Source organism: Phaethon aethereus, assembly GCF_964289735.1.
Source record: "Phaethon aethereus genome assembly, chromosome: 12".
Taxonomy (NCBI): Eukaryota; Metazoa; Chordata; class Aves; order Phaethontiformes; family Phaethontidae; genus Phaethon; species Phaethon aethereus.
Window position 1 is genome coordinate 16,863,608 of NC_138588.1, and position 109,403 is coordinate 16,973,010.

Below are 109,403 nucleotides of genomic sequence, written 5' to 3' on the forward strand. Positions count from 1 at the left end.
TTTCCTTAAATAACAGAATACATTGAAGCTTGGAGACAAAGGGTGGGGAAACGGACAGTCTCCTAAGGGGAGTAGGGAAGGAGAAATATAGAAGGATTTGGCTTCCCACAACAGTTCTCACACCTCTAAACATAGGCAAGGCTACCTCACTCTGTAGCTGCCCAACACTTAACATACACTACAGATGAGATATACACCACCTGGCTACCTTAACACCTTTGTCAGCTCATTACCAGATATCTAATGCAACCAAATGTTTTTATTTCACCTTTGCTGCTGTTAAAAATGTAGGCCATCAGGGGATGATCCTCTCCAAGGATTTTAACCTATGGACTCCTTTGAATACCATTTTGGATGCATTTGACAAATGTATTTCATAAGAAGGCGTCTCTGGAATAAAAAATGAGAGCCAGGCAGCAGTGAGCCTCCACAGATGTCTTAAATGAAATATTCTTTAATAGGAGATCCTTAAAACTGACATTTATCTGTTATGCTGAAAGACCTCAAACACATTCACAGATCACATATTGAGATACACATTACTGAGATGCTAGTTTGTCCCTGCAATGTGACAAAGCGTGTTGAAATAAGGCATTAATGGAAGATATGAAAATAAATGACTACTCTTAGATGGGCAAAATATGTTCATCAAATCTGGAAACTGCCCTAAGCACAGCTAGATCTATAAAAATACTTTCCTGACACAACCTCTAGTTGATTCCCGAGAGTAAGCCTACAGCTAGCATCATCAAGCAAGAGCACAAGTTCAGTACCAACAAAGAGGAGCAAATGATCAATACAGCTTTCTCAGACCACCTGTAGCTCCTTTTTTAGATTCTTCTCCAACCAGCAATGACATCAAGATTTATACAATTTAAAAAAATCTAACAACCAAGCTAGAGGGTCCTTAGCATCTCTGAAGTAATTTTTAACCAATGTAACTCACTCTTTATTTAAAGATGCAGACCACTTATTTTTACTTCCAAATAAAGCCGAAAATACTATGAATGGTGCTCTGCAGAATATATTAAGAATCTGTTCAACAACTTGAATACTCATACTATCTGCAAATGACCTATTTTCTTTGTAGTTGCCCAGCACATAATAATCACTGTATATGAGACAGCAGCTGCCTTGCAACCAGTCAGCTTACCACCAGAAAAATGGCTGTGTCTAACTGAACTGAGATAAACTTCTCAGTTATAAAAATAACAAATATAACGTATGTATTTCTACCTTGTCACCAAGCACGTTGAGCTTATTTTGCAACACTTTACTACTCACGTGCATATACTATTGTAATGATCTGAGTGAAGAAGCAGTTATCTACTCTCTATGTGTACCCAAATTCAGCTTCCCACTCTATCCATGTGACCACGTCCTTCTCTTCCTTCGGCAATAAATGTATTCAAAATAACAAAGGAGAGAACCTGTGTGCCAGTTCTTGAGGTCTTTTCAAATGAGATAAAAGCACCTACTGATCTAGATTTCACTGAAGTCTAGCATGACTCGAAGTATGTTTCATTTTGTAAATCTAGGAGACTCAAATTTTACCCCAAATCCACAATAGAGCGCATGCTTATTCATCGTAAGGTGGGCTACTTCCATGGGTTCTGACTGGTATGGAAGAAAACATTTGTTTGATTTGCATGAGAGGGAAGCAGACAACGGGTGAGAAGGACAGAACTTGTCCATAGAAATTCAAACTTTTGCATACATCAACATCTGGATGAATGCCTAGACTACCCTAACAGGCTAGGGAAAAAAAAAAATCCACTGCAATGAAAAGATGGACATCTAAAAGAAATCAGATGTTTCACACTATAAAAGTGTGTTTTCCTCTAGCCAGCATAGAATCTATATGACTAGCTAACTGAGGCACAGATGTCATCACCATAGATACAAAAAAAAAATTGGTTAGGGTAATTCACACCTTGCAATATAAGACATGTGTGAAATCCCAGTCACTCAAATCCCTGAGAATCTTGCAACAAATTCAACAGCATCATGATTTTATCTCACATAGGTTACCTTGTTTAGATTTTGCTTTTTTGATTATGCATCCTAATAAAAAGCATAAATTAATGCCAATACCTTTTAGAATCTTCAGCAGCATGTTGACTTGCATTTAAATCTTGCATTATTACATCTGCAGAGGAGATGTATGATAACACTGAAACAGTGCAACATAAACAAAACTTCATAAACAATCATGTGGATCATGAGAATTGTTAATCATCTAGAAATTCAACCTACAAACAAAATGAATAGAGTTTAGACTTGGTTCTACAGCATCTTTATACAAATTGTAGTCTGCAGTAAGTTACACTGGGGGTATGGGGGAGTGGAGACCTTACTCACTCACTTTTTAATTAGGAAAAAAACCCCCAAACCAAACCCCAAGCATCTAGTTTCATGAAACAAGGTCTCCATTTCCATTTTTAGTTACATCTTTGTTTCCCATACTTTACAAATGGCTAGAAATATTCTTATAAAGCAGTCTACTTTGCATTCCAAAGACTGAACAGTATGTTGGGGAGACATTCATTATGATAGTAAATGAAATTCTTCACTTTAAGAAAACAGTTCATTGTTTACATTAACAAATTAAAATAACTGATCAATGTCTTTAAACATAACTGTGATTATATCAAGATTTGTCTTGGATAAAGTATTAATTCCAATTAAACCTACAATAACAGGCTTTAAAACAAAAAAAGACCCGATCCAAAGAATTAAAGTAATAAATGTACTTAATTAATATGCGGCCTTTAACCTTACATCTCTTGTTTCAGGCCAAAAATCAAAGATGTTTTTGGCTATGATGAGTCCTAGCCTTGGAAAATCTAAAAAATAATGGAAATATTCAAGTGTATGATTAGAAGTAAGCATGTGTTTAAGCATTTTGCTGAATAAAGGTAATATGTGATAGATGAAGCTCAATGTCTACAGTCACATCTAGAAGCATTGGCAATTCACACAGAAAATTGTCATTGGCTATAGACTCCCTCATTTATTCACAATAGGAAAGAATGAGTATCTTGCCTCAAAAAGCAAAAGAGAAAAAAAATTTTTGAGTTGCTAATTACTTCTTAATATAGACATAGATCCTCAGGACAATGAAGGTCTCAACTGTAATAATGCAATTAGCATTGTTTAGTTCAACATACCTGTTGAATGTACAGTGTAATGTTTCTGCTTATGCAGCTGTCAATTCAATAAATACTTAAGACAGAAGAAATAAAACCTCTAAATATTTGTTGAAAATTCAGATATAGCCTCTTGGTTGTTCACTGCATTGTCAGAAAAGCATTACACTTTGTTGGTGGTTTAGAAACCACCAACAACAAAACAACACAACAAGTAACTGCCACAATGTCAGAAGAAGGTTTTTACGCTCATGTCCTTTTAGGATTGATTATGTCTTTTGCCATGGGTTTACCTATTCCCATTTCCATGCATTCACATGTAGTCTTCAGAAGGATGCAAAGTCACTGTAATAAACCTTCTCTTCACTATTCACTCTGCATTCCAATTGCACTTGTCACACCTGGGAATTCTGCCCTCTAATATTTACCTAGTTCTTCTCTTCTCTAAACTGACAAGCCAGTTCATATTTTCTGGATGACAAAAACCTGAATGTTTACATTTTATTACAGTTATTAACATCTCTTTGGAATCTAAGTAACATTTCCCTAGTGGATCTTGTTTGTAAACTTACACAAAAGCTTTGTAGTAAAATGACTCCAAGAGCTTTAGCATGCGTACTTTACCCAGGATATGACAGTTGTATGAAACTTAATATATTCTATCATCAGTGCCGAGGTCCAAACCAAAAGAAAGCAGTACTCTGTGCTCATAGTTTCTTTTGTCACACTTTAGAATTATTTCTTTACTTCATTAGATGCATAGATCATTGAAGTCTAACGCAAAAAGGCAGCAAATGTGCTACATATCCATATAGAACACAAAGCACAGCAAACATTGTCTCACAATATAATTTCTAAGTGTAATATAATAACTAATCAATGAACTCAGCATTTTTTATTACTGTAAAGTCATGGCTTCTTTACCAATCGCTACAATTTCTGTCATTGACTGTGAATTACATTAATACCACCATTACTTGCAAAACCAAGATGTCTGGACTATGTGAGCATTTAATACAAACATCACATTCATGGGCACAATTTCTTCACCACGGTAGTTTGAATTAAGTTTACAATGTCTTGTCTAATGATATATTATAAATAGCTGGAAACCATATGTCATTCCAAGCTATCTTCTTCTGTGCTTAGTTAGTTAAGTGCTCAGTACTACATGCAGAAAGGCTTTTCAGTACCTTGATTCTTGAAAGGCATCATTCCCACTGCTTTGAGAAGGTTAGTGCTGTTTATGTTATCCATGTCTAGTATTCCAGAAAGAATGAACTTGTTTATCATCTGCTCAGTGTTCATGTAAAGTTCCAGATTTGTTAAGTGTAAAGTTAAGTACTGCTAATAGCAGCATTTAACCTTCGGGATACCCATATCAGTCAAACAAAAGTGAAAGGAAGTTTGTCTGAAACTAGAAAGCATCGCGGTTATGGATGTAGCAATATACTAGATGTCATGCACTAAATGAAGACTGTACACAGGATTTTCCTTAACATGGAAGCAGCTGCCTAAATAGGAAGGCTGGAACAAAAGATGGGATTAAACATTGTCATCCTGTTAACCAACAGGTTACAGCACCAAGAAATTGCATCCTGTTGTCTTGATTTCATTATTTTATATTGTACCAATCAACCAAAGTCCAGAGCAATCATGAAGCCATCAGTTTGTATTTTCCAAGAAGCTGGATAAAACAGTTACATATAAGGACCTTCTCAAGTCAATGTAGGAATGTAGGGTTGTCTTGCACAAACACAATTCTTGGGGATGCTGGATACTTCTAGTGCTGGATCTGGTACAAGTACTCTAACCTGCATTTCTGTAGGGTTTTTTTGTTTGTTTGAGGTTTTTTTTTTTGGTTGGTTGGTTGGTTTTGGGAGGTTTTTTTGTGGTGGTTTTTGTGGGGTGTTTTTTGTTGTTGTTGGGTTTTTTTTGTTTGGTTGGTTGGTTTTTTTACACACTCAGCGTACTTTCGTCAGTCAAGTATGTTTCTGCTTGCAATACATCTATCTCTAGCTGAAAGAAAAAAAAAACAAAACAAACACCAAACCCAAACAACTTGGAACTTGAGAAGAGTCAGTTTTTCCCCCATTAAGACTGCTCAATTCCTCACCAGGGCTTCCTGACAATTGATACAACAAGCAGAAGCATCTGTCCACCCCATCTGTACACAAATATGGCATATAAGCTCCAATACACAGCTTGTAAAGAAATGCTGTTTTCACCACAGTAAACAGGGACAAGAGTTCCTCCAAATGAGCTTATCTTTCTTCCCCTGAGAACAGAAGCCTAGCAAAGCTAGCCAACAAAACTAGACTGTAAAAACAGTCCCTTAAATTCAATTTCTCCTAGCTCATGCTCAAAAAAATCCAGCTCTGAGGTGATGTGTGTAAGCAGATACCAATTAGCCTTTTGTAAAATTGTTTAAAGTCTGTGTAGCTTACACTCTGCTTTTTAGTAGAAAAAAATACAAATTAAATAGTTTATATTCACTTTTGAGTAAAAGCAACTTTATCACACCATAGAGCAAAGTGATATAGCTAGTCTCCTCTTTCCCCTCCCCTTGTTCTACACGTGTGTCACAAAACACCAAGTTTTACAAACCCCCAAAAGACACCTCCAACTTAAACTAAAGAGAAACATAATTTTACTGAAACTGAACTGCAAGATGTAACAGTGTGATGTGGGAACAGAAACATATTCAAGTAGACTGTTTTCCCAATCAAAACAAATAGATGTTATTGTGATTTTGAACATGCACATTGACCTCCCAATCTAAATCACACCTTTGTGAATGTTGCTTAATATTATGAAACTCCAAGTATTTGCTGCCAGCTTCTTTAAATAAACTAGCTAACAAAAAGCAGTTCATCCTGATGCGTCACTATGATAAAAAGTAGCAACTGAAAGCAGAGTTTGTCGTTTTTACAGCTTACAGTTGTAATTAAAAAAAAGTCACTTGTCCTGAATTTACAGAATGTGGATTCACTACTGTTTGCACAAGAGCTTAACTTAATCTGCACATGTCCAGTGTTTTAACTGGTTAACTTCTTAAAGTTATAATTATTTTAAATGGTTTACATGATAAAAGTATGACCACTTGTAGCAGTGGAGCAAGATATTTCACGTCTGTATCACTGATCTGAACAGACCAGAAAACAAAGTTTTCAGCTATTTCTGGGTTCAGATCTAATGCTTGGTCCCAGAGCAGTAGAGCAGTTTTACTTTACAATGCTCAGTTAAAACCTCTTCCCAGACAGGATCAGCTTTGGCTTGCCTCAAGTGAATCACTTCTCCCTTTGTTCCACTGTGCTGGCATATCTGCAGCACTATTACTTTTTCAGATCCTGTATCAAAAGGAGTGTGTGAAATACAGCTCTTCAGTCTCCTTACTGAAGATCAGATTTCAGTTGCATAATAAACAGTGACTCTGCATAACATAATGGGGCCTTCATGCATGATACGGCTAAACTGAAACAAGAATAAGATGCATCATTATCTGCCCTCGTCCAGACATAGAGGAAATTTGTCTCAGAAAATAAGGAAACTGTATAAATAATCCAAAAATCAAAGGAAAAAAGTTTTCAAAAGACTTAAGTCCAAACAATATCTTTTGAACCCTTAAGATGATTTCTACTTAACATAGACAATTTTTACAATAATAGCTCCTGTCCTGAAAAAGTCAGGCTACATGAAGGGATCACAACAGTCCATTTTAGATGTGATATTAATGAAACATTAACAGTATCAAAATTCAGTTTTATGCAGTGTTTAAAGACTTTTTAAGGAGAAAAAAAAACCCCTGCTTTCAGCCTGAGAGGTTTTATTAAAAAGGTCCCCAACTTCAAAATCAATGGCTATTTTAATTCCTCAATTCATATCTCCAACTGTAGGAAGTTTATATATGTAGTACTTAAGTTTCAGAACATCTAAGAATTCGCTGCTTATATCACCTTCAAATTTTTAGATATTCAGAAACTCCTTAATAACCAGCTACCGTAATGTATCCCAGAAGTCTGTATGAATTGACAAATAATTTTAATAAAGACATAAACCACGTATAGCATGTGAACAATTTTAACATCACCTGGGTGCTTAAAATTCTAGGTACTCTTACATCTCTCATCACTTTGGTCCATCATTCACTTGTTTCCTAAAAAAGAATTAATAAAAATGTAAGGTTTTTTATTCCTACTGGTTCTATGTGAAAAAAATGTATGCACCCCAACAATAATCTTTTCTTCATTTATAATAGCTGTTTAGCTACTCTTGATTCAGCCATTTAGCAATCCTGTTATGAAACAGCTGCTATTAGTGAAAAAAGTCCAAACTGGCAGTATTTACAGACGGAGCATTTTAAGGAGTTGTTTCTACAACTCACAGTCAATACCCTCCAATTCATTTCACTTAGATTTTTCGAGACTCTACCTTAAAGCCTCCAATCAGGATTATGCTTCTAAAGCCTCAGTATCAGAAAGTCTGGCTTTTCTCTGGATTTTCCCATGGAGAACTTCCTGTTCCTCTAGGCCAATCCACCCTTCTTAAAAAATTTTTTTTCCAGTCTTTTATTGCTGCTGAATCTGATTCAAAAGGGGCCCATCTGCTCCAGCTACAACATCAGGAGAGTTCTGCACTTTCACACAGCTGCCGAGGTTTCTGTCCCAGAAGCTGGAATTGCTCCACCCACCCCCTTTGCACAGAAATCATGTAAAGAAACCGATGGATCCAAAAATTTTTTCCATGATCATTTTGATACTGACTGCATTTCTATAATGTAAACTCTCCTCTTCTCACATTTTGTGGGACCTTAATTTGTTCCCTTAATAAAATGTACAATAAAACTTGACAGCACAATTTTCTAATGGAAAGAAAAAGAAAATCCTATCAAATACACCATTCTTACTATAAATTCCATGAAGCAGTTAAAGCTGTGAGGGATGATTGTTTCTATTAAATTCTATCAACTGCTTGGAGCAGTTTCTTCAGGACTTTTCACATTTCCTTGGAATTTAAGTGACTTAACCTCCATTAAATTCTGTAAAAACTGAAAAGCAACTATCTGCAAGTATACTTCAAGAGATCACATATAACAACCGAAGCTGAAAATTGCATTTAACAGTATGCATTGTTAAATTGTAACATGATCTGAAAATGGAGTCAACTCTGACAGCTTAGATGCACCAGCTGGACCTGAATGCAAATAGACTGTATATTATATATTTAGACTGCATATTATATTATATATATTATTATCCAAAATACCTATGACCACCTGACTCCTACTACTTATTCAAGGCTACTTTCAGGTCACAGAAACTTACAAAACTGTATTTGCATCTCTACTTTGTCAGAGACTCTTGTCTCTGTAAAAGTAAGTTTTAAAAAAAAAGTTTAAAAGTGTAAAGTTTAAAAATAAACTTAGTTTTGAGACATAGAAACCCTTGCAGGAAGTTTTGTTATGAACATTTTTTTCATAAATGAGCTTAGTAAAATAAGATCAATTTGAATAAAGTAAAACAATGCACAAAGATTCTGGATTGTTTTAATTTTATAGTTCCGTTGTATGTTAACTAAGTTTAAATGGCACAACTTTCCACCCACATATGAACACTATCCATGGGAATCAGCTGGACTTGCTAAGAGTTCCTAAATTCAATTTCTGGGCAGAAGCTGGAAAGGTGTTTACAGTGGAAGTCATTGTGCTACGGAATGTGTTTTTTCTACCCATTCACAGTTGATTTTGGGAGCAAGTTGTGTCTCATCTCTTTAAGCAGCATTAAGAAGAAGTGTTTTCTTTGCACACAGTACTTCTTTACAGTATCTGTGAAGGGCAAAAGTGAAGAATTTATTTTTATTGGTAACAAATATGAAATTCTCACACAGGTCACAGAAATGAATTACAAGTAAATAGTAGTCATCAGTTTCCTTACCGACTGCAATACATGCATTTTAGCTCATTTGACCTTAGCAAACATCAATAATTAATCATTTAGTAATCAAGAAACAAAAGAAATTATATTATTAACATATTTTAGCAGAACACAAATAAAGCCTAAGTGAGTATACCCTAAATTAATCTTTTACCTATATTAATTCACACAAACTAATAAAAAAAAATTAATGAAAAACACTAGAAAGAAAGTTTGGGAATTAGGCTCATTACATGTTGTTATACCAAGCACTGTGATGGCACTGATGTGAAAACGTGTACTGTAATCTCACGAACTAAACAACAATAAGTCTTCATCTATTTCAGGGTGTAAAAATAATTTATTAACTTTTGCTCATTAAAAAAAAAAATCAGATATTATTCCTTTTTTTTTCAACAGCAGTAAACAGTCAAAAAAGTGACAATTGAAAAGTGTTCAATTAAAAAAAAAAAGGCAAGCAGAGTGTAAACTTGTTCTTTAAAATCCAATGCTGTAGCATTGCAGAAGCAAGGGTAGCAGAAAAAAAACCAAAAAACAACTCAGTAAACCACGACAACCACCATGTTACCTCTACGCTGTCTCATCACTTTAGCCAAGGAAGCATTGTTAAAGCAGTACGCACGTAAACTTTTATTTCAAAACTATCAAGTGTTAAACAAGATGTAAAGGCATCCCTTTGGGTGGGGTGTGAAGTATGCCATAGTAATGGTAATTTTATATTCTGTTGTTTTAAGTTTGTAAACCGTCATAGAATACTGAAAAGTTGCAAGACAACAAGCCTTGACTCTACTGTTTTTGATCAGTGATCCGCTGCAAGCAGAGTTTCATGTAGGAATTTTTATTGCGTATTTCTATCACTGCATCTCTGACAAGCTCAATGAACATCTGAGGCCAGAGCTTCTGCAATGACTCATTTTTCATATTGATGTCAGCTGCTTCTTTCACTAAGTTCTCGACGTACGTCTGGCAAAATGTTTTTCTTTCCTTGATTTCCTGCATGGGAGAACCGTTACACATTGTATAAGACAAAGGAAGGAAAGGTTAACAAGAACAAACCCAAAAATCAACACAAAATTAATTATTAAAGAATATAGCAATTAGCAGGCAAAGAGGCCATTGCACACTTTTTCCTGTTGGTTTTAAGTTGCACAGCCCAGGGTCTAAGTCAAGCTTTTACAAGTGTGGCCAAAAAATCTTAATTGTATTCATAATGTTCATATTATACTCATTAATTTATCTGAAATCCACTTTTGTGGATTAATGTAAATATCTTTTAACAGCCTTACAATTTTTGTTGCATAGCAGTGAAAATTTGCTGCCTTCTGGTATAACAGTGAATATTTACAGAAATTAAGCACCAGACTACTTCCCTTCCTTCTCTCCCTTCCCTTCCTAGCTTGTCATGATTATAGCACAACAGTTGGAAAGTATATGTTTATCTATACCTGCCCTAAGAACAACTAAGCATATTGTCACAGAAAAATATGCCAGTATTGTGTCCTTTCCACAGGTTCCCTGATGGACTCTGACAAGGTTCCTAACATGTTCTACATTAGATACTGAAGTAACCTGAACCTTTAAAAAAAATAGTAATAAAATAAATATTGCACTTCATGCAACTACTAGCTCCCCATTTTAGTCACTCAAAATGTATTAATCCCTGTTTCTGCAGAGTTTCTATAAAATGGCATAATAAGCTTTGAACAATAAGTTATATTGGTGCTAAATATCTAACTAGTTTGACTTATGGCACTGTTAAAAATGTTAGGTCATGCTTCAGGCCATCAAAACATAAGCTTTCTTACATGAGTGATAAAGCAGAGAAAATACTTTCCAGCTGTTTAATCTAAAACCACAAATGATTAATCAATGAGTCAGACTGTCATCTTTAGCAATAAACTTATTCTATCACATTTATTACGTTAGTTTACTGCTGATGGGGAACTGGAATCAGCCTATCTTACTCTTGTCTTGTGACATCCTGTAATATCTGCTGCCACGTACATAACACTATAACAAAGGACAAGGTGTGAATTGCTGCACTGGGAAAAGAAAACAATGCATATATTTTATAGACTGCACAAATATCAAGCTTTTTTTTTTTTTTTTTTATAGTGCTTGTACCATGATAAAGGACAAGAGGAATGCCTCACTGTCTTACTATGCTAGTCAACCTTTTAAGAGCTACTATCACAGCTTAACTAAAACATTTTCTTAATTTAATCTCTCCACACATGCAATCACTGTCTCTCTTATTCTATGGAGCTGAAATAACAAAACCACAATGCAATAACTGAACTCAGTGTTTAGTGAACTTAATTTCTTGCACTAGAGGATTTGTATATTTCCACATAATCAAAAAGCAAGCAATAGGACAAATGTGGGAAGCAGGGTGCAAAGAGCTAAAATTCATGATGATTGCTCAGAAAGAAGATTGTGCCTCAAAGCAGCACGTTCTCCCTGGGAACAATTTCCCTCTGCCTGAGCAAAAGAGTTAGCAGATCAGAAACGCAAACTAAAACAAGCGTGACTGATGCACTTGTCTGAAACAAGCCAGCTAGCAATTTTATTAATGATTAAACCTAATACATTTTGTATAGATTTATTGTTCTGTAGCTCATTTAAAAGCTACGAAACAGCTCTTTATTACTACAGCCTGCACTATCTCAAATCTTGTCTGAATGTGTTCTTCAACAATTCATTTTGGGATATACTTTCTGACTTTGTAATTCCATTAGAAAATCCTAACATGTGGAATATACATCTTACTTTGTAAGAAAAGCTGTGCTCACTTCTATTTTACTAATGCAGGTACATTTTCTTAAAAACGTAAGGCTTGTAGGTCAGAATGTATTTCTGAGACCATGGCACTGCTGAGGAACCACTTCACTGATGACAGAAACTGACCATTATCCAGTATTCTGGCAAAGATCAGTTAGATGAAATGTTTGATCATACAGTGAATATGGTAAACAGTGATATTTCAAAATCACCATTCTCAATAGCACAACTGAAATGTGATACATAGACAAATTCCACAAGTATTAGTCAAAGGTTCTATAATAGAAGATGAACGTATTTTGTAGTGACACTTACCTCAAGCTTTTCCATATGAAAGTCCTTTGTCATGTAATTCAAGGTTGCTCGAGTTGTGCTTTCTCCTCCATTTCTTCTGTTATCACTACTTTCCTCACTTGCAATCCCAGATTTCTTTCCCTTTCCCTCTAGCAGATAATGGATTTGCTTCCTCCTGTGAAAAGATAATGAAGAGATTTACAGTTTTAATTATTAGAAAGTCTTCTTTTAAGTGCAGACATTTCTAGTGATTGTGAGGTTTTTTCTTTCCTCCCTTTGAACATGTGCTTTATGAGCCTCCAAGTTTGTGTCCTCAAGTTACTCAAAACACAGATGAGACTAGATATTCCTCCATTAATTTGCTTCTATACAGTTGACTTTTTGACATATATCACATAGCATCTCCTAAATAGGAAGTCTTGCAGCTTAAACTTTAATTAAGTATGTATCTATGGAAGACTTAAGAGTAGTTTTTTTAAGCACCTTTTTTTCTTACAGCACCAACTCTTAAATCTGTTAACTGTTATAGTCACCCACTATAACACACCCACTAAAAATAGTCAGTCTTCATTGTGAAAGTCCATAAATCTTCACCAATACCAGTACAATTGGAGAATTACACAAGCAGTGCATTTGGGTGCATGTGCCTTTTAATCTTACTCAGCAGACTTCATAGAACTTCTGTGAAAACGTCTGTCTACACAAATCAGGAGACACTAATATTTCTGCAATAAGCAGAGCACCTATCTTCTGTAATACGTTATTCGTGAAATATTTATTTTTTTACCTAGGAAGAATTTATCACAGTACGCAAAAGATTTAAACAATACGTTCTAGACAAATCTCAGTTCTGTTCATTGTATTTTACCTAGATTCTCCAAATAACGAAAGCATGCGATAATGTGGGAGCTCAGAAGATGCTACATATGCCAGAATGCCAAAGAGCCTTTCCGCCATTACAATATCATTTTCAGTAACCTGTGAGGGAAGGAGGAGAAGGGGAAGAAAAAAGTTAAGTTTCAAAATTGGCATGTTCATATTTCATTACATATGTACATTGAGAATTAACTGAAATTTGTTATACAGAACATTGCATATACATCTGTTCCAAGCATATCTTCAAAACATAGATTTGCTTTTACTGGTACTTGGACTGCCATCTAATCTTTAAAAGAAACCAAATGAGGTACTTGTGCTTGTTTTGGTTCCTGTAATTCTGGAAACTTTAATGTATAGACATGCTACCCTGTGCTTCATGATAGTCTTCAAGAAATTAGGAATTTTATAACAATTTCTTACATGGAATATCTGAAGGCCAGACATACTAATTCTGCTCCATACTGCATGCACTTACAGAAGGTCTACTGGAAAATTTCTAATCAAGTTATGCTGGAGAAATGAAAAGATTCTGGGCACTCACATGTGAAAAGGTAAGTTATGGTCTCCCTTATTTTGGCAGCATCATAGAAAAGACCTTCTATGAAGACAGGCTTTAAGGAAAAGAAGTGGAAAAAAAAAAAAGAGCATTTTCTCTGCATTTTTCAACCCTTGAAAATAGGTGTTCCTCCATTACACTTCTCTAAGTATCACTCATACTGTTGTGTCAACATTAAGTTATAGATGTCTCTTTAAACTGATTTTCAATGGTTGAAAGATTTTCAGGATTAATTTTACACATTTCAATTTTGCGTAAAGAAGGTGAAACAGGTTTATTTTTTGGTGGTTGTTGTTATTGTTTTTTGTTTGTTTTGGCTCATAACCTCTGGAGGCCATGGCCTGTTTCTCCTGCTCTGATGGCCAGACTATGAACAGACTTCAACTGCCAAAGGTTTGTTGGCACAGTTTCTAGACTCCTGGCTTTGCACTGAGTGCATAAAAAAAAAAAAATCTTTATGATCATCTAAATCTGACCTGGATAACACAGGACAATGAAACTCACTCAGTGACTTGTTAACTTCTAGATCAAATTGAATTTCCGTTCATCTTAAAACATATTTTTGGAAAGCAACCCATTATTAAAGGAACTTCAAAACTCACAATATTAAGTACCTCCAGACAATTTTTGTGTTCTGTATTACTCAAATGTGTGAGTAAAATGGGATTTTGATCCAAATTAACATCTTTTTATTATATTCTTGTTTAATGTTTATAAACTATACCTATATATACACACACACACACTATATACCTAAAGTATAATGCAACAGCATAATGCAGGGAGAAATTCATCAGAGAAAACATAGCTCAGGAGATTAGAAATGTAAAGTCAATTCCATTTTCACAGTGTTTAGATTTGCTCATTTTCACTTAAAATTAAGTAAGTCTTACTTAGTAGCCTAAGAGTAGATGATCTCGCTAAACAGTCTGTTAACAGAAGCAAGGTCTAAAACAAAGAGCGCAGGAGGCAGCTAGGGAAACAAAGACCATTGCAGGCAGAAATGTCTGTTGGAGAAATCAGTGATTTTAATTTATTTATTTATGTTAAGAGAAGCATAAGGACCAGGTCAACAGAGACAGCAATGCTGAATGCACTCTCTAGTTCACAGAAACTCATGTTCTCTATCTTACTCCAGTACATTGTTTGCTCCATTAATCACAAAAAAAGATTATAACAGTAGTAACACATAAATGTAAGTCTATTATGCCTGCTTCTTGCCAAGTACAGAAAACAGGCACCAATTCAGTCAACGTGATGCATCTGTTATATTGTACGCCATACCACTTGGTGTAAACCATTCTGTAAAGTTTAGTAACTTCAAACCTTGACAACTCTTAATTAATCTGAGAAAACTACCAGTGCAAAAAACTTCAAATAGTGTGTCTCAATGAAGAGCATTTGCACACTTAGTAAATGTAACAGTTCAACAAAGGATCAAAATAATTGTTACAGTCAGACTAAGACTCAGCTTCTAGCCTGGAACATCACTGGATTGGAAGGGGGAGGCTGGGGAGAAAGTAAAAGCTTCCAAGCTTCCTTATACTTTTCTTTTTTTAAGTTTAAAAGCACTAGAGTTACGCAATTTAGTTACTTCTGTTAGTATATATTGCTTTTACTCCCCAACTTTAAGTACATGAGAGCTGGCAACACAAGAGTCTTCAGAAACATTACACACAAATGATAATCAGAATAGCAGAACATGCACATTTCCCTTTCTGTCATCCAAAACTATCATTTAGGGCTGATCTAAAGTCTGAGAGCACACTTCAGGGGTTTGTATACTTCGTATTGAAACAGGATTTTCTATTAGTGATTTTAAAAGAAAAAGGTAATATATATCTGCAAAGCTAGATACCATGACTTCTGCTGTGGACTAATGAAAAACAGCGTTCAGAGTTCATCTTTCTTCCGCTTGGCTATGACACTTTCCAAATGATTAATGACACTAGGAAAAATCCTGTGTGCACATCTTCATATAGTGTGGTCTGGCTGAAAAAGTTTCTTGAGGACAAAAGTGTTCTTCAGTCATACATATTTAAGATTTGATATATGTCCTGCATAAAAAGCATGCCAAGCTACATGTAAATTCACTTACCAAATTCATTCTCAAGCACTATCAAATTCAAAGTTTTCCTTCAAAGACTGAATTTGTTGACCTTGAGATTGTAACAAAAAGTTTACTTAAATAACTGTTATCTTTTTTTTTCTCCTTTGTTTCTTGACACAGACCAAACAGGTAAGATATATCTATTTGCTTTTAATACAACACACTAGTGTTGATTTTGAAAATATGATGCAGGGGGAAAAAAAAAAAAAAAAAACAATTTTTTTTGCCTTTTTTAAAAAAAATCAACTTTGATGGGCATTTTTAGTAAGGTACTAAATTCAACATTATTTTAAAGCTCTCATGGGATTACTGACTTTTTCTTCTTTTCTAGATACTGTGCTGTTGGAGTGAGTCATATTTGCTTTCATCTTTTCCCTGATAGTTAATTCAGGTAAGCTCTTTAACCCATTCCTACTCTTCTGTGCAACTAATGCATGTTTTATAGAAGTAAAACCAAGTAAACCACAACATTCATGCTATGGCTGTATCAGATAACAGGTAAAATATCTAATCCAAAACAGATGATGATGATGATGATGATGACCAAACTAAAATACTAGATCTAACACTAAAGCTATGTATCATTTTTGCTCTAATTAACTTCCATAACACCACAAACTTATTTAGCATTTAAAATGGAATGCACATTCATTGTGTTTCATCCTAACTGTTCTCACTCCCTTTATGATCAAGCCCACGTATAAAATAACTATTTTATATGCTTAAATTAATTTACTTTCAATTGACGTAAAAGAGGAATATGAAGTACAAAGAATAGCAATATTAGTGTCCTAACTTTCTATTAAAACACACACCCAACAAAAATCCACACACTAACAATCTTGGGGGGGGGGGGAGAGAGAAAAAAAAAAATTCTATTTGACACACTTTTTTTCTTGTGACAGCCTTAAAGAAGAAACTATTTTAGCTATCATTTGTAGCACTGGAAAATATAAATAATCATATACTATAGACTATTAAGTAGTCTGTCAAACGCACATTTTTGCACAAGTATTCAGTGTCAGTACTGTGATCATTTCGAACATAAAGAAGTGCTTTCTAAAATAAAGCAAAATTGTGCAGTTCTTATTTTTAGAAACACACACTGAAATAATAATGAAAAGTCTTCCGTTCAGGTATATCACAACCACTCAGGTATAGATTTACAATCACAAACATCTGAGACAATACAACTTTTCTATGGCAACTAATAATCTTCACAACTTTGGTAATGGTAACACACTGCAGTTGGACTTAAATGCACAGCACAAGAAATTATACAGTGAAGTCTACTTAAAATTTTTCTCCCCCTAATACCGAAAGGGCATTGACAAGGTTCTGCTCATTTTATTAGCAATTCATCTGCTTGTTAAAAAAAAACAAAACAAACTAATTTATCTTGTAAGACCAATAGTAAGAAGGGAGCTATATTGTCCTACCTTTACTCCATTTATCTTCTGTAGATTAAAATGGTTCAGTCTAAACAGAACATAGTATTTCCACAAAGTAAAGTTGACAACGGGATTTCCCTGAGGATCAACTGTCAACTGTTCAATGCGATGCATCTGGGCTAATGCATTGAATTGCTGCAGCATCACAAGATTTGTCTCCTTAAACTTCAGGTGCTTAAAAAGTCAAACCACAATAAATTAAATAAGGAAACAATAAAGAGCGAACTCAGTAATTCCTATTCTGTGCCACTCAAACAATTTTCAAACTCAAACAGTCTTTAGGTCTGACAAATCAACTTGAGCTCACTTCAGTTGAGGTCTTTGTAGCAAAACACATCCATGTGTCAACCAACTGGTACACTACATATGTTTAGAAATGTCAACATTACAAGCCCCTAAACAATTTATAAACACTTTAGTAACAGCACTAATATTTTCCATGTTACAAAAAGCAGTGACACTACTTGAGCAATGTTTGTATTAATTCTGCAAGTAAAGCAACTGCAACATCCACATATAAAAATAAGTACAACGTATGTTTTTAACTATCCTGCTATTTTGGCCATAGCAGGCTGTCATACCCTGCTGTTTCTTTGAACCATGCTGTACGGTAGTGCTCCTATGAGCACGGTATATTTGGCTACACAGCAGCATTATTGAGGGAAGTGGAAAGAGGAAAAACTGATGGGGAAGATAAAGTTTAGTTGAGATTCTGCTATTCCCCCAAATTTTTCCCCCCTGCAATGAAACAATTGTTTTATTGTGATACATAAATTTGTGGGGAAACTTAAAACAAATTTATCCCTCTCAATGAAGCCATTAAGTTCTGTTATACTCAAAACCTTAAAAAAGAAGCAGGGAGTTCAAGAGGCGTATCATCTGAGTAACATGTTGCTTTATCTATGTTATCACTATTTTACTATTTGCTTCAAAAGGACTGATTTAAACGTCCAAGAAAGAAAAAGAAGTACTAAAGGGACATCTCATTTATGTTGTTTTGCTTCATCAAGAACTGGGGAATTCCAAGAGCTGTACTGATTTAGCTAGCTATTCCCTTTGAATTTTACCTCTCTCTCCCTTTATCCTTTCAGCTATTTGATCTTTGAAGTCACAACACAAATGAAGGTCTCCTGAGATCATGGATACATAACAATATTGTAGAATAGCAATACTGTATTTACACACCAGTTTTGCAACTTAAAAATAATCAGCTAGGTCAAAGGAATTAAGAGAAATAATAACCAGGCTGAACAGTAAACACTGTCCTGTGTGAGACTCTAAATTAAAGTCTTGATTTTTAAGAAATATCAAGTTGAAGTCAGCGTTACAGGATAACACCAAGCAAATATGTAATTCACAAAAGTATGTATTTATATGAAAGCACTCAAGGGTGACTATGCCACATTAAGGTTCCATTAGACTATACATATTCCATAGCTGTTCACATAGCTGAAATCTGAGGCATTCTTACCACAGAATTAGGAAATTTTATCTTCAGTTTTGTTAACACTTGAACAATTTCATCAAACTCTATGAACATAAAGGAGACTGTGACAATCATTCCAGCTGTTTGAACACTCCAGTTCCGATCCAGGCACTCCAGCGCTCCAGCACCATACAAGCAAAGAGTGTCTCCTTCCACTTCCACTAAATGAGACTCAAGAACAGACAAGCCTTGTACTGCACTGCTCAATATCGTGTCAAGAGACCTGTGGAAGAAATAAAACTGCAGTGATGTAAAAGAGATTATTTTGAGACAGTAACATCATTCTATTGAATGACAGTCCTTTCATTTAGCAAAGCCCAACTGTCAAATATGATTGCATTTCTCAGCATTCATTCATTCACAGTACCCAATCTGGTTCAAAAACATTAAGGGTTGGAAAACCCTCTTTCCATCAAGTAAGACTGCAAATGTTCTACTTGTTTGGCAGAAAGGCTCTTGGTCTATTTGAGTTGGATGGGGGGGGTATGGAATTAAGGAATCAGTCACATTTAAGAAGCTGCTTTAAAATTTTAACTCAGAATGCTAACTTAACATATTTTGTGTTGCTTTAGATATCTAAAACCAACTTCAAACAATGTATTCAAGCAAAGTCACCTTGACATTCTGTTTGCTCTATGAAATGTAAGTTATGACGTGAGTAGGCACTTAAAGAACAGTTAGTTTTTAAAAACAATCCAGGATAATGCTATTCACAGCACTGAACAGCTATTTTTATTCTTGACAGGAGTCAAGACTCCTTCGTCAAACCCATATGTCACATTATCTGATCAGGATATCAGGATCCATTGTTCTGCTTAGAGATGAGAATCATCTTACAGCTTATTAGCCTTGTTTAAGACTTAATTAACAGGGATGAATAAGCATTTCTTTAAAATAATGTAAGCTTTCCAATTCACAACAACAATTTTAAAATTAAGCAATAAGTCCAGATATTCTCAACTATCATCTCTTTGCATCTTATTTCCAACATGATACAATCAGCTGACTAGACCTGAAGTGCACAGACAATTCAAGATGAGCACAAAATCACAGGTTTAGAAATTTGCGTAATGATTGTTACTATTTTATTTTTTATTACCTTCCCAGTACATTTAATGTACTTTGCTTTTTTGACTACTAGTGATCACTCAACTGATGTTTTCTTGATAAAATCAACCAGAACTCTAAAATTTCACTCTCGACTGGAAATATTGAAGCTGTAATGAATACATGAAGCTATGATTACTTATCTAAGCTGATTTTCACCTGCCACTTTATTGCTGAGTCACTCATCTTGAAAATATCTTCTGAAATTCTTCACTATTATAAAACATAGTAGTAGATCAGTGTCAGTTTTAACTTAGAGGGTGTTAAACAGGAATAAGGCTTCAAGGCAAAAATTGGCAGTTATCTACAGCTTCTCAATTTTAACACACATTGCTGTATCTACACTAATCTGCTTAAACCAATATAAATCAGTGATAAAGATTGCTATCACACTTTCCTTTCTCTAACCAGCCATGAAAAAGACTGAAAAAAAATCCAAACCTGTCTCCAATTCAGAAAATTAAATGGACTTGTAATTTGCATAAGATAATTGTAATATATGCAAATAAAGCACATGGTTTATTTTGTTAACATCTATGGGGGGCTGGAAGTTGATATTTCATTAAAGTAACCACTTTGATTTCTACAATACATTCTACAAATCTTAAACTACAAAAACTTTCACAAGAACATGGAAACAGATTTTATGCATCATATTTTATTACTGTAGATTTGACAAAAGAATCCTAACATTCGTGGTCAGGACACTACAAGGAATAAACCACCTTTAGTCACTGTATCGACCATAAGCAGAGATAGCATTACACCGAGATCTTTCCTACAACTCCATGGAAAAAGTCTTAATATATTACATAAAAGCATGATTTTTCAAGCAATGAGAATCTGTTCATTAACAGGACAATGCTCAAGCTACCATGGCTACATTGACTTGGTCACGGGGGTGATTACTAACACCAAATTAAACTGTGAAGAAACCAAGAAGGCAAGAAAGCAGTGGCTAAACATATGTTTGGGGAAAAGCTTTGGAAGTGCAAGAACAGAAAGGATTGTAGCAATTTCAAAGTGGTAAGAAAAAGAAATGTTTCAAGACATGCAGCACTAGATAAAAACCAGTCTAGCTAATACTAGACTAACTCAGATGGGTTCTGTTTGTGAGAGGCAAAGGCTTCCTGCTCGTACCTGACATTTCCAGTGTTGATCGGGCACAGCAGGAAGCTGTACTTGCTGTTAAACTTGTGCAGGCTTTTTTTTTCAGGTTTTTGCCTGAGCTGGCCAGGTGGTTTTAGCCAATCCAAGGCACACGTTGTTTACCAAGTTCTGCTTTATGTTTTTAAATTATATAGAATGCCAGATGGCCACCTTTTAAATGCAAATAAGCAAGCCACAAAGTGTATCACAAAGAATATAACTATATGTTAAACCAACAATACCAAAGTTACCTTAGGAATAAAACTAAGTCAAAAAAGTGCTCTTTAAAATAACAAGGCTATGAAAACCGTCCAATAAGAGATGCTTCTGTTAAAACTAAGAACACAAATTCAACACTTGGTGTATAAAACCTCAACACACAAAGAGGTTACAAACGCCTGCAATGCCCATACATCCTTGTTTTGTTCATTGCAACTGAAGGCAACAGTCTAAGCTGTCAAGGAAATGAACAGCTTTAAGACGGCTCAAAAACCCATACTTAACATTTCTTGCAAACATGACGTCCTCCCTTATTTAGCAAAGTCACATAATAACTTAGCTTGCTCTTCTTTAGTCAATGAGTTGCTATTATATTACTTATTTAATATATATTACTTATTACTAGTGGCCAACAGGTTTAATCATGAAGTAAAACATCCCTTCAGGATTGATTTGGATGTATTATCTTTGATAATGAAATACAGCGAGATCTCAGAGGTGAGAAGGAGTAACCTAGAATAAGATATGAACAAGAAGAAATATTTCCCAATAAAATACCTGCTTTCTTCAGGAAATACATATGCAGCACTGCCATTGATCTGAAAGGGGTCATTATCTTTATCGTGGTTTAAAGAAGCCACAAGAGCTATTCGATTCTGCTGTATCTCCCACTGACGAGCAATATTACAAATCGTTAACCGTTTCTTTTCCTGAAACAAGATATAAAAGTCATAATAAGTTATGATGGTGCAGTATCAACACACTTGTTTGTTCTGAAAGAAACATGCTGTTTAATCAAAACATTGTAAACGCTTAACATTGAACAAACGATAGTACTGGTTGGTGGTTACGCATTAAAATCAATGCGTCATTCTAGTGCTATTTTGCATAACTGCCAGCCAACAACGATTTCACAAAATTTGCAACAACAAACAAGAAAAGTAACATAAAAAAACCCACAATTTGTGAAGGAATAAAATCAAACTATTTAGTTCGAATAATCACAGAAGTCTCATTTTGGCAGTCTGGAGCTGCTTGTAATACTCCTCCCACGAAACTGGGCAGATTGCTTATACTTTCCTCCATCCTGCCAGAGTGACCCTAGCACTTAAGCCAAGACAGTTATGCAGCTACTGTAAGTTTTAGCATTAATTGCAATGTACTCTGCACGGGGGGAAAAACGTTATCTTCTGAAAAATGGAAAAAGTCAATTTTATAAAAACAGAAAATGAAGTTACCATCATGATAGATCTACTGTAGTGCTTGTGTCTAAGTTCAAATATTTTGCAACAGTTTTCCTAAGTAATTTTTATGCTGTATACAGGTCTTGTCAATGAACCAGTATTTCAAAAGTCAATACATACTTGTTCTTGTACAGTCATGCAAATCCTGTCAATTACCTACAACTCTATAAATTATTATTCTATTGTATCATATAGATAGCTATGATTTAATATATCCCATTTAGCATAGTTTAAAAGGTTAAAGAACAAGGTGCTTTGTAAGAGCTCCTGGACTGGCAGCTGAACTCTCAAATGAAAATTGTACAACATAAATAATATCAAAGCATAAGTTCACTGTTAGCTTCACTTCATTTGTTTTTTCTGAACCAGATATAATTCTCTGGGAGTCAGCCATCTCACACTACTCTCAATAAAATTTGAACAGTGACTTAGAATTTCTGAGAGGAAAATACTGTAGCGGAGCTTAGAATAAAATAAATTTACAAAGACAAAACATGGAGGAAAACAGTATTGGTCAAAGCCAATGATTTCTTGGTTTATAGTATCTTACTCTAAATTGATGTTGCTATAGAAATACAGCTTTCAAGTCTATATACAAAGTAACAACCTTAATTTAAAGCTTCCCACTCTTAGGAAGTATTAAAAAAAAAATAAGTTCTAAGAATCCTTTAATTTCTCTCATATAATTCATCACATCACTACTGGAACTGGAGTACAAACAAATGTCCTGATATTTTGAAATGGGAGGTAGGAGAGGAAGGCAAACCTGAATTTGCCCTATGTAGTATACACAGCAGTTCATAGGCAACCTGTGTATTTGCCACTAACTTTATCCATAAACAGGGGAAGGATAAAAGGTGCATACTCTTTGGATGTACTAATAAAATTTTCTACTTCAATGTTATGAAATACTGGATTGAAACAGCAACTACTTGTTAGCTTCAAATTGCAATGATCTCAAATTGCATTTAAAAGGATCTCAGGCAAAGTAAATCCCTGTTAAAAATTACTTTCTTAGAGCTTAAGACAGCCACCTTTAACACTGGTAAGAAATTGATAAAAGCCTGTCTAATATAATAATTTTAAATATCATTACATTAGTTCCTGTCTCCTTTAGAATATTTTGTCATCCTGATTAAGATACAAGAAAACAACACAATACTGAATAGGATTTAGAAGGCTAGAAAGGCTTTATTTGTTTTAAAATTGAATATTTAACATTTCTGTTTTAAGACAGACTCTATGGCTGGAAAAACAATCAACACAAACCACAGGTTTTTTTATAGCCCCTTTTTTACAAACAGAGAAGAAAATTTATTTTATATGCCTATGGAGAAAGACAGGGGACCAGGGTAAGCCTAATTTTACAATTTAAAATTAAGACTTTTGATACATTAAGTTTGACCTGTACTCACCATGGTCCTAGGTTTAATCTATAAAAGTAACATGTGACAACTCTCATGTTTTTACATAATTCCTTTTCACAGTGGGCGAGTTGTGGACACCACTGCAATGTAGTTCACTAAGAATGCTCCTCACAGTGCTCAGTGTTGGAGATGTGAAGTGTAAAGCACTACAAATGAGTATTTCTTTGATAAACAGAAAACAGTAGATGAACAATAATTATCAGTGACTGCTAGTTTGTGGACCCTAGCTATTTCCTTAAGAATAAAGAACAACGGCATATAAACTTTTCACGGTAAAACATATAATAACTACATGCAAATCCCTCATGCTGCAGATACTATACTCAAACACCATGATCTGTTTCCATGACTGATAATGCAGAGACAGATCTAATATACTTTAAACATTGAAAAAATGTCCATAGTTGTCTGACACTGAAAGGACATGGAAACTACTTCAAAAGTTTTCTTCTTCTGAAAGTTTTTCCATTTGAAAGAGCTCAAAACTCTATTTCACATTCAATTTCTGCAAAGAGTTAGTGAACACTAAATGCCCAACATCCTGGTTAGAGAAGACTAAGTGCCCAGCATTTAGAGACTTCACTGATGACTGGGCTCCATGTCACAGAAAGCAGGGGAAGTTGAAATAGTTAGCATTTTCTTCCAGTCACATTTAGAAAATTCTGTTTGTTCTGTAGGGTCAGGGTCTCCTTATAATCTCAACTACTGTACAGCTCTACTACTTTGTTAGCTCTCAGTTTTGGGCTGCTGGATTCCTACAGAGCTTTGAAAACTTCCAAGAATCATTTTACAGAAAGCAAATTTTAGAAGTGTGAAGATTCTGTTAGCAGTAACGATGTCTTGTTCCAGTACGTATTAAGTTCAGCCTCTGTTGGAAAGGAATTACATTCTCTGTACAATTTGAAGTACATTTCGAGCTTTCCTGGAGGAATAGGTTTTAAGCAATAAAAAAAGTCTGGAAGAAGACTCTTGATGAAGACACTCTGCTGATAGGGTAGACAAGTATCAGCAAGAGAAAAAGAAGAGATGACATTGCTGAAATTAAGGTTTTGGATGCTGTGAATACAGGCAAATACAAAACATCACCAAATCATGCAAAAGATATTGGTATTTGGTGCTTATGTCACTTAAATATTTGAAGATAAGATAGATACCTATTAAATTACAAAATCTACAATTTAATGTGGAAATCTGAGTAACAATGGCATTATATATTTTTTTTTTTTTCTGAGACATTTCCACTAGCAAAATGCACTGAGAAATCTAGGCCATGAAGACAAACAATCCCTCTGCTACAACGAAACATCACATCAATGGGTAAGAACATGAACTACAGACACTTTCAAAAAACACCTACTTTTTTTCCAGTCCAGGGACATGGTTAGCTTCTCAATAGCATCAAATAACACTATGTGTGAGTGTTATTTACTAATTCCCTATTTCTTTGATACTTAGAATCGGCACCAAAACTTCAAACATGAAGAGACTTAAAATACATTAGTATCTTATGGGGGTGGTGGTGGGGAACCAAAACGCCAAACCCACAAAAACCAAACCACAACACTGCTTAAAAAAGACTGTATCTAGATCTTATTTTGTTATATTGTTGTTTTGTTTTTTTTTTAAAAAAAATTCACAATATACGTGGATACAAATATGCAGGAAATCAAAATAGATTCTTAGGCACTAGACATCTATTCTCCCCCCTCCCCACCCCAATATATTTAGGTTCTTATTGTTGGGGTTTTTTTAATATACTTAAAACATCTGATAATATTCTGTTAATATTCTGTTTGTGTCTTATTTTTCCAAGTTGTATACATTTGCTACACTTCTCACAGGCTCCTGCAACTACTTTCAGTCTAATCTCCTTCCAGAAATATGATTTTACCTAGGCAACTTAACAACATGGATACATGAAATTTGTTTGTTGTTCTGTCTGCAAAATTGAAAGAGCTTTATGTATAACCATTACCAGCTGACAAAAAGTTTTAGGCACTTTTTTTCTCCAAAGAAAGCTGATTTGGAGACAGATGGCAATATTCACACAACAAATGGAATGCATATACTCTTAGATCCTTGAACTTTGGTCTCCTATTAGCAACATAGATCATTTAGTCACCAGCCCCATGAGAGTATTCTGGAGTGCACCTCAGTCTCCCCTGTCAGAGCTATTCCTTCATATGTATATAAGCATTAACCAGACCAGGTGGTCTGCTAGATAAGTGTTCTTCTGAAGAAGACAACAGCTGAAGTCTAGCTGCTGCTCTGATGACTGCTTAACTCCTTCCACAAAAAGGAACAACTTCAACAGGAAAGAATGAAGGAAAAACTGCTTCAGAACACCCTGCATGGCAGCAGTTCGAGCACTCACCTGAAATGGGGGAGACCAAGTTCAAGGAATCTGAAATCACTGAAAAGTCCTTTACTTTAGTCTGGATTTGCTTTATCTCTGGATTTGTGAAAATCAAGTTTGCCATCCTTTTACATACATCACACTGAAGTATTCAACTGCTGTGGTTTTTTTGCTAAAGTATAACTTGCATAGTTGACTGAAGAGAGTTTGTGAGAGCTTTCAGTTGTGAAGTGCACTGTTTAAGCTGTAAAAAAAAAATTAAAGAGGCATATTGGGATATGTAAGAACTACAGCAAAAAGTATTAGGATATAAATCATTGCTGTAAACTGGTTTACAGTAGGCTTAGAAAAGCCATAGAAAATACCTTAAGCAAGGTCTGTTTATGGCTTTCACGCTTCCTTTCTTCCTCTTTCCTTGCTGCAACAGATGCCATACGTCTTTCTTCTTCCTGGGTGAAAAAAGAAAACCATCTCATAAAAAGAAGTATTAATCATGTTCTGACAAGTATTACTGATAAATTATTAATACATTTTTGTGTTGGTATTTGAAATGCAGATTTTAAACTAACTACAATTTTAGGATTTTTAACATTTTAGTGTTTCTAAATATGATTTAAAACAATAGAATTGGTAAACATAAATAAATCAGGAAATACAGAAGAAATAGATACCTACTCAGATGCAAATACTGCAGATAAAGCTATTTAAAACTAGTATTTGTAAAGGTCTTTGAAAAAGTATAAAGCATAAGTATGACAGTAAAAAAAGTACATTTTAAAAATATAACAGTGCATTGTATCTTTGTAGCAGTTTTTGCAGTTAGTAGGGGTTTTTTTTGTAAGAAAAGACACGGAGTGCATGAGCTGAATTCTACTTATGTGCGAATCATGATCCAAGATTAATTTTTATCATTATAAACTGTCTCCAGGGGCTTACTTCTCTCAATCAGCAACAGAACTTGCGAAGAAAGTAATTTTTTCAACATTAACTATAGTACATTAACAGCCGAAACCAGGACACTTATCAGTATTATTACCTACTCAAGAAGAAGCTTCAAGAAGAGAGCCATGACTCCTAAATAATGAAAGTCATGTAAGTGAAGATGCTTAATTTTCCTGGTACAGCAACTTAATACTGCAGTACATCCATATTAGGTTGAATGCTCCCTGTTTACAGAAGTCTGAACATTCTCACAGCACGGTATTTTTAGAACATATATTTTCCAAGTAACAAAAGAAATGTTCACTGTGAAGTAAAAAGTGTAGAGTTCTTCCAAGACAAATATTTGGGAAGCATACTTTAACTTATTTTGATTTACTTCACATGCCATTTGGGTGTTTCCATTAAAGATATAAAGTATCTTTCCAGAACATACAAAAAGGGTTTTGATTTCCCTCAAAATAGAAAGCTCCTGTCCTAACCTTTTCACTTTCCAGAAAGACATATTAAGAAAATTAATGAAGAAAAATTATCAGAAAACATCATCAACCATGAAGACAAATTGATATGTCAAAATTACTATGTAAATAAAGCATGCTATGTTTACAGCATTTTAAGAGCCCCTAAGCACATGGGTGAATGTTTACTGGAAGATAAAACAGGAACTTCACACTTAGCATCGCTATTACATTTTTAAGAAAAGGATTTCCAAGGCATAAGGAGTTAGGTTCACATGGCAAACTTATTCTTATCTGTGTACAGTCCCCCTGAAACCCACTGACATGCCAGGGATTTTGACATCTATCTGAAATGTCATTAAACAATAAACTTCGCAATTGTTCCTCCATGTCTTTGACCTAATATGCATATATTAAACAACAGGAATACCTTAATGCAGATTAAGAGGCAGGAGGCTTTGCATAGACCAAACTTCTCTAACCCAACTGTATGCCATAATTTCCCTGGAACAGTTATTGGAAAGCCTTTTTTGTCCTGAAAGCAACTTCTGGCCTTTTGAGGGTGAAGGTTTGTTGGTTACCTCCTCTGTTACTGGGCTTTTCAGTTTTTCCTAAACAGGGTATTACCAAGGGGCTGGAGTCATAGAATTACAGAACAATCCAAAGTTAGAAGGGACCTCCAGAGATCACTAGTTGATGTTAACAGAGGATCAACAATAAATAAATAATTGAGTAAAATAACACACAAATACAGGCAGCCTTGGAGATCCCAATGCAATGAAATACCACAAAATAAAACCCAATACCTGAATGGGAGGGTTCAGGGTGAGGCTATGAAAATCATGAAATAAACCCCATGCAGTTACATGCCACAAATATGAAGGTATAATTAATAACGCAAAATAAAAATGTACTGTTCCTCAAGATATGCATCAAAATGTTATGAGCTACAAACATGATTCTCATGACAGCCATTTATCCCCGTTATGTGTTAGAGTACACTAAGTTTGTGTTTTCTTAAAAAGTCTTAAAATAAAATATAAATACTAGCAAACTACGTTAGTGATATCTTTCTATAGGAAGTGTGTTAAGAGTCATTTTGGGATTTTATTAATTTCCTAATTAAATCTCTTAATTTGACCTTGCATTTATGCTTTATAACTTGGCTTCCTAAAGAAACAAGCTTTTTACAATTTCAGTGTCTTAGTCTTCACTAATGACTTTTCAACACATTGAACGCATTAAATAACATTACTTAAAGTAACTTTAAAAAACTTAAACAAAAACGTTTTTTTGTTCCCTGTAAGTTTGATTATATATAATTGTGATGTAGAAAGAGAAATGTAAACTAGTTTTCACACCAAGAAAGGAAGCAGAAATTATCCATTCTATTTGGATACAGTTAGCCAGTCATCACAGACTCAGCTCCAAACTAACCAAGTAATTGTATTTTGCACTGCGGAAGCAAGAATTAGAGAACATAATGACACTAATCTATAGGAAATTAGCCCTCATTAATTTTATTACTTTCAAAACAACTTCTGTTTTTTGAGTTTCTTTTCAAGCTTTAAGGCAAACATCCACAAAGTTCCTCAATTCAGCTTTCTCTCAGCTTCCACAAATATGTCTTCTTGCTCTATCTTCCATCTCAAAGCCTTCCCTTAATCCAGTCCAAATGCATGCTTTATGACAGTCTTCTACACATGAGCATCTACTGCCCTCACTCAAGACAGTCCAGTAAAATGGAGTGAAATGAACTAATGCAAGTTACATTCCAATAACAGTCTTTTATTTACGAAATAAGACTTTTTTCTTTGATTGAGTTTTATCCTAATTACAGACATTAAAAAAAAATACTATTTCTTTTACAAAAGCAATTAGCTCAGCCTAAAAAGAAAATATATCCTAGTTTTACTCAGTATTCATAAGGCAGAATGATAGATAAAACATCTGAATAAAGATCAATGGCCAAATCTACTTTTTATGGCAATCAAATCTGTATACATTTCTTGGTTAATCTTACACAACACATGCAATCAATCTTGAAAAACACATTCCCCCCAAAACCCCCTGAGGTACAACACAAAGCCCTCAACCTTGCCACAATTGATTTTTACTATTGCCCCTTCTTCTGTTTTAGCTCCAGCTCTTTTCAAATTCTTTCTATCTCCCTTTTTCTTTGTTCCCTCTCATTATGCTGCTGCTGTTGTCCATAACTTTGTTTCATCTGTAAACCAAACCTTGCTGGACAAGGGGGGATACTTTTCCAGGAGGTCGAAGTGCCAGATCATTACAAAAGGACTTGGATGTCCTCTTGTGTACTGATATCTCCTCTGTTTATTAGTTCTCCACTTCCTATCCAAAAACTTAAATGGCTAAGAAGCAATCTTCACCAAAAAAAAAAAAAAAAAGGAAAAGAAAGGAGAGAGAGAAGAGGGAGGAATATACTTCCTAAAGAAGCAGAAGTCTCACCTTCTGCAATAAGATTTTGAGGCTACAGGTTTACATGCTTAGTGTGAAGCAACAGTAGCAACAGAGCACAAGAAGAATAAGGCACATGAAAGCTATTCCCACCCTTACAAAAACTCCCCAGGGGAGCGGAACGCTAGCTGTAGCCTTGGCGTGCCGATAGCGCCCCCTGCTGCTACAGCAGCACTACCGTAAGCGTAGCACCACTGATTTTAGCTAAACCTGTCATTAGAGCATCAGTCGTTCCAGAGTTAACGACCAGCACGACCCGAGAAGGATCCTAAAGACACCACAGAGGAATCCACATATTCTTCCTCGCTACTGCTCTACTATTGTTCAAACAAGTTCTTTTTCAACAAATGATACCATTTAAGTCACAGGAGAAAGAGATGCCAAGTTAGCAGGCAAGGAATGGGGCACTTAATTTCCATAGTACATCTACCTTAAAATTATGCAAATATTTTTACTATAGATTAGAAACAGCTACAGTATACTTAATATAAAATACTGTAGGTAATGAGAGAGGAAAAAAAGACAATATGAAGAATGGCCTGGAATATATATTTAAGCTTTCAAGGCAGAGAGGCTCAAACACAGTACACTTAAAATACACAAAATTCATCTCACTTACACTTGCAGAAGGCAGACTACTTTTTATTATGTATACTACAGAGGCTGATTTTACAGAAGAAGGAAGTAAGAATGTAAGGATGGTTCTAGCAAAAATATAACCATGGAAAAAAACAAGTACAACATTTTTGACAAATCGTTCTTTAAGTGACATTTGACAATAATATATCCATTTTTCACTTTTAGTATTAATTTAGGATATTTTTGCAAAACTTGGTTTGAGAGAAATTATTACCATCCACAAGAATTACTCTAAAAGTTCCTGAAGTGTCTTATTTTCAAGCTGAAAGAAAAAAAAAATTAGGGATCCTTCCCTAATAAAACAGAACACTCCATGGTGCTGATGGAATCGATAACGAATTCTATTCTGGATAAGCCAATAGAACCTACTCCCTGATCAGCAGAGAAATGTCTAAGCAAATAATCAAAACCAAACACAGCTCTCACTTTAAGCATCCAAAACTTATAAAACCTCAACGAAAAGAAGCAAAGTTTAACTGTTAAAAAGATGCACCTTGTCTTTCAATTTGGGAGCCACAGCACATTTAAAAAAAAAAAATATACACACACACACTATAGATTACATATACACGCACATATATAAATACATACACTTCACGAATTCTGTTGGGAAAGTGTATTTAAAGTGATGGGTAGCAAGTGTTCCCAGTTAATTTCTCAGTAAGGAAAATGCACGTTTCATTCGTATTTTAATATTTTCTTACATGTCTTGCATAACAGTAAGCAGATACTGTCTGCAGACTGAAGGAAAAAAGATAGGTCACAGCTAAACTGTAAGCGCCACTGGACAGGTCCACTTTTTCAAAAGTTCAAACTACAAAACTTACTAAAAAAGCTTCAATGCCCAGAAAAAAACATCTTAAAAGAATGGAAATGACTACAGATGCAACCTGAGCCTGCAATTGAAGTACATTGCAGTCAAAGCCCATAAGCCTATTTCACTGAACAATAAATCAAGTCACATCACCTCACAACCAAGGTGGACTGAAGGTTTAACTCTTACAGTTACCAATGGTTAACACAGGTGACACACTAATCTGCCCAGCCACTGTAATTCAGGCTCCTCCCCGCTTTTTAAGCACCTAGATTGATCTACAGAAGTTTGAGAAAGGAAAAAAATTTCCATTGACTTGATATTTTAGATACACAATACAAAAAGGATGGGCTTTTCATCTGAAAAGTCATCTTCCAGTGTGGACAATAAGTGTTTACAGTCTTAACAGTGAAACTTTTTACAGGTGACTAACCTCCACTGATTTCACCACCACTGGGTCCATGCCTCAGTGGTTTAAGAGCTTAAATCTTACATTCAAAAATGGCTTAGGAATTAGATGGCCTAAAAAACCACCAACTTCCTCACAGTCAGGGTTTAAAAGTTGTCATAATGTGATGCAATCCCTTGAATAAAGGCAAATCTGCTCCGACTTACGAAATAATAGAACAATTACAACACAAAAAAAAGTTTTATTCAAAGCGCAGAGTATTTGATTTTTAAGGCAGCTGTAAGTTTCTGAATAGTTCCCTAAGGCAGAGGCAGTTACCACCAGACTTTTGCTCCGAAGTTCCCTCTCTCCAGAGAATGCTAAAGAAAAGACGTGGCACCAAAAAGCATATGTCTTCTTGAAAACCAGTATGAATAAAGCTTCAAAGTCTCTTACACACTTTTGAAGATATCCTTCTGGTTTTATTCTTCCTTGAAATAATTTTCTTGTCCCAGGAAAGCCAGCAAGTAAAAGAAATGTTAAAAGCAGAAGTAACAAGTGTGTAAAACTCAGTTCTTGAGCAGAAGAGCTTCTCAACAGGTTAGTGAAGAACTCGTAGTCAGAAAGAACCAACATCCTTGTCCAACTCCCAGTTCTTTACAAGACTAAGCAACCCATAAGTTCAAAATAGTCTGGATGCTCTTCAGAATAATGGGGAAGAGATCCTATAAATGTAATTAAAGTTCAGGCATACTAATCAAGTGAGAAAAAACACATACCCAATACTGTACTGCCATTCCCCCCCCAAGTTTACCCTTAGAGCCGATGGCAACAGTATGTTGCATTACCAGGAAGACTAGCTGGATTTGGCATTGCCAACTCCCTAATTTTACCACAAACTTCATGTACTTGTTATTTTTCTTAAAGTCCCAGCTTCTTAAGTCATGTGACTGTCTGGATAACACAGTTTTTAGTCGAGAAAACATATCGCACTCTCTACATGGAGAAAATGTTAAAAAAATTCTCAAGGTTCAAAAACCAGAAGGCAGATAAAATGAATGCAAACCACATTCTTTTTACACAGACTTATGAGCAGCACAACTGGTGAAGCCTGGTTTTCTATGGCTTTTTGTCTTGTGGTTAATTCTCTGATATTTAACAAGGTGCAAACCCAGATTAAGTTTTTTCCATGGCTGTGCATTTCTAATAGCTTTTTCCCCATACAGATCCCACAGAATCTAAAAAGGAGTTTGAGCTCTTTCTACAGTTTTTCCCATCCCTGAGAGTTCTACTAGGATCTGTAGGAATTCTACCAGGATTCTATCTTGAGGAGGCGTAGGGAGAGAGAAAGACATTTTCTTTATGTGACTCAAGTTTCTGAAATAATACTGAGAAAACGATCTTTTTAAAAAGCAAAGCAATTAGCAACTATTCAATTAAGTCAGTATAAACCAAAAAAAACCCCAAAATACAAAAAAAAAAAATCCCAAAATACGAAAACCATAGAACATCTGCAAACAAACAAGTACTTAGTGTTTTCTATGCTGGGAGTAAAACCCTCATGTCCCTAAGCATGAGAGAATTATTTTTCAAATTAATGTTTTCCGCATACATGTTATATTTTACCTCAGAAGTGGCTCTTCTATACTCATGGCAGGTTGGCTACAGGACACAGGACAGATGGCAAAACAAGAGGTGCAATTTACAATGCAGTACAGCCTTTGCACAAACCAAATGAGCACCTGGTCAAAAAAGATAACACTGCAACGCGGTTGCGTGTAAAGCATATTATATTTGTTATTTTGCTGTTGGATGATTTCTCTTGTAAGAATGTCATGCTGTTGAGTAGACACAGAATAATTAGCATGGCTATTTCTATATTAAGAGATAACACAGTTGCATTACTGGTAAGGCCCCCAGCGACTTCCCTTCATTGTCTACCTCACAGTGTATTTTCAAGAAGTCTGTAGGAAACTTAGTTGTCTGCAAGTCCTCTCTTTCTTATCAAGAAAGTTACTTGAACTTGAGCAGCAGAAACAGAAATGAATGGGGAGAGTGGGTTAGATCAGGAAGGGAGAAATACAGACAGAAACACAGAAATTGTGTGATCACCAGGTTTCCTTAGGGAGACAGACTAAAAAAACCAACAAGATTTTTAAGTGAAAAAAGATACCAATAAGACCAATTTTAGGGTAAACAGGCTATTCCTTTGGAAGAAATATGCTGTTCCTTTTCAGCTATGCAGCAAACCAGTAAAGACTGTGTTGAGGAAGTTCTAAGCAAAAGCTTTGCAGATTCTCTCATGTCGCATGGCAATTGATCACATGGTATTTACCAATGAAGAGTTTAAGCGTTTAAAAATAAACAGGTTAAAATGAAGTAAAAGCACACCCTTACATAATACTGAACAAAAGAAAAAAGGTCAAAGTTTTAAATATTGTAATGTCTATATACCAATCAATTCCATATTAAATTTTAAAAAATTGGTGCTATTTGTAATACACATACATACACAGAAAACCCTGCATTTCACTTCTGAATTGAAGGATCTATTAAGTTTGACAAAAACAGAAATTCCTTACTGTGATTCTCTTCATATCTAGCTGTCGGAGCTGCATCATATGATGGAGAACAGTGTGTTTGTACCATGTCTCCTGAGCTATTGGGTTGCCATCAAGGGTGATATCTGACAAAGATGAGGAATCAGCAAGGCACAGAATATCCTCAAAACTGTAACCAAAAAAGTTTAAAGTTTTAATGTCATAGAGTGGGAATAATTTTGAGACGGAAGATTTTATTTCTTAAGGATAGAACATTATTTACCTGTACTGAAAAAACCCCACCCATCAACGTTGTGTATGACAAATCAAGTTATAAGCATTTTGAAATATCAACATCTGCTGCTGTTAAACTATTTAACCTTTTCCCATACAGGTAAAAAGAAATGCAGAATGAGGAGAACTTGTTAACTATAGGAGTATAGTTTCACCTAAAAAAACTCCTAAAATATATATCAACTCCTATTGTAAAAAATAATGCAAGGTGTATTTGCCATTAAAGCCAGAATGAAAGCCATAGAAAATAGAAGAAAAAAGCAAACCACAAATACCACAGAATGATCCTGAGTGTCTGCATCGTCATCAAATATTGGAAAAAAAAACCCCAACAATTACAAAAGCATTATATTATCTTCAAAAGAGGTATGTCCATTGTTCTGAGTTCAATCTACAAACAGTAACATGGTGGCTTTTTATACAACATCTGATTTGATTTCCTGACAAAAATAACTGGCATGTGTAAAATGTATTTAGAGATTTACAGCCTGTATCATGTTCCTTTCATTGAGGATGGAATGTGAAAATAAAGCAGTTGACTCAGATAAATAGTAATTTTAAACAGAAAAATATTTAACTTGATTTCAAAAAAAGCTGAACAGTTATAGAAGTAAATATGACTCCCCAATGCCTCCTACAAAATTGATTACAGTGTATAAATTTACAACGGTGCACCCATCCTTATGCACTTCAGCCTTCAAAAGTCAAGTCTGTGTTACTAAGTTAAGTAAGTTCAAGTGGAAAGTGTGAAATAATTTGACTTGGTACTTTTGGGAATGAAGTTCAAAAAAACCTCAAAGTTACAGAATAATCAGTGATGATCACATAAAAATTTAAACAGATGATCACTTTACTAGATAAACAAATACTTAATAACATTCTGAAATAAGAGACTATTTCTGAATTGGAAAATATGGAATTATTGCAATTTTTTTAATATTCTCACAATCTTCCTGATTGCATCAACTGGTTTTAGTTCTTCTCACTCTCAGTGGCAGGAAAAATCTTCCTCCACTAATACTTGGAAGGATACCAAACCTTAACTATGCCCTGAACTTAGGGATCGGAAATCACATGCAGTACAGATGTTCATTGTTAAGACTATCACTGAATAAAACGGCAACTGCCTTCATCATTGGTATCACTCAACTTTCAAAGCAGCATATGATGATCTGCTGAGGACTAACATTCAGCTTCAAAGGGCTTCAGACCTACCAGAATGTCGGATTTTAAAATGAGATATTCCTGAAAGTTTCTAGGTATTAGATAAAACGATTTCTGCAACAGCAACAAAAAGAGGTAAGAATAAAATCTAAAAATAGTATCACCAAATAGCAATCAGTCTCAACCATCAGAAGAAAGGCCTGGATACCAACATAAGCTAGCAGGAGTAAAGAAATTACTTAATAAAAGTATCAAGAAAATGCTGTACGCAATTAGTACAGCATGCAAGTAACTTCTACACAATATACCCAACGGATTGAAGTGGAAGATTCTACTACCCTTCTGCTTAGTATATTAAAACAACGTAAGAGCTGATGGAAAGTGAACCGTGTACAGAAGAAGTCAGTGAAGGTGCTTAGCATCTCTGAAGAATTGGGTGTTTTGTACATGTGATAAAGACTACAAATCTGATTATAATTTTCTGCTTCTTTTTCTGATCCAGTTTCCTTTCCACAAAAGTGCTTGCATAATCACATCTTTGAAAGATCAGGCTGACCTATTACTTAAAATACATACTCAACATGTCCTGAAGAGACAGTCTTGCCAAATGACACAGAACTTAGTAAAGCAAATCCATAAACATGTTAGAAAAGATAACTGAATTTCCAGTGGGCCACAATAGATTTTGCTTGACAAATATGAAATTTTTTTTTGTTTTCAAAATTACTTTCAAATAATGTAAATATCTTTATTAAAAGCATTAAATATATTTATTCCAAACACTTCCCACTAAACATTTAACCAAACAGTACTTCTGCCATTACATATGATTTACAGATTTTTAATTAAACCAATCTCATCAGGAAATGACAGAAAAGTCATGTTTGCTAGCGTTTCCAAGACCGTCCACTTATACATACCGCTGTGCTTTGAAATTCTCAGTGCTTCAGCATACCAGAACATTCAATGCGGAGCTAAAACAGATGTGCTTGCTTTATGCTGCTTTTTAGCTGCCCTAGTAGCAGCTGAACTTTAGAGCTAAACAGCTATGTTTTCACATCTTTGTGGAGCTTTAGAAATTCAATGTAGAAAACCTAGTACATTGTACTTGTCACACTGGCATCCCAATCCTAAGCCAAGCAAAGCTTTAATGTAATACACTTACCAAACAGACTGCATACTTTACAACCAAGCTTCTGTCTGCTTCCCAGTACGCAGACTGCTGTGACAGAGCGAAGTGGTGACCACCCTATGGGAATCAGAGGCCACATCTCAATGCTCTCCCTAGCCTCTGTTCACCACAAAGGAGTCTTTAACCTGCTCATGAAATACAAAGCAGCTGTGGATGAAGCAGTTTCAGACTGCCTCAGTCAATCTTCCTGAGTGGAATGTCTGCTTCTCTTTCCAAAAAACCTTCTCCTGCAGGAGTCCCACCAAACTATGGCAACCACCCCTCCTTCCTGTCTTTTCTTCCCAGATGAATTTATCTTTGCTAAAACAGTAGTTTCAGCAGCACAGAAACAAGTTGTGAATTTGAGCTAAATTACCAAAAAGCATTTTCTGGAAAACTTCTCAGAATAGATCAGTTTTACATCTTGTGTGCATGCTCAGACTCCTGCATCCAATCCTCCCCTCTGCCTGAGGGGATGCAAACCCACTTCTGCCTCATACAAGAATGTGGCAATTACTAAGCAGCAGAGTATTCTGGAGTGGTATAATCTCAACCTCCACCAGTGATACCCATTCACATTTACACATTTAGTAGGCCAGAATAGGACACAAACGCTTGTCCTCTGCTACAGCCTACTTAGGAAGATAGTTGTTCCTTCTCTATTCAAATTCAATTATGCAAATGTAAAGCATGTTCCATAAAGGGGAAAAGCTCAAGAGAAGAGAAGAAAGGCAACATACTCACTAGTCTGACAGAACACCCAAGAGGGAACTGTATGTTCAAAAAACATTTAGTCAGAGACAAAAACTTGGGTTTTCCCAGGTTTCTAACCACTAAACTACTGATGTAAACAGATGTTACTACAATCAACCTTTCATTGCCCTTCTACTGCTTTTGTTCAAGTATTCAACAACAACATATTTATAAATTCTCATTCTGCTAGGAAAAAAGGTATTTTCCTGTTTTTATTAGGCTAAAAACATTCCTTCTCTCAGGTTTCCAATTCAGCAATCAAATGAAGAAAAACAACTACTTGTCCTTTGAGCTGGTATCCAACTGTTTCCATATGGCTAGACAATATGCCTTACTAAATGAAAAAGTCAACAGCGTGCCAACCTGGACAGCAGTGTGACAGTGAAAATAATCTAATTCGTTTTCGAGATTAAAAAATGGTCTTCCCTGATTTCACATTTTGAAATATGAGCAATAATCCTCTTTCTGCATCGCAATGGTATATCTTTCCTGAAGAAAAGAGTTTCTGTAATCTCTTCCCAGTACCACATAACAAATTCAAAATGGAATTTCTCCCCCTTCTTTACACACTGAAGTAGTAGTTTATAACTGCTAAATTTTTTTTGACTGAAGCCAGAGGTAGGACTACTTTTGTTTCAGATCAACACCAATTTCTACAGCATTTGATTTTAGTGTATTATCTTGTCAATACACCAATTTTTACTAAAAGCTCTACAGAAAAGCAGCAGCATTCTGACACCTCCTCTGAAGCATGAGGGAAGAACATGAGTTATTAAACCCATGACAGTTTCTCATGCCTTAAATAGTTACAATTTCTAAAAGGTATTCCTGAATCTTTTACTGAAATATTAATTCATATATGTCAGTATGTATCAATTTAATACTCAAGGATTTTTGCTGACATACAAAAATAGGAAAGTAGCAAAACCTTCCAAGGGAACACTGCCTCAAAAATGCTACTGTTTTAAAATGATCGCTAATAAAATATTTTAATGAACCTGTAATGTAAATATACCCAGATTTTGACAATATACTTAGCTGTTTGTTTCCATTTGTAGGTTTTCTCTATGCTCTTACAGATAAATGAATCACAACAGCTGTGTATCAATTTGATTTTCTAAAAGAAAAGTCATTTGTATAGATACAGCTGCTTCTGGGAAAAACAGTTTTTAAAATTACCACATGGCACACAGCAAACCCAAGCAAGCAACTCATAAAAACCACATAAAATCATTTAAAAGGATTGTAGCAATGTTCATATCTAGCACAGCAATTCACTGATATTATGGTTGCATATAACTTCTTCAGTCAGTTCAGACAGTATCAAGCCAAGCATCAGAACACAGACGGTCAAGAGTATACTTTTCTATTTAATCATTTTCCTGTTAGAAGACATATCTATTACACAACTCAATCAGGAATTAATGGCAGTTTTAGCCTATTTCATTTAGAAGTTTTCAAGAGGGTTGTAATTTCAAAACTCCAAGCTAAATGTGATCATAGAAAGAAAATTGTTTGTTTTTCAAATAATGTCTGGTAAATAAAGAGTTAAACTGATACATCCACCTACCTACGCACATACTTACACAAAACTTACAGAAGAGCAGTCTTTCGTTTCACATTAAGATTTTATTTTTATGCCAATTCCTTCCACAAATTAAAACCAAATTACATATTTGCATGAATATTCTAAATAAGTATTTCCAGCTTACATGAAAACCAAGACTAGATCTAGCAATAGTTCAGCTGAAGTCCCAATGAATAAATGACAAGTCATGATAAATTACCAAAAAGGCAAACTACTGATTACATAAAGTTTGAGAAATCTACTTTAAAAACCTCACAAAAAGAATGAAATATTTTTCCTTCTTCAAACACTGTAAAAATAACATGAGTTTGCATAAAACAACATGAGAAAGAAGTCAAAGGTACACAAAATATACCAAGTATATAAAAAGATACAGAAATTCCACTAACTGCAGTGATGCTCCCTGATGGCAAGGGAGCCAGCTACTGCAGTCTCCTCATTGTTCTTGCCAAGCTAAGACAGAAAGAGGAGGCGTGTTTCAATTCTGGAAATTATTCTAGAGAGGTAAAATGTTAACCCCCTCTCTAGCAGATTAATTAAGGGAAGAGCATATTAAAGATTCCTGCAGCTCATCTCTGCTTTTTTTTTAAATGCTTAATAGCCATGAGTATTTAAGGAGATCTACTGCACTGGTACTTTAAGAAGCTAAGGAACACAGACAAGTAGGTTGGAGCTGTCTACGAAAACCATAATGCAGGTCAACTTAAAATATTCAAGTACCTATTACAATAAAAGCTCATATGATGTATAACATTTTACAGAGAAAGCAGATGCCACAAGAACAGCATGGTATTTTCAGTAATTACAACACAAAGCATCTTTCCCCTATGCCACGTTATTTTATTCTAAGCAAAGGCGGCTAGTGGTGATTAAGGGATAATAAAAGGACATACCAAGCTGAACATAACGCAGGTACTTTTTTTTTTTTTAAATATTGGCACAGACTCCAAAAATGCATGATTAAGTAAAAGCATAGAAGACAAACATTTCTATTTCTTACAAAATGCACTTAGTTAATTTGAACTATAGAAGCCCTGCTTTGAAAGTTGAGCTATTCTGCTTCTGCCATTTGGTTTGAAAGGGAAATAACCATGAATATACCTTGCAGACTTTATTAATATAGGGACAAGTAAAAAATAAGCATGAAAGAACCTAATCCTCATAAGCAGTTATCAGCAGTTTGTGTAACTCCATAAACACAGTGATTGGGTATTAAAATGTAATATGTACCTTGTGTAATGTTGCTTTAACAGATACATAGTTTAACAGTAAAACAACATATTTACAAAACTATTTTTAATTTTTATCATAATTGTAAATAATATGATAGCCTTTAAATTAAAAATATAAGTTTCTTGGTAGAATACTCATAGTACAACTACATCTTGAAACACTTTGTGTTTCAAGAATTTTTATGTTTAAATGAGAAAATAGCATAATCAAGCCATTGTTATCTGATATGTTACAGAAAAAAAGTCTCTGCATTCATAGTGTTTCAATTCAAATTTTAATGAAATACAGCTCCGATACTTCAAATGACTGATAGGAAGCAAACTGCTATTTCCCTTACCTAGATATATTGTTGAAGCTGAGGAAGAGACGTTGGAGACAGGGCAAAGTATCCACATCTTTCTAGAAGGAAAGATAGAGGCATAAATTCAGTAGCTGGAAGTAGCTTTTGAACCCCTCTACTTAGAAATGAAAGTATTGCATCAGGCAACATGCTAATAGCCTTGCTTGCAACATTGATTTCTGTTCAATGTGCAGCTCCATTTCTCCCTACTGCAGACTGCAAGGGAGTGTTTTGGTGCAGATATCTACTCTGCAGAACAAGCTGCATCACTTGCTAAGCAAATGATGTTAAAGAAAAGAGGATAAGGCTGCTGCTGGTTTTTGAACAGGCTTTTGGGAAATAAGCCAAGGTGCTGCCTCAGCATTTAAGCTGCAGGATAAACACATTGTAAAAAGTTCACTTTGTGACCATGCTGAAATATGATTTTTTGAAGTGCAATACAGCAGTGCAGTTAGGACTACCAAACAGCAGTGACTTTTCTGCCAGAGAATGATCTGAAGGACTCTGTCACCTTTACAATGAAAATTTATAAGAAGGAATGGGTTTCCAGAATGAGTAATTGCAAACTTAATATATGCCACTAGAGACCTTTGCAGAAAGCCTCTAAATAGCAAATAGCTCAAATATTGCTATGATGAAACATATGAAGTAAGATCAAACTTCATTTATAAAACATAAATTTATCATGGCCAGACAGCACAATCTGCAGTGATTCATATACCATTCAGACTGCCCACCTAACCCCTCAGTTACAAGTCTGCATCTCCTTACCCTACTAAGGAGTATACTCCAACTTGCAACCAGTGGACACAAACCTGTTACTTACAGCACAGGGAAGTATCAAGGTAGTGAGCCCTGTGACTTTAGCCACAAATCGAATCTACAGCCTTTCTTCCCTCCAACTGATTAGTGACATGTCTACACAGCATTCCAGAAACAGTTTGTTCTACCCAGACAGGTGAACACAAGGCAGCTCTAAACAATCTGTACAGCTGCTATTAACACAGAACATGAGCTAACACGCACTGCTGAGACTCATCGCTCTGTAGACAATAAGCAGGGCTTACTAGCTCTGGTCTGCACTTGCAATAGTCTTGGTTGAGAGCTGTTCTGAATCCTCCCAAATCAGACCATCGAAAGACTGAGTTCACAACAGAATTACATCTGGACAGCCCCTCTGTCCCTAAAGCTACTTAGTGTTGATGCTTAAAGGGGTGGGCACATATGATACAGGTGGATATATACATGAAGACGGGCATTGTAGGGTTGTGCATAGTAATTCTTAAGTAGTAAGGGTTTTAACTGAAAGAATTTTGCATTTGAGAATAAAAACATGGTGAACACCTTTACCAATTCTCCTTCGAGTCTAAAAATCAAGCTGCAGGTGACAAAATAAAATTCTAAGCTTTTAATACCTCAAAGAAATCAAGCAGATCTGTCTTTCAAACAAAAACACAGTTGATCTTCCTAACAGCGGACCATAATTCACAACTGGATGATAAGTAAACAGACATTCCATAAGTGACAGTATGTATAGATTTGTCCTTTTAATGCCATGAGACCTTTTGTAATCATTTATCCTGTCTGTTTGCTATTGTTCAGATTAGTCAGATTTCTTGAAGACACTTCCAATACTTGAAGATATGATTCTGCTATAAATCAGGCCTCAGGGCTGCCTTTTTAAATCCTACAGCTTTGGACAAACTACAATTTATTATTACAAAAATAACTACTCGTGATTCAAGGATTTCTAGTCTCCAATGAATATGTCAAAGGTAAGGAATGGTCCCAAAACTGTTAATCTAAGGCCAGTGGATTCAAAAAGATGACTCTATGTTTAATTGCTCATACAAGCTATAATCTAGGTGGATAACTGCAATTATTCAATACAGTTAACTACAATGGGTATGCAGTTCAGTAGGGAACCTCAATTTTGTTGGACAAATATAATTTTTCCTACACAAGAATAATACACTTACAGCAGGGGGTAGTAGAAAAAAAGAAGGTTCACAAAAAACATACTGGAAGTTACTTAAATTATATTGATCTTATTTCACAGTTTTGGGAGGGCAAATTTTTAAATTGAGGTTAGAATCTTTCATTTAAAGGAATAATCAAGTTTAAAAAGCTTGATTCATGATGATAGTGTTGTCATAGTAACTGAGTAACTAAAACACTGTCCAAAAACTAAAACACAGAAACCAAACTCTTTCCATGAATTTAGAGTGAAAATTCTGCCATTAAGTGCTACACTGTAACAACATCATGATCAAAATGACACCCCCCCCAGCCCCACACAGTCAACCATAAGAAAATCTAAACCTCATCTTAAAGGAAAGACATCTAAACCCCCTCCCTCAACTACTCAAGTACTCCAGTAGTAATACAACAATATCTTGGCCAGTCTTTCCATAATACGATGGAAGTGATATATTTATTCCTATGTTTCTGGATTTTCAGTAATTTCATATTGCAACAGATTCTGAATTTCAACACAAAAATAGTGCAGCTTTCACTTTTTCAGGGTGTTTCTCCTCCAAAAATTAAAACAAATTTAAGTAAAGAAATACACATACATTGCTGTGCACACAGAAAAAGACAACACCTATCATTAGAAGGAAAAAAAAAAAAAATTCTATTTTAGGAGAGGGACTTATATTTACTTTAGGTTTCAGATAGTATGACATGTCCAAGACTTGGCTTCATACAGTTTAAGAGTCCTTCTCTAGATGAAGGAGAATTAACATCATACTTGCTAAAATCACCATCCAATTAAAAAAAAACAAACAAAAAACCACACACACAACATACCATTAGAATTTATCCAGGGTAAAAAAAACACCAAAAACAATTAGACAAAGTAACTTTCCTGAACAGAACATCATCTCCTGAAACACTGTCTCTGGCCAGGAAATACTAGAACATCGAGACACATCACAGAGCCCGAGCCTGTAACTTTATTTTAGAACCAAGACTTAACAACACTAAAGTTAAAGCTTCAATTTGGAAAATTCTGCTTTTAAGATCAATACCTATTTTCTATACATTTGCCCCAAAAATGTCCATAAGGAGATGAAATTTAGGATGGTCTGACTGCTTAGCTGAGCCACAGAAATTAACAGAGGGTTTATTTCTAGGAAACAAACTTGTATGGAAGAAAAGTCTAAATTTGTATGTTAGAATCACAAAGCTTCTACAGAATTCCACGCCCCCCCGCCAAAGAACCATCATTAGCTATTATGATTTGGATCATGACAAATGATCACACTTAAACAAAATAACACCGACAATAAATTGCTGGTTGTTTCACCTCTATGTTGTAAAAGTAAATATCGCAACATAAATAGGAAAACACAAGATTTCACAAATATGAAATGCTGCTACAGTTTAAACAAGATACAGTAATTGTGCATTTTGTTCAAAACAAAGGAAAAAGAAAAAGTGAAAAAGACAAGAGTTTTGTTCCTTACTATAGCAGAGACTTGATTATGACGAAGGTTGAGCTCTGTGAGCGAATCCAGTCCATGAAGGTTTTCCACAATGGTTAGCAGGTTTCTGGCAAGGTTTAATACTCTCAGTTCACTCAAATGACTGATGTTTTCTATTTTAGTAATCTGTGAAAGAGGTATAAACATGCATACTGTGTTTCATATAAAATATATAAAACAGATTTATGTAGCACAGTATTTTTTAAAAAGTGTATGTGAACAATCAACTCAATACAAGAGCTTGCTGCTTGTGTATTTTTCTAAAACAATGACAATTATGTCATAAATTTCTGAAAACAAGCTGCTGTCTGCTAGAGATTAAGTACAGGTATTCACCAATATCTTTCTAGTCATACTGCAGTAAAATCAGTCAACACTTCCTTCCTTACCATCAGAAATTCGGTTACTTCAGCTGTGCTGTTCTGTAGCAGCAACCTCAAAGATGCCATAAAACTAACATGACACTGGTGATATCACAATATCACAAAATGTGAAAATTTTGTGGGAAATGTAGAAATCAAAATTAAGGTTGATTCTTAATTTCTCTGCAAATGCACTCAAATACACACACGAATCTCCTGGTACCTATGCTACAAGAATACGTGGCATTATCTCTCCCTACTGTCACAGAACTCTGCACCAGTCTCCCTTCATGTTTCTTAAAAAGCCAGTAGCAGTATTCACAGGCTCCACAGACAGACTCTCCAGCAGGTCCTGAGCATGGGAACCTGCCGTGATTCAGGGGCAAGGAACAGCCACAGTCCGCTACAGAAGAGAGCAATTATTCTGAAATTGGAATTTGTAAGCAAGTTTTTCCAGCTGGTAGTTGCTGGAATCAGTAAGACATACTCAAAATTTATCAAAGAAAGCAGCAGCTCCCTTAGTTCGGCTATACAGCACGTTTGCTTGACAGTCCCCAGCACTTCTGCAACTCCTGCCATCCTGTGATTAGAAAATGGAGGGATTAAAGCAACTAAACTACAGTAAACAGGCAGCTGCCCAAGGTTCTTATACTTAATATGCTAATTTAAAGATTCAGGTGATATTGACCAAAGAAAAAAAAAAAATCAAAAAAGTAATAATAGCTCCTGCCCCTTAATTTTATTTTTGACTTATAGAAATGCAACCATGTTTTACAAAGGCATTAATTATTGCTCTGTTGACACAAGCTGGGTTCATTTTCTGCTGTTTGTATTTCTCAGAGTGATCCACTCAAGGATCTCTATTCAGATACTTATTTCTCTTAGTGGTCTGGGATCTGTCCCCCAGCATCTATCCAAACATTTAGGCAGGACTTGCATACAGCAACGTATGATGGAGACAATGAAGTATTGCCACTGCAAAGTGGGATGTTCCTATCAGATTCATACCAAAACTCATGCTATATGGTAGAAAGGTGGCAGCAGGTTTTCCTGTGGAAAAGACTTCAAGCTTCCACAGTGTGTGGCAGTGCATCCAAGGATATAGTGCACAAAGCTACTAGCAAGTATAATGAATTCCCTTTCAATTAGAATGATCATCTGCTGAGCCACTGTAAGCTCCCTTCAACACCCTGTACTCAGGCACACTATTCCTCTTCAAAGCTGCTAACAGCACTTAGATGCAGACAAGCAAGATAGCGACTGGTGTCACACACCTTCCCAGTGACAATGAACTTTCTGATGCTTTAGGCCAGTACAAATCTGGCCGTGCCAATTTCCAGAAAGCGTCTAGCAGCTCCTGGAATGGGAGAAGAGGTAAGGTAGCTGTTATCTAACAGTTTGAGAACGCATAATGTTGTTGGTAATTTTCATACATATATACACACATATGTGTGTATGTATATGTCTTTAAGTCTATGACATAGGACTTGAATTTGCTGCTATAAGTATTTCAACAATTTTTCCATTAAAAAGCATACAAAAGTAGATAGCAAAACCAAAACTAAATAACATCTTAAACCAACTTTTGATTCAACTTCTAATTAAACTATTATACATCATCCATTTATGTGTATTATATACGGAAAATAAAAATTAGCAGGATACAAAAATATGCCAGAAAATACCACCATGTAGAACAATATATTTAGACAGAAAGACTTGTAAAAGCAAAGCCAAGAGCACATGTTTAGCATGAAGAACAACAGACCTCTGCAGATGTCTGTTTAGCTAGAATTACAGCACACCACAATGTAGAATATTGATCTTGTCATTTTACTACTATTGCAAAGATAACTATTTCATCAGTGATGTACAAAAATACACTTTATGACTTTGCTAAGTTTTAAGATGAACTCTACTGGATTTTCTCCGTTTCAATTATGCATGAACACATGAAGATACACCAGCTTTTAGTACATACTATTAGGTGAGGATTAGATAAAAGCCGTTATCACCTCGTCTTAAAGGATTCAAATAATATTTGTTTTACTAAAAAGAAATTGTTTCTATGACTATTTTCTATTAATTACAAATAAAGAAGGATTATTATTAACCATTTTTAGTTGCTTTTTCAAATAAATCAAAGGCTTTACTTGTAAATATTGAACAAAAACACTATTCTATTTTCTTGCTTGCATGTTTGAATACTTGGCTATGAAATAGATTTCAGAAAGTACTGTTATGCACCACTCATCAATAATTAAACCACACAAAAGTTGCATCGTTTAGCACACATTTCTGAGATTAATGAAAAGTCGTCCATGACTGAAAAATCAAGTTCTTTTTTCTTTTTCCCTTTTACTTATACCCTTGAACTTTTGGCAAGTAAAGTGACTGACAGAATTAAACAGAACACAAAGAATAGCTCTAATGACCTTTTTAAATTTAAAGCATTATAAAATAAGTTTCATTCCAAATAAAGTTAGAATTAAACTCAAGTTTAACTTGACTCAACTTTGGAAAGATGCTGTAAAGTCCATTTCAACCCCACCTAAAATAAGAAGTTTTTAAAGAGATTTGTGTGAAACATATACCATTTATACTATTTACCTGAACAGCACAGATCAAGCTAACAATCAGCATCCTCTCCATAGACTAGTCAGAGTGCTTCGAAGCACACTATTTAGAAATTAAATATTTACTTCAAAATTAAATCTAAGTTGCAGTGCATTAAATATACCATGCACACAATCACGTGCAGGGTCTCTGAATTATGTAGTATTCTATGTCCATATTAGTGTGTTAATAACCATAGAAACACAGTCTCTACATAAAAAGTTTAATTCAATATTATTAAGATGCTGTATTTTCTTACAAATTTTTACTGGGCAGTATTAAAATCAAGAGTATTACTACATCATGTAAGAAAACAGGCAAAGAGTAGTAATGAGACAAGGGAATTCACATTTTGTCCTTTTGGTAAAGCATAGGCATCGAGTGCAAGATTTTATTAGGCATGACATCAATTAATTTTTTTAACCTTCTTTTGGATATTTATTATATGAAGGGATTTTCTTTAAGTAGTACTGCATTTGAAAGCTTGATTTGGGGAAAAAAAGAGAAATCATACCAGGTTTATCACTAAGCATTGTGGAATACTATACCCTCAATGTTTTAATGCACATCCAGTTCCCAGTACATTTCTCACTTGGGTCAGAGAAGTCTCATAGTTCAGAGCAAACCATATTATCCAAAAAACCTAGCACCCAAATAAAAAAAAAAAAATCCTAAAAGTGCACAAAAATGAAATTTTCCTCCTGTTTTTCTTCACTTCCAGCCTCCTGGAAACATTCCAGTCTTAGAGATTTCACAATCTGCATTCCATCTATGGGATTGATTTACACCCCAAGAAAGAGGGAGGGAGGGACTAAGACTAAAACAGGAATCTAGCTTTCCTCTTAACTGCTACTATTCCATGAACATTAATTAAAATAAACTAGTTTCTAGCTAGGCTCTAGCACTATTTTGGAAAAAGGAGATTAGTAATATTCATATTCTGGCCATACCCTATTTGAGTATTTATATTCTGCATCTATTGAGAGCAACTGCTGAGATTTCTTACCTTATGTAGAACTAAGTCTTATCACTCATATATAATTGAAGAATTACCATTTTTTTTTCTTCGTCTAATGCATTTGAAGTAACTTTAATGTAACTGGTACACAAGGTTTAATTGTTCAATGATCACCTGAGATCACAGGTAACATAAGAGGTGCTGTGCATTATTAACAATAGTTTTGCACACCAAAGAAATTAAAATTATTGCAAGCACCTCAGAATATTCCTGCAGTAAATTAAACTGCTGAAGTAAGAATAAAACCTATTTGCTCATATAATATGTAATGATATTACACATACGATATTTTAGTATTTTACTGTAAATATTACCTATAACATATAATACAAATATAACATAATACGTGTAACATAATACAAACCATAAAGGGGAAAAAATGGTAGTTAAAAGAATACTACTTTTTTCTTGCCAGATAGGCAAGAACCTTCAATGTCCTCAGAAAGGACTGTGGAGTATCACATTCACTGAACAGTCAATCTGGCAAAATTACTTGCTGAAGGCATCAGGAGGATTTACTAGATTTTGCTACAACCTGCTACACTGAAATTTATGCGTTTTATTTAATGACATCAGAGAAGGCAAACCATGAAAAAAAAGACTATGGAAAAACTGTACCATAACTCAGAAGTAGTAATTTTACTGTAGCGATTTATACTCCATCATATATTGCAGTAATAATATTATTGTTGCCAGGCAATATCATTTAAATGGTGGCATTTTACTTCTATGACTCTTCTCATCTGCTAGAGTCTAACAAACATGTTAAACCACCTTCTGGAATTGTCTGTCTGACTACAGAGGAAAGCTGGTGATACCAGAATCACTGAATGCAAGTTAACTCACATCTCAAGTAAACTGTATGCAAGCAGCAAATACTCAGCTACTCCTCTACTATGATGAAGACTGTTCACCAGATATTCTCCCCTTAACAGAGCTGTCTTTACTCAAAAAAAAAAAAAGAGAGAAAAGAAAAAAAAAAAAAAGAGATGTGTCCTTGTCTATTAACTAAGACATGGCAACTTCAAAAGGCAACCCCCTCCAGTCAAAACAGAACTACTATATACATGAATACAAAGAATAAAAAGAGCTGTAAAATAGATTACTGTTCTAATACATACATAAATGAATCACAGAAGATGTCTCTATAAAAATAAACAGACAAAACAACAAGTTTGAAGAAAAATCAACTATATTATTTCTCAACAAAGAAATCACCAGAATACTCTATAAAAGTTGTGACCAGCCTTTACACTCAAGCGGTAACAGAACTGATTAATAGAAGCAATTAGTGCAAACTGCACAGAAAGTGCTCTAAAGACCAACAGATGCAACACATAATTTCACCAAATGTGTGGGATTTATGAACATTAAAACTACAGAACAATCCTATCCCCAAATACAGAGTGCCATTCAATGAGTACTGTAGTAGGGTGTTGATTCACTCCACTACAGCTCCATGAAATGCCAAATTCATCTGATAAAGAGGTTTTTCATGGCTTTACAGGGGACATTTTTGCAACAAAGAATTGTCACTTTAATAGTATCCTCAAAATAATTCTTTTTCTCTACTATTGTTTTCTTCTTTTATTTCCCTTATCACTAAAAATAGAAAACAGGAAAAGAAAAGATAGTGAAATTAATCTAAAATAACCCCAGCCACAGAATCAAAGGATCAGTTGAGGTCAGAAGGACCTCTGGAGATTGTGTTTGCTCACGGCCAACCTGCTTCCCACCAGAGTCCCCACAGCCTTTACGACAAAGCTGCTTTTCCACTGGGGAGTGCCCAGCCCGTACTGGTGCATGGGGTTATTCCTCCCTAGGTACAGGACTTTGCATTTCCCTTTCTTGAATTTCATGAAGTTTCTCTCAGTCCATTTCTCCAGCCTGTCAAGGTCCTACTGTATGGCAGCACAACCATCTCACGCATAAAGCTCTCCTTCCAATCTCCTGCATTGTTAATAAAGCAGGTCATGAATGAAGGTGTTAAAAGCACTGACCTAGTATCAGCCTCTAGGGTACAACGATAGTGACTGGCCTCTAGTTAGACTTTGTGTCACTGATCACAACTGTGAAATATGTTCATCTGATTCATGTGATGAAGTGCAACCTTCTGTACTTTTATGGATTTCTCCTGCACCATGAAAAGGGGTATTTTACAGGAGATTCAAGTAAACTACTTTGCTGGTATATCAGCTCAAACCAGTTAGACCACTGACCGCATAGTATTGTGTAAAGAGAAACTTGTAAAGTGCATGCATAAAGTTTGGGGCATCCTGGGGGCACGCTGAGGAAGATTCGAGAAGACTCTAAAAGGAGAAGAGGGCATGCGCCGAAGACGACAGGCCTATTCATGAATATGTATTAGACAGGATCACGCTGAGGAAGATTCGAGAAGACTCCAGAAGGAGAAGAGGGCATGCGCTGAAGAAGACACGCCTATTCATGAATATGTATTAGCAGACAGGATATAAACCAAGAACAGGAACTGTACCGCCTGTGTCTTGGTGGAGTGGAGTCTCCCGGCGCACTCAGCGCTGTTTGCTTGCCTCTATTTGCTTAATAAATTGTAAACTTGAATTGGAATCCTGTTTGGGACTCAATCATTTATCACAACAACCCTTTAAGGCTGGCAGTCCAGTCACTTTTCCTTTCACCTCACTGTCCATTTATCTAGTCCAAATTTAATTTAATTTGTCTATAAAGATGTAATGGGAGACAGTGTCAAACACCTTCCTAAATGAAAATAAAAAACATCCATTGTGCTCTACCCATGCACTGCTCTTGTCATTTCGTTGTAAAAATGCCACTTCCTACATAAATTTCCTGGTTGACTTCTTGCTGTACTATGCTTGTAAATGGTTTCCAGGGCTGCTTTTTCCATCACTTTCCCAGTGATTGAGGTGAGGCTGTCTTGTTTCATAGCATCTGACGTATACTCATTTATATGTCGCCTCTGTTTTAGACCAATTACAGTCTACACAACAGTTTGCTCATTGAGCAGACAAGCATTCAGGCAAAGTTTACAGGCACGTTTCAGCTTATCAACAGCCTTCTTGAAAGAATCTATTATTTCTTCCTGGGGAGTTTGGTATCGGAACCCCTTCTTAACTACTAACAACGACAATGACAGGTTTTGTAATGAAATTACAAACTTTTTCTTCAAAAACACAAAAAACTCTTTTAAAATCAATACAATCAACAAATAAATGTAAAACTATGCATGAAAGTCTGAGTACTGCCTTTAACAGTATGAGTTTTGCATTGTGGCCCAAGAACATCACATTAAGAAAATCCTGAAAATATTCCTGGCAACAAGATAGAAATGATACCACAAAGACAGCTGTCTTGTCTAGAAAACAGCCTTAAAGTTTTGTGCCAGATAAAGAATATCTGTTTCCCAAGTATACAGCATTAAATAATTTCTCACATCTGTAAAAAAACACAACTTGAAATGTAAAACGAAAACAAAAGCACCATAAAAAAGTATCTGTAAGCATAAGAAATAAGAGCATGACTGAAAAGATGGTAACGTTAAGTAACATATACACCATGTTTTACAGTTACCAGAAGTGGGTAATGGAAAATGATGTCCAGAGGAAATCTCATATTCACACAGCACATACAGATATTCTTACTACACTGGCATTCAGGGACACTTTTGTACACCAGAAGAGAATTACATTTTTCCATAGTTCTAAGAAAAGACAACATAAGTGATGCACATCACAAAAGTGCCGTTACACCTTTTATCAGGACAGTTCTCATTTCAAGTAAAGGAAAACTGCTGCCCATCACTGGTTCCAAATCATAAGACTGACTAGATTTTTTGTAGATTTTCTTACTTTGCTGTGAGAACTGGGTGCAGGATAAAGTACAAGCAATCTAAAGAAACAGATATATCAAGAGCTTATTAAGATAAAGCAAATCCTATTTTCTACTATTTTTCATTATGAGTGGCAAACAGGATATTCTGTTTGTGCATTCTTGCTTATAATTGGTCTGTACCAAATTAAAGAAAAAAGCATGTATGTGTTAGAGACAAGACATTATATCAACAGAACACTATATTAAACTATATACCAACACTTCATTTTTAATTCTATTGATCTGTTGTTTAAATTGCTATGTTCTGCAATATTGGGACACTTATTTTGAAGTTCTCAAAACCAATTCTGTGGTTGAAGTCTGTTCTTGAGAAATTTACAATATGGAAGAGATACCACTTAAGACAGACTAGAATGCTGCCCTAAATAAAGATCCCACAATTCTACATAAAGTTAAAAGACAGAGCCCTCCTATTCATTATTAAGTAAACAAACAACAACAAAAAGAACCACCCCGGACTTCAAAACACAACACTAGTACACTAAGCTGGTATGTCTCAAATTCATCATTCCTTCCTTTATACCTTCAAAAATAACTAATAATATACATGGTAGATTGATGTTTTAATTTTGAATTCCTCAAAGACAAGGAAAAAAAGAATGTTAATATGAAAACTTGCATGTTTTTAAACTGCAAAGGAACAGAAAGATAATTTATTAAAGACTATGAACTTCTCTTCCATTATTTGGTCTTTCCATGAAAAATACACTAAACCTACAAAAAAAAAAAGGGGGCAGAAAACAAGTCATTGCATTTCCTAACATTTATGCCCTTCACATGTACATTTAATTAAAACTTTCTGAAAAACAAAAGCACTTATCCCACTCCAAAGATTTAATACTTAACTCCTGATACAGAATAATTCCCTGGACCAGAGTAGGCCTATTATTATGAAGCTGATCTAGCAACAGCCAGTTGGGCACTATGCCCAAAACTCCTAATAAAGTTCTAATTAATGTAAAGGGAGTTGTACAGACACTGCAAGGGAAAAAAAAAAATCTTATCTACTTCACAATCATTTGTAAGAGTTGTGCATGACCTACATTTCGTTTCCATTCCTCCACATGTGCTATAAGTGTGCTGACTGGCACCGCTGCATGTCTAGTCTGCAAGTGTTTTTATCAAAAACATTAAAAAATGCCCAAGCTTACAACAGCAACAACAACAGGATTCTAACTACACAAACACTTAGCCATCTCCAAAACATAGTCACTCTAAGACTCCAAACGCAATGTCATTATCTGTTCCTATACACCTCTGCCACTGTACAACATGCATACTATTGGACTAATGCTATTCAAAGAAGCCACAAAAACTTATCACATCACGTGTAACAGCAACTCATAATACAGTGCTAGCTTGCCTTTTTTTATTTTCATTATTAAAAAAAAGCATTCCCATTCCCCACTGTCAAGCAATTGTATAATAAAGAACACATACACAGAGAAATCAGTAAGACATCAAAACTGTCAGAACAGGAATCCAAAAAATTCATACATCAGTCTTATATAGTCACAATAACCATATGTTGTTTTGAACAGCTCAAATATGGAACATCACACATGTTTTAAATTTGTGTTACAAGAGAATACTATATCTGGCTTGCCCTTAATACTCCATGCTGCTTCTGACATACCCATTAAACAAGACTTCCTCTTACATGTACTACAGTTAAAAGTTCTTGCACCATTTGAAACAGAAATGACCGCTTAGTCTCAAATTGGGGAAACTGAATACACGCTAAATTACTTAAGTCACTTCAGAAGCACGAATCAATCAAGAACTTGGACACATTCTGCTTTTTCCTGTACAAATTTAAGTCTTCTACAGGTATGTACAGGACCTCATTTTATAAGATCACCAATAGCAGAAGCACCACAACAATCAATGGAACCTTAAATTCTTCTATGACTTCTAAGACTGTTAAGGTTAAGCAAGAGTTTGGTAAGACACACAGGAAATGCATGATGTCTACACAATAAAAGTAAATAATCAAGTTATTGTATGGTACCTGATTTCCATGAAGATCTAAAACGTCAAGATTTTTTAGGTTCTCCAGATTTGAGATCTTCTTTATTCTGAAAGATTTCAATTATGTCATAAATTATTTTTCATGTTAGATAAAAACGAACTTTCACTTTCCAACTAATAGAAAGCTTAGCCATTTGTTCCTGCCTACCAAGATCTCTAGATTTGGCAGTATTTCTTCTTCCCCTGTATAACTTCACTATCTTAAAACTTCTCCTTCCCATCCTGCTTTCCCAGATTCCAAATGTAGGTTATTATACATTCAACAGCATCATCTACTGGCTGAGGATCTTAAACATCACTTGTATTATGCATATCCTTCAAGAATAATCAAAGATCACATATAGTTTAAGCTGAAAACAAGTGGCTAGCAACTGTGTCTGACTTTTAATCATTTATGTCTTGTCCTAACTACCTCCAAACCATACTTCTACATAAACAAACTATACAGCACTCAATGTAGTCACCATTTGGAAAATAATTCCTTAAAGCACCTTAATATTATCATTCCCATGCCTCAATATTTTGCTATTAACAAAATTCATTTCTACAGGTGAGATTTTAAATGTAAAAGCTATAAGCTCTAGTAACATACTGCACTACTGAAAGTTATCAGTTTTGAACACAGACTGAATTAGGAGATACATTCTTTGTAAATCCGGACATAGCTGAAGGTTCTTTATCACTTCTTCCTTTACTGAATATTAGGAAATGGAACAAAATCAGAGCACAACGCTTAGATGTGTCAACGATTCCTCAGATAATTCTATTTATCAAAATTAAAGGCTACAGTATTTGAACTGGATTTTTAGAAAGTAATACAACTACTCTCCCAACGGAAGAGAATCAATAAACAATAAAATCTACAACTTGAGTTTTTTTCCCCCATCTTAAACACATCAGGCAGAAATACTTTTTATAGGTTATAAAGAATCAATGAATACTTTACATGATGTGAAAATATAATAACAAGTATTTAATAGCCAATCACAACAGAAGATTCTATGGAAACAAATAAAATACTTCAGAGCTGTTGCCAAAATTTACATAAGAAAGGAAGTTTCTGAAGAACATTATGAGCAAAAACTGTGTGCTTCCTCAGTGGGATGCCTAACACTTAGGCAGTGTTAGGAACCAGCTCACTGGTCTCACAGCCAACATCACAATCTGAAAACTCTGTACGTAACAGATACAGTGACAGATCACAGTTGTTCCATCATAAAGTAGTAGGGTGCTTTAAGTTAGTTTTGTTATTTTTACCTGTTCTTTCCCAACAAAAGGACTCTTAAGCATCTCAGAGTTGAAAGACCACTTATTTCCTCTATCTGATTATCATATAAATCTAAGAAAACAAGATGCTGCAGATTAGAAATATTTTGGATCCGGGTTATAAAGTTATGTTGGAAATTCAGAAGGCGAAGGTGATCTTCCCCATCAATAATTGGGCATACTGTCAGTTTTTGCCTAGAAAGAAAATTAAACAAAAACACACACATAAGTAACAAATTGCTAATGTGCCTTCTACGCACCCACTCTGAACGGAGCAATGTATATTGTCTTGATTAAGGTTAATATTAAGGTAATTAGGTTTGCTAATTAAACTCTGTAAATAAGGCAGTAACTCCTTACTATAAAAAAAAATAGCATGAAAAAATGGCGGAAGTGCTTCCACAAGTCTCTGAAAGCCTGTCCTCATAACCAGAGATTTGCTTGTTACATGGAAACTACATGGGAGTTTCACGTTGTGACCACATTAAATTTCAAGACACATAGCCTGCCAACTTAATTTTTTTTTTCTATCAGATACCACAAAAGCAGCCTGTTTACATCAGAATTCAAAGTGTTCTATGTCTACGCAATTTTTCTTTGGCTTATAGAAATTCACATTTAAAATACAAATACATGAAAGAGTAAGTGTTAAAGTGAAAATAAAAAGGTACAGTAAATGATGCTGAAAATGGTTATTCTTATTTTAGGATTATTACAGAAGGCGTCCTACTGACCTGACAAAACTTTTTAAACTACACGAACCTTACCCTGGCAAAAAAACAAACACCTTACAATTAAATGTCTTTCAGATAAAACTTTTTTGTGTGTCCTGGTTCAGAAAAACACCAACATTCTACATTTAATGCATCAGATTAGAACTAATGGAGACACAGCCTCTTTCTATAGATTATGTACATGACCTTGTATTCGACTCTTAAGCTAGCTCTTTAGTTTACAACGAAAAGCCCTAACTGCCTTAGATGACTGCTGTATGGATATACTCATCACAAGGACACTCATACAGAATTCCTGTATGCAACACGTTTCTCTAAGCTACACACACAAAAAACGCAAAAAAGCAAACCCACCACTCATACCATTGACCACAGGCATTACCAGGATATTAATCACTTTAGATCATCAGACACAAGAGTCGCAAGCTGTGGTGCGTATACTCCATAACCTTCTCACCTTTCCAAGGTTAGTCTATCAGAGTTCAGTATTTTTTCTTCAGCAGTACGTTGCAATACAGGAAATGTTATTGATGAATTGCTCCCAAAACTTGTGTTATCTATAAGAAAATCATACAGAGAATATATCAACTACTTCATATAGTAGTAGTACTACATAGTAATACTGTATGAGCTACTATGATTGTCAAATCATTCCATTAACTACAGATAAAAGCAGAATTTTCTTTCTTATTAAAAGTTACACAGTACATGAAAGTACATTTTGCCTCCATTCAGTACTTGGAGTTATCAGTTCTCTTTCCTACCATTTTTGTTTACAGCTACATCCCCTTACATCCTCTTTCCAAAGTACATCCACTTGTTTCATTTATGAGAGATTTAACAACAATTTGTTGTAAGCAGGTATCCTGTACATGCTTTTGTTTTGATTAGAATTACCCAATGGTGTTTTAAGCTCAGGTTGTACAACTGTTACACAATTTCAGCATCTGAATTTAAAGAAGATATTCTTTAACTTAAGATTAATTTTAAAGACCCAGATCAAGCAGGTGTTGGTAGAACTACAAATCAAAGCACCAAAACACTGTAAGAGTCCCACTGAGCCACAAATGCAGTCTTTTAAAGGTAAGTACATGCAATACCTAGTCATCATTGGTATTATATTTCACTTCATTATCAAGAAAGAAACAGGCAGCCCTTTAAAACATATTTAGAAAACTACCAATTTTTACCCGTTTTATTAATGTAAGGGAGAAGAGGGAGGATGACTACAAATACCTGCAAAATAAATCAACAGATGTGTTCTGCAAGCTTTGGCTTATTTGGAAAATGATCCACTGAACAATACTGGTCTAAAAAAGATCATCATGCATGCATACTACAAGAATATAGGCTCAACTTCCACATGTTTTCCCCTTACTTTTTTCTTCCTTAAAATAATCAAATATGTTAATGGAAAACACATCAATTCTTCGATAAACAAAGACTAGCTGCTTTACTACTATAGCGAGTTCATTGTTGTCTAAAATATGCCATTAGAAGAGGGACCTACAAGTAAAAAAAATTTGTTGTTCAATTTAGAATCTTTTCAGTGCTACTTACTCTAACATTTTATCACTAGCTACTCTAACAAACCACTGTAACAACCAACATTCTCAATGTATCAAGTGAAAATAACTCTGAAGGAAAAAAAAATTCCTTGAGACCAAAAATAATCAATTAACATTGTTGCAAAAGTTTTAAAGTCTCAGGTTTTTGAAGTCTCAGGTTTTTAAGCCAATATATGTAAGACCAGAGAATTAAAAATCAGTCTGTAACATGACATGATGGCAGTACAGTGACTTTTTTCTTTCACAAATGTCTTTAGGAGGATGACATTAAAAGTGCCCTATTACTGCCCTTTTGTTAAAGAAAGGTATATAAAAAGCCTACATTTAAATGCCTATATTATATGTTGGAAAATATTTCTAGTAGTTTCCCGACAACTACCTATTAACCTCGCTTAATACCCGAAGGGAACAGTAGGCAACACTTGCTATTCAGTCATACATTCTGACAGCCAGAAGGAACACATCTTACAGGTCATAACTTTTCAATAAAACACCCAATTAAAAATTTCAAAGGACAGTAACAAGCGAATTTTTCACTGTTACCTGAGGCATGTGAACTAATACTGTGGTTCCTTTGTCGGGATCTGGGTTTTGTAGGTGTGTGAAGAGAAGAGTCGCAAAATCCAGATAAAGAACCTGTATTCTGCTTCAACTCCAAACCAGAAAGTTCTGTCAGACTGGACGGTACTGGAAGATATAGCTGCTTATTACGCACCAAGGGACTTAATACTCTTTGGTCTCCTGTGGAGGGAACAAAATCAAACAGCAGACTTAAATTTATTCCATAATAGATTGCATAATATCCCTAAAAATTAACCCATTCTGATCAACTGTTGGCCTTTATTTTTTACTAGAATGAGTAAAGAATTGCCATAATAATTAAACTTATTTCCTACCCTAACCAATCGCTGGTTTTGTATGACAGGCAAGCAGCAGTGTGACAAGAAGCATTGCGTTCCAAGGCTCTTCCAAGCTTCACCACAGTTAGCAGTGATAGCACCAAAAATCTTGCTTTTACAAAGCCAAAAGGACACAAGCACACTAGGAAAACTACCTCTTCATATCAGGGTGCTGAATTAGATATTAAAATGTTAAATATCCAATGAAATGTTACAGTAGAGAATTTTGTGGCTTTTGAGGGAATGTGTAGTAGGGCACTTGACAGACTCTGGTTTTGTAGGTAGAAGAAAGGGTGCTCTTCCATCAAAAGAGTAAGGGGCAGAGTGATGAAAAAAAGCCATCTGTGCCAGGCAGTAGGATAACGAGTTCAAGACGTGATACAGCAGTACTTATTGAATTACTGTAGTCAACTAGGAAAAGCTGTCACTCACATATTCTCATCATAATACAGTCTTTCTTTGCTGTTCAGTTAATAGACACAAAAGACAAACAACCCAAACCCTCTTAAATATCACCTTGCCGTCCTGAATAGTTTTTTTCCAGATCATGCTGCAGAGGTCTATTGTGGAAAGATGACTGCTCTTTATTTATCCTGAATTCAAACTGTAACACAGTATTTAAGACAAATGTTAAAGTTTTCAAATGCAAATAATCTCTTTACACAGACAACCACAACCTTAGTAATAACTACAGTACTCATGAAACTCAACAAATATGTTTAAAAAATTAAATAATTGCTCCAATAAAAAGAGTATTCATTCTATTAAGATACGACTGAAAAGTTTAACTTTTGGAAACTAAAATGAAAAAATGGAAGCTACCAGCACATTCATCTGCAGTTGACTAAATAAAGAAAACACCCCCACCCTATAAGGAGTACTGCAATTACATGGGGAAGAGAGGTGCAGATGGAAACATAAGAAACCATATATATATATAAAGTTTATAGCAGGCTATAGTGCATCCCTGTGTTTTTACCTTATGTACCTTTAATAGAATAAATAAATTGCCAAAAGACTATCAGATACATCAGATATCATATTATTAGTTAACATATTACTACTGAAAAAGCAAGTCCTATCCGAAAGCATACAAAATTGGCTGTACCACACAACTGCATTAATTAATATAACTATTATAAAAAAGGTAATAATTACTGGTTTGCTTTTATCTGTTACTGATGAGGTCTGGATAACCAGCTGAAGACCACAATTATTAACCTGCAAGTTGGAAGAAAAAGGAAGGGAATATTACATTTTTTAAAAACGCCTATCAATACAAAAAAGTTGAATGTAACTTAAAAAAAAAGAAGGTATTTTCCACAGCAAAATCTGCCAAGAGAGGAACTACTTTACAAAGCAATTATGAAGAATACATCACAGCACTAAAGTAACACTAAATAATTTTTAGTTTAAGAAACCCCACTGTTCTTTGTTTAAAAAAAAAACAACACTGAAAGGGTGACTTTCATAGGGACATTACCCTCATTATGAAGTAAACAAGTATTTACACTTAAATATGATTTTTTTTTTAAAGGCACAACGTGCTGGTCTTTTAATCGGCTTTACAGGACAAAACCTTGCACATACCTGCTAAATAATCAAAACTTTTAACAGAAATATTTAACCAAATCGCTTATACATCCACCTCCCAGCAAATAACAGGAGGCATACAAATAACGTAAGGGAAGCTTCCTCACGCCAGTCACGGCACAGAGAAGACGGAACTGCCAGACCCGCGTTTGCCTCGCTGCCCTCAGAGCACTGCGCCAGCTGCGAAGCACCTACCCGCGCAAGGCCCGCGCGCAGCCGCCCTCCTCCGCGCCCTCAGCCCCAGCACGGCCGGCCACGCACCGCCTCACAGCACTGCAGCGGAGGAGGCGCCGCCACCCCGCCCCGGGCCCGCCCTCCTGAGGAGCGGCGAGGCCCCGCGGGGCGCCCCGGCGCGGGAGAGCCCAGCGCAAGAGCGCGCGACAGCTTAGCGGAGGAGCATCGTCGGTCCTGTCTCCCCACACGCCAGCAGCTGAGGAGAAGAGGCGGCTGCTACGTGCCGCCGCCGCCGCCTCTTCCCCCCACCACAGCAGCACCTACCGGCGGCTGCTATGCGCCGCCACCTCTTCCCCCCACCACAGCAGCAGCACCTACCGGGCCGGGCGCGGCCCGAGGGCCCCTGCCGAGCCGGCACTTGCTAGGCACCATGTAAACCTGCCCTCTCAGTGCCTCATAACACCTGACACCTCCGCGCCGGCCGCCGCCCTGTCAGAAATTTCTCCGCCGTTACCGGGGCAACCGCCGCTTCCGGCTCGCTCCCGGCAAGCCTCGCTCGTGCCCCGCCTGCCGGCTGAGGCAACGCTAGTGGCGGGAAGCTGTGAGGTGGTGTCGCGCTCGCCGGCCGTTATGCTGTCCCCCGGTACCTGCCCCGGGAGCAACGCTCGGCGCCTGCTGCCCGGCGAGGCGGCCTCAGGTAGGGGGCTGGGGGTAGAGTTTGTGGAGGTGAGGGAAGAGACGGCTGTCCGCCCCTCGACTAGTTAAAAGGCACTAAGACGATTGTATTTTTCGAATTCTAAATGAGTTGACTATGTTTGAAAACCTGTGAAAGGGCAAGAAGCTGGATGTACCTTCCACGTTCCTGTTCTGCCTCAGGAAGTTGCCTTGCAGGCACATGCTTGTCACAGAATGTGGAAATCTGGATCGGAGAGCTTGGGTACAGACACGGTGCACTGGGAGACCTGTCTGTAGCTTCATCAGTACTTCAGTCTTGTGCCAGCTCTTGCTGCTGGCAGGTCAGTACCTGCTAACGCCAAGCAGCTCTTGAAGCCCAGAAGCCCCACAGATGAGTAGTGGATGCTTTTAAACACAAACATCAAGAATTCACTGGGTGGGTAGAAAAGCAATGGCGTGGCTGTGGAAGGGCTGTGAATTGCCTCACAGTGTCTTCCCCATCCTTATCCCAGGTTTAGCTTCATGTTTTGTTGTTTTAGTTACCGTTTGTTGAAAGGCTGACAGAAAAATAATGTAATTGTGGCTTACTTTGTGAGAAATATAAAATATGGGGGTGTTTTTTACGGTATGTAGACAATACTGTGCCAGCAAGGAATGTGCCATAACAAATCTGTGAAAGTTTTGCACATTTGAGGTTCATGGTTATCCTAACTGGGTATCAGAAGCTCAGCTGAGATATGGATTCCCTTCTAAGAGACTTGTCGACATTATTACTTAGTTGTAATGTTCTCCCACAGTGACAAATACTGCTTAATCTCTGCTGGTAGCTAAGCATTACAGAACATTGCTATATTAAAAAAACCAAAACATTAGCCTGGTAATTTCAATGGAGATATAATCAACACAGTGTTTGAAATGAAATCAATCTTCATCTACACTAATCCTCTCAACATTATTAATGTGTTTGTAGCAGACTAGGTGATAATGATAGCAGGACGCGTCAAAGAACTGACCTAAACATTGGCAAGGCCAAAGGCACAATTCTGTGCAGTGACCACTGATAAAGCAGAAAAACAGAATTAGTTTCCTTCCCTAGAACATCAAGTTCACTTAACATCGACAGAAGAAGTTATCAGATAAGTGGAAATGTCTCTCTCAAGCATCATTTAGGTGTGCTGTAGCACAAAATCATTCTTTGCTCATACTGATTCTGAACTTGCTCCTACCCAGGGAGGCAAATGAACTCAAATACAAAATCAGACCCACAATCCCTGTACGTACTCTTCTCCTAGAATGTGTATTTTGTGTTTGTATTTCTGCTCCCACTGAAATCAATGTGATCAAAGTAATGCCCTACCCAGGACTTAGTACAAAATTCTGTTCCATTAGCAGAGTAGAGATTTTGTTAGTGATGCATGTAAGTGTATTTCATAAACAAAATATTTCACTGCTTAAGGCACGTTAAAAAATTAGCCAACTCCATGGAGGCAGAGTGGTATATGCTCATGCCAGCAAATCTGACTCATGAGGACTGTTTGTCACAGCGATGGGAAGAACTGGCCCCTGAGTGCAGTCTCATGTTTTGCCAATCCAAATTTTTTAGATGAAAACATTGAAGCAATATGGTGGAGTACAATTCAGATGAATTGTACAGACAAAACCAAGGATGTCACAAATGAGGCGGTGACTTAAAGATGCAGCCTGCATTTAGCAGTTTGGGTTGGGAGGGTGTTGAAAGAAAGATCTTCCCTGACTGAAGCATGAATTTTTACACAGTAAATTGGAATGCTTTAGGTTCTAATCCTGAAAAAATGAACGCTAATTTCACTTTAATAGCTGAAACCATCCACTGACACGTAGTGCAATAGTCTTCAAGTTCAAAATAGATCAATGTGCAAGTCTTTCAGAAAAGGGACCTTTGTATTTTAATAATGAGGGAATGTTTTTATTCTATTTAAGTACCATGCAGAATTATAGAGGTGTGCTCTACAAAAGTAACATATAGCCAGTCATGGCCATGTTCAGTTGGTTTTGTAATTTCCAAGTCTCATTCTCAAGCTTACCCCCGTAACCTTTCCGCATTCGTTAAAACGCAGCGCTCTGGTCAGGAGAGGGCGGCGCAGCCCCGCGGCTGGGCGAGGGGATGGGAAGATGGGACGTCGCTCTTCGGTGGGGAGCTGGTTGTTTTCTGTGGAAATAAGAGCAGCGCCAAGCCAATCGCCAACGCGAAAGGGAACTTTAATGGGCCGGCTGCCCGCGGCCTGCCGCCACTCCGGCGGGCCCGCTCTGGGGCAGCACGGCTAGGGGCGGTACGGGCCCCCCCGCTTGCTGGGCCGGGGCCCGCCCGGGGGAGTGGAGCTGGCAGCGCCGCCCCGCCGCCGCTCGCCTCGCGCCGCAGCGGGGGGGCCGGCGAGGCAAGGCGACGCGGGCTGGCGGCTGCCGCTGGCCGGGGCATCGCTGCTGTCGCAGTGGCCTCTGCCGCCCAGCGCCATGGCCCAGAGACAGCCGGCCACCCCTGAGGACCCCGAGGCGGTGGAGCTGGCGGCGGGGAGCGGCCCGGTGCAGATCCGAGTGGCGGTCCAGGCACCCGCGGAGGAAGAAGACGAGGAGGAGGGCGGTGGCGGCGCGCTGTGCCCGGCGGCGCAGGGCGGTGGCAGCTGCAGCGAAGAGGACTCGGGGCGGTGCGGGCGCTCCAGGTCAGCCCGCCGGGGCGCGGGCCGGGCTGCGGCGGCGGCAGGGAAGGGTCCGGCCGGCTCCCGCCTCCTCCTGCGGCCTGGCTGTGCGGGGCGAAGAGCGGGGCCGCCGCGGACACCCACGTACCGGTGCGGCCGCGGCTGATGCAACGCCGGCGGGAAGGGCTGTGAGACGCGGGAAACCCTCCAACGGGGACACCCGGCAGCCGCCGGCTCCGCCCGGGCTGCGTGTGCCCCCTAGGGAAGGGCCGGGGCCAGGGCCAGGGCCAGGCTGCCTGCAGCTGCCCCGCCGGAGGTGCGGAGGGGGATGTGGCATCCCCACAGCGTGGAGCACCGGGTTGTGGTGCCCCCGACATTTCCATGTCACTGCCTTTTACAGAAAGGTTTTTAGGGTTGGTGGTTGTTGTATTTTGGGTTTGTTTGGTTTTTTTTCCTGTTTGGTTTTTATTGCATAGAACCGTAGTAATTTCCTTCAGCAGAATTAAGGCATGGACAAGCAGACCTGTTCCATGGCTTTGGAAACAAGTTGACCAGAGATGAAATCAAGACCAGTTTAAATGTAGAAGAAACTACCAACTTTATAATCTACTGTACACTTTACTGTTTGATAATGCCAATAGTGTTGCCTGTATTTAATGATAAGTTGTGGGAATTACTACTGATGCCTGAAGTTGTTTTGATGCCTACCAGAATCTCTTACTTGTAAAAGGATTTTTCTGCCAGACAGTTGCAGGGAGATAAAACTCACTACTTGTAGTTCATCTTGTGTTTTGTACTAAAACTGCAGATGCAGTAATAAATTCAGTCACATAAAGGTTTAGGTACAGTAGCATGAAATTCAGTATTCTGTTTGAAGATAAGTTGTTTCTAATTGATTCTCTAATTTCATATTCTAGCACTGACTCAGAATGAACTGCAGTGCATTATTTTAAATTACAGAGGGGTAGTTGGGGAGGGGGAATTTTCTGCAGCTGCCGAAGCTGGCAACTATGCACTACAGAAACAGGAGGCGAGCATAGCTAGACACAAGTAAAATGTTTAAACTGAGTCTGCTTAGTCTTTCCACAATCATATATGACTTGTATTTTTATAAATCACATATCTACAGCAGTCTACAGTGTTGCATTCCCATTACAGATTTCTTAAACTCAGAATATTTTTTACATTTGTTTTCTTTGACACTGTTACTTGTGTAAGAGCTTCTAGCCTTGGCCTAGATTAGAAAAAAGGGTGGTTATTTTTTCAAGCTTTGTAACACATAATAGCTAACTTTTAAATGCTGCTTATTTAATCATCTACAGTAGGTGCTATCTTCAGAAATGTTTGCTGAGAATGCTGGTGTATATTCAGTTCTTGTGGAGGTTGCCTCTTTATAAATGGCTTCTTCCTGATCCAGGAAGGGCCAGAGGTATTGCCATGGAAAGAACTATAAAGGTTGTGCATTAGAAGTAGGTGAGTGGAGTTCACACACGCTTTTGTCATTTAGGTGTAACCTTAGCTAAGGATTTACTTTGGGGAATGCAACATCTGGTAGGAAATTATTTACCCAAACATTTGGAAAATTGTCAGTGATGGTCCAAATCTGCTGGAAATGAGCCATTTGTCTCTCCAGCTAAGGTAGCAGACAATTTAAGATTCTTTTTTCCCTCAATTTTTAGGTTTTATAACTTAAGAACTTCAAACCATTTCATCATGGTCAAGACACAACAGTTCTTTGGGAGATCTCTGAGTATTTGTGACATTCAGTCCTCAGCCATTTAGCTGCCAGGTGCTTCAGAAAAATATTCAGACTGTTTATAACAAACAGGTAGTTCTCCTGTGCATAAAGTAAAGCTGTTCTTGCTCAACTTAAGCTTATTTTGGATGCAGACAGACACAGGCAGAATCTGAGCTTGAAAGGTGAATGTTTTCATGATGTTGTCAGTATAAAATAGAAAGTTTTGCAATAGAAATTGAAATTTAATGATTTCTGGAGCCACACGTCCCATTAGTAGGCACCCACTATTGTATCCACTAATTCTTGTTAACAGACTTGCATTGCTTTTGAGTGATTGTACTGTTGGAACAGCAGCTTAATGCTGTAAATTATATTGCCGCATGCTTATTAATACAGTACTTTATTCTTTTAAAGATTCAGCAAATATCCATACAATTTACTATATTGTTTGTGAGTTTTGATATTTAAAACACAAGGTCTATTCTCTATGCAGACATGTTTAGTTTCTTGTGTGACTAATAGCCATATGAGTCATGTTAAAAGGTTGTTTTTCAGTCTGTCCTAACTGTTGTGACAAGCATATCTGCCACAGAGTTCTGAAGAAAGAAGTAAATGAAAGTTGTGAATAAATAAATTTATCAACTATTTTTGTAGTATAGTTGATGCCATAGAAGTACTACCAGTTGATCATTACTGTGAATTAATATGGAGCTAGTTACAAATGCCAGCATTTACTGTAGGTAAATTGCCATACAGTACTTAGTAAGGGCTGTTGTAAGATTGCTAAAGATTTGGTGAAAGTTGGACCATCTGCCAAATATAGAAACGGTGTATAGTTCAGACTGTGACCAATATTTAATTTAGAGAGGTGAAATGAGACCTGTTTCACTCTGATTCAGTGTGTTAACACTGTAAGTACGCTACTGACCTTTGCAAACATGCAGTTCTGTTTTTTTCGGAAGCATGGTTGTCCATTTTCTTTCCATCTAAACCTTCCAAATACCCGCAAATGTCTGTACTGATAAATCCTCAAAAAAACTATAAGCTCTATCTTGAATTAAAGGTAAGCTTTCCTTAGCAGAGTGTGGATATGTAAAAATGCTGAAATGTTCTAAGTTTCTTGTGCTCACACTAGTTCTGAATTGGCAGCGAATGAAAAATGAGAAGTAGTGGGGAGAGGGAATATCATAAATGAAAAATGAACACAACTTTGGTTTTAGTTCCTTCTGAAACCAGCACCCACAGCTGGCCATTAAATGTTTTTTACTATCGTAATCATAACTTCATCTATTATCCTGTGGAACTTCTGGCATTGTCAAATAACTTAAATTCTTTTTCTCATTCCTGTCATTCCTTTGAACTGTAGCCCGTTAAGTGGCTAGGATGATTTTAACACAAGGAGACTTCTAGGATTGTGTGAGTCAGTATCCATGTATACCTGATCTGTTGCCCTATCATCGGAAGAACCCTAAGTAGTAAATAAATTGTTAGCTGCAATAAAACAGGTCCCAGAGAACTGCCGTAACTTGTCACACCTGGGAGCACGTTCCCTATGCAGAGCCCACTGACCTCAACAGTATCTTCAGGTGTACAGCAAGCACCTGCCTAGGCAGTGCTTCTGCCTGTGCCTGGGCATGGGCTGCACATCAGTCAGCATTAAGATCACAATCTCCAGTTCCTCTCTGGGACAAAACTGCCACAAGGCAAGGTGATTCAGCAGCCTGCATCCTCCCTGCCAGATGGAGGACTCCCTCCCTCCTTTGGAGGACTCTAGTGCGCTGCCTGCTCCCTTGATTTAACAATTTCACAAGCTCTGCAAAAGCCATTTAAGAGGATTTTGGGAAAACATGTGGGTCCTCCTTTTTTGTTGCTGAGGTACGTGGGAAACCAAAGTAATACATGATTTACAGGGTCTAGGCAGCTTAGTGGATGGTTTTGGTTTTTTTTTAACAGAAACTTTCGTGATGGTCCCACAGCAAAACTAGACTGCTAACAGCTTTCAAAAAATTACTCTGGCTTAAGATAGACTTGTGCATTATAGTTCTTACAGCAGTATCTGTGCCTGTAGCCTGTGGGTGAACTATTTGCCTCAATGCTAGATAACAATTTAGATAGGTGTTTGTATTTCAGCAACAAACATGTTGCTGTAACTGTACGTGGCAAAAACTTTCTCTCAAATCCATGTCTGCAATATTTTTTGGGGGGGATGGGATGCTCAGTAGTGCTCCATTTTGCAGATTCGTAGACAACATCACAGGAGGGGGAAAGAGGAAATGAGAATGACTTCTTAGCAACCTGCATATGTGTGCATATACAGCTGTTTCTGAGGTAAATGAGCTGCTACTACACCCATGTCCTTAATCTGAAATGCACGTACAGTTTAAGCCCCTTGGTAAACTGCTAGTTAAGTTACTCTGTCACTCTGGCAAAGACCTGTAAAAAGTGTACTAGTCCTGTCGGTCTTTCTTACCCCCTGGATACTGGCTCCTGCGTTTGTGCAGTGAAGAGGCTTGAGAAACCATGATTGCATCAAGTTGGAATATTCATACACTCGTGTGTGACACTACTCATGAAGCACATCAGTGTCAAGCCTATGTTTAATAGCTTCATACTAAAAAATAAAACTCTGTCACTAGAGGAACTTTGTAGAGCACCAAGTGCCTGTGCACCTCCATTTCATGTTTTGGTGTAGGATTTGAGTTGGCAGAGCGTTTTCAATGTTACTGTGTATGTCTCATTGTTCTACACTGCGATCAGCTTTTGGAATGAGCTCAGGGACTTAACTCCTTATGCTGACTGGAAAGCTTCATCCTCTGAGCTGGCCTCCTGCCTCAGATGGATAGGGCGATACCTGTTCAGTGCCTACATACAAAGTAAGTTGGAATCAGCATTACAGTTATGCCTTTTCAGTTTGAAAAACTATTTGAGTCCACTCATACAAGCTGAAAATCTGTTAATAAAATGATTTAACTGTTTTCCAGTGGTGGGGAAAATGATAATGACTCTGACCAGAACTGGAAACCACCAGAAAATGACCTGATTCAGAAGTTAATAGCACAGATTGAATATTACTTCTCAGATGAGAACCTTGAGAAAGATGCCTTCCTTCTAAAGCATGTGAGAAGAAATAAGATGGGCTATGTCAGTGTTAAACTCCTCACCTCTTTTAAGAAGGTAAGCTGACTTCTTAAGACTTGAAGTGCCTTGTGTAAGCCTGATGAATCTAAAAACACGAGGAGAGACGGGATCAAAAAAAAACTTAGAGGTGGTTTTACAGTCTTCCTCTTTATCTGCCTCTCTCAGGTTGATTCAGTTTTGATGTGATGGTTAGGTTTGTTCTCATCCAGAACTTTAATTGCTGAACTCGTCCATGATTGGCTAGGGAAATCATAGGCTTTTAAGCAACTATGGTTTTAAATTATTTTGGGAGAGAGTAGGGCATAGTAAACAGGACACTGGCTAAAATTCATTTGTAGATTAGCTACTCATGGGGAGCTAAGCAATCCTGGTAAAATTACTTTCTTGTTTCTGAGAAGGGATGGTGAATCTGACCTTTGCAAATGTATGGAGATCCAAAAATTAAGAGTAGCAGAAAGTATCTGGTAACTGAAGTTCCTTAAAGGTGAGGTGGGTTTTATTCTTTCTTTTCTCCCCATTAGGAACTCCTATGTAAATATATGTATGTAACTGATTTCTAAAATTGCATTAGAAACATTTTGTCAAGACTCTAAATCTGACAGTTTTGCAGAGCTATTCAGTCTAGAAGTTAAGGCACTCCCAGTTTCTTCAGACCAATTCAAGCAGATTATACTGATAACAGATAAACTCTTAAAACCAGCCCTTGGGAAGGAAGAAGTTTGGGCCTTTTTTTTTAAACTGAGATTTTTGAGGGAGGAAAAATCAGTTCAATAAAATTAAGTCCTCAACTTGGCAAAACCACTTGTTTGGCAAATTTAAGAAAATAACACCCACAGAACATGCATTTTGGTCACGGTTCACACCTAGATACAGAATGAGTGAACATCGTTTGAGGAGACTTTGAGCTACAGTAATGATTTTCAGTTTGAGATTTAGTGTCAGTTCCTATTTTCAGTAGATTCAACAGGACATGAGCTTTAGAGTAGCTCACTGATGCCCATTATAGCAGGAAAACTGTTTACTTTTTCACTCACGTCTGCTACATGAAACTTAATCCAGGTTTCTGTTTGTAGACTGGAGCCTGCCTCTGCCTTAAACTTTTTGTAATTAGTTTGAGTGGGTTTGATGAGTTGTGCTGCTTAACCTGTGTCTCTCTTCAAGGTGAAACACCTTACCCGTGACTGGAGAACCACAGCCTACGCACTGAAGTACTCGGACACTCTTGAGCTCAATGACGATAACAAAAAGGTTAGAAGAAACACTCCAGTTCCAGTGTTTCCAAGTGAAAACCTCCCTACCAGGATGTTACTGGTGTATGATATCCACATGATTTCTGAGCTGCAGGCTCTTAACAAACAAGAAGAAAATGGATGCATGCAAGAAAGGATAATGGAGCATCTCCTCAAAGCCTTTGTAATTTTTGGTGTAATTTCATCAGTTCGTATTCTCAAGCCTGGTAGGGATCTACCACCTGATATCAGGAGGGTCAGCAGTCGGTACACCCAACTGGGAACTCACGAATGTGCAATCATAGAATTTGAAGAAATAGATGCTGCTGTACGTGCTCATGACTTCATGTGTACTGAAAAGAAAGAGACCGGCATGAAAGTTGTCCTAATAGGCATGAAACCTCCAAAGAAAAAAGTTCCCAAAGACAAGAACCATGATGAAGATACCAGAAAGAGTCTTAAGAAGGCTAGATCTCTTAATAAGAGAGTTGAGGAGCTTCAGTTTGTTGGTGATGAATCTTCAGCAAATAGCTCTTCTGACCCAGAGAGTAATCCTACATCGCCATTGTCAAGGCGCAAAAATACTGCAGCAAACACTACGAGTAATTTGATCCCCATTGTTCACCCAGCCAACCATTTGAGTCCTAATGTGTCACCCAGGTCAAGTCCTTGGAACAGTCCATCTTCACTACGAAAAGTAACCAAAGTGTCTCCACTGGCTGAAGACAGCAAGCTTCACCCAAGCACTAGCCCTGAAATTCCAAGGAAATGTACAGATTATTCCTCGGATAGCAGCATTACTCCTTCTGGTAGCCCCTGGGTACAGAGAAGAAAAGCTCAAACTGTAACACAACAGAAGAGTCCTGTCAGTAGCCCCATGTTAGCTCAGAAAATACAAAATGCAGATGGTCTACCTGTAGGGGTGCTGCGGCTGCCTAAAGGTCCCGATGGCACTAAAGGATTCCACAATGGATGTGAAAGAAGGAAGGCTACGAAGAATGAATAAATCCTTCTTTAAAAACAATTTTGCAAGTCAGTCAACTGCTTTTGTTCAGGCCTGGTGAAAAACTGTCACTTGAGTGACTGAGTTAAGTCAGTATTTAATTTTAAAGGATTTTGTATTCATATAGAGAGTTTATAATTTGTATTTTTGTATATTCACTTTACAGAATCACAGAATAGTTGAGGTTGGAAGGCATCTCTGGAGATTGTCCAGTCCACCTCTTTTGCTCAAGCAGGGTCCACTGCAGCAGGTCACTTAGGGTTTTGAGTATCTGCGAGGACAGAGACTCCCCAACCTGTCTGGGCAATGTGTTCCCATGTTCAGCAATCCACACAGTAAAGCGTTTCCTCACGTTCAGGTGGAGTTTCCTGTGTTTCAGTTTGTGCCCCCTTTCCTGTTACTGATTATGTCTGAGAGGAGCTAAGCTCAGTCTTCTTTACTCCTTCCCATCACATATTTAATAACAGTGATGAGGTCTGCCCCTGAGCCTTCCTCTGCTCCAGTCTAGACAGCACCAGTGCTCTAGGCCCTCATATGAGAGATGCTCCAGTCTCTTAATCATCTTACACACCTACCTAATGCAACGCCCTTATCTGCATTGAAATGCCTAAATATTGAAACAGACATATAAATCATTTATGTAACTACATTATTTGCAAAGCTATGATCCTGAAGAGCAGTGTATAAATACAGTTTAGCAGTTGTATTTATTAGGGTAAGCTGTGGTATGTTACCAGTCTAATGAGGAATAGAGGTTTTGACTCTGCATTTGTCTCAAAAGGAACTCTAAGAAACTTACACTGCAGTGAGCAGTTGCTCTCCGCCTGCATACAGCTCCAAAGACAGTACTGTTTAGCAGAACCAAAGTGTATATTTTCATGTGATGTGAATAAAGACTGAGCATTGGAGACTGTTCTGTAAGTGTTATCTCATATAATCAGATGGAAATAAACAAAAATATTAACTCCATCTAGATGGATTTTATTTACTTTAAAAATAAGTTGAGCTGCACCTGAATAGATACTTAAACCTCATCTTAAACCTCATCTTATACCATATAAAATTCTAAAAATAATTACTTAGACTTTCCCCTGCATTCAGGGCGAGGGGGAAAAATGCCTCATTACTGATGGTCACTTCAGTGGTGACGCTTCAATCTGACTGTATAAACTACACAATGGTTATCTCACTGTTAACTCTGAATTTAACAAGCAGGCTCGGCAAGAAGTGGTTAAAATTAACTATAATTTTACCTGAAGCCAAAGAAAGAACCCTCTACAGTTTTAGTTACAGAAGTTATACTCCTGAAAAACAGGCCAGTGATAGTAAGGTAAGGTTTCACTTTCTAATGTACAAATTGAGAACTGTGTACGACAAAGGTCTAAGCAGATAATGATCCTTCATTCCAAAACTTCTCCACATCCTCTCCACCTTTCATTTCCACTCTAAGCATAACACTTCCGCAGTGTAAATAATTCGGAGGATTCCACTTGTGTGAAGTAAAAGAACCAGGAATGCATTTGGATGGCTGAAGTGATACCCTGAACCAAGGGAATTTCTGTGTATATTGGTTTCTAACTGCATGTTACTAAGTTATCTCCTGACTTCCACTACCAGCCAAGGCACTATAAATACTGTTAATGCTAAGTCATGGTTTTTTAAATCAGCAGCACAACTTCACATATCTATGTGACATGGTAAGCACAGAGTCTTCAGAAGCGTGATTCTGTAACTCCAGATAACATACAGCAGCACCGTTTCACTATGTATCCACAACACTACTGTTTCATTAATAATCACAGAAGTTTTGTTAAAATGTGTCATCATGTACCAAACTGTTTGGGAGCAGTACTACAGCCCATGCAAAGCAGTATTTTGAAGACACACAGTCCATTAAATGGAAATACTGAGAACTCTATGTAACAGTCCATAATGTTAAAAACCTCTAAGACACTGTATGCTTGCACGAAAAAATGGCAGTTAAAAACTGCATTTACCAGGGCTACACTCTCTGAATGAACACATCTGCATGTCACATGCAACATGCAAACCTTAAAAATCAAGCTCGCTTCTGTATAAATGCAGTTTGAAACTAAAAATCCCATCAGACACTAACTGTAAGTCTTACTTTGCTTTAGAAAGCTTTAGACTTGACAGATAAAATGAACACTGAGGATGACCCCTTAGTAAATGAACAGGAAGTCAAGAGTTTTTCTTCGCTAATAAACGAAATTATAACCAAACGTTATTGAAGAGTTATTAGAAGGCCATAACCTATACAATTATTATAAAACTTATTTTACAAGAGAATGCCATCTCACTTGAGTGTATGCCCACTTATCCTAAGACTAAGATACACATAACTATAACATTGCAGAAAGCTGCTGAACCTGCCTTTAGAGTGCTTTTCAGTAAGAAAGGAAAAAGAATACATTTATCATAGCTATTACTTTTGTAGAAGGAAAACAAACAAACTTTATCATCAACAGCAAGTGATAACACAACTTGATCAACAAAAGATAACGTGATCAGTGAAACTACTTGGTAAGTAATTTAAGGTACTGTTTATAAATAAAAAGTCAGCATGAGCTCTGAGATTCTCAGTTCAGGTAAGAATATATAAAACCACAGTTCGGCTTCACATTTTTCCCATCTCCAAAAGAAACGTTTTCTCCTTGGAAAACATTGTGTGGAAACCTCAGGTAGCCACACAGACATACCAACTTCTTTGCTAGCCTTCCTGCCACCTTTTTTTGTTTGTTTTCCCTTTTTCTTCACATTTCTCATTGCCCCTTCAGTGCCAGAACAACTACTATGTGCCGATTTTATTAAAAAAAGACGAAAACAGAAGTCATGAACAGCTTTTGTATTTACATGCAGTATTCCTTGTAGAGCCCAGAATGTTTGCTTTTTTAATTAATCAATGTAAAAATGTTCTATACTTCCTACACTAGCTAGCAATACCTAATATCAGATACTGTTGCATGTGTATGTTCGTACGTATTCTGATAACTCAGTATCAAAATAGACACGCACAAGCAGAGAAACACGCAGGGTGAACCCTGTCACTGCCTGAACCAAGGAGCACCATCTGCTGCCACGACAGAAGTGGTACTGCACGCAGACAGCAAGTCTGCTCCAGGGACTCGCACTTACCAAATCCTGCAGCAGGTTGCACGTGCTTTTCTTGTGTAGATCTCACGCATATGCGTGATGATGTAGTGGTTTCGAAAACATGGAGGTTGAAGTGATTTTTATTGCTTTTTTACAGGAAATAAACAGCAATTCTAAAAAGCATTTTAAGAATTAGACCATTTCCCCCGAGCAGCTTACAGCTTGCTATGGCATCCAAGATATCAGTGCCGAGTGCATTGACAGGCATCACCACATATGCTACACAATCCACAGCAGGCTTCAGTGATACGTGCGCACCAATAAACACAGATGCAATATTTAATTCCTTTGGGACAAACATTTCATTCTCCCCCAGTTTGTTTCTGTCTTCATATTCAATCAATTGCTCAAAACTTCTGCCTAAAAACAATACAAAACCCAAATATACACACCATACATACAAACTGCTTGGCGTAATGTTGCCAGAGGTATTTTAAACCCTAACAGCTGTGCCTTATTTTGTTCTGACTCTCAAATGTTTGTAGTATATGACATATTTCAACTAAGTATTTTTTTAAATGTTGTATCAACTGGAGAGAAGCGATACATTTGGAATTGCAGTCACCAGTTGACACCCCTTGCCAACTATGAAAGAACATTTACTTCTGTCTCCACTACTGAAGGATGCATTCCTGTCATCTTTGTTTTGCACAGGCACAGTTTATGGGATGGATTTATAAACCCGAAGTCTGAAAAAAGCCAGGGACTTCAGTAAAAAAATGCTTATTAACCAAGCTAATACATCCAAGCTGTTTAGAGCAACAGTTTGATTACTCAAACAGAGTTGGCTTCAGTTTACACCACTGTTCCCTTAGCTTTGATTTTACTACACTTGAAGCAAAGGTATAGTTGATTGATTCATAGGAAAGATCCCACATCTGTGATCGAGTCAGATTAAATGTTTTTGCAACCAGCTCGTATTCTTGTGATAGATCTGTTGCAAAGACGCCTTTATCATCAGTCTGGAGTTAAATGAAAGAAAAGGAAAAAAAAGTTTAAATTAGTTTCTCTACAGAAAAAAGGGTTTTTCCTACACATTATAAACCAGTTATATCTTACTGTTTCAAGTTTTATTCCATGGGTCTTTCATCTGTGGCAATTATTTCATACTTTATTTGCCCTATTTTAACTCAAAATTAATAAATTATTCAAACATACAAGAAAACTTCTTCAAGTGATGGCACAATTTATCATCAAAATAGGATTTCCTATTAAAATTGCCAGAAAGATGGCTATCAAATGATGCATACGTTCAAGCTATGTCAGTATTTGCAGATCTTATTCCTCTTTTCCCTTTCCTCAGATCTGGGAACCAGAGCATACTCTATTCCTACATCTGCAGGGAAGAAACTGTCTCGCCCTCCGCACTTAGCGTCAACTAGAACAATTTCTTGATACTGACTGAAGTAGTAAGCTAGCATCAAAACATGTGATCGAAAGCCACCTAGATTATTCACCTAAAAGGAGCAAGTTAGGATTACTTAAGGGTTAATGAGATTACCCATCTGCCACTCAGAGTCCTGGTGTCCTTGTGTCTGAGAAGAACGCTAACTATATCCCATCAGCACACTGTAGTATCTCCTTCTTCTACTACTCTTGTTTTTATAGGCCTTTCTGGGTAAACTGCTTTCTTATGTGACTTCACTGGTTATCTTTTCACAACTGAAAGATAATCTCTACTCATGAATTATTTTTCATCTAATACAACAGAGTTCAAATGCAACAATAACTACTTTATACAGTAAAGGATTGAGGCTTATTAGAATAAAAGCACAACACTAATATATATACATACACCTGGACAACGCTACAAATAATAGTGCTTAAACCCAACAGGATGATAGTAAAATCCAGCCAATCCAGCAAAAGTACTTGGCACCGCAACATTTAAGGACCTTAATTAGCTGTAACGGGAACTCAAGAACTCTCATCTAACACAATAAATACCCAGGCAAGCAGAAGCTTACATGCAAACACTGGACCAGTATGTTTAACAGAAATCAGTCAGTATGGAAACAGTTAAGAAGTTCATTGCATGTATAGCTGATCATCTTATCTACACAGAAAAAAAGGTCTTGCTTTACAACAAAACCAAGAGAAATACTAAAAATTCCCATTTATATTACAAGCATTTCTCAAACAGAACACTGTATTTTCCTATAAGCAGATTATTTGCTGCAAGGGCAGAAATTTTTAGTAAGTCAGGTCTGATCGATAAAAAGAGATATACTTCTCCAATTTCACACCAGTTTGGCTCTTTGCTTAAATACATGGTTAAAGTCAAAAAACTTACACAAAGCACTGCAGGGTGGCCCATGTTGTACCAGTATCCAAAATGGTGTTTGTCACAGGAAGGCACTGTCTGAGTTTTGATATTCGATGTCATGCAAAGTTCTAAGGGAAAAAAAGAAGAAACAAGAATATATATCAAAACAAAAGACATGGTTTTGACACATTAATTGACTTATTCCTGTTCCTGAATGAAAATTAAAATCAGCTATTGTTGCTCCCTTGATTTTCTATACTTAAATATTTGGTAGTCTCTTCTAAGGAAAGTTTGGTCATCAATTTCTTACTAACTACTGGCTGGGTATAAAATTTAGGGAGCTTGCAAACCAGATGCAGAAACACCACACAGCCTTGCACAGTAACTAAAAGTTACTATTTAGTTTTGTTTTCATCTCAGACATCAATTTTTGTCTGCTGCCACGACTATGTCAAAACCGCATACGCGTTACCAGTGTACCTTTATAGGCAACTCTCTCACGTTTATAGGAAACTCTCCCACATACACTGACACGGTTTTCTAAGTCACCTTGGTCAAAGACAAATCAGACTTCCTAGATCAGCAGTACGTGATATTCTGAAATCTAGAAATCACTAAGTAATTTTCTTACCAATAGGTATATGATTCTGTCGAACAAGTGGCACTAACTCTTTTGAACCTGCTGTTGCAGAGTTAAGAAATGTTCCGTGTCCAATTCTGTCAGGAGGCAGGCCCAGGAGAATTTTGGTCTCCTCTTCTTGGTTTGGAATCTAGAGAGAATATATTTTACATTCTGTCAAGGCAGCATAAAACAGCACATTAAATAATTGCAATGGATGTCAAGTTCCATTTTCACAGCATATCTTATCCGAAAGAGTTAGTGAGACTAAATATCTGCATTACTACCTTGTAAAGAAAGGAGTAGTGCATGAAAGTGACTCTCAACTTGGAATTATAAACCAAAGAGGCCATAATTTTACTGTTATGTAAAAACAGGCAATTGCTGTTTACAGTAGAGTTGGAGACCTCAATTCAGCTTTATATGCTTCAGTTTCAAAACCACCCTGTCAAGGAGACCTTTAACACCTGTTTTACACAGGGATTAAAAAAATGGTGCATGAAGAACTTCAACTGCCAGAGGCCAAAACCAACCAAACAAACAAAAAGAAACAACAACAAAAGACCACTGAGACATCAAGAAATAAATTTTCAGAGAAGCATGCAGGAATATCCTGCAAAAGCCTCCTTCGTGAAATAGAAACAAATATAAATAGGCCTGTGATATCATATATCATGCTTATTTTCCTGAAGAAATAAAAATATTTTCAGTTTTATCGGACTCATCAGAGTAAACTTCAGCCACCACTTCAACACATTGTATGGAGAAACCCAACTCTTTCTACTGCTACAAAGAGAGCTACCAGAACTACTCATGAAAATGTGCAAAATTTTACTATACATGACTTCTGATAAAATACCAGGAAGACAACAGTGGATCTCTTGAAATATTACTAATTCTCAATTTCACATCTACACCCCCAATACATATAGTACAGTAAGAAATAATTTGACAGTTCTGATTCAGAACAGATTGTTGACAATTTCTCTTTGTCGTCTTCTCTCTCATCAAAATGCCCCAAACCATTACTACTTCGGCCTGAGAAGTTCAAAATGCACAGCAGCTAATTTTAGTTTCATCAAAGTTTTTATAAAATGGGAATTACAGAGAAAGACCAAAGTAAGAAAACTTTTACCTCTGACAGGTGCAATGCCAGCTTTAGACCTGCTTTTTTTGCTTCTGAGAGTGGTTCCAAAAAATCTTGACCATGTCCTGCCTTGAAGACAGAAACACATCACCATTCTACCGCTTGTTTTACAAAACTCCTCCTGTTACAATAATTAAGAGGTCTTGCAATATCAAAATATTTAATTCAAATACAGTTACACTGAATTATTTTTCTTTTCCCATTACTTCACTTATGAATGCAGCAAGTCACAAAAAGTTCTGCTACATGGACACAATTTAGACAAACTGGTCAAACGTCAGCAGTTCAGATGATGCCCAACACTAACAAGCCAAGTGTCCCGATTTCGATATCCTTTCTACAACTAATCACCTAGAGCTATTTCATTGTAACTTCACAGCTATTCTCAAACATTTTTGCTTTCTTAATACGCCAATAAGAATTTGCTGCATCCAAACAAAATCTAAAGTAGTCTCAAGTTGCAATATTATTTAACTTGCCTCAACCCAGTCAATCTGACTGGGACAATTTAGTAGCAGACAATTCCGAGATAAACACTGCTTTTCAGTGGGTCTTTTTTTGATGTCATGTATTAACCTATTGATTCTTTGTTAGAGTACCTGTCCCTTACAGCAACAAGGATTAACCTGATACCAAGATTACGAGCAATCCATTCAAGCTCGCAACAACCCTAGGACAAAAACTTGTAAGAACAAAGTATGATTACAACCACTTGTTGTTACACAACATTATGTATTTTATCTTCAAGAACAGAATGACAATGGAAAACGATGAAAAATTAGATGAAAAATATTATATATTTATCTTCAAGAACAGACCAAAATAAAACAAAAAACTTACGGTAGGATCACCACTGAGGTCAAGTCCTACGACAACCCCATCAGTGGAAAGAAGGAACTCTTCAGCAAGTTTAACAGTCTGCTTAGCAACTGCCGGGCCACCTCTTCTATTTATTGCTATTAACAATCTAGGATAGAAACGTACGTATTAAGTTAAATACAAGCTGTCACATCAGGAGACCAACAAATTTGATGCCAACAAAAAAGGCATTTCACATCCTTCATGGCTGAGTATTTGTATAGGAAACTGTTCAAGGAACGGAGGTCCCAAAGTGCAGAGGGACACAAATTAGGTAAATACGCTAGCCTGTGAAATGCAGTAGCCACGGTGAGAGGGAGGGCAGGGATCAATACACTGCTCATTTGCTGCCCACACTATCAGGCAAGCAACCTCTCAGAGGTGCACACGTGAAGAATGAGAATTCTTCAGCTTCCACAAATGAATCGAACAAGGGTTGCTACCGAGAGCGTAACAGACAGGCAAGCAGACTGCCTCCCAGCCAGTAGATGCCTTCTGAACCTTTCCTGCTGGTTAGGACCACCTCTCCTTTACAGCAGGTTGCTTGTACAGCTAATCAAGCAAAATCTTTGCAATGAGTCCAGGCTGTGAAAAAGGAGTCTTTAATGCAATTTCCATCAAAAACACTGCTTTTCCTGAAAACGTTGCGGAGAACGGACAGTCTCAGAGCTGAAAAGCTTTACCGAGTTTCACTGTCTGTCAGCAAAAAGGAAGAGAAAAATTCAGCTTTCCACAAGAGTTACCTATTTCCATTCCATGTAATCTAGTTTAAGCGCAACTTTCCTTCCTACACTGATGGTCTATAAACCTCTCTGCAAACCATGACTGAGCATCAGACTACACAAAACCTTGAAACAGAGGTACTCAGTGTGCTTTATTTACCTTACATCTATATCCAAGCCTTCTTCTTTACACTGCTTTATACCCTCAAGTACAGTTTCAACATACATCCTTTTGGTCATACCTACAAACACATGTACACATTTGGAATAAACATATTTGAATTAATTTTATTATGTTGAAGACCCAGCTCTTAAGCCTTTTAAGTTTCATTTTGCACCTTTGATTTTAGACCATAGTCTTCTAATCTGTATCATTCTAATTCTGTTTATAAATACAGTTTTACTTTGAAGCACAGATTTGAATTAAGCCTCCTCCTAAGCATCTGGAAGAAAGAAAATAACTTAGTGTGAACCCAAGAGTAGCAACAGAACTTCTCTTACATGTTCCTATTAAACTAAAAGAAAATAAAAAATGAAGTAAAAAAAAAAAAATTTATCAGTTGTTAAACATACTAGCACACTCAGATATCATACTAAAGCAAATAACTGAAATTTGTGGGTGGTAGAGTTACAACCACCACATTTTTGTCCTCAAAATTCTAATAGTAAAGTGACACACTTTTACATGGTTAAATCTTTGCTTTTATATTTAAAGTATATTTTTACTGAACTAACTAAATTTGACTTAAATTTGTTACCAATGTAGTCTTAACTAAGTTTTACAGCACATCAGACTTATGAATTAAAAACCAGAACAGACTGTACCTGTGGACTTCTCTTCTCTAGGAGTGCTCCTCAATTCTAGATACTTGACACCATCATCAGCAAATTCTTTAATAACATCTTTAGTTATCTGATTAAGGAACAGTGTATTCAAAATAATGAAATTAATGCTTCTAATTGGTTCCATTTTCCTTTACAATTACAATATTTTTTTGGGCATGAAACATTTGCAAAATTTTCAAGTCCTATGTGTGTTTAGCGCTCTCCATCTCTGGAAATACCACCCCCCAGAGTTCCCTCAGTGACACTAAGAGAATTTCCTTGCCTGAACAAGAACACCCCCAAGTGCAGGGTGCAGTCATCACTCCTTTCACAGCTACTGCACCTTTCTGTAAGTTTAACAGGCTGCCTAAAAGCTCCTTTACGAGGACACTGCACCACTTTCCGCTCCCTAGTTTGATCACACAACAGTTCTCCCTGACAGTTCTGTAACCTGAGGTGAGCAAAGGGCAAACTTAGTTCTGTAGTTTTGGTACATAATGAACCAAAGCAGCAGCAGGAGACTACGGTAAATCAATGCTGTGGCACCAATGAACAGACATCACATTTTTAAGACATTATCAGTCCAAGCATCTGAGTGGTCATAATGACCGCCATACTGGAAGCTCATTGCTTTCAGAAAAGTTAAATGTAGAAGTTATACAAAATCTCATGTTTCTAAATTTATGTGTTTTACAATAACTCTCAACCCCAACTGAAGGGACCACTGCTGATATTGTTGTTTGGACCCCAGGGGTGTTAATCTGACTGATTTTGACTGTGTGTATTGCTTGCTTGTTTTAAGCAAACTTTTAATTAACATACCAGTAAAATATCTTCAGTCCCAGTGGTGATCTGATAGATGATCTGAAACATCTGAAAACATCTAAAATAAAAAGTTAAAAAAATAATTGGACAAACACTGAACAGTAAAATGAGTATAAAAAAAATAAAAATCTACACTTTGAAAACCTGTACTCATTGTGCTCGATTAACCAGCTTGTAGCTTAAAATACAAAGACCATCCAAATGACGATTTCTGATTTTAGATGCCAACAGTGCATTTGCAACAGAAATTACTACCACAAAGCCTTTTTAAGCTCAAAGGAAAAGAGGACATTTCCAAAACTGGAAAATATACGAGTAAATTTTCTCTGGAGAGCGGATATCACAAGTGAAAATTTCCAATCCTTTAAAAAGGGAATTAATCAACGAGAGTTTTCTATTTAATTTGCACGCATCTAAGAAGTTATTGTATTGTAAGTAGCAAAGCATCTAACAGACTGTACTGTAACTAACACTTGAATAGGTATTTTCTGCAGCCAGCGCTTAAGGCCATACATTTCTCTGTTTGGAACTTAATTAAAAGATGCTGGGTAAGTGTTCGTCACACACACACACACACGTATGTATACTCACTCATCTAAGGTTCTTTTCTTTCCTTTGTCAATCACAGTCATGCCATTCTGGATGTGAAGGTATGGCTTCTGGGCCATAAGTTTCTTCATAGTGGCAGAACTGATACAGCCGTTCAAATGAGCATGAAGTTCCTAGAGAAAAAAAAAAATCCTATGGACTTGTGTCTGGTGAAAAGGATGGCTTCTACATCTTGTTTGTCCTGCTGTTCTTGTATCCTACATTATTGTTTCACTCTTGAGTTTGAAAATAAAGTAACAGCTATGTGAGCATTTGCCTAATGATTGTTTCCTCGTGCTTTTGCACGCACAGGTCCTATTTGCTCCTTCACTCGGTGGGCTGCTGTCAGCCCCGGTCTCCGTGGGTGCACAGCCGGCCCAGGGAAAGGGCCCTCCAGCCACTTGCTGGAGTGGTGCCACCCAAGGTGAGGAGGAAGCAAACAGCTGCCTCAGTCTTAAGAGAAGCTAACAGGGACTCGAGAACTCTTTCCCCGTCTATGGCAAGGTAAATGTATGTGTACATTGTTTCAAAACAGCAACATCTGTATATCCACTCACCTTTTTTTCATATTTTGAAGTTTTAACTTCGACCAAAAATCCAGCAAGATGCTACCTCTACCCATTAACAGCAACTGCAGTAATTGCCCTCCTTTGTCAGAAACTGCTTTCTGCCTGCCTTCCTCTCCACAGCCTGCCTCTGGGGTCCAAACCTGTGACCCTCAGCTCCACTCCTCACTTCACCTTTGCTCTTTCTTATGATCTCTTGGCTCCTGACATATGGAACAGGTCCCTAGGACCCTCCCGACTCACTGAAAACGTACCTGCAAAGCATCTGCTCTGTTACCTGCCCCCCCTGGAATGCAGCCCTTCTCACTGGGAAAGAAAAACTGGGAGAAATATTTCTTCAAGCCTTTGACTGGAAAACACGTTGAGATTGTAACTCCTTGAAGATTTAATTTTTATTTTGTGGAGCAGCGTATTTCAGATTCCTATTTTAAAGTATCAAGTTCACCAGCAGAGAAGAGGGTTAGACCATCTTAACCTGTGGAGGTGCCCCGCTCCACCTGAACACCATGCGCTACAGCAGCTTACCACTTCTGGAAATCAAGGCAGCTGCATACGTGCTACTACCACTGCATTCCATTTGTCACAGTCTTGCAAGTGAGATACCTCACAGAATTCAGTTAGACATAAAACATAAACCCTGAAAAACACCTTATGGAAAAGGAGCACGAGAATAGAAGGACGGAGTAATCTGATGTGGTTTCGGCTGTCCACCTGTGCATTTACTGTATAAGCTCTCCGCTGGAGTGCGTGCCATTTGCTGTTTTGCAAGCCCAGACGGTAACACTGATTTCTATCTTTATTTTTACCGTTTTTACGCAGTAGGGCGCACTGAACGGTAGTGCAGATATGCTACAAGTAAGGCACACCCCCGGTGACATGGGAAAAAAAAAAGCCTTATCTGGGACAGACGTCTTGGGCTAGCCTCGGGGAAAAACAGGATAAAAAAGGAAAATAAGGATCACGCTCTGCTGATGTAACTGGAAGACGATTACGAGGCGAGGAGCTGCACACGAGCGGGACAGGCAAACACCTACCGCCTCCTCCTGAAGGATAACGGGCCTCGAACAAGTGCGCGTTTGAGAAAGGCTCCGAGGCCGCCGCAGCTGCCCGGCTGGCCGCCGCGCTGCCCCGCGCCCCCGCTCCGCCCGAGCCCGCCTGCACCGCGGGCTCCCGCGCCCGCCGCCGCCCGCCGCAGCCAGGGCCCCGGCCACCCTCGGCTGCTTCACCGCAGCGCCCGCGCCCCACGCCCGCCCAGCCCCGCGCCGCGCCGCGCTCACCACTTTGGGCAGCTGCCGGTAGAAGCGCAGCTCCCCCGCCCTCTCCGGCTCCGCCGCCATGACGGCGCCTGTGGCGGCGGGGGGCGGAGCGGGCCGCGGTGACGGCGGTTGCGCCCCGCCCGGGCAGGCCCCGCCCCTGCGCGGAACTCCGTGCAGCGCGAGCGAAGGCGGGGTCGCGCAGCGCGTACAGCGATTACCAACGTCGAGAACAATCGCTAATATCGAGCGCCGCAACAGCTTCAACGTCAAGTTTATTCAGGTGATAAGACTTACGGCGCGCCAGCGCTACACAAGCGAGAGCTCAAGCCCCGGTCAACCCAGCACGTCACTCTGCCATTACGGCACGACAGTTTGCTACGTTGTCTTGTCACCGCGACGTAAGGGGATAAACGCACCGGGGATATCGCCAGCCCTTGTTTCGAATTAACTCGGCAACTCAAGAATACGAGCTGTACCTTTCCCTACTGCGCAGGTCCAACCCAACCAAAATAAAGATTCCGGAACAATCCTAAAATCTATTTCAATTATTTCATATTTAGCTTTTAGTGTTACTGCATCTAATTCTAAAAACCCCACCATTTTAAGTGAACAAGTCACTAAGCAAATGTTAGCTCTTGCTATATGCCAAAAGAGAGACGAATGCGATTAACATCATAAAACACGTCAATCTACATACTGCTAGAGTAGTTCAGGCAAACAAATTACCCTCCCACAAATATGAAGGAAAAAAAATACCTCACTGACACATGTAGGGAAGTTAGCTTTCAAGTTAAATTCAAGTGTACTAATAAACAACTCCATATTCAAGTTAGTTTGCGTCTCCTTTGGTGCCCAACAGATCATCCAAGTTCAAGCACAGTGCAGAATTTGGTGAGCTCTTCAACTTCCCCCCCCTAGAAAAAGAGCATGTCCATTGAAGAAAGAAAATGAATTTCAGCTTACTCAGTGATCCACTCTTTTATTTTACCTTAGTTAAAGGCAAACTAAGTACAGATACTGTACATTAAAATGTATGCCCATAGCAAGAACAGCTGTTCTTCATTCTACCTTAACGGCTCAAATCTCTACATTCTTTTATTTAGAGCCCTTCCAAGCAGTCACTCCCCTCTGAAACATGTTGCACCCACATTTAAATATAAAGGGAACCATCTGCAGGTCCCACATAGCCAACACCTATCAGCAGCACATCAATTAGTGTCCATATTCCAAGTCCACCAAAGCTGAAGAGTTTTCCCAGACCTTCCCGCCACTGGCCCAGATAGAAACGATCGGCACCGAATCCACCAAGGGTGATGCTGTAAGAATAAAAACATGGTGCGTTATTATTATTTTTGGATTAACTCAGTTTGGGAATCTGTACACGCTTCTTTCTGACATATATACCTACAAGCTGATGATAGTTTTGTTCTACATCACTCAAGAAACTATACATTTTTTGTACGAAAGAGCTGACCGGGATATTAGATGAGAAAGCTTTTGATGAAATAGCACTGTTTCTTAGCTAATTAAGACTATCCAGAGGCTTGACAGTTTTTCATTCATGACAAGCAACAAAACTAAAACTCTCAAATTTAGAAACATGTCTCAACTTTCTAAGCTTGCAGAAGCTAAAAAGACCCCAACAAACAAGCTACAGAAACAGACCCAAACGCTCTCCTCAGCCCCGCGCAGCAGTCAGGCAGCAGTAAGTTTCTCCAGCTGGTGGCAAAGAGACCAACTCTTGCTATAAAGGGAAGCGTTCTAGATCCCTGTCTTAATCAGAGCCTTATTGTATCTCTGGCTTCAGGCACAGAGAGTCTTACTACCTACTTCATCATATTAATCACTTTAGAAATATTAAAATGTAATGAAAAAGGTCTTACCATCAAAAGAACTTCAGTTACTTTCAAATCGCTCTTGTGGTGCTGAAATGGCTTAATACTCCAAAAATAACCTAAAGAGTTTATATTTTAATATTGCCACACCAGTCTCTTCCCTAATAATTTAAAATGCAAAAAACTCAGCCTTGAGGCGTTTCTAGCTGTTACAGTAGGGAAGGAAGCCCTAACAAATGTATACCAACTACAGCCAGCTCAGTGACATCCGTCGACCTCAGAAATAGCTGCGTTCATTGCAGATGCCGAAAAGTAATTTGGACAATTTTAAGCCATAAGTGTTTAAAACTTACAAAAAACTGGGAGAAAAAAAACCCATGAATCTGCAGATTTTTTTTGAGCATTTGTACCTCACTTGAGAACACACAGAATAAAAGCACGCATGTCCTCTCTACTCGGGAAATGGATCACTTTGTGAAGCCTAAGCATCATTGGCATTTACTCTGAAGAAAGTACATTCAACACAAAAACGGGGTAAATGTTTTCTCTCAAGCTCTATTTACTGAGACCGCTAGTAACACTGCATATGAAATCTCCAGGCATCCTATGCCTCCAAATTCTAAGCTAGATTACATGACATATTGCTTACTCAGTTCACCGTTAAAAAGTACCAAGCAGAAAAACACACCAACCGAAGATTTTACAGACAATTAATCTATTTCTAGTAATATTCTCTATTTTAGCTTGATGTTATCCAATAGTTCTTGTGTACCTTAGCGCCAAGGCAGTAGACCACTTATAACCTCCAGTCCAGTTGCAGTAGAGCATCTTAGGAAAGACGCGATTACCTAAACATTAGAAAACATTCAAACCTTCATGTACCAAACAAAGACCACGTAATGAGTAAGAAAACGCCAAGCAAGAAGATAGTGTATTTCTCTAACAAGAGCCTAAAGGGGCTGACAGTAATTGAAACACTGTCAACACAAAAGCCCATATATACTTTACAGTCCTCTGTTCTATCAATCTTTGTCCCACATCAGGAAACATGCAAGGTCACCGAACAAACGGGGAGAATTCAACCTGCTGGGTGAAACCAGCATGAATTTCTTTGATTATCCTACTCAGACACTTGATATTGATTCTCTTAGTGGTGTCCTACTTAGTTTAATTCACAGAAGTTGACAAGAATACAAAAGAACTATCTTCTCTCGTGTGAAGGTACACAACAGTAATAAAAGCCAATGTTTACAGTTAGATGTCACTATTATGCTTACAAATTAAAATGTAACTATCAAAAAAGTCCATAGATTAATCAAGGTGCAGGCTGTTACTGCAATGGACATGAACAACCCTTGTACTGACCCAAATACAAAAAATGTTAGGAAATTCTTTAGAAAAAAAGCTTCTTTACAGAATCTGTTTTAGCCCACCTTACCTAGACAATGAATATGATCCCGTACCGTACAAGTGGCATTATATCGTTGCCGTGGACAAGAAACCGTCATGCAGTTTGTAGAATTGGTACAAACATAATCAGTTGTTGCAAGCTGCCAGCAAAACTGGCAGGTCATGTTAATTGTAAAGTTCTCCTGCTCATGGTTATTCTGATCCTGTAAAAGGACAGCATAATCACTTTACTAATAATAAAAAAACCCCAACACACAGAGTGTACACGATCAGATTACATTTCACGGATAGACATGTTGGGCAAAATAACAATCACCCTCTTCGCTACCCCTGTGTAGTCAAGTCCAATAGAAGAATCAACATTAGAAAATGGACAAAGAGTTATTAAAGCGGAGTTTAACGTTACTGCTTCCTCCTGCCAAAAAAGGAGGACTCCTTCAGTCTCACCTGCAAGATCAGTTTGTACCTCTGACAGATATTTACCCTCCCACTCTCAAAAGGGTTCCATTTTGATCGGTCAACAAATTGATTTAACTCCATCGTGTGGCTGCGTAACAAAAAGATCCACAGCAAGAAAGGCAAGGCAGAGAAGGGCGGGTCTGCCTCCAGAGCAACGGCCTGCAGCTGCATCAGATGAAATGTATCGCAGATCTGCACTCCTGCCTATGTAAGAACCTGGAAATCTTTTTTTTTTTCCCAATATATTTTATGACAGGATGCCACAGTTTAATTAAATGACTTAAATTTGGGTTTAAAAGTAACAGGTTACTTACAACACAATGAACATGTGGCTTGACTTTGCAATCAAAAGTGGCCGGCTTCCCATATATACAGGAATAGTTTGTGTTACATGTCATACAGTCTGGTGGCAATCTACTGCAAAGCCCGTTGCTAGGACATTTAGTCACATAAGATGGAATTTCTGTACTTTCTGAAAAGTGAAATACATGAATAAAATTAAGAAAGCAAATTTTAAAAAGCTATATAGTCTAAAGTATATATATACAGGTATGTTTTCTTCTATATTCATATATATACACATGCACATGCACTGGCACTGTACAAAGGGCTTTCCTTGGAATACAGCGAAGGGCATCACAAGTCTGTGTTGCGGGAGCCACTGCGTCAGGGTGCCCCGCAAGGACCTCGCAGAAGTTCTGTACACGACGGCACAGCACCGCGACTCAGGCCCGTACCAGAACAGAGCGAGGCCTGGACTAGTGCTGCCTCCGCCAGCATTTCTCAGCAGAAGTAACCAGTTTAGGTATAGAAGCAGGTTGACTTGTGTTAACAGACTCTTAGGTCAGGTCTAATTAAGTTTGCAGCAAGCTCAGCCATTTGCTGCTTGTATGTGTTCAGAGTCACCTCCCAAATGACTGGCACGAACAGGGTTTCAGCCAATCCTGACGCACCCCTTACCGAGCTACAAAATCCGTATTTATGTCGGATAGGGAACAGTAACAAGCCCTTACAGAATGCTGGAGTCTTTCAAGAACTTCCACCATCCTGAGAGAGTATAAAGCACCTGAACAACAACAGTAGTTTAAGTGGTCATTTCTAGCCGTGAGATCTCATATGGACCAATTTTATAATTATATAAGCCAAACTAATTGTTAAGGTCATTGAAGAGAAATTCACCATGTGCTATACTATAACATCTTGTACCACTGTGGAAGCACGTACAGGTTGCTAAGACATAATCCAAGAACTTTACTATTAAATTCAAGACACTGAGGAAAAAGGCCCACAGAAGAAAACCAAAAAACCCCAAGGGTTTTTTTTTGTACCTGCTGCTTTAAAATAAGGAGCATTTGTACTCGTTGAAGTTAGACTTTTTGCAAATGTAGACTGTGGCTGCGAATGCTTTGTGGTCATCAAAGATCCTGCTGCAAGGAAACAAAAATGGAGAAAGTGACATTTCTGGAATAAAATTCATCTTCAGAAGCAGTTTGATTTCAGCACGCTGACATGAAGTTACAAATGGAAAGCGCAATGAGAATTTAAAAAATCATAGAAAATGGTGGCTTGATGGTTGTTTAAATAGTAGGATGTTTCCGTTTGACATTGAAGTGATCATTAGAATTGAATCGTTCCTTTTGGACAAGGAACCATGTTTGTTTCAATTCCGTCTCATTTTTTGATTTTTTGACGGGAATTAAAACGCGCCGCTGACCAAGCGGATTTTCCGCAGCGTTTGCTACTGAGCAGGAGCCTTTCACGCAGCAGCGCGGCGACCGCCCCGCCCGCCCGCTGGGGCAGCACTGCCCGGCAGCCGCGCCCGCACCGCGCGCGCCCCGCGGCCCCAGGGGCTGGGGGCCGTGCCCGCCTGGGAGCGCGAGCGGGTCTGTCGCAGCCGCCGCACCTCGCGCGGTACGTTTTGGGTCGCGCACAACTCACGCCAAGGAGGACGCACGCAAGACGCTACGTCAGCCTCGCGCAGCAGAGGAGTGGGCGAGCGGGGCCCAGTCCGCCCTTCGCCCAACGCCACGCACCTCAGCGCCGCGTAGCGGCCCCGCGGCCCACAGCTAAAGCCGGCCGCGCCCGGCTCCCCCCGCCGCCCCGCCCCGGGAAAAGCGGCCGCGCATCTCCGTCCCACCGCGGTCACGGCACCCGCCCCGCGGACGGGCTGGAGACACCCGCGGGAACAGCCCCCACCCGCAGGCAAGGCGCTGCGGCGCCGCCCGGCCTGCCCCGCCGACCCAGGGCCTCCAGCGCCCGGCCCGCCCGAGCGGCCGCAGCTCCCACCCCGCCCGCGCTGTCCCGCCCTCGGGGAGCCCGGGCACGGCGGCGGCGGGCGCGCTCACCGCGGCCAGAGAAGACGTAGAGCTGGGCCAGGAAGAGCGCGACGCCGCAGAGCCTCCGCAGGGCGCGCAGCCCCGCCGGCGCCGCCATCATGCCTGCCGCCGCCTGCCGGCTCCGCCGCTCCCGGCGAGGGGCGGGGCCGCCCCGCGCGGGGACCGGCCCCCGCGGCGCGAAGGCGGGCGGGGGCGGGGCGGGAACCGCTGTCCGCACGGGGCGGCCGCCGCGGAAAACCGCGTTACCGCAGCTCGCGCGTCCCGCTTGCGCCCAGCCCGCAGCTTCCGCCCTCGCTGCCACGCCGCCCGCGCGGCGCGTTGGCATTGTGAGCGCTTTAAGTGGTATTATTTTTATTACGTGATATCCCCCCGACCTCGGGCATTGCCGCCGGTCATCTGAAAAACTAAAGTGGCGACAGCCGAGAGCACACGCGTGCTAAAAACTTCATCTTACATTTGCAAAGCCTAGAACGCCCCTGGGGAAACGGCCAACGTTTCAGGGCTGCCGGCTGCGCGGGCGGAGTAAGGTACTGTTCACAAACAGAAACAAAAATCGCCCTCCGCCGAGGGAAGAGAAAGCTTGCCCAGCCTTTGTTCCTCCAGGCGCTGGGGGGGTGTTTTTTCCCCACCCCCCTTGTAAAGGCAAGGGATAAGCGGCTGGTAAAAACCGATACACAAAACCGAACTAACACAAAAGCAGAAAGTCTGTGCAAGTGGCAGGGAGAAGGAAAACTGTAGCTTTGTCTTTGCATAGTATTTATGCTTCGTATTTTCTGCTTTATTGCAGTGATATTTATATCACAACGTGTACAGTCGGATAGCGTAAGATAATTGAGTAACATACTGAAGACTACTTAAGCCTTGTAACTAAAACACGGCGTATAAAAGTAGAAAAAAAAGTTGCAGTAAAAATTCCTCTCTCCAAAAAAAAATCTGATTCAAGTGCCTGTCACAAAAACTGCAACAGAAATCGTTTATAAGCATATACAGGTCAGATAAATACGGCCAATGTGAACTCCAACATGCTGGTTTCTGAAATGAAAAAATAAAAATTGTCATCCACCCCTTTTTAGCCTCCTCAGTATCCCAAGCAAAATACAGCAATAAATGACACACACACCGCTTCAAAGGTGAATGTAGCGGGGGTTGGTTAGTTTTAGAAAAACGCCAAATCAACAGCAAGAAATAAAACACTTTCCACACACAGATACGGTGAGTAATGCAGCTTCATTCTTGGCAATCACCTTTACAGCAAGCCATTATCACACCAACTCAGTCAGTGCCTTGTTCCACTGACATTCCCAAAGACACCCATTTATCTGTAGCGTGAGAACATGAATTCAGACAGAATCAAGCTATTACCCTCCTCCCCCAAACCCAACCAAAACAAACAAAAACCCCTGACATAATCTGGAGTTAGAAAAAACCAAAGCCAAATTGCTCCTGGTGCACCTGCCAACTGCGCAGCTTTCGATTCCAGGTCATACCAGTTATGCAACTGCTACGTGACTGAGAGCTCAGCAGTCGGAGCAGCAGCCAGGACGCTTCCCAGCCTCCTGCTCCCTGACTTCGGGCAGCCCTGATTTATTTCCACAGCAAACCCAACATACTTTAGCAGAGGTGTAGGACTTGTTAAATAAGCGTTCTGCGACTCGTGCAGATTGGAATCCCATGGGATTGTCAAAGGAGCTGGCAGTTGCATCTGTCCTCTCACTCTACACCTGGATACCAACATTGCTACATTTGCTTATTTTGCGAATTAACTGCAAAGTCTCTCAGATGAGCATTACTGCTGTACAGGAAAAAAGAAACACCATTTCACAGGGGCAGCTAATAGTTTTTTTTTCCCCGCAAGAACAACATCAGAATTCTTCTTCTGCATTTGGAATATGTGAACTCTTAAATTTCTTGAGTTTTTCAATAGCAGAGGATACTGAAATCTCCCCGTGAATTTTGTTGTCTCTTGTTCGCACGTTGACGGCATTATTTGCTTTCTCCTTTTCTCCAACCACTGGAAGACATATCACAAAGAATATTAAACTGACTACCTAAATTACAAAATGAGCCTAGACAAATGCCCCGTCCAACATTAAAACTTAAATGATATTCAGAAATGTAAGATGCTGCAATTACCCAAGATAAAGTTATACTGGGCCAGCTGTGCATTTCTGATTTTCTTGTTTAATGTGCAACTTTGATCTAGATCCACATCTGACATAAATCCCGCTTCAAAAAATTCGCTGCAAACCTAAAAATAAACCAAGAAAACTCTCACTTAATATTATAGTATATATTCTATAACATGCATTTGTACACGCTGTAGTCCTTGATCCCTTCCTGTAATTAATTCACGTATGTGCATAATTTTGCTCTTGTGAATTGTTCTAAGGAAGTCAATGAAGTTATTTGAAGAAAACTGCACGCGCATGTAAGGGCTTAGCAGGACTCCAGCTGGAAGACAATACAAGGTAACATCCATATCAAATATTTGCTGATCTCCTCAGACAGCTGCAGAATGATTTTTTGCTTTAATTATTACTGAGGTATGTACAGCATAACAGAAACCAAACCACTTAAAAAAGCCCTCTCAGGCTTATACAAATTTCAGACTATATGGAAAAGTTTACACCCCACCCCCCCGATATGTCTCCAAAATTACTGAAGCATTCATTCTTTGTTCTAGGACCAATTCTTAAGGAGCAATTAAAATTGCTTGCTACTATAATAAGGAGGGCCCTACTCTCACCTGCCGCGCATACTCTTCAGAAGTAGGTCCCACAGGCACAACCATGACCTGCCGTGGAGACAGCCAGAACGGCCTGGCAAGCAGGACAAGAAAAGCGTCAAATAAATGTGCATTTTACATTTGCATTCATATCCATAGTCATGTTCCCCAATATAATTTCTTTACTTTATAAAAATATTTGTTAGCTAAGGATGTTGGATAATATGTTATCTTCCTCTTTTAAAGCTCACATAAAATAGCAAATAGATTGATTCCAGTAAAATTACATATGCAGAACTTAGATCTTCTGTTCACTTCTAGCTGACTTCACAATTTTAAAGAGAATTTTATTTTTTTCACATGATTTCCACTTTTATTTACAACTTCAGAGCCAAAGGTGGACAGTCAGACGGATAGGTTGCTGAAAGTAAGAATTAACTCTTCCTTAATGCTTTCAACACATTAATAAAGAAGTATCTTCAGAGCTTATTCAAGATGAAACAGTAAATCTTACACGTTAAAAAAAAAATTTCACATATTAGGACTAATTAGTGTCTGTATAAATAATTGCTTTACATATGTCTAACATCCTCCCAATATGAAAGCATGATTTTTTAAGAAAAAACGAACAAGAATAATGCAGCACATACACATTCAATTACAATTCTTATTTCTGCCTTATTGTGTCTCATGAAATTGAATTTCTAATAATGAACTATTAATAAAAGGATATCACACAATTCAGACCATAAATTGGACTTCTCCTCCTGTAATCTTACCTGCTAACTTTCAGAAAATTCTAGGGATATTATTTTTCATTATAATATGTGGGACATTAGGGAGGATCTGTATTTTCTACATTGTTAAACACTTCTTAGAACTGCATTTGTGCCACATACCATTTTCCTCCATAATTTTCTGCTAGAATAGCTATCATTCTCTCCACAGATCCCAAAATAGCTCTGTGAATAATCACTGGCCTTTTCTTATCGTCACCATCCTTACTGAAAAAGAGTAAGTAAAGTTTAAAAAAACAACAAAAACAAATAAAAATCTCTTGGCTCACACACAGATAATCCTACTAATATTTTTTATTCTACTTCTCATGGAAAGACAAAATTTTACTATTTATACTTAAGCAAAATCCATCATTTTTCATTAAAATGTACTTTAAGTCACCTGGGCTTTTAAATGAATACTGAATAATCATAGTGACTTAAAATAATCATGCCTATAGCTAATGGTATAGGCACAAACTCCCAAGTTTGAAAAGACACTCAACTGACTCAGCTCCATTTCTGTGCATTTTAATATTTTATGTTCTTCCTTGCTCTGCTTTTCTGCTATGCCTTGCTTTTATTTTGTTGCACAGGATCTTACCTGCCCTTACTGTTTCTTTCTTTCCTCAAGTTAGAATCCTGTGATTAAAAAAAAAAACAGCTGCTGTTCCTAACAGTATCGTCACCTACCAAAGAGCTATGACATCTACTGTAGAACATGCAGCAAGACCAAAAAGTAACAAAGATTCTTATTCCAACTTCCCCATCAAACTCTATAATATGCAAAAACAAACACAGCAAGAAAAACAACCTAGAAAGTGTGTGTACTAAGATGAATTCGCTCAGTGGATGAACACCCTTCTTCCTAGCTGAAGCCAAAGTGAGGTTTTAATCAAAATCTGTTTGCATTTGGTTTATGTTCATCAAAGTTAACTAACTTTATCTGACAAAAAGAATGAAGTACTTCTTACAAACATACTATCTCCTTAAGGCATGTTTGAATTTGTATGCAATGTCTTCAAAGGAGACACAGTGACTAGGCTGAAAGTGAAAACTGACTCAGCCAAGTTTTCTTCAGCACTATGTATTACCAGTTGTTTTCAGAACTGGCAGACAAGACAGATAATGAAATTTTCATGCAATCAGTAGCATTTACAATTGAAGTGAGCTATCATGACATTGAGGAAGTATCTTCAAGTTTCTGACTCGGTCCTCTACTCACAGGGGATGTTTTCCCCTGGTTTTGCTAACCAGGCTACTGATATACAGGCTAATTGTTTGTTCAGTGACTACGAGAGCATTAATTAACAATCTGAGATATAAGTAACCAATTATTCTTTTTTATTTGAATTATTTCATTTAAAAGAAGACAATATCTAGCTTAACCACTCACCCAACATACGTAAGATTAAATCGAATGGGTAGTTGGAAGTCAAGTTGGATAGTAGCACACTGATGGTACCTGCCAATAGCATCTTTGATTTTAATATCAATCTGTGAAGGAGAACAACACAGTTATTAAATATAGTTTGCCTGCATTGTGTCTGTATTCTTGTCCATCCCAAAGCTGTATTAAAATGCTGATTCACTAACCTTGGGACCATAAAACGCTCCATCTCCTGGATTCAAACTCCATTGCTCTCCGAAGTTATTCAAGCTGTTTTGAAGTTGCTAATCATAAAAATAAGAGAATAATTTAAAAAGGTGTAGCAGAGCCTTTCATTACTCTAAGTCAAAGCATTTGCCTCTGAAATACAAAGAAAGTCAACAGACAGCACGACTCCTATTGTAGCTCAAAGATTTAGTCATTTCTGATGAGTAATCTTGAAGTAAGATTAGTTCCTTGTACAAATGTTGTGATTAGTCAGGGAAAAAAAGATTAATAAAAATCAAATCAGCTCAAGATAAAGGGGCTAAGTAAAAGTTCTCGTTTTACACAGAAACTTCACATAAAATGTGATTTTTTTTTCAGCAAGCATTTCCACTAAGGACAATATTTAGCATCTGTTTTAAACAATTCCTCTATTCAGAAAGAATAACTTAAATTCAGAATATTCAGAAAGAACTTCAGTTAAATATCCACTGCTGCAAATACAAATATTAAGTGTTTTGTTTGTTTGCTTTTAAACAAATTACCTTTTCTGCATGATCCCAGATCTCTAACTCTCCTAGGTAACTTTCTGGTCTTGTAGAAAGATGTAGTTGAAAGGAAAAACCAAAGACAGCATACACAGACTTCAAGAAATCAAGACAGCCCTTAATTTCTTCTTCAATCTTAAATGTAAACAAAATACAGTAGTTAAAACTTACTTACATAAAAATGTAAATGGATTTACTACATTCCTCATAATCGCAATGTAACAGTCCATTAAATTAAAAAAAAAATTAAAAATCCCATGAAAATTGCATCCTACAAGCCTGAAACTAAGTAATGGGTGAAGCAAGAACTGAGGCATTGTGGCTTTAAAGCATGGCAAGAGAAGTAATGCGCTTGTTAAGCCTGGGCTTCTGGAGCCAAACCGCGTGAGTCAGACTTGACAAGAGTACATTTGTTTATTCACATAGCTCCACTAAAATCTACGGCATTACTGACAAAATAAGTATTTATTCAGCGTTAGTATGGAAAACCAAATGCGGTTAACAGCTTTTTTCTTTGCAGGGGGAGATGGGAGATGTAAAAGACATCATTTACCTTTTGGGATTCAGTTACCCAAGGTATCTGTCTAAAGCGAAAAATCCTAGACAGAATATCTTATTGTGTAATTCACAATCAGTAATGTCCCTCAAGGAACACCAGTTTCTTCTTTTGATATAAGCATTTTTTAATTTCAAAGAGAAAAATAAACAACACCAACTATGGCACTACTATTTGAGAAATTTATAACACAGAAGCTAAGTTCAGCAGGCTATCAGTTTCGGCAATATTGAAAAAGGTTAAGAAACACGGAATACCACATAACTAAGAAGGAAGCACCTAAACCTACCAAAAGTCCCATCAAAAGCAGCATTACGCTACAAAGCGACACAATGGAAGAAGCCAGAGTTGAAATATTTTTGGGGATTTTTTTCTTGTTTAATGTTGCTTTGCACTCGGAGGGGAAGGGGTTCTTGTTTTGGGCTGACTGGTGGGGGGAGAGTTGTTGTTGTTGGGGGGTGTGTGGTGCGGTGTGGGTTTTTTTTACCTGTTCTATTGTGCAAAAGATGTGAGCATCATCTTGTTGGAAGCGCCTCACACGAGTCAAGCCACTTAAAGTCCCAGAGAGTTCATTTCGGTGAAGGACTCCAAAATCTGCAAGTCTAAGAGGCATTTCCCTCCAGGATCGCGGACGATGGGCAAACATCAAGCTAGAAGGAACATGAAAGAACCTTCCTTTTATCCTTCTTATTGAAGATTTAAGACAACACAGAGAGTAAAACAAGATCAGTACAGACAGTAATCACATTTTAAAGTATGTATTCATTCAGGTTGTCTGCATCCTAAAAAGCAGGCAAACAGAAAAAGTGCAGCACTCAAAACATATTGCTAAAGACCACCTAGAAAAAGCACTGAGAGTAACGATCAAGACCGGTTCATCTGTACCTTCTTTTTGTACCCCACATCTGATGCCTATCTCCATCCAACATAATTTGTATTTACTAGTGGTACAGACTATCATTCGCGCGCACAAACCAAACTCACTTAGTGCAGACTTATTGAAAGATCCTCCTACACGAACTGTATTTGGTCTGCTCCGGAACACTGTCAGGGGAGCTCAGTGGACACACTAATTGCTTAGTAGTCTTGTAAACATGCATGATAACATGTATTAATACTCCATTTCTTTCTCCTCAGCTCCACAAAGGATAAATATAATAAAATATGAAGTTTTTCAGTTGAGAGTACAAACCAATGTCCTGGACAATTCATCGGTTTAAGGGCAAAAGTTTCCTTCTCGATCTCAAAAGAGAACATATTTTCACTGTAGTGCTGCCAGTGCCCTGAAGCTTCCCAGAGTTTACTGTTGAAGATGTTTGGAGATACAACTTCAGTAAAATTACGCCTGTGATATTCCTCCTACAAAACAAATCCAACACTTAAAACGTGATAGAGCTTTTGACAAGCAAAAGCCCGATTCTTTTTAACTGTGTTCTTATGATGACAATTTACTGGGAGACTAAAGGATTTACTGCACACGTAGGTTTTACACAACTGGAAGAAGCATATGTCAATGCTTTACTCCGCCTTATTTTCAAAAAGGTTAGATCTATATAATCATATAGATTATATATGAATAATGTGAAATTTTCATATATGTGAAAATCTGGTATAAGTTTACATACATAGATGTTTCTCTTTCTGAGGATAGCTCAGTGCTATGAATAGCCTATCACTTAAGATCAACAAGTGATATTAAGCTTGTTAGGAGTTACATTAGTATATACTCACTCGTATGAAATCCACAAGTGTGTTATAAAGAAAGGCACCTCTGGGGAGGAAAAAGCAGCTTCCAGGACTCAAGTCATGAAAGAAGAAGAGTTCTTGCTCCTAGGTAAGTTAAAACAGAATGCTGTAACACCAGTTCAGGTGGAACTGCACACAAAAACGAAGTATTACAGCAACAAGATGATTTCCAGAAGTCTACAAGTTCTCAGCAACAGTAGTTAATTTATCTGTAGTCCCTACTCTTAGAAGTTTGTAATAACATTGAATTTGACTCTGACTATGTAAATACACATTTCCTCAAAATCCTGAAGCCTTAACCAATCCTACCTTCAGTAATCCAAGCAATTAAGCATATACCCATCAGATCTGAGGGATTATCAGAATTCTGTCTCAAAAACATAAACTCAGCAGTGTGGCTCTGATAGATCTTTGGAGAACCTTAGCCTCTTTGGTATCATACATGTTAGATACATAGACACTAGATACATTGTTTGACTGACACTAGAGAATTTGTTTTTGAACGGGCATAGAAGTAATCAAACAAATACTATACAAATATTCAAGTCTTAATGAGTTAATAGAAATATGCATGAACACATCCGTAAAGATCATTTTTCTACTTCTTCACCTTGTCACTGTTTTCTGTAAATTCCTCAGTGGCTCTTCCTCTTCTGAGTTACCTGCAGTTGTTCACCTTTGCTTATGGTGGCCCTCCACAGTGTCTTCTTTCACACCTGCCAGTAAGTAGCAAGGGGTTCATGCCTGCATCCTCTTGGCCAACAATGCTGACCTTCACTTACACATGAGTTTTCAAACAAATGCCTCCCTGCTTTCACCTGTACTACCCATTACACCTTTAAACATCCACAAAGCTACTTCCTATCTTCCCTCAAATACCCTCCCTACAACTCCACCTTCTCTATGAAACTATAGCAAAGGTGAAAACAATTAGGAGACTGCATGCCAACATGACCAGTATTAGATGACAGTCCTTGTCTCCGTCAATCTTATGTCTTCTGACTCACATTCAATTTAAGATTACATCTGTTCATTTAAGTCTAGTAGACAAATGTATGAACAATACTCACAACAACGTTTGAAGTACTGCACATGCATACACTTAACTATTACCTTATTTATGCCTATAGCAAAGAAAGACCAAATCATATTATTTATGCAATTTTCAATGATTTCTCTCCTATGAAAAATATAGTGGTTTAGGTAGGATCCGAAAAGGCCCTATGTTAAAAGATTTAAGATAGGCTTCCCTAAAGCAAGGGACTACTCCATTACTTCTTCTCAACATTAGTGTAACATTTGTATGCGAGTGACAAGTTGAGTTTGTAGAATTAAAATTTTAAAATGCAACTGACACAAGAAATTCATAGAACTGGCTCCCATTTAAACTGCCAAAAAATGGAGAAAAAACAACAACAACAGAGAATTAATTCCATTACAGAAGCAGACCATGAAATAGCATACCTTGCCAATTTTCCTATGGTCCCGGTTTCTGGCTTCTTCCTGGAATTTTTCCCATTCCTTCATCATTTTGTTATCAGGAAAGGATATTCCATATATTCTCTGCAGAGTTTCCATGTCAGATTTTCCTTCCCAATATGTAGAGGAATTCTGACACACAAAAGCCATACTTTAACACACTTATAAAATACATATATTATATACTGTACTATATAATCTCAGGGAAAGGAGGAATAAACACTAATGCATTCACATTACAATTTTTTTTCTTCGGGAAAACAATTATATGCAATCATCCAGCACTTGTTTATAATACAAAGATACTTGCACTGCCTTTTAGTCAGCTGATACAGAAGACATAACCAAAAGTGACTGGCAAGGCATACTTTTATTTTACTTAGGTACCTTGTTTTAACTCATATCATGGCATGTTTTATCATCTCACATCGTATCTTCTAAAAAAGCAGCACTTGTTTACAATCAAAATATAAACATGGAAGTCAAAACCAAACTGGCTCACTCTCACAGTTAAATCCTAGCTGTTTTGACAATCTGATAGTTAATCCCTGGAACTCAAGAGTCCCATAAGCTTCAGACAGGAAGCCAGCAAAAGCAGCTATGATGAATGTTTCAGTGAGGTCAGTCTAATAAGGTTACCAAAATTAGCATCTGCAAGTAACTTAACTACATCATAACCAGAGGCATCTGCAAACACTGTCTCTGGCTTTCCTGCGAGCAATGCCATTTTTAAACAGCAGCACTTGCAGATCTGTCAGTGTCCACTTTACCTTCTGTACCTGAACAATACCATCTTACAAGGTCAAAATACTATTTTCTGACCCAAGGAATATCTTGGATGTTCCTTTACTGCAGAACAGAGCACGTGTGCACACACGCCCCACACACAAATGTGACAGCTAGTACAGACTTAAACTATGGACACTTGTACTACAAAGTGCAATGCTGGCTGGAGTACTAGCACAGTACCGTCACATTAGCATAGGCACCGCACTTCTGTGTACTATTGTGCATGGTATAATTGGTTCCACAGCTAATCTAGTCACTACTAGCTTGAGTATTTTTTGTGGATGTCTGCATTGTCTAAGCATGCATGTTACTGCACTAATACTCTGATAAAAAAAGATGCTGTTAACTTTTACTGATGTACTATTGGGATAGTCAAGAATCAGTACACCTTGGAAGGTCAATGATGATGAAAGCCTGTAGTTCTATTTGTGCAATGGGAACAGGAAAAGAAACGAAGGACTATTTTCAAAGTAAGCACAGAAAAGAATGCAAAAGACCCTGGCATTCAGGAGAAATAAATCAACTGACCCATAGTTTAGTTATGTTTTAATGCACAGTTAATTTAAACTTACCTTAAATATTTTAAGGGCCTTAATTTTTCCAGTGTCTCTCACATGCGGACCCCTGCAGAGATCTATCAGCGGACCACATCTATACCAAAAGAAAAAAAGTATTTATTTCAAAACACACCAACATTTTGAAGTACGGTCACTAATGACATACAAGTTAATGCCCGACATGTTCAAATACACTAGTAAGCATACGTATGCAGCATTCAGCAAATTCACTGCATCTTAAATGTAATTATGCCTTCTGCCTGAAGCAGAATATTCACTCAGTAAATACTCAGCACACTTGATCCACTATGAAGAATATCGCAACATGCTTAGCAATTCATGTAGCTCCATATGTAAACTTTGTTAAAGTTGGCCAGGAAATTTCAAACTACACACATCAAACAGAAAAAAAATTTTTGCCATTTTCTAGCTAACTAGTTTTATTCCTGGCAATTGAATGAACAGGATCCTCACCCCACAGAGAACTAAGACTTAGCTTTACCCATTATCCAGCAATTCAATGTCATGGGTGGTAACTTCTTTTAATCTGTTTATTGAAACCAGAGGGAATGAGTGAAAAGTGGATTTGCCATTTGCCCACAAATTGAGGCCTAATCTGTGCCAGCAGAGAAAGAAAAGATCTGATTTTACAGAAGTAACAATATTAATTGCAAACTTAAGTCCCAGTCACACAAGTATTTGGAAGTTAGAATAAAATAAAAATAATTCTTCTCAATTTAAATTAAATATACCTAACTATGTAAGTATTTCATAATACCTTTTAACTTAATTTTCTTTACCTGTATATTGTGGTAGTTGGCGTGTTTACCTTCTCATTAAGTATACGACACTTAAACTTGTTATACTGTGTGGGAAAACATGAAAAGTCAGAAGCATCAATAAAATGTCTAAAAGCATTCTGTTTTAAAATTAGGTATTAACAATGCAAATGCATCAGTAAAAGACACAACTAAAAAGTCACATGATCACATATATGTATGCAAAAGTTCAACATCCTTTCAGAAGAGTTATAAAACAAGAGGGGAAGAGACAAAAATGTCTTAATTTCCCTGAGGGTGTGTTACATGTCGTGATTACCACCTGAACACCTCAAAGCACTTTTGAAAGGCAGTTAAGACACCAGTCTCACGGTGCTGTAATATTCACTGTATAAAACGGAGAACTAGAGGACAAAGTCTTTTTTGATTTGTCTCTACAAGTGAGCCAGAATGAATGTATGCCTTTTTTGTGCTAATTTCTTTATCATCTCATGGAACTTGAGGTGTTTTTGTGTAACAAGAAACTGTTTTTATTATTGCCTGAAAACATCCTGAAGACCTGAGAGGGATACAGAGAGGGGGTAAAGGATGCTATTCGTTCCCTTTGTTTTGCTAGATGTGTACTATTCTGATCAATCACATGCAGTATTTTATAAAAGTTACATTTTAAAAGATCATTGTACCAGAATCACAGCTACTCCAACAACTTACCTTGAACATGTTTAACAGTACCTCCTTTTTGACTTCCAGCCTTTCAAAAGCCTGCTTTTCTTTTATGATATTTTTACAGCGGTTCTCTAGTAGTGGGAATTCAGTACTAGATACACCTCTGAACAGACAGACACAGGCAAAAGAAATTAATTATTTTGATATTCCCATTTTTTAAGTGATCACTTTCTAGTGGTCTAATTTGAAAAACATGGGAAGTGGTGGTGTGATTTGTCATAGTATTTTCTTAGTTTCTTACAATTGGCTGTACTTTCAGACACTAAACTCAGAAACAAAAATGGTATCACCCTGAACAAATCCACTGCAATCACTCCTACAACAGTCTTTCACATGTTTAAATGTCTGGAAGATCTGTAGCTTGAAGATTTAAGAAAAAAGAAAAAAAAGGCTCAACCCAGCTGCAAGAGCGAGCTTATCAGCTGCTGCAGATTCAGTATTCTCCCTGACTACAGAAAGATAAACAAGGAAAAACCAGAATTGTAAAGCTGCGCACAAGGGTTAGAAAAGTCGTAAACACCTATATGAGTTGCATGCATATGTGCCATCTCTACAAGTGACTATGGCACTTTGGAAACCTACGATTCTTCAGGGAATCCTCTCCTGTATCACGCAGGCACTTCAGAAAGTTTTACCCAAACACTCTTACGTTTTTTCATAGAACATTCAACAGCTGCAAGTCTTAAGGAGCAGGTGTCTAACATTGCTCTTGAATTTAAATATACACACACACTCAGTATATACGTATACATAGACCTATAGAGAAGACTAACCTAACGTCAGTTTTAAACCGTACTACACGATTTTACTTTTAACATGCAGAAACATGACTGAGCAAAAATAATTCTAGTAGTGAGCTTCAATACAAAGTATTAAGTTTTTAGACACTGCAATTTTACCTATCTTCCATGTACATGTCATAGTAAAATCCATTCTCAATCGGTGGTCCATAGCATAAGCAGCCCCCAAAATAACCTTCCATGGCTTCTCCAAGAATATGAGCACTTGAATGCCAATAAACCTGCAAATAAAGTCAGGTGAGCAAGTCATGGGATCATTGGCATTGTGTTACTAAAAAGAAAACACAGAGGTATACCTGCAGATGGGAAAAATACTGGAATCAATGTTTAAATTCTGTGAAAAGTGTAACAACGTTCTGTTCTCGTTTGAAGTACGATAAGTGATTAATATAGTGGCAGATGTAGCAATAATTCCCAATCTTATTTCGGTCTGAAAGAGGATTGTACCTCTGCATGATTCCATCGCATTAGTACTTACTGTACTTTGTTCATTTATAAGTTAGCTTCTGGTCAGTTAGAAGACTATGCAATACTAACCGCATCTGAAGCAATGTAGCCAATTAAGTTACCATTGTTGACATATAGTACATTTATTAATAGGACTGTAAGCCGCATTACCTGAAAGGTCAGAAAAGGGGAGTCAACAACCCAGTCCTTACTAATTCAGACCACTTCATAGACACCGCTACAAGATAAAGCCTTTACAGGCTCCTGAAATACCTCAAACAAACTTAATCACATGAAAAATTCTTTGAAAAAATGAAGTCTAATTCTAGTGCAAAAAGATAAACTTAGGCTTAAGACTGAATCCCATAAAAAGAAAAATCTTGGGTGCATTGCTAGGTATATTCATAGTTAACTGACTAAGATATGCCCACTAAAGTTTCTAATGAAGAGTGCCAGTGTAAAGAGCTGTAGATCTTATTTATAACTCAAATTGGATATTGGACAATTTTTAGAAAACTCTAACACAGCCTCACTGTTGCTTTCAATGTCTGATCCTCAAAAGCACTGAGTCAAACCACAGAACACGTGTCTTAGAAGACATCAAGCTATTTCAAGTTTGTATACAAATCAAGACATTCCATCCGATCTCATTTAAGAAATAACCTGTTCATGTAAAACAGAAGAGAAGAAAAGAACACTAAGATTTTATTCACCTATAGATTATAGGTACTTAGTATCTAATCTTCTTCATCAAATCACTGCAAATACATTACTTGAATAGGTTTGGGTTTTTTAATTCAAAATTTTAGAAGCATAATGCTGCAATCAATTTCATGTCATTTAGTTCCTTTAATCAAGTTGAAACCAGTGAGTGTTTACTCACAGCTTTTGCTTCTTCATTATCAAACATAAGCAGCTCCAGAGTACAATCTCCCTCCAGTGGACGATCCAGGTCCCACAATTCACCATTCACTTTGGCTATGACTGCATTTGAAGCCAAGGCTTGACTAAAAACCACAAATAACAAGAGACCAAAATATTTAGGTTTAGATTTGCAGAAGTGCTTAGGTTTCTAAACCCCTAAACACCCCACCCACATCTCGTAGCACCTGAAGACCTTTATTTTTTGTTTCTGTGGTCTTCCTAAACACTTTTCTACTTTTAAGGTATAGACCCTTAAGGTCTTAAAGCTTCATTCAATGGTTTTCAGTGCTGGGGATCTGGAGGAAAGACTGGTTCTAACAACAGTTTCTACTGTTGCTTGGTAACTCCCAAAACTTCAGATGTCTCTATTAATTCCTCGCAGTCTCAATGATTGTTATGGTTTTTAATTGGAAGCAAGCATTATGATTCCAGCACAAAACCTCAAGCATCACTCAGAACAGCAACTTCACCCACCTGCCTCTTCTGCATTAAGCTGAAGTTTCAATGATGCTTTCCAAATAAACCAACTTAAGAGAGTCACGATCCACTGGCTGTGACATATATATTTTATGCAACAAGGTAAGAGACAAAAGATAGTAACAGATTTATCACTGCAAAAGTACAACTCTGTCAACCTGCAGGTTACCTAATTCCTACAGCTAATTGATATGGCGTGGTTTTCCAAGATTCCCCTTCGGCCATCTTTCCATCTGTCAGAATAATTTTGATGGGTTTGCTCTGGTTGGCCGCTCTGTAAGCTAGCAAAGCATCATGTTCTTTTTTCAGTGCTTCGTAAAGCTTCAATCTGTCTTCTATGAAGCTTGGCTTGCACTGGAGCTGTAACAAATGAAGTCATACACATATATATTTGTGAGAGAAATAGAATAAAAGGATTCACAGCGTTCATGCATCCCTAAAGGTTCCAACTGAGACCAGATTTCCCTGTACTAGAATTTATACTAGCATGCACTAAAGCATTTGTAAATAATTACACACAGGATAGTCCCACCCAGCTTGCTGACTATTTTATAGCGGCTTTCCAATTTTCCAATGCACCTTCATCAATCTGGGCCTAAATGGCTTTGCGAGTTTGACTTCAGAAACAGCTCATACTCCTGCCCGAGAACTTGTATTTGGCTGATATCCTAGAGAAGTTTGGATCACTCCAACAAATCCTCACTTCTGCCAGTCCACTCAAAGCATCAGATTCAAATAATATGGTTCACAGGAAGTTCTCTTTAGTTTAGCAAAAGGTGGATTATTAAGGCCTATTAAACTACAGCTAGTGCTGCCAACATCCTTTCAGTCATCATGCACGTTGTTCAGCTATTCAGGAACCATCACTCTCTTTACACACCACAGTATCCTGAGCCTTGTTTCCCAGTAGCCCAAATCCTTTTGTTACATAGAAAGTAGAGATCTAAGAATGTATAAGTAACCCTACTAATTACATGCAAGATGAAGCTCTTAGATAATGATTTTTTCTAAATGCATGCTATAGCAAGCCTTCTTCCCAACATCTGGGACTTCAAAATACAGTAAAGTATTTCAGATTTCAGCACCTTTTCTGAACTTAGACAAACAAAACTTCTTCTTTCTCTATGATTATGTCGTATAAAAGAACCACCTACATCATTCTCATGTTGGTTCACAGCTTCATTTTCTTTTTTCTTTTCCTCTTCATTTTGATTCACGGCAACACCTGGACTGAAGACCTTCTGAAAAACAGTGATAACAGAAGTACACCTTGATGCCTTCAAGACTTTTCCCAGCAATCATTGAAACAAAACAAACCAGATTAGTGCAATGCTGGGCTAAAAAAGCAATTACAAACGAGTAAGATATGTCCTTAGCACAGAGGAAAGACTTCTTATGACACATCCTTTTGATGTGCAGCAGAACAACAACCTATTTGCCCAATTTTACTACTGCTACAATCACTGGCAAGATCTCTCCAGCGAGACCCTGGGAGATCAAAACGGCCTAGTGAGCAATAAAAACAACTTTCGGTGGTCTGATAAACTTCTCCCACCTTCGCAGAAAGGCAGGGCCTACAGGGAGAAGCACTACTCCGTGCTCCGGGCCCACGAGGAGTGCGGACAGAACCCGAGACGGGCTTCCACCCCCTGATCGGGCTTCCATCCCCCGACCGCGGGCCGGGGTCTCGCCTCGGGAGGCGCTCCCGTCCCTTCGCTCCACGCAGCGGCCTGGCCCGCCCCAGCGGGGCGCGTGCGCTCGCCCCCCGCCAGGCCCGGCGCGGCCCCCCGCCCTCCCGCGCCCAGGAGGGCCTCGGGGATGTCCCGGCCGCGGGCGCTACCTCGCCGCCGGCTGGGCGCTCCGCCGCCGCGGGGCCCGGCGGCCGCTGCTCCGCCGGCGCTGCCCTGGCCAGCTCGGCCGCCAGGCTGCGGCGCAGGTGCAGGAGGCGGTAGCGCAGCTTCTCGTTCTCGGCCCTCAGTCGCTGCAGCTCGGGGCTGCAGCTCCCGGGACAGCACGGCGCTTCCTGCTCCTTCAGGCGGCCGACCTCCGCCGCCAGCCAGCGCAGCTCCAGCTCCTGCCGCGACAGGCGCAACGCCGCCACCTCAGCGCCCGCCGCCGCCATCTTCCGCCGACGGCAGCGGGCAGCCTCCGCCCTCCTGCGGGGGGACGCGCCGCCGGCCTCGGCCCGCTCCGCCTCGCCGGTACCACCCCGGAGGCGCCGGGCCCGGTCCTGCCCTCTCTGGCCACGGGGGCACTGCAGGAGCCTTGCAGGAGAGTTCCGGCTGGCACTGTTCGTTCTCCTAATTGGGTAACTACCTGCGCGTAGCCCCCAGTGCTGCGGTGTTAATGACCCATACCCGCGCATCCTGCGCCGAGGCCCACGAGCCATTGGGAAGTGTCAACATCCACAGCTCGTGTCCGAGTCCCACTGCCATTTACCTCACAGTGTTCTTCGAAAACCTTTTCTCTGCAAGTCTCATAAACAAGAATCGCATCGCTAATGCTCAAAATCCCGATCCTGCCATTTCGTGGCCAGCATGACAGGCGTAAGTCATTTGTAATACGGAGGAGAAAAAACACAACCAGTTTGCTTTACGTTCCCAACTATCCAATTAGCATCTGTGGAGCTCATGTGCTATTAAAACCACAGAAAAGCAATACTTAATACAATACAGGGACTGACGGTCCAGGGCTGAGCTTAAATTGAAGCCCTGGGCCTACGCACAGGGGTGTGGGTGGAGGCTCCAGGTGAGGTTGGTCATGGCCCTGACAGTCCGTGCTGCATCCCCTTCACTGTTCTCATTATGAAACAGTCTCAATCTCAAAATGCGTGGGTTAGTCTGCATCCTTATTTCACTACAATGTCAAATAAACACTGCCAAAGCTTATTTCTAATGGATGCTTCCCATTTGACACCAATTCCTAGGAAATTAGGCCGTCTGAACTAAACAGCATCTTTGCACAAATTGCAGAACTTGGCACCAAGGTAGATCATTTGAAGATGTTTGAGTTGCTGGGCAGTTAGCACTCAGAGCTTGGAAAGATCGTACAGCTTTTACTGCACAGTCAAACAGTCTGCATTGTATCAATTACAGGTCACTGGAGGTAATCTCTCAGTTCCTTGACCCTGGGAAAACAGTAACTCTCCATCACAAATCCTTCATTTCCACCATGTATTCCCATGTATCCTTTTGTCTCAAATACTTGTTTGTCATCTTCAATTTCTCTAGTTTCCTCCCTTGATTGTACTTTACACCGACTTCTCTGTATTTGGTTTCTCAACATACACTTCCAAATTTTTGCCTTTACCCAATACTCAGATTTTGCAAGATGTGGATTTTTATTAGAAATCTGGCAATTAAAAAATCAGAATTTTAGCATTTTATTCTCCAGTTTACAGAACTGGAAATAACTACATGGTATGTGAGAAGGTAAAGAGTCAAATTTTGTATTTGTCCACAACTTGATACATTTCCTAAAATATCACCCATTTTTCTCTATGGTTTTAAGATCTTACAAAAATGTATTTGAGATTAAAAGGATATATTTTTTTACCAACAAAAATATGGGGACATTTCTGGCTGAAAACATTGTACTCGTTTAGAAAACAACCTGCCCAAAGACACTCCTTATACTCTATATTCACAGAATTCAATCTGTCATTTATGCCTCCCATTACCCTGGATGACTGCAGTGTGTAATACAATTCACTGTCTATATTAATCAGTTCATATTATGCTAACCTTTCTTTGCATTTTCATTGCAGAGTACTTTTTTCTATCTCATGAATGCCCAGAATTTTCTCACAGCTTTTAGTTAATTCTTCTAGTCATTCTGCCCCAGCTAAACTTTTGAATGCCTTTTTTTAAAACTAGTTTTGTTATTTAAGGTATATTGAGAATACCCCTCAGAAAACTGATACCTGTGTACATTTTTCATTTGCACAAATTCTTCTTTCCTTTTCTCAAGAGATGCAACTTGCCAACACCTATGTCTACCACTTCTTATAGCAAGGTCACTCCTCTTTGAGGGTGGACTGTCATGGGCAGAACTGCCATGGACATATGCAAAAATCGGACATACTCCATAGCTTCCTTTAAAAATTAATGTCATTATTAATCTTCTAATTTAGAAGTTAAAAACTTCTAAATTCACTACCGTGCAGAAGTTATTACTCCATTTAGCAAACTGATGACAATCAGTGTTATCAGCACAATAAAATAAACACAGATTTAGTTTTGAAGTTAAATGCTGAGAAACATATTTAGGTTACATCCTCTGTATCTCATCTTTGTGCACTGTCCTATGAATCCAAAACCTGGAACTTTGGGCTGGCTCTAGCATTTATTGAAGTAATGGAGAAACTTACCATCAGAAGTTATAGTGGCTGAGAAGGCTGATTCGCAAGATGCTGTCTAATGGGTGTGGAGTGCCAGGCTTTATCAGGATCTTTTACCTGCCAAGATATTGCGGTATTAATATTAGTAGAACTTCTGAGAGAGAAACAACTTGGCGACAAAAAAAGCATGAGGTTTCATTGAGAATATGGAAAGAATGGG

General features: G+C 37.9%; 5 protein-coding genes across 9 annotated transcripts; 1 reads left to right on the forward strand and 4 right to left on the reverse strand.

The window, feature by feature from the left end:
• Window positions 1-8,965: 8,965 nt before the first annotated feature.
• LRRC49 (leucine rich repeat containing 49) lies at window positions 8,966-61,091 on the reverse strand (the record flags this gene model as incomplete). Of its 3 annotated transcripts, none has more annotated exons than XM_082005232.1 (17): window positions 8,966-10,075; window positions 12,179-12,332; window positions 13,026-13,135; window positions 17,142-17,327; window positions 18,625-18,862; window positions 21,673-21,824; window positions 26,507-26,590; window positions 34,443-34,590; window positions 40,941-41,002; window positions 44,414-44,557; window positions 54,327-54,393; window positions 55,604-55,807; window positions 56,804-56,903; window positions 58,458-58,655; window positions 59,330-59,417; window positions 59,972-60,034; window positions 60,944-61,091. In XM_082005232.1, the coding sequence occupies 17 exons, from the start codon at window positions 61,010-61,012 to the stop codon at window positions 9,869-9,871; spliced, it is 2,274 nt and encodes a 757-aa protein (XP_081861358.1). In that variant the 3' UTR covers window positions 8,966-9,868. The 3 variants fall into 3 exon arrangements, with proteins under 3 accessions (XP_081861358.1, XP_081861359.1, XP_081861360.1); XM_082005233.1 differs by having other exon boundaries at window positions 60,959-61,012; XM_082005234.1 differs by lacking the exon at window positions 58,458-58,655 and having other exon boundaries at window positions 60,959-61,012.
• Window positions 61,092-63,639: 2,548 nt separating this feature from the next.
• On the forward strand, window positions 63,640-71,038 carry LARP6 (La ribonucleoprotein 6, translational regulator; the record flags this gene model as incomplete). Its single annotated transcript, XM_082005287.1, has 3 exons — window positions 63,640-63,951; window positions 68,647-68,839; window positions 69,965-71,038. The coding sequence occupies exons 1-3, from the start codon at window positions 63,746-63,748 to the stop codon at window positions 71,036-71,038; spliced, it is 1,473 nt and encodes a 490-aa protein (XP_081861413.1). The 5' UTR covers window positions 63,640-63,745.
• Window positions 71,039-74,979: 3,941 nt separating this feature from the next.
• MAPDA (N6-Methyl-AMP deaminase) lies at window positions 74,980-83,962 on the reverse strand (the record flags this gene model as incomplete). Its single annotated transcript, XM_082005078.1, has 10 exons — window positions 74,980-75,171; window positions 76,503-76,603; window positions 77,107-77,245; window positions 78,230-78,310; window positions 79,082-79,208; window positions 79,982-80,063; window positions 80,647-80,734; window positions 81,469-81,529; window positions 82,063-82,193; window positions 83,903-83,962. 10 exons carry the CDS (start codon window positions 83,960-83,962, stop codon window positions 74,980-74,982), a joined length of 1,062 nt encoding a protein of 353 aa, XP_081861204.1.
• A 1,004-nt stretch (window positions 83,963-84,966) lies between these two features.
• On the reverse strand, window positions 84,967-90,021 carry TM2D3 (TM2 domain containing 3; the record flags this gene model as incomplete). Of its 2 annotated transcripts, none has more annotated exons than XM_082004913.1 (6): window positions 84,967-85,197; window positions 86,489-86,564; window positions 87,155-87,329; window positions 87,900-88,057; window positions 88,914-89,009; window positions 89,931-90,021. In XM_082004913.1, 6 exons carry the CDS (start codon window positions 90,019-90,021, stop codon window positions 85,032-85,034), a joined length of 762 nt encoding a protein of 253 aa, XP_081861039.1. In that variant the 3' UTR covers window positions 84,967-85,031. The 2 variants fall into 2 exon arrangements, with proteins under 2 accessions (XP_081861039.1, XP_081861038.1); XM_082004912.1 differs by having other exon boundaries at window positions 88,914-89,012.
• Window positions 90,022-91,663: 1,642 nt separating this feature from the next.
• On the reverse strand, window positions 91,664-107,002 carry TARS3 (threonyl-tRNA synthetase 3). Of its 2 annotated transcripts, none has more exons than XM_082004985.1 (19): window positions 106,685-107,002; window positions 105,999-106,076; window positions 105,014-105,204; window positions 104,327-104,450; window positions 103,096-103,217; window positions 102,182-102,299; window positions 101,492-101,556; window positions 100,707-100,785; window positions 99,331-99,477; window positions 97,852-97,950; window positions 97,313-97,479; window positions 96,608-96,770; window positions 95,562-95,699; window positions 95,019-95,096; window positions 94,819-94,919; window positions 93,546-93,650; window positions 92,668-92,740; window positions 92,055-92,169; window positions 91,664-91,932 (listed from the first exon to the last, which is right to left on the reverse strand). In XM_082004985.1, the coding sequence occupies exons 1-19, from the start codon at window positions 106,964-106,966 to the stop codon at window positions 91,784-91,786; spliced, it is 2,394 nt and encodes a 797-aa protein (XP_081861111.1). In that variant the 5' UTR covers window positions 106,967-107,002; the 3' UTR covers window positions 91,664-91,783. The 2 variants fall into 2 exon arrangements, with proteins under 2 accessions (XP_081861111.1, XP_081861110.1); XM_082004984.1 differs by having other exon boundaries at window positions 105,999-106,085.
• Window positions 107,003-109,403: the final 2,401 nt, after the last annotated feature.

Coding starts and splice junctions, on each gene's coding strand:
- TARS3 (XM_082004984.1), bottom strand. CDS start 106,966: ATGGCGGCGGCGGGCGCTGAGGTGGCGGCGTTGCGCCTGTCGCGGCAG. Junction 97,951..99,330: donor ACCATAGGAAAATTGGCAAG/GTATGCTATTTC, acceptor TAACTTACCTAG/GAGCAAGAACTCTTCTTCTT. Junction 92,741..93,545: donor GAAAATTATGGAGGAAAATG/GTATGTGGCACA, acceptor CCTGCTTGCCAG/GCCGTTCTGGCTGTCTCCAC.